At 36.4% G+C, this 122,274-nt stretch overlaps 5 protein-coding genes, 1 long non-coding RNA gene and 1 other non-coding gene across 11 annotated transcripts; 4 read left to right on the top strand and 3 right to left on the bottom strand.

The window, feature by feature from the left end:
* The first annotated feature begins 3,074 nt into the window (after window positions 1-3,074).
* LOC121421682 lies at window positions 3,075-6,048 on the top strand. Its single transcript, XM_041616460.1, has 3 exons — window positions 3,075-3,513; window positions 3,924-4,000; window positions 4,280-6,048. The coding sequence occupies exon 3, from the start codon at window positions 4,663-4,665 to the stop codon at window positions 5,737-5,739; it is 1,077 nt and encodes a 358-aa protein (XP_041472394.1). The 5' UTR covers window positions 3,075-3,513; window positions 3,924-4,000; window positions 4,280-4,662; the 3' UTR covers window positions 5,740-6,048.
* Window positions 6,049-6,053: 5 nt separating this feature from the next.
* Window positions 6,054-8,066, top strand: LOC121421683. The gene is made up of 3 exons (XR_005971022.1): window positions 6,054-7,207; window positions 7,618-7,694; window positions 7,974-8,066. It is a non-coding gene; the product is annotated as an uncharacterized LOC121421683 (long non-coding RNA).
* Window positions 8,067-9,296: 1,230 nt separating this feature from the next.
* LOC121421626 (vesicle-associated membrane protein 5-like) lies at window positions 9,297-19,793 on the top strand. Of its 2 annotated transcripts, none has more exons than XM_041616390.1 (5): window positions 9,297-9,442; window positions 13,278-13,494; window positions 14,831-14,910; window positions 17,054-17,117; window positions 18,655-19,793. In XM_041616390.1, exons 2-5 carry the CDS (start codon window positions 13,296-13,298, stop codon window positions 18,672-18,674), a joined length of 363 nt encoding a protein of 120 aa, XP_041472324.1. In that variant the 5' UTR covers window positions 9,297-9,442; window positions 13,278-13,295; the 3' UTR covers window positions 18,675-19,793. The 2 variants fall into 2 exon arrangements, with proteins under 2 accessions (XP_041472324.1, XP_041472323.1); XM_041616389.1 differs by lacking the exon at window positions 9,297-9,442 and adding an exon at window positions 10,216-10,387.
* A 5,410-nt stretch (window positions 19,794-25,203) lies between these two features.
* On the bottom strand, window positions 25,204-25,275 carry TRNAD-GUC. The gene has a single exon. It is a non-coding gene; the product is annotated as a tRNA-Asp (tRNA).
* A 272-nt stretch (window positions 25,276-25,547) lies between these two features.
* Window positions 25,548-41,096, top strand: LOC121421624 (zinc finger protein 143-like). Of its 2 annotated transcripts, none has more exons than XM_041616388.1 (15): window positions 25,548-25,623; window positions 28,581-28,738; window positions 29,662-29,950; window positions 30,482-30,562; window positions 31,290-31,361; window positions 31,990-32,079; window positions 33,157-33,224; window positions 34,432-34,491; window positions 35,183-35,311; window positions 35,804-36,005; window positions 36,585-36,764; window positions 37,894-38,112; window positions 38,544-38,698; window positions 39,284-39,454; window positions 40,343-41,096. In XM_041616388.1, exons 2-15 carry the CDS (start codon window positions 28,595-28,597, stop codon window positions 40,478-40,480), a joined length of 1,998 nt encoding a protein of 665 aa, XP_041472322.1. In that variant the 5' UTR covers window positions 25,548-25,623; window positions 28,581-28,594; the 3' UTR covers window positions 40,481-41,096. The 2 variants fall into 2 exon arrangements, with proteins under 2 accessions (XP_041472322.1, XP_041472321.1); XM_041616387.1 differs by lacking the exon at window positions 25,548-25,623 and adding an exon at window positions 25,927-26,020.
* Window positions 41,097-52,051: 10,955 nt separating this feature from the next.
* LOC121421623 (N-acetylglucosamine-1-phosphotransferase subunits alpha/beta-like) lies at window positions 52,052-93,826 on the bottom strand. Of its 3 annotated transcripts, none has more exons than XM_041616384.1 (29): window positions 93,719-93,826; window positions 91,241-91,379; window positions 87,604-87,689; window positions 84,906-85,049; window positions 83,270-83,463; window positions 81,988-82,061; window positions 81,093-81,224; window positions 80,289-80,366; window positions 79,017-79,085; window positions 78,472-78,525; window positions 77,673-77,804; window positions 76,462-76,632; window positions 74,988-75,111; window positions 74,467-74,529; window positions 70,669-70,724; window positions 69,917-70,031; window positions 68,539-68,747; window positions 67,414-67,586; window positions 66,803-66,924; window positions 63,702-66,277; window positions 62,784-62,980; window positions 60,932-61,084; window positions 60,393-60,567; window positions 58,359-58,444; window positions 56,556-56,654; window positions 55,647-55,814; window positions 54,046-54,136; window positions 53,338-53,420; window positions 52,052-52,274 (listed from the first exon to the last, which is right to left on the bottom strand). In XM_041616384.1, exons 2-28 carry the CDS (start codon window positions 91,352-91,354, stop codon window positions 53,340-53,342), a joined length of 5,736 nt encoding a protein of 1,911 aa, XP_041472318.1. In that variant the 5' UTR covers window positions 91,355-91,379; window positions 93,719-93,826; the 3' UTR covers window positions 52,052-52,274; window positions 53,338-53,339. The 3 variants fall into 3 exon arrangements, with proteins under 3 accessions (XP_041472318.1, XP_041472319.1, XP_041472320.1); XM_041616385.1 differs by having other exon boundaries at window positions 53,355-53,420; XM_041616386.1 differs by lacking the exon at window positions 81,093-81,224.
* A 22,299-nt stretch (window positions 93,827-116,125) lies between these two features.
* On the bottom strand, window positions 116,126-117,379 carry LOC121421918 (gastrin/cholecystokinin type B receptor-like). Its single transcript, XM_041616718.1, has one exon. The coding sequence runs from the start codon at window positions 117,377-117,379 to the stop codon at window positions 116,126-116,128; it is 1,254 nt and encodes a 417-aa protein (XP_041472652.1).
* Between the last annotated feature and the right edge of the window lie 4,895 nt (window positions 117,380-122,274).

Here is a 122,274-nt window from a genome sequence, read left to right as displayed (position 1 = left end):
AACGGTGTAACGGAAAATATGCGAAGCTTTGGAGCGGATTTCTTTCTTTCTTTTTTCCTCGATAAGAAGAAAATGCTATGATTTGGAGTGGCTTTTTTTTGTTCTTTTTCTCAATGAGACAAAAATGCTGCCTTGGAACGGAAATGTGTGTAAAAATGGGGGTCGCCTCCGCGGCACATACCCACTATGCATTATATACCGAGTGAAAATGAAAGGATTTGCTCTACTTTTGTATGATTCTGGGATTTTTTAAATAACAAATTAAAAATTTCATGACACATGTGGGCAACTGCCCCACCCCAGTCCACTCTGCAAGGGCATGCGATAAGCTTTTGTAAGTTATGACCATTTAACAATAACCAGGTGCCGCTGATCATTCTTGACGGGCGGTGATCTAGATTTGGTTGGCAATAGGCCCTTTTTCATTATTCTACCGGCGCCTATATTTATTGGAACCAGCCGGACGCTGAATATTCTTGACCGGCGCCGATTTATAACTAGATGGCGCCGATAATTCTTGCCTAGCGCCGATTTAGATTTAGGTGGAGCTGATTATTCTTGATCGGTGCCGGAAAAGACTCTGGCAGCGCCGATTTATAACCAGATGGCGCTGATTATTCTTGCCCGGTCCCGCTTTAGAATTAGGGGAGCTGATTATCCTTGATCGGTGCTGGTTAAGAACTCAGGCAGCGCCGATTTTTCTTTACCGGCGCCGATTTATAACCAGATGGCGCCAATTATTCTTGTCCGGCGCCGATTTGGTGGCGCTGATTATTCTTGATTGGCGCCAGTTATATGCAGGCAGCGCACTGCTGATTATTTTTAACCCGGGCGAAGTTGTTGGGAAAAGGGTAGTTAAAAGAAAAGATAAGGAAGATTATATGATTGTGCTTTGCTGGGGGATAATCTTTCCTTTACTGTTGCTTATATTATATATCAGTGTATAATTTTTTCAAGCGGCGCCTTTTCTTTTCTTTTCTTTGTTTTTATTTTTTTAAGCTGCGCGTTTTCTTTCTTTTAATCTTTTTTTTTCTTTTCTTGAGCGGCGCCAAAGGCATGCGCCCCCTGTGTCCCCTGGATCCGCGTCTGATATAGACCCAATTCCAAGATAAAATCTTTCTTTTTTAAGCAATGAGACCATCACATTAAAATGAGTGTGCCAGAGTTGCACAGAGTGACGTACCCCGGTGCCCATTGCTATCGTACTAAGATGTGAAAATACTGCTGGCAGAATCTATTCGTCCCGAGGTCCCGGCCACTCGTACTCTCGACCGGGACTAAACATAGACGTTTTCGGGACTTTTCCGGTGGCTTTACTGGGGACACTTATAATTTTTTTTTTTAAGAAACGGACCCTATGTCTAAGGATTATTCAGTTGAAAAGCAGGACCCATGGCTAAGGATTTGTTGTAATTAGCAAGACCCATGTCTAACGAGTTTTTGGCAAAAAACAAAACACGACCCATGCACTGGAGCGGCACATCCTCGATCGTATGCGATATAAACGCGAGTACCCCCCCACCCCCCACTGGACCGGGTGCATGGGAATCCCCATTTCCGACTCAACTATACACAGAGCTATCTTATGTACAGGCCTGGCGAAAGTGTGTGCATTCTAATAGGTTTTTTTAGGGGGGGTTGGGTGGTGGGAGACAAAATTTGTCACAATTACATCTGTGGTAAATCATCGTGTTGTATTTCAACATGATGGCGTTTTTCAACAAATCTCCGTCAGGACTGGTTTGACGCTCAATTATTGAAAAATAGTATTGGCACACATGATTCGCACCCTTGCAATAAAAAGTAAGAGAATATTTTATTTTTATGAGCCCATTTAACCTATTTGGCCTGAATATAAATGATTATGTCATTACACGTTAAAATCAAGAACAAAAATATATGTTTCATCTGAGAAACGTTGGTATACAACTATTCATGATTTTGATGATGCAACATTAAACTCTAAAAAATATTGGGTAAGAATGTTCCATGAGGGTAATTATGTATCCAGAAACCAACATTATGCAATTCTTTTGAGCATTTTTATTTATCCAGTGTGATGAAAATTTTGCCCACTCTAAAGTAATTGCTGCTTGTATTCTAACCTTCACTCTAAAAAATAAAATGTTAACTAAACATTTGAAAGGTTGGAGGAGTGACAGCATTTTCTAAATGTTGCATTTACCACTTTAAATGGTTCTATATACCCAACACTTAAAATGTTGGATTCAGCTTTATGCAAGGTTGGATGTAAAATTTGGAAAAGGTTGTCACTTCTCCAACCTTTCAAATGTTGATTTAACATTCGAATTTTTAGAGTTTTGCTGGACAACATGCTTCACAACACGTTGGGTAAAATACCGCCCAAAATTGGTTGAACACAGGCATAGCCTCATGCTATTACCCAGTATTCTTACAGTGTATATTTGTATGATTATTAGGGAGCCTAAAGAAGGGGTGCACAAGCTTTACCCCGTGGAATTTGTATTTTTTCTACTACTACCCCTATAAACAGAATGATAACCACTCAGTATGTATTTTCCTTTACTTTGTGACTTTTCAATTGGTAAACTACCGTCAGGCCGTCGTGGTCCTATACCATGTAATATTCATAACACCACTTAATGTAAACAATACAGAATTTCTTAAAGGACTGTCCCGATCACAATGGGGGTACTTGGGGGGGGGGGGCAGATTCTGACCATGAAGGCGGCTACAATTTTGCCCATATAGTTTAAAGGGGAATCCAGCCTTGGCCATAAAATGTTGTGTGGGGAAGGAGAAAAATAAATTAAACAGAATGGTGAAAATTTGAAAGAAATCGGATAAGCATTAAGAAAGTTATAGCTGCTTAAAAATTGGGATCACTAATAGTATGTAGATTCCAAATTGGCAACTGGGTAAGTAAATTATGACAAGGGGCAAGGACAACTTTCCCATAGGCCATGTACTTTATTATCAGGGATTTGTGGTTTTCTCCTAAGTACCTACTCCCCTGGGGCAGTAATCCAAATACAAGCCAGGTAGTATATTGTTTAATGTCCTCATGAAAGAAATATATAATTTGAAATTGTTGTAAATTGGATTTTCCTTGTGTAATATTTCTCTAAAAAAAATCTAGTTAAAATGATACTATGTTTTATTATTTCAATTCAGTACATGTAGCATTTGAATATACAGTGTATAATGAACTTATATTGCACATTATATCTGCCAACTTTATCTTTAGTACTCTTTCTTCCTCTCTGTACTTCTATCAGCTTTGACTTACTCTCTCCCTCTCTGCTCATTGGCTAATTCTTTCCCGCCTTTTTTGGAGTAGCAGTAATGCCAATTCATGTACCCCCTTTAGGGATGCTTTTGTACTATGATGTGCACCATTGCACTTTTATTATTAGCTAGGGAGAGAGTCCAGTGACTCATGACACTGGCAGTAGCCAGGGCATTCCCACTGCTTGTTGTTGAGGAGGAGACTTGTCCCTACAGAAGGAAGTTTAATTTTGAAGTAGAGAAGTAAGTTGATTTATATATTCTTATTTTAGTAAATTGAATGTTTATTTCATTGATATGTTATACTTACTGTGATATATATAAATGCATGTTATATTATTTACCCAATTTTTGAATATTTAAATTGACAGAAAGCTCACCTGATGGTGATATGTTATGTGCTGAGTTTTGATTATTATATTCTAAATATATATGTATATATTGCATTACCAATTGCCACATGTATAATATTCATTTTGATGTGATGATTTTAGTTTATTTGTGTAATTCTTGCACAGCTTTGAATAAAAGATATGAGTAAAAAAGTCAGTGTCAATAGACCAATTAGAAAATCTAATGTTACCATAGCTATGTATTGCTTATAACTTGGATGTGTATATTTGTAAGTGACATTTTCAATTTCTATGTTGTAGGACTTCTGCAAGGACTTCCCTTGATGTACAATTTTACTTTAGATGTTGAAGCAAAATGCAGAATTAGTGTCTGACCGGTGAGTGTATGGTCTAGGGAGAGTGGTTCAATTTATATCATGTTGTGATTTTCTGAATACGAACATATTGTTGACATATTTTATATCTAATGAAGAAAAAGATATACTTTTTGATTTACTTTCGCTTTAATGGTCACTGGAGAAAATGTAGTTTATTGTCTTGATTGATAATGTAAATCAGTATTTGTTATGTTTAGAACTGTACTATTCATACCGCTATTATGTAATGTGTGGTAATTATATTAATCATGTGCTTGTTTATATTTTGTTATTATGCAGAGGCTGTTTTCCTTTGGTGAATAAAAGAGTTCAATGAAACCGCAGCCCTCGTGAGTCGTGTCAGTGTTGTGGTCGTCGGCGCGAACCCTTTCAATGGTGTCAGAAGTGGGATCATCAGCAACAAGGGACCATCTGGTGCGGGCTCTGCAGATATCGGACTTAGAAGAAATCTTGAGAACTTACATTGTACGTGGTCTTATCCTGGTGTCATCGTGCACAACGTAAAATTGAAATGACTTTAGACTGGTTCTAAACAGCCTCGGTCAGACTGTATGTAATGGACAACATATGCTTTTTTTTACTGATTTTTGCAGTGATTGTATTGTGGTTTCGCTATTCTGTATGCAAAATTCTTTTTATGTTCCAAATTGAAATCTAGGATCATGGAAACCAGTTCGAGTTCATCATCAGCTACAACTGAGAGTATGGATGTTTTGTCCCAATTCTTCCGCCGTTCAATTGGATTACAGAGTATATTACAGAGCAACTTACCAAAATTCCGAGGGATGCCACATCATGCGGATGATATGTCCTTGTCAGAATGGCTTGAAGAATTTAATGGAGTAACTGCTAACCAAAATATGGAAATGAGTAGCAAAGCTCGACTGTTGCTAGATCACCTTTCAGGACCAGCACGAGAGGAAATAATGTGTCTCAGTGAATCAAAGAGACAGGATTTTGATGAAATAGTAAGTCGTCTGAAATTGTGCTTTGGCTATCAGGAAACCACACAGACCCTCAGTAGTCAGTTTCATAATCGCATACAGAGAGATGGAGAATCACTTTGTGACTTCAGCCGTGCCCTGATTCGCACCTACAACAAGATGGAAAAAGCTGCCACTACACAAGCTCAAGGAGAAGCTTTAAGTCAGTTGAAAAACAAGACCTTAAGTGATCAATTTGTCAATGGTGCCCGGGAGGCTTGGGTGAGGAGAGAGTTGAGGCGAATACAGATGATGCATGAAATCGATGGATTTGCCAAGATTCGTGAGGAAGCCCTCAAACTCTTTCAGGAGACTGCCACCACTCAGAGGCCCAGAGTTCGAGAAGCAGATATTGAAGTTGGAAGGGCAGTCATGAAAGATTCCATGCTTGTGCAACAGGTAGTAGAACAACAGAAAGCTATAATGACGGAGTTGGAGCAACTTAGGGGAGAAGTCGCCAAGCTGAAAGGAGGAAAACCTCAGAGAAAGAGGACTGATGGACGATGCTTCAGCTGTGGCCATAAAGGACATCTACGACGTGACTGCCCCAACATACCCACCGGTTCCCCTGCACATGAATATAATTACTCTGCTGGCAACTGGCATCAGGAGAATCAAAGCTTCCCCACTTGGAGCACGGAATCAGGTACCATGCAGAATCATGGCAGTTTCAACAGGCCAACAGTCTTCCAGTCCTCATCACAAGGAGCTGCCAGTATTCCTCACCAACATATCGCATCCCAGGAGGAAAACTAGACCCCTCTGTTGTTGAGGGCCAAACGGCAGAGGACAATAGAAAGCAATATCATACAGAAGAGCCCATAGAAGGAACTGTAACCAATCCACAAACTGATATGTCATTTGGTGGTAATTCAGAGGATGTAAATGAATCCAGTGGGGCACAAGGCAGACAAACTTCAGTGGCAGAGGTTGTGCCAGCAATGGATGAGATAGTCAACACAGCTGATTTGATTTCCGAAAGCCCAGCTGTCATAGCAGAAGTTGCTGGTGTACCCATTGGCTGCATCCTCGACACTGGGGCAGAGGCGTCCATTATACCATCAGACGTGTATAAAATCCGACCCATGTTTGGAGGACCAACAAAGGTGGTCAACAGGAGATTGTTGATTCCTGACCCGCGGGAGGAAATGGCAATTCCTACTCCACAGGATAAGCCAGAAGACAGAGTGAAGTCACAACCATTGCCCACTTCAGAGAATACTACCCCCTACTTCACCTTCTTGTGGGAACCCTCAGAGCCTGATAGGCTTACATCTGGTGAAGAGAGACCTGTCACCCTTAATCAAAATGGCTCTTGCGGAGAGAATGAGCCCACTGGTAGAAATGTTCCTAGTGAAGAAACCAATGTGGCGGAAGATGCCATACCGCAGAATGAACCCCTTGAAGACGACAGATCTCGACATGATAACATGAATCATGAGGTCGAGCGTCGGAGGTCCCGTCGGGTGAACAAGGGACAACACAGAAATCGACTACATCTCCCAGTGTCGGTATTACCAAAGTGAAGTGAAAAGATTATTTCTTTTAGAGAGACTTTTCATCTTATATGCATTTGATATAGAGTGTGATTAATATTCTATAATGTTTGACATATTTTTTTCTGCATGTTAAGCTTACTGTAGTAAGCACTTTTATACTTCATTTTGAATTTCATGCAATTACCGCAGATAGCAACTATTATTGCATGGAATGTGGGGAAGATATTGTATTTTTTGTGTTTTATCTTTGTTTCAAACATTATGACATTAATCGTGGGGAAGATGTTGTAAATTGGATTTTCCTTGTGTAATATTTCTCTAAAAAAAATCTAGTTAAAATGATACTATGTTTTATTATTTCAATTCAGTACATGTAGCATTTGAATATACAGTGTATAATGAACTTATATTGCACATTATATCTGCCAACTTTATCTTTAGTACTCTTTCTTCCTCTCTGTACTTCTATCAGCTTTGACTTACTCTCTCCCTCTCTGCTCATTGGCTAATTCTTTCCCGCCTTTTTTGGAGTAGCAGTAATGCCAATTCATGTACCCCCTTTAGGGATGCTTTTGTACTATGATGTGCACCATTGCACTTTTATTATTAGCTAGGGAGAGAGTCCAGTGACTCATGACACTGGCAGTAGCCAGGGCATTCCCACTGCTTGTTGTTGAGGAGGAGACTTGTCCCTACAGAAGGAAGTTTAATTTTGAAGTAGAGAAGTAAGTTGATTTATATATTCTTATTTTAGTAAATTGAATGTTTATTTCATTGATATGTTATACTTACTGTGATATATATAAATGCATGTTATATTATTTACCCAATTTTTGAATATTTAAATTGACAGAAAGCTCACCTGATGGTGATATGTTATGTGCTGAGTTTTGATTATTATATTCTAAATATATATGTATATATTGCATTACCAATTGCCACATGTATAATATTCATTTTGATGTGATGATTTTAGTTTATTTGTGTAATTCTTGCACAGCTTTGAATAAAAGATATGAGTAAAAAAGTCAGTGTCAATAGACCAATTAGAAAATCTAATGTTACCATAGCTATGTATTGCTTATAACTTGGATGTGTATATTTGTAAGTGACATTTTCAATTTCTATGTTGTAGGACTTCTGCAAGGACTTCCCTTGATGTACAATTTTACTTTAGATGTTGAAGCAAAATGCAGAATTAGTGTCTGACCGGTGAGTGTATGGTCTAGGGAGAGTGGTTCAATTTATATCATGTTGTGATTTTCTGAATACGAACATATTGTTGACATATTTTATATCTAATGAAGAAAAAGATATACTTTTTGATTTACTTTCGCTTTAATGGTCACTGGAGAAAATGTAGTTTATTGCCTTGATTGATAATGTAAATCAGTATTTGTTATGTTTAGAACTGTACTATTCATACCGCTATTATGTAATGTGTGGTAATTATATTAATCATGTGCTTGTTTATATTTTGTTATTATGCAGAGGCTGTTTTCCTTTGGTGAATAAAAGAGTTCAATGAAACCGCAGCCCTCGTGAGTCGTGTCAGTGTTGTGGTCGTCGGCGCGAACCCTTTCACAATAAAACTTTTCCAAGGGAAAAATGACATTTTAGCTATTATATGTAGTGGAGTACATGAAAGAGTAGTCCTTGCCTTACATCACAATTACATCCCATATGCGGCCAATTTGAAGTCTCCATGAGTATAGTGATTACCAATATTTACAACTTTTAAAAATTGATAACTTTCTTGTTGTTTGTCCAATATTGTTCAAACTTTCACCTATCAACTTGTCTGATTTTTCTTTTTCTTATAAAAACAAGTTTTTATTTGGGTTGGATTCCCCTTTAAACCAAGGTCAAGGTAAATCCAATGCGAATTAAGATTTCAGTGATCTGCCAGTATAAGTTTGATGTCTTTACTGAAGCAGTGTGCAGTGAATCACTATATAGACGTTTCATTTTTGCGCTCTAGCTTTTTCTTAAAGGTCAAGTCCACCCCAGAAAAATGCTGATTTGAATAAATAAATAAACATCATACTAGCAGAGTGATGAAAATTTCATCAAAATCGGATGTAAAATAAGAAAGTGATGACATTTTGAATTATCGCTTCACAAAACAGTGAATGCACAACTATAGGTGAGTCAGTCGATGATGTCCATCACTCTTTTTTGTGTTTTTATTTTTTGAACTATAAAATATTTCATTTTATTTTATAGATTTGACAATAAGGACCAACTGACTGAACCATAGTGTTAAACAATGCTAATTTCACATGTTCAGCGGGGAATATCGTTGTATCACTTGACAATGAGGAGAAAATTATAATATTTCATATTTCATGTAATAAAATACAAAAGAAAAAGTGAGTGGATGACATCATAGTCTCCTCATCTGCATACCAGCCAGGATTATAACTGTTTTGTGAAATTAAGCGAAACTTTAAAATGTCATAACTTCACTACTTAACATCCGATTTTGATGAAACTTGTGTTATGTTTGTTGGATTTTTCTCTTTTTATTCAAATAAACTTTTTGTTGGGGTGCACTTGTCCAGTTTAACCCCCGGTCTACATGAAGTCCCAAATATAGGGCTGCTGTGTTAGTAGACAAAGCCAGCCGAGTCTACAAGAATAAACTGTAGCCTGTGTCGAAGGCCTTCATTGTTCTGATTTGAATAGCTTAATCAAAATCATTGTCTGTCGTTATAGACATGGTCAGACCGCGGAGAGTATATACCAGCAACTATGGGAAACAATTAGTAACAAATATAGAACAAGATGGTCCATGCATACTTTATTCAAATAGAAATGCTATCAGCTATCAGTTTTACCAAAGTTTTCATGCAGAGAGTTGATCAGAATGCAGATATAGAACTCCTTAAATTGGGCATTTGAAGTTTTTTTCTTCAAGATCAGGTGAAACCTGCCGCTTAAAGCTTCCAATAAAATTGGTAAGTTAATTGTAACTATAATTCAATTTCAGTATTTTAAGCTATATAAATTAATATGATATAACTATGATAGCATTGTGATGGATCATTGCACCTCAAAAATTATAAGAATTTCATTTTAATAGTAGTATAGACTTAATTTCTGGAAGTAGGCCTATGGTAATTGTGATTAAGTTGATTCTCTAGAAGTGTTTTCTAGTGATCACTCGGGTGATTACTACCAGTTCATGCAGTCGTTACGTTATACTTTGCCCGGTTACGTTTATTTTTTTTCTTGGTAGTTACATCTAGTCTGCAGGCACAGACCCTGAGTGGAAATTTGATCAACAAGTGTGCCTCCGCGCCGCCGCATACAGCGAGAGAGCTAGCCCCCAGTACAGGGGCCGCGGAACGGTTTTAAAAGTGGGGGGGGGGGCTGACCATGCTAAAAATCACATGGTCAATTTTACGTTTTTATACACGGTTTTGGAAAAAAGTGGGGGGGGGGCTGAAGCCCCCCCCCCCCCCCCGGTTCTGCGGCCCCTGAGTAGGCATGAGTAGGCTGCACATTCAGACCCTTAAATCGAGTGAAGGGATTGTCCAGCAGACTAGTTTACATCTGGGACCCGTGTCTGAGATGCATGATGAAAAGCGCCACTTCAAATAAATTAACGCTCTTTTCGTTAATTAAAATTCTTTCTATCCAAGAATTCCAAGAAAATCGTGTTATGCCATGATTGAAGAGCGCCATCTACCGGACTAAAACATCGACTTAGTTAAAAATACAACAACAGCAGCCATAAACAACATGCAAAGTGAAAGAGCCATCAACTGAGCTCAGTATTTGATATTTTATTTGGATTCCTTTGAAGTTAGAATTTGATGGAGCACGCACCGAAATAATCCAGCATCGCTTGGAATATTGTTTTTACAAACGCTAGATGATGTTTGAGACCTATGTTGCATGTGAGTCTATCATATTTGCGCTGAGATTTAGCCAGAAAACGCCCCCCAAAATAGCAATTAGCAGCACACCGGTACGGTACCTTGCCCGGCCCGAGGCGGCGCGGGCGATGCCGAGGATGTGCCGGACGTGCCATTTTTTAGGCAGAGCCATTTTCAGTTTTTGAGAGCCATTCCTTTTTTCATGATTCAACGCATGGTTTAGCATCGCAGTTTGTCCTGCTTGGCCTTAAATTCATTTAATGTTTAACATTGTTTATTTAATGACATTTATTTTTTCTTCATTCCTATTATTACTTTAGGTGATTAGTATACTTATTAATATTACTACTATACTAGGCCTACTAGGCCTAGGTAGTAGGTCTAATTGTTAGTAGGCCCTATGGTCATTTAATTTATTGTAGGCCCCTAGTTCATTCTTTGCATCTCATCAATGACAACTGATCTTTTACATCTTTTGCAATCAAATTGAATATAACGAAGTTAATCAAATTTAAAAACAGACTTTGTACTCGGGGAAATCCTTTTCATACTTTTCATAATTTCATAATTTCTTATTTGATAAATATACTTGAAAATTATTTTGTGAAATATTTAAAAGCATCGCAGCCTCACACTCACAGTGCAGACAGTGACAGCTAATGTCAACATGTCAACTTATATCACATGCTAAGCCACGCCTACACCAGCTCACAGTCAATCATCACCGCAACACCTAGGCAGGTATAAAACTGCATTGTTTAGCTTCAGTATAACTCGGGCACTGACTATTACCAAAACTCAGGACTAAAAATCCTAATTTTGCCCTTGAAATTGCAGGATCTGCATACTTTGCCATATTTCAAGAGTACTTGGACCTGGTGGCTTAGTTCAGATTTAAAAAGTGGTGTGGCAGAAAAATACTCTAAAATGAAAAAATCTGTCATTTTTGCTCTGAGTTCACAAACTTTATTGTCTAGCAAATTTAGAATGTGTCTCAGAAATAATAAAGAAGCAAAATTTTCACTATCAAAGTTATGGCAAGATATACATAAAGGAGCCGCGCAGCGTTTCGAAAAATGGTACCCATGGATATCGGAGTTTCAGTGAGCTAGATACGCATTTTCTGAAGCGCCGTGCCCGTGATTCTAAAACGTCCACTTAGTTTTTACGTCAGAAAGCGACAATGCATGAAAGTAAGATCTGCAGCTGCACTGGCCTGGCTACTCTGCAGGTGTGGATGGGCGCCGACGGGAGCGATTTTCATGTTGGGAGTTGTTTCATACTTGGCAGTTTTAGGCAATTGCGAGAGCGATTCAAAAGCACACGAGAGCGGAATCGCTCATTGCTCCCGTCTATTTTCAACGCTGATGGGCATGCGATATCTTTTTTGAAATAGATCTGGGGTCTAATGTTAGATCTATTCTTCTTACTCTTGTCCAGACTTAATGTTAGATCTAGACTAACGTTAGATTTTAGAGTCTAGGGTGTAGATAAGATCTGAATTTTAGAGGATGGACTGGAACGGAAATTGTTTTCATTTTAGTCAAGAACCTCATTTCATGAGTCCTGTTCTTTGAGTTCATAACGCCCGTAGTAGGCCATTGTTTAAATCACTCCAAAATGTTTTTATTTATCGATTGAAAAGGGATTGCATCTCAGTTTTATCGTTCAAATCTTCTTCCTTTGAGTACAGTCCTCTTTATAGAGTACGGTATAGTCGTACTTGATTCACGCTGAAAAGTACCTTTTTTTCCATTGCCGCTTACTCACATTATGCTTTTAAACTCAAGGTACGTGTATTTTAGAATTTGATTATGGCCAGCGGTTGAACACTTTCAAATGCGGCAACAGTATGGAACGATTTCCAAATAATATTACATTTCATAGCAGTGCATTTTTAAAAAGAAGTATCGAGGGGCATTTAATCTATCATGAACTTGTGTAGAATTAGTTTCCACTTTTCACTTTTTTCATTTTGTTTAGGGTTTGTTTTGTTTTGTTCCTTTTTTGTTTTGTCTTGATGTTTGTTTGTTTTGTGTTTCTGTTATTCCTTGGCAAATAAGTTTCCAAATTCTTGACTGTCAATCACTTTTTTTGTCAACTTGCTTTATGGCATGGTACAGTATCTTGACAAACTCAACTTTTTATAACTTCCTTACTTTCTTTATTAAATACACAAAAGAGTTTTGGGTTCACATTTGCTCAATTATTACAGTATGTATTTTTATGAATTGTTGTTAAATGGAAATAAATTACAAAAAAAAGAATTGAAAAACAAAGAAAACACCTCATAGTACTACACCTGTATGTACTAACCCGGGGCCCATTTCATTAAGGACTTACAACTGTTGTAACTTTGCCATTATAGCAACTACATGTGCCATGGAAACCTTGATCACGATTGGCTGCTGGGCTACACTTCCTAATTCCGAAACACATTTAAATTGCCTATACCTTGATGTTCCTTAATCCGAAAACGTAAAAGGGTTCATTAATCCGAACATTTGTGGCGTTATTCCGAAGGTTCGATAATCTGAAAACTAAATAAGGTTCGATGTTCCAAAAACGAAATAAGGTTCATTGTTCCGAAGGTTTGTTAGTCCGAAAATGAAATAAGGTTCGTTAATCATTACGTTTTCCGACAAACGAACCTTCGGAATTACGAACCTCATTTTGTTTTCGGACTTGCGAACCTTCGGAAATACGAACCTTCGGAATATTCGAACCTTCGTAATAACGAAGCTTCGGAATTACGAATGTATGTGTGGCTGCTGAGCTGTTACCATGGGAGTTGCCATTATGGCAAAGTTACAACAGTTGTAAAGTCCTTTATGAAATGGGCCCCAGGCCCCAGTCTAGCAGTTATAGGCCTTACGTACAAATAAAAGTAATTTTCAATTTGCATTTGTAGGAGGGACCTTGAGTCGTGATGAGTGCTGAGCTGAAGAAGGACAAAAAAGACAATGATAATAGGAAGAAGAATAAGAAGAAGAAAGGCAAGAAGAGGAACGATGGTAACATAGACGACCTTCAGCAAGACGTCGATCAGGTTGCGGAGATCATGGTGACTAATATTGACAAGCTACTGGAGAGGGGAGATAAGCTAGAAGATTTGATGGAGAATGCTGGTAATTTATGTCTTTTTTTATCTGTAGACCAGGGTTCTACATAACTTCTTAGATGAACTTGCCCTGTTGGGCGAGTAAATTTTTAAATAGTTGGAATATGCTTGCCCGAAAAAAAATCCTTGAAAAAAAGTTTTACATCTTCAAAAGAAAATATGGTTTTAGAAACCATTGATGTACCTTGTTCTTGCATTTTTTTACAAAAAGATTTTATCTTGCCTGCCATGACCAAATTTAGGGTTGGTAAATCATATCAACCCGAATTTTGGTAATGCTACTGTGAGAATTTTGCTTGCCCAATTCGGGCATGTAGTTTTGGCCTTTGCTTCAAAACTCTTGCCCGACTATAACTTTTACTTGCCCCAGGCAATCAGGCAAGTGCTTTAATATTTAGCACCCTGTGTAGACACACTTGCCCCTATTTTCTGAATTTTTGGTTTAAAGGGGAATCCAACCTGGTCATAAAATGCTGCAGACAGAGAGAAAACTGAATGATGAAAGTTTGGAAGAAAGTGGGCAAGGAATGGCTGTTATAAACAATGATATCACAAGACTGTTTCAAATTGTCAATTTTGTAAAAGTGTGGAAGGGGCGACCTTTCCCAAGGCTGTGTAATTGATTATTTCGGATTTGTGGTTTTAACATAATAAGTAGTTTTGTCCATAGGGCAGTATTGTTTTATGTCCTCGTGATGGGCAAACATATTTGAATTAAAAAAAAAGAATTGAAGAAAAAAATTGTTTCAGCCATTTTGTTTCATTCTGAGACAGTTATAAATGATTTGAGTGTCATGAGAGTTAATAAATTGAACATGTACTCATAGAGATTTGTGCCTGAATCGGTTCTTCATAGTTAAATGACAAGTCCACCCCAACATGAAGTTGATTTGAATAAAAAGAAGAAAATCCAACAAGCATAACACCAAAAATTTCATCAAAATCAAATGTAAAATAAGAAAGTTATGACATTTTAAAGTTTCGCTTAAATTCACAAAATAGTTCCGGGTCAGTATGCAAATGAGGGAACTGATGTCATCACTCACTATTTCTTTTTTATTTTATGAAATTTGAAATATTCTAATTTTCTCAATATTGTCCTCTGGCCAACTTGAGCCATAGTTTCTGTCTCTGCTCTCCAAAAAAGGGAGCCAAATACAAAACTGTATCATTAACAGGGTAGCCTGTTTTCCATTTACTGAGCAGACCTTTTTTACCAATGATTTAACTCATTCAGGATGTTGATTATTTATAGCTGATCAGCTGTTTATTTTTTAACAGAAGTGGCACAATGAATATTATTTTTATCCTAATTTCGACATTCTATTCTTTTTGAATTTCAGAGGATCTAGAAGCTCAGGCGAAAGGCTTCCAAGTTGTCACAAAGAAAGTGAAAGAAAATGAGAAATGGAAATACAGAAAAGTGAGTAGTGAAATAATCTAAGACATTACCGGTATTTTTTGCATACGTGCATGTATGTTACATTTTTTATATCATGTTTAAATATGCAATTAAAACTGAATTTTCATTTATTGTATTTGTACATTTGATATAAATGTATGTGCAGATCGTTGAAGGTGATTTCTTTTTTTTTCTTCAGGAATTGCATAACATTTGGCATTAAAATGAAATCACACATATCAGCTTATGTTAAATGTCTTGTATTGTACTCAGGGTGCTACATAACTTTTTAGAAGCACTTGCCCAGTCAGGCAAGTAAATTTTTAAATAGTTGGAATATACTTGCCCAAAAATAGATTTCACTTGCCCCTAAAAATGATTGAAAAAAAAAGTTTCACCTCTTCAAAAGAAAGTTTTGCGGTTTCATAAACCATTGACCTTTTTCTCTCTTTTGACTAGACAGGAATAACCGGCATTTCTGGGGAGTTATTAAACAATTTCTGACATTTTGCTATCATCCCCATGTGATTGGAGCCAATACAGTTCAGCGGAACAACCAAAAATACATACACTGAAGCTTTTGACATGAACTGATCTATTTTATTATTGCATTTCTTTTTCCAAAGTGATTTCAAGTAGTTTTGGTCTAAAATTACTTCAAAACACTTGCCTGACTCTAACTTTTACTTGCCGCGGGCAAGTGCATATGTAGCACCCTGGTATAATGAGTTTTTATTTTTCAGGTTGCCTCTTATTCTCGTTCCAGTTTCCACCTCTTGCTTTCCCTTTTCTCATCCTTTTCCACTCCTCTCTCCTCTTTCTTCCTAATCTTTTTCTCCCCTATTTTTCATTGGTGACACCTTGCAGCAATTATGTTATGGCTTTTGGTATTACTCTATGATACATTTCTTTTTCATCTGTATGAATCTGTTTTGTATTTAAACATTTATTGATAACATTTACTTTATATTTTGTTATGTTTTTATTTGTACATGTAAACAGTCACAGATTTCAGTCTTTGACTGCTTGTGATTATATTTTGTTTTTATTTCAATAAAATCCACTATATATGTTTTTTTGTAATCCTATATCACATGTAGTCAGTACCATTCACCACCTACATGTACATGTACACTGCTAAAAGAAACTCGTCTACAAATAGACTATTTGCCTCAGGATTGAAATGGACATTATATTATCGAGCGCGCGCATTGTACGCGTCAGAAAATGATTTCATACACTCAAATCCTTTCAACATTTTTCCAAAGGGAACTTGAATAGAAAGATGATGAAAAATGGTCAAAAACACATTTTCAAAGTCTTAATATTCTAGAAATAATAATATATGGTCAAAATAGCTCATCAGTGATTTTGTTGTTTTCTCAACTTTTGCCATAGAAAACACACGTTCGGTAATATTATACCTTTTTCAAGTGACCAAAATATATCACATATGAAGAGGAGTCTAATTGGAAGCTAATATTGTAAAAAAAAGACAAACAAATTTGGTAAAATTTTTACATATTTATATTTTGTAGGTACAGTAATTGTGTATTAACTGTATTTATGGTTAAAGTTTGGTGAGTTTCATGAGAATAATGTGTTTGATATGATTAAATTCATGAACAGTGTTCGGTAATACGATCCACTATCATACTACAATTGAGCAATTTGGTTGTAAAGATGATACAATCAACTAATGAATCAACTTTGAAATACTAGCTCAGTGTGTTTAAAAAAATGTGTCAAAATAAGCATGACATTCCAGCCCGGTGGGTGATCCATAAAGCTGTTCGTAAGTTAAGAGCGACTTTAAGAACGACTGGTGATCCTTTCTTGTGGTGAATGGTATATTCATTGGCAATGGTTTAGCGCATAAAAAAGATTCACCAGTCGTTCTTAAAGTTGCTCTTAACTTACGAACAGCTTTATGAAACGGCCCCCAGGTGTCGTATCCTTTTCCAAGCAGTAATAGTGCACTGTCCCACATGTGCTTATCTGTGTTGGGGATCTTCAATGTGACCAGTTTTCAAATAGGGATTGAACCAGGTCGATGTGCAGACATTTGATCTTGATTTTAAAGAATTTCTCATGAAATTAGTGTTGGCTGCAACTCCAGGTATTCAACTTTAATTATTGTATTTATTTTCTATTTTACCTCCAGACAAAGATCTGCCTGGCGCTGATAATCCTCTTCATTTTGATAGCCGTTGTAGCGATCGTCCTATGTAAGTGAGCGCATTCAGAGTGTGTGGAAAAGATTGTCCTGACCTAGGAATTTGGGCAAAGTAAAGCATCATAAACAAAAAAAAATAATGATCAGTACATCTTCATCTTTTCTAGCATAAAATACACTAAAAATTATCAGTGTAATTTTCCTGTGCAGTTCTTAATCAATGAATTAAAGATCCAGACCAGACCCGAAAATGAAATTGACAAATTATATACCAATCGAAAGCATATAAGCTACTAAATACAGCAAGGTATGCTTTATGCATTTTTACCGCTTCCCAGCTGAGTATTTTGCTTAAGAATATTCCAATTATCGGGCTTCGAACCCCGCTTAGAAAATAGGCTTTATTGTGCTTTTCATCTGCCTCGAGATGTCACGTTGTGTAAGAGGCTTCGTGATTCCAAAGGTTTGTACACAGAAAAACTGGGTGATTTTTTTTGCTTTCCAGACAACGCATTTCATTCTCTTCACTTCTATCACAGAGGGATATCACATATATTTTTTCCCACAAGCTTGAATTTATGAAATCTACAGTTTTGAACTAGTTTTTGCCATATTTTATTTCCTCTTATTTGGCGCACATTTCAATTCTATCTGCATTTAGATTATGAATAACAACTTTTCCTGACATAGCAATTTAGGCCCAATAAGAGCCAAACAAAGAAATCCCAAAAAGGTAGTGAATAGTTGTAGGTTTACAACAATTTGAACAGTGAATAATTTTGAGTGCCATTTTCATCTGAAAACGATGAAAAAAAAATGGATTCATAAGATGGAAATGGAAGAAAATACCCAATGCTTTTGTACACAAACCTATGGAATCACAACCCTCCAGACACAACGTGACGTCATCATTTCCAGGCGACGTGGGGGGGCTCAATCGAAGTGTACTCTGGAGGAGCAGTTTCTTTGATTTTTATTTAATATTTTTAACTATTGGAAGGAGATGTATGTAATATTAAGGGTATATTTGTATTGTATAACTCATTACCTTTATTTTAATATATGATTGTTTTTACACCGGTCAGGGTCTAATAATAAAATGGAAATCTAGTAAATAATCTTTTTGATGCACGGGAAATGAAATTACATGCCACCTTCATACGCACTATGATATAACAGAATTCTAGCAAGTGTGAAGCACTTTTAAGACTCAAAGGCATAATTATCTGGCAACCAGATGATTATGAATAAAGCCTTTAATTATTATTGTGATATGTACCTTATAGGATTTTGGTTGTCAATTTTACTTAGCTACAGTACTTTATTTGGGAACTTTAGATAGGATATTGTACATGTCTGCACTAAAGTATGACCTTTTATCAGTAATGATATCTTTGGAAAAACCTCTGTGATCATATTCATTTTAGAGCATCTTAATTAATTCACGCGTATAAATACAAATGATGTTTATGAATGTAGGATCTGTATAGTAATTTGATTTTAGATGATTGAACAAATTATTTTAATTTTATATTTCTTTAATGTTTCAAGATATTTATGCTTGTTTTTTTTTTCTTTGTTTTATACAGTGATAGTAAAGCCATGGTAGTAATGCCAGAATACTCTCCTGCGTTTCTAAACCGACCAAAGGATCCATCCATGGAGCGCCCTCTTGTGTCATAATATCGAAAGGGCAATGTGGCGTGCACCTGTAATCTGTATCCTACATGGTGAAAGTTACAAATTGTTGCAGAGATTTGGGCTTGTCAGATCCTTCGGATGGTGACGTTAAAGATAAATGCCAGTTGTGGCAACGATTTCTAAATGAGTACTTTCAAACAGAATCTAATAAAATGTCAGACCACCCAAGCGTTTGTATGTATAAATAAAAATCATGTGCCAAATGGCTCTGGAAAAAGATGTGTAATTGCTCAGAATTGAGCAATATAAGCACAAAATTTAATGCGTCGGGTATTCTTCCAAATAATAGTAATACACTGTCCCACATATGCCTTTTTGTATTGGTGATCATCAGAATTATCGATTTTCAGCTAAGATTTCATGATTTTTTCAAGATAAGTTTATTTCACTGTTCCAGAACTAGATCTACGATAATATGGTGGCATTTAACCTTGATTTTAAAGACTTTCTCATGAAATAATTTTTTGCTGCAACTACTTTCTTTTAGTTTGAAAGGTTGGCCCCAGATGTGGATAATCATATCTGAGTGATACATATGTTAAAAAACTCAATTACATTCACTAATGCCATACTAAGAAAGCAAAATCAGGGTGTTTTGCCAGTACGTGTTGCATTTTCTAATTTCGCTTCTTCCAAAGAGGTTGACTTCATAGCGGCGTCTAGTGCCAAAATGTTGAAATGACAGCTGTATGAAGAATGGTGGAAAACTCAGGGTCTTTGATGATGCACTGATTGCACTACAGTCACACCTATGAAACTGACTCCAGGCAAAGATACTACAAGAAGAAGATCGGACACGCAGGCGATATTATTGAAACGCTCCCAAACGCCATAAAAATGCTCATGGGGAAGGATGCCCACTAGCTTTGAGTAAGTAAACCCATCGCACATCGGCATGCGGCTGTGTATAAAACATATGGGGGAAATGAGAGAGGGGCCTATGGAGAGGGCTCAAGGGTGGTGCATGGGATTCATTCCACCCTTTTTTACCCAGAAACCTCTGAAATGTATTCATCTTTAATTTAAGGGGAAAAAAAATGATTGAAAAAAAATTTTAAATGTAAAAATCGTCTTTTCCTTCAACCCTTCACCATTTCTCTCATGTGTTATGTACACAACCATCTCGCGATACGCAAAAGTCAAAAAAAGGTTGTTACATCAAAGCTGTGGTTTGCTCCTCCCGAGCGTTTCATTAGTCGGTCTATGTACTGTCCGATCTTCCCCTCCAGGCAAAACCGATGATATGTCATTGGTAAAAGCGTACAAGCTTTTGTTGGCTTGGTATTGGTTTTGCCGGTGTGACTATAGCGTTAACACATATACCACAGAGGCTGTCTTCATTAGAGAACTGCCAATATTAGAGCTTTCACAGCTCGGACACTGGGGATTTGGTCATCAATGCAAGTGCAACCATGACATAAATTAGCTCAGGTTTGTCCAGTTGTTTTCAAAGAGCTCCTCACAATCGCACAAAACGCTGATGGAGCAACCTTGAATAGTAGAATGTTAAAGAATACATACAGTGCGCTTTCTTATTCGTGAAGCACCGATTTTTTACTCTATTATAATGATAATAATAATGAAATATGTCAATTTATATAGCACAGTTACTATGTGCATATATACTCAACTGCACTTTGATACTTGGTATCATACTATTACCCTGGCTGTAGCTAAGCCGCCTTATTGATTGATGCTTAAGTGTTCAAGGAATAAATCCTACTGGGTACCCATTCACCTCACCTGGGTCGAGTGCAGCACAATGTGGATAAATTTCTAATATTCTAATACTGGAAGATTATCCTGTGGGACACCATGCCAATGTCTGCAGATGTACTTTGAGAATATGGTTTGCTAAGACTATTAAATGCATTACACAAATGTGGTTTCGATGGGCCACAAAAGGATTGTTTAGACTTGGTTCAAAGCTCAGTGATAAAAACTCGGCCAAATTTTGTGTACAAGGTAAATGAGATTGGTATGTTAGTAATACAAGGATATATTACGGAAAAAAAATTAACTATATAACTAACTTTATAACTAATTCTTTGGTAACTGATATAAGTAGGGTGACATGCATTGACAATTCATCTGAACTAAAAAGCACAAAATATCTCAGAGTGTCATAATCCCAGAGCATGAGAAGGTGGAATAGGAAGAGAGAACAATCAATGTGTGTGGGGGGGGGGGTAGTATGATGGTATTGATATTTTTAATGACAAGGGATATTTTTATTTATCTGTAAAAAAAAATATTTTATCAACTCAGTTTTGAATGCCAAAAAGTCATTGCCTATGTGTTTTTGACCAAGAGTGTGAAAAGTTAGAGAAAGAGAGCGAGAGGAGGGGGGGGGGGGTATGACTGGTGTTAAAAAAAAGAACTGGGACATGTAATACTATCAAAAATGTAGTGTGTGTGAAATTTTGAAGCAGCGTTTTGATATAACATGTATGAAAATGCCTACATGAATTGTTTTTGATATATTGTATATTATGAATAAATAATTGTCTTTTCTAAAGCAAACGATAGTTGCTTGAGGTATCATGTATTCTCTATAAAAAATAGGTTTATTAGCAGACTTTAAGGGTATTTTGCTTATTCATCATTATACTGAGCAGTATATTATTTACCATTTTGTCTTGAATTTTTTTGTATAGGTAGTTTAATATTTTGAAGTGTGATTGATTTGCTATTCTTTGCTCTTTGAATATCATTCTACAGCATTCTATGTCTGTATAAACTCTACTATCTGGACAATGTAACTCAAAGCTTAGCAACGTAAGGCCATTGAATTTGTCTTTGGTTTGTTTTGTAAAAATATAGTTTTGGACCTATTATGAAGATCTTTAGCTTGACTCTATTAACAATTTGAATTATGGCAAGCTAATTTGATGCTTTTTGGAGTGCCTAAGCTTTGATTAGAATATGCAGATTTAAATAAGATTTTTTATTAAACCTTCGATCCGTCTTTGAAATCTAAAAATGAGATTTAAACAAAATTAAGATTTCAATCTCATTTAAACCAAACTTATAAAAACTAGCAATGAGATTATTGGATGAAATTTGTTTACACTTTAAATTTCATGAGTAAAATTGTTGAAATTTATGAGGAAAAATTTGATGCATTCCATTGGCACTTCATATTCAAGTTTCTATTTAAAAACATTTCTAAACCTTTGGTTTCACATTCAATAATATGAATCATGCTGTGTATTACCTCACATTCCAATATTACAAAAGTGTAGTGACTCTCCATTTGTTGATTCTTTGTAAAAATTTGAATTTCACATTTTTTAGATTTTTTTCTTTACCTTCGTTTGACCCAAATTCTCTTTTGACGAAGTCCAAAGTATGAAGTAGACAAATTGAAAATTAGACCACATGGGCATGTGACAAAAAGACACATAAGCCAACTAATGGTTAGACCAAATGGTAACATATAGACGAAACTGATAGTAGAACTCATTTAGTGAGTCAATTAGCCATGAAGGTGTGATACAATCTAAGAATTAGACTATATGGCAGTTGACCAAGTGAATTTAGCCATGATGATCTTAGATTTGAGAATAAAACCATCTGCTATTGGATTGGGTGGACTGAAAAATCAAATTCTTATTTGACTCATGTTATGCATGTATGGGAATGAGGATTATCTGATTAGATGGGCGGGGGGGGGGGGGGGTCATTTGATATCATTTAAGCAAATATTGATGTTGGGAATGTAATATATTCTTGACCTGGGCCCGTTTCATCAAACTTGTTCTTGTAACATTAACTTTGCAATGAAGTTGAAAGCTACTAAAATTCTTTAATGGGATTGGTTGATAGTACACTACATTTGTGTATTTGTTATTGTAACATTAATGAAATGGGAGACTGGCAATGGTTGAAGCATCAGTTGTTATTTTATGTAGTTGTGAATCCATATAGTCTTCAATATATGCATCATTTTTGTCTTAATTCAAACAATGAATTTTCGTGATTTCACATGGTAATTGCCTTGAAAGGGAAGTGCCTTAATATGTTATATTTTAAAGATGATCTAGAAAATATATATGTATAATATATTTTTTATATAATGTAATGAACATAAGTATCCATTAGATATAATTTTTAAAGGTTTTATGAAGTTTTGATCGATTTTATATTTGTTTAAGAGGAGGTTTATTCATATTTCAGGGATTATCATGATTGCTAATTTGATGTTGATCTATCCAGCTTTTTTATTTTTAAAAGTAGATTCATGTTTTCATTCTGTCAATTAAAGATTTAATTCTGTTTGATTTTCGGCAGAGCTCGTTGAAAATGAATAGAATTTATTCAATTCTTGAATCTGTGGAAACCAACTGGCTCATTTGATTGTAAAATAGAGTACTTGTTTTTCAACTGTACTATTGTAGGCATTACTTATTCATGTATTGGTGCTATATATCTGATTCAATGTTGAATATATGAACCATCTTTTATACAGGTTCTCATGTGAAATAAAGTATTAATGGTCAACACCAATTCTGTGCAAAGAGATTTATTAAATTGATTTCAATTAGCCTAGCAAATTAGGGTCCCGGTATCACAAAGCTTAGCGATTGATCATGGGGCTGATTTTTGTGATTAATTGCATTGATTATTGTGTATGATCAATTGTAAAAATCAGGACTATGATCAATAACTAATAGTATATGTTACTGGGCCCTGGTGGGTGTTTCATAAAGCTGTTCATAAGTTAAAGGGGAATGAAACCTTTGGAATGAGTAGGTTTGTGTTGAAACAGAAAAATCAAAGAATAACAACAAAGAAAGTTTGAGAAAAATCAGAGAAATAATGAGAAAGTTATGAGCATTTGAATATTGCCATCACTAATGCTATGGAGATCCTCTAATTGGCAATGCGACAAGGATGTGTGATGTTATATGTGAACAACTTTCTCTATGATGGACTATAAAATACCCCCAAAATGTCTCTTTTTGCTTTTTCTCATGATGATACAGACTCTTTATCCATAATGTATTCTCTGAAAATCTGTATTACATGCCCTTTTATAGAAAGAACACATGATCTACTGATAGATGTGATAAAAAAGGCAGTTTTAGTGAAATATATGCTTAAGTAATGGGGAGAGTTGTTCACAAGTGACATCACACATCTTTGTCGCATTGCCAATGTGAGCATCAGTGATCGCAATATTCAAATGCTCATAACTTTCTCATTATTTGTCAGATTTTTCTCAAACTTTTTTTGATCTGTTTCTTTGATTTTTCGTTTTCACACAAGCTATCTTGTTCGAAAGGTTTAATTCTCCTTTAAGAGCGAATTTGAGAACGACTGGTGATCCTTTTGTAGGCGCTAATCGCCATGCAATGAACATTTAATGGTGAATATCAGTTGCCACAAGAATAGATATCACCAGTCGTTCTTAGAGTCACTCCTAACTTGCGAACAGGTTTATGAAACAGCCCCTGTGCTCCATAACATGAGTGTTTGCCATCAGTCGCTAATTGCGAGTTACAAATCGAGATCATTGGGTCATGCGCCTTTGATCAAAATACACCCCAAGGAACCAATCAGAGTGGTCCTTTCAAGATTCATTAGAAACATTTATGTTACGCTATCCCTGGTACCAGGGATATATATATACCTTAAGGTTTTTAGAGGCACAATTTTTTTGACAAGCAAAGTATAAAGGAGTGTATCAAACTCTGTTAATGGGGGGAGGGGGCATTGGTGGCGGAAGGCAAAAAATTTAGTGGGGGGAACCAACAATTTTTAACAAGCAAAAAAAAGTTTATCAACCTAAATTTTAGGGGGGGGACCAACAAATCTTTTGGACAAAAAAAAGTTATCAACAAGAAATCTAAGGGGGATCGTCCCCCCACCTCAAATTTAATTTGGGGGGGGGGGGGGCGGGTCCCTCCTGCTTCCGCCGCCTAACGGGGGGGGGGGGGGGCAGGTTGTGTGAAAGAATATACTGGGTATATAATGTATTGAAATAAAGATTCAGGTTAATTGAAGTTTGGTGATCTCTACCTGCAGACCAAAAATTAAAAAAAATGAAAATTTGATCAAAATCAAAAAATTATGTTGGGTAAATAAAGAAAAAGAGGGGGAACTGGTAATGGAATTCAGTATTTTCCTAGAATTCAGGCATTCAAATTCTGTAGTCAGTCAATTTTAAGATACTCATTTACTGCCTGCAAATTTGGTGTGAGGAGGGTGTCTTCTGTATTTCTTTTTTTTCTCTCTTTCTAATCTTTGCCTTTTTGTCCTATATTTTTTAATTAATCACATTTTCTTAATTGTCAAGGAAATGATTTTGCAGGTATATATTTTGACGTTGTAGGCCCTATAAATAGTAGTTCAAATGTGATAATTTAATGGCCAATCAAATATTTTGTAGACGTTACATTTTGTCTATGTGTAGACAGAAAAAAAAAGTAATCCTCCTTGGCGGGGAATCGAACCCCGGTCTTCCGCGTGACAGGCGGAGATACTTACCACTATACTACCAAGGAATTGGATGGAAGAGTTAACACATAATCAATTATAAAGGTTGGCATTAGGACCTTGTCTAAATGGGTTTTTGAGGGGTGAATTGCTATGCAAATTAATATGTTATCAATTATATATTTTATTGTTTTAATCAGTATATAACTTAAAATTTTATTTTGTTTATGATCGTATATATCGATATCCTTTCAATAGGGTTTATAGATTCAGAAGTTTAAGACAAAAAATATCTTTATTCTGACATAGGCCGATAGTCTTGGCTCCCCGGTTAAGGTTTAGGGAATCGAGCGAGCATGCGCAAATACGCTACTGACATTTCTTGCTCAGCGAGCTTTGTGAGCGAAACAGTTGAGGTGAGAATTTAGTTGATTTTCTATTCGAATCACCATTAAATCCATATTGTGTTTTACAATTCCATTTTTATGACTTTTAAAGGACACATTTAATTAATTTGCTGAAGATTTTTTTATTTTTCAACAAGGAATTAAAAGCGAAATGCATTGTAGGAAATGAATCCCATAATTCTTAAATTGTAAGGCTGTTAATTCGTTGCCCGTAACTGTGAATATATTCTAAATGGTCAGCATTCGCCGTACGTGAAAAGAGAAAATCCTCGTTTAGGGGCAGACTTTTCAATGCTTTGCCCCGTTGCATCGTGGGCTTACCCAGAAAGCATAGCCAAATATCCCGACATTCCCCTTTTATTTTCTGCTAAATAAGTACACATTATAGTCTGCTTGTGAAACGAATGTATGAAGTTTTTTACTCTAAATTCATATTTGAGTCATATGATTCTCATTCAGAATCATAGAAGATCGGGACTGCATTTTAATATAAATGTTGTGCATCGGGGAAAGGGAGGGAAGCCTCTCGTGAGTGATTGTTGCATGTTGGACCGCATTTCGTTATCCCAATTCAGCTGCAGAGTGGAGCGGGATCTTGCGTGACTGTTCTGCCGCGCGCGTCGGCCTGGACTCGTAAGCGCTGTGCGCTGCAGCTTCAACTTTCTGGCCTATGTCGATGCAGCACGCAAGGCGTCTCAGCTCAGCTCAGCTGGCGCTGGTCGTCGCTTATGCTCCTTGTCTTGAGACTAGCTTTGTAGCTTTACTTCGACCTATTTCTCTTTTTAGTTTTTGTTTCTTAAACTATTGTTCTTGCGGACTTTGTGAATGAATGCTACATTTTTGTTGATATGAATTTAGAGTAAAATTTAAAACTTCAACATCATAAAAGTTAGTATTTTATAATATAAAAGAAATTGACTAAAAGTTTCTGTTGTTTTTTTTCCAAGACTTTCAGAGGCCATGACAAGGCATGTGGATCTGGGGGGGGGGGGGTCACTCAGTATATAATGAAGAGTGGGTACATGTATGTGCCATGGAGGGGACCCCCATTTTTACACTCAAATTTCTTAAATTCTGTTCCAATCCAAGGCATAGCATTTTTGTCTTATTGAGAAAAAGAACAAAGAAAGCCGCTCCAAAGCATGTCATTTTCTTATCAAGAAAAAAGAAGAAAGAAATCCGCTCCGAAGCTTCGCATATTTTTCGTTACGCCGTTCCGGTCCGCATTGATCTGCTATAATGAGCTGCAATTTGGTGAAAAGTGGCAGCGGCAGAGCGCTGTCCGACCATCGCCTCTGCGCTAGTGCATCCGGTGGAGGCCGCGCTAGCTACATCATGCACGCAAGACCGTTTTGCATACGCACTCACACGCTGGCAAACAGGTGATCCTTTCCAAGGACCCCCGTTTTCACAAACATTTGTTCCGAAGTCCGTTCCAAGGACCCTCTTTTTTACAATAAGTCGCTCCAAGGCCCCCGTTTTTTGTCTCGTCTGCGGCACACCCCTACCACTTTTTTGGTTGAGTGCCCCCCCCCCCCCCCCCGGGTGGATATCCAATCGGCAAATCAGGTTTAAAACTAAATCACGGGTTAATTTCAATGGACCACTTTAGGGGGAGGGAGCTAGGGGCTGGGTACCGGTAATTGAAGTTTGTCTTTTTCCTAATGTTAACCTTAATTTATCAAGGTCAGGAGCCATAGTTAAGGCTTGAAATAAAACCTGCAAGAGAGAAAAAAATAAGTAAAATTGGATAAACCCTACCCCCCCCCCTGTTTTAATGTGAATTTAAAGCATCAAAACTACATATCTTCAGGCTGATTGAAAGGGCATTTATTTATTTATAATTTCTAATCTCTGGTAAAATTTATATCAATAACTCATAAGTAATTTAATCTGACAAACCAAATGAAATAAAAAGAAGTGCAAACAACAAAATTTTTAGGTCTTACTATTGATAACAAGCTTACATGGAATGCTCATATCAACAATACTTGCAAAACTGTGTCAAGAAATATTGGAGTCATCAATAAGCTTAAATACGTTCTTCCAGCACAGGCGCTATCCATGTTGTATTTTGCCTTAATTCTACCATATCTTAATTATGGAATTCTGGCATGGGGTAATGCCTCTCAAACGAGCCTAAATAAAGTCTTGCTACTTCAGAAAAAAGTACTGAGAATAATATGCAATATGTCCTTTAGAGCTCATACGGATGAATTGTTTCGTCCAGGAACGTAGCCTTAAAATCAATGACCTGTACCGCTTGCAACTATTCCAATTCATGTATCAGCTAGATAGAAATAGTGTACCTAATGTCCTACAAAAGAAATTTATGAGAAACAATAGTTTACATTCATATAATACGAGACAATCAAATGACTATCACTTACCTAAAAGTAAAACAGTATTTTCTAGCAAAACTGTATTTTTCACAGGACCAAAACTGGAATTCTCTGGACAGAGAAATGAAAGAGACAGCTAATCTTATACGATTTAAATTACTCATCAAAAAATTTCTACTGAATTCTTATTGATTCAATCAAATATTTGTGAACTTCATACTTATCCACGGTAGTATTGATTATTTTTTGAAGTCAATATTTAATTTTGTATATAGTGTAAATACATTTGTGTTACAGTGTTTATATCTATATAATTTTATAGAATTTTGCTGATTATTTTACTATATTTGTGTTTTGATAGGGGGTCTACATTTTACAAGCTCTGCTTTTTAGTAGGCCCCTCCACTTTTTTTCATTTCATTGCTACGTTTCAATCCTGCATATGTTATGCATTTTTTCATTGTAAACATGATTACGAAATGTACTTTGATGATTGTGGAATATGAACATATCAATAAATAAATAAATAAATAAAAAAGAGGGAACATTTATTATACAGAATGCAGCACCTAACTACCAATGAAATATTAATCATTAATCTCCAATCATTTCTATGTTTATCAGTAATCTCGGGTAAAATGGAAGCCGAACTCGACATCGACAAGGGGCAGATGGAGTCGGAGGTCACCCCTAACCAGGAAGTGATGGGGATGCTCCTGTCACAAGCATCAGATGGAGAAGATGGTCAGCTTCAGATTCAACCTGATCCTATTGGACAAACAGTAAGTCAGATCTTTATCTCAACCTTTATTTTTTTGTTACCAGGACTAAAATCCAGTTTAAACCAATTGGAGCAAAACCAATTGAAACCAGTTGGCAACTGCCGTGGTTCTAATAAGGAAATTGGAACAACTAGTTCCAGTTGAAATCCAGAAAGAACTGCAACTGGATCCAGTTAAAATTCCCAACTGGTTCCAGTTGAAACCAATTGAGAGGTAACTGGTTCCAGTTGAAACGATTTGGACACAGCCAACTGGTTCCAGTTAAAACCAATTAGATGTAACTGGATCCAATTGAAACCAATTGGATATACAGCCAACTGCATGGTAACAAGTCATTAACTTTCATTAAAAAATCATATAAATCTGAAATCATAGAATAATAAATGAATCAGTATCAATTTCAATTTCAATTTCAATTAATGAAAAGAGAGAGTGAAATATAACCCAGCTAGCCAGCATGATAGTATTACCAGTTACTTGTAGAATGAAATAAATTTCAAATTAAAGAAAACCAAAATTCTATTTTAAAGGGAAAGGCCGGTACTGGTAGTGGACAAGAAATCCCAAGGATTATGGATCACACATTCTTGCAGGAGGACTAAAGTATCAAATGGGATCAGAAAAGTGATATTTTACGTATGTAGTATATTTGGAATAATTCTAGAGGAAAATCAACCACAATCTTGTATCCTTCCTGAGATCAGAAATCTAGAGCATCTTGAATGTGGCAGTCACTCTGCTTTACATAACAATAAGGTATTTTTTATGAGCAAAACTAAGTCAAAGTAATTCATACAATAATTTCATATATAAATAGGACAATGGGCCCATTCAAAATTCAAATTCAGTAGGTGTTTGGGGGTTTCGTTCGCCCTCTTGAAGCAACAACATCACAAGCCTCATACTATTTTAACAAATTCCAGCCTCAGGATGAAGAAGGAGGTGTAGCTGTCGGAGAAGCTGGCAGAGTGGATACTGTAGGAGTACATGTAGCTGGAGAAGCAGGTGAGGGAGACGCTGGAGCTCCCGGACAAGTAGGTGAAGTAGTTGTGGGAGTTGCAGGAGAAGTAGGCGGAGCTGGCGATGCAGGAGAAGATGATAACGAAGGTGGATCCATCCTAGAGGGGACCAAGTTGAACCTGATGGACGACACCTCTAGTCTTCAGGCGGTACAACTTGCAGACGGCACCACGGCTATCATACAACAAAAAGGTAAATATGTGTAAGTTAGCATGAGGGGGGAGGGGGCTGAAGTTAAAACATGAATTTTGTTAACATTCAACAAAATATAGATTCAATCATTATTGTTTCGTATATCCTAGAGAGCAAGTGTGCCCAAAATTTTGTCTAATTAAAGAGCAAAAATATGCATTTTAAACATGAAAGCCACATGTTGTTATGATGGAGTTTGACCAAGCCTGTCTTTGTGTGTTTTTGTGGACACAAGATTGACATTGCACAATAACTATGTATGGCCAGCATATAGATGTAAGTTATCGCACATCATCTCAATGTATATAAGGGAGTTTTGTTTTATAAAACTTGTCTATTCTTTTAGCAAGTGGGCCTGAAAGGAATTTGTAAAATAGTAGAAAAAAGTCAACAGCTTTTCCATGATGTGATAAGATGGATTGAACTTTGGCAGATAAAAAAATATGATGAATCCACCATCAATAGATGTTCTCAAACTAAATTTGTTCTTGTCTAAATGGCTAATTATTTTTGCATTTGTTTTACACATAGGAAACGGGGGTATTTTAGAAGGCCAGGCTGTACAGTTGGAAGATGGAAGCACAGCATTTCTTCATAATTTGAGTGAGAAGGGTGAGTATCAAAATATTTTCCTCCAAAGTCTTATTTGTTTTTCCACCTTAGACAATTTACCATATAGGTTTATACACTGGGCATAATTATAAAGTTGTCGTGGCCTGAACTATCTAGAGTCTGGACTATGAATTACAAGATCTGGGGTTCTAAACCTAGCATAGCACATGTGTACTTTGGTAAGATGGTTTGCTATCAATAGCATGTCTCCTTAAAATGCAAACTCCATGAAGTAAACCTCAATCCTATTTCCTGATTTCAAACTTCTGTGGTTCTTAGACTTAAACCAACCAAAATTGTATATTTATTCAAAAATCTATGCGGTCCTTGAATTAGTACCTGTCAAAATTAGATATTTATTTATTTTATAAAATGAACATTTTCATTGCCAGTTGAGTATATTAACTTATTTGGTGAATTAGATGATCCCCACTTTTTTGCCATGCTCCATTTTCCTCAATTTTTAATCACATTAAAATAAAAAAAAAATCATTTTCTTGAAACAATCAAATGGCAAAGGTGGCCTGTTCACTCTATTAAGAATTCATTTTACAAATGTAGGTAATGGTTTCTTTCACTTTAAAATTCTTAGTGAAATTGGATGTTATACCATATTTACCAATTTTTTTAACCATAAAATGAATGAATTATATAATATGTCCTGATATTATTGAAAGGATTTTTCTCGAGGAAATGAATGGAATGTTTTTTTTTTCATTTTCAAAAGGATTTGGAGAAGGTCAAACAGTTCAACTTGAGGATGGATCAGCAGCATACATCATAAGAACAAACGCAAAAGGTACCAATTTATTTACTTTTTTCCTCCACCCCCTTCCTCATGCTTTAAACGGGAGTTCACCCTGACAGTAGTAAAGTTAGTATGAATTCAAGAAAAATTAGAGAAAATGTTTATGAAGGCTTGATGAAAATTAATCAAAGAAAACAAGAGTCATGCGCGTATAACATTGATATTAATTGGTCAGTTCATTTAGCGATTAATCACTATTCTTTGTGTTACGGAGCCAAGGATATACGGGGGGGGGGGTCAAACTAACCCCCTCCCCAGTTAGATATGGGTTAAATGCGAGCTGCTTTTCGCATATGTTATGTACGAAAGTCCATTTTTTAATGGAATGTGATGAATAAAGGAGGTATGAAATGATATGTTTGATATACATGTATCCATCGCAAAAAGAAAAATCGCTTTCAATTTTTCTTTTGAGAAAAGGGCAATTTGGAAAATCATATCACATGACATGGATGATCTGCTTGTCTGTGACTTCACAAAATTGAAACTTTAATTTGCAAAGGTTGTGACTTTGCTCTGCCAGGGTTTTGATGTTTACCCTAAATTAGTGAGTACACTCTAGACTTGAGTGAAATGGAGATATCTCAATATGAGTTCTTTTTTATGTTCTCTTTTAAAGTTGACAATGATGGAATGCAGGCAGTACAGCTAGAAGACGGTACCACAGCTCTGATACAGACGAATGTCACAGACTTTGATCAGTCACATAGTGAGTTGATGCATAGATAATTTGATTCAAGGCTAAGTTGATGGATGGGTAGATGGATGATAGCCATTCTTGGTCATGTGTGTGACCTAAATTTTATTAGTTATAAATAAAAAAAATATAGAGATTTATAAATAGATAGGATGATTTTGAAAATAAATAGATAAAATGAGGATTGATCCATTAAATAGATAGATTGGTAAACTGATGGATTGATAGATAGGTAGAAGGATAAATGGATAGATGGATCAATAAGTAGGAGGTTAAAAAATAGATGAAGTTATAGATAAGACGATTGATGGATAGATGAATGAATCTATACATAAATAGAAAATGTATAGAATAAGATAGATCGATTAATAAATGGACGTATACATTGTAAATAGATGGATGGATAGATAGATGGATACTGTAGATATATGTTTTTCTTATTGGAGGCGTCTCTGGATTTTGGACCAAAGTGTCTGGATTTGAAATCATACCACAGCCCTGGCAAGGTATTTGCCACTCCCCCCAGGTGTAGTAAATAGGTAACTGTTAGGAAGGAATTCCTTGAATGCTTAAAGGTAAATGAAAGTAGTTGCAGTAAACACTGATTACACAAGAAAGTGTGTGAAACCAAGCTTAATTGTCACTATATCATCAAGGAACTAAATCTGGTACAGTTACATAAACTGAACTATGTGAAATCTTGAAATCTATGCCGAAAAATGTTCACACTGAAGATCACCAACACAGATAAGTGCACGGGGGACAGTGTATTATTATTGCTTTGAAAGTCGCCACGATGCTTGACCCAAAGCCTGTGCTTATTTGCTAATTTCTCAGCAATTACGCAATTTCTTCTAGAATCCTTTGGCACATATTTTTTATTTTTACAAACAGACACTTTGGTGGTCATTTCATTGGATTCTGTACGAACTCATTTTGAAATCGTTACCACAACTGGAAGTAGAAAAGCATAGTTTTATTAAGCTGGGGTGAAAGTATGCAGCTTCTAAACATTACATTAAGTGCAATATAAATGTTGAATAATATTATTACTGTCATTATATAATTTTGATGTGATTTTTTGTTCAGGTGCCTTTTCCTCAGAGGATCCAATTGATGCCCATTCTCTAAATGTGCTAGATCAATATGCAGCTCAGGTAAAGTCTATGGCCCGTATTCTAAAGTCTGGTTTAAAGTCGTTGTTTAGCTATGGATAGCCCATAGTGGCATAATCATCTAACAGTAGAATTTCAAATGTATCAGCTCATTTTTCTCTAAAATCGTTCTTAACTGTTTCGGAAGGATAAATAAGATAGTTTTCTTCACCATTCACAAATTGATAAAGAGCAAAGTAAACATAAAAAACATACAATGTAAGTAAAATTTTGACATGTTTGGCTTTCCATAATTTCAGCACAGAGTTACATGTAGACCATAGTCTAATTTAAATCCCAGTTCAGAGTACAGGCCTATTAGTATATTATATACAATGATGATATTTCTCATAATGAATTGATTGTCTGAAATCTATCAAGTCATTTATTTCAGCTAAAAGTTAGTTTTTTAATGACAAGTCATGGGCCCGGGTTGCCATAATGGTAACTTTGCCATTCAATGGTAACTACCATGATACGCTTATCAGCAGCCAATCTAAATCGAGGAATCCATGCAAGTTACCATTGCATGGCAAAGTTACCACGATGGTAACTTTTATGCAACAGGTGCTATGGTTTTTAGGCGAGGCTGTCTCATCAAATAACAAGAATCTATATCATTATCTTATAAAATATGTCATGCACATGACTTTTCTCAGGCCCAAGGAAAATTACCTACATTTGTTACCTTTGAAAGAGTCCAAATTCACTTCAGTGGCTTCCTTTGAAACAAAGGAATATATTCAAATTACACTTGACCATATACAAAACACTGAATAAACAGGCTCCGGAGTGTTTAAGTAACTCTATGCACCTACTGAAGCACTAAGGTTGGCCAGTGACCCTCTTCATCTCACATATACATTAACAAGTGATCAAACTTTTACTGTGCCAGTTTCAAATTACTGGAACGATTTGCTACAGATAATCACTAGCAATTTTCAGAAAGGCATTGAAAACCATTATCTTTTGTAATTTCAAGTTTTACAATTATATGATTCCATTTAAATGATTATTTCATTGTGAGTGCTTTGGGCCTTTTGAGAAAAGCGCAGTTTAAGTAGTAAATAATAGTATTCATGAAACACTTAGTTGGTAATTGTCATCTGAGCAACTCCCACTGGAGTTGTGATGCTTTGCATTGTCTTTGATATTGGTAATGGGCACTGGAGCACTGTTTGTTCAATTACATTTTTTTGTCCCTTTGTAGAGTTCTGGTGAACAAGCAGGTTCTCTACAACTAACAACAGGAGGTCATGATTTTGCTTCGGTAAGGATCAATCTTTCTTTATATTCAATATAGAATCCAATCTAATCCAAATTTTTTAATTTTGGTTTTGACCCTGTGAATGGGGATGGCAGGGTCCACCTCAAACTTGCTGTGACTGCCTTTTTTCTCTAAAAATTTCTACGAAGAAGTTTTGTCTACTGATGTTCAACTATTATTCACAAGGCACAAAGAATCAATCAATGCTGGACTCGACTTGTTGAATTTTTTTTTTTTGCTTTATTCAGTTAATCTCCAACACTGGTGACAAGCTTCACTTGTACTTTCAGTTATACTTTGATACAGCTTCAGTGTACCTTTAGATAACAATCTGTAATGATAATGAATAGACAAACAATGATAAACAAATGTTTCATCTTAAAGTCATGTCAGTAACTAAATTTAGTTAGTGTAACGACTAAGCCAATCTCACACTAATATCTTACACATGTACTAATATACTTTATAACACTAACCTAAATTGAAAGATTATAAAATATACAAGGAATAATGTTGATATATTCTAATAAATAAAAAATGTATAAATATATTCATTAATTTTTATTTTAATGTTTTAAGTTATTCAACCAATCATTGGAAAAAGAATGGGGAGTTCCACAAGGTTCTCCTTTTGGGCCTCTTCTGTTCTTGTTATAATTATGTTGATGATGTCTTAAATTTGTTTCCTTCTCAGCGTATGCAAGTAACGGTTGGTTCTGTGGGAACTACAATGCCAACCAAAGTTGAAGGGATGTCGAGCAAAACCTTTCAATGTCCGCACGAAGGTTGTGGGAGAATGTATACTGCCTCACATCATCTTAAGGTACGTAATTAGACTGAAGTAAAAGTAAATTATTAGATGGGTGGTATTCTGATAGCCGTGGTGTAGTTAAACCTGGGTCGACTTAGACCACACTGTTATTAGTGCAAGTTGTTAATCCATTTACCAATCAAAAGATGATTCTTATTCTGCTGCAAAAAAATTGTCAAAAAATTAATTGACTCGTGAATGGGAAGAAAAGGAAAATACAAATATATTATGGATATGGATGATTGTAATTGCCACGAATTTCAAAGAAATATTATGAAGCCTAGCACTCCATAGAAATTTGGTTTAAATTTCCAGTTTATACTAGGCTTGAACCTTGATTTAGTTATCAGAATACAACCCGCTGAGTTTTACCCATGTGGGATGGTGAAAACTATCCGAGTAGGTTTTACACCAAGCGTTTATCAACCAATAGAATGTAAACCCTCTTGATGATATACCAGTACCTAATGTCTCTTCCTATCTGTGCTTTATACCATCTTCTAGGTTCATGAACGTACTCACAGTGGTGTGAAACCCTACCGGTGTGAACACCCCGGCTGTGAGAAGGCATTTGCAACAGGCTATGGCCTTAAGAGTCACACTCGCGTTCACACTGGTGAAAAACCGTACCAGTGCGTCCAGGAAGGTTGCAACAAAGCATTCAAAACATCGGGAGATCTGCAGAAACACACAAGAACACACACAGGTATGTTCTTTTCATCTTTAGAGGATCGCTGCTGTCATTATGTCAAGATCGATCTTCGTTTGCTCCTCAGATTGGCAACAATCATTGATTTTCTATTCATTTTCATACTTTGAAAAAATATAATATGCATGTAACATGCTTTTAAATGAAATATGATGGCACAATTGTAAGAAGCCAATTTGCAGTCTTAAGCGGTGATTTGTATTTATTTATTTATGTATTTATTTATTTTTTATTTATTTATTTAATTATTTATTTATTCATTCATTCATTCATCTATTTATTTATATCCAGCTATATTGCAACAGGCTAGCCTCTTCAGTTGCCAAACTGCTATCACTGATGGCCCTGCGCATTTCCTTGTTTTCATTGCATTGCCAATTTAGTCTGTACTTATTAAGCAATGTTTTTATTCAGTAGCAACACCAAATACTGCACTGGAAATAGTTTAATCTTTAATTATAATTCTTTTTCTTATCACATTCCATGTGCATTTGCCTGTACATGGGTTTTTAATAGCTTTTACAGTATCAAAGAATGTTTTTGGTGTAATATCTTTTTATCTTCTATTCTTTTCAGGTGAGCGGCCATTCAAATGTCCCTTTGAAGGCTGCGACAAAGCTTTTACAACGTCAAACATCCGCAAAGTTCACATCCGAACCCACACCGGGGAAAGACCGTACATCTGTCCGAACGAGGGATGCGGTAGAGCCTTTGCCAGCGCCACTAATTACAAGAACCATATGCGAATACATACAGGTAATATTTACAAGACCAAAGTTCAAGTCCAAATATGAACAAATGTTTTTATAATCATTTTACAACAATAATGGCATGGCTGGTTTGGGACCTGGCCAAGAAATAATCTGATCCGCGACAAACTATTGATATCAGCATCCACTATTACCAACTTAAAAAAACCATATGAGAACACATACAGGTGATATTCATAAATACCAAATGTGAAGTTCAAGCTCATTGTTTAAACCAACAGATTATATACAAACAACCGTTTTAACAAATTTTGTCAATATTTCACAGGTGTTATAACAGTTGAACAGCCGTGCTTCTTTAAAAACCAATCATTACATAGGAAAGTTGTCAGATATGAGAGCTTGTTAGATGGCAACCTTAATGAAAAAATCCCCAGATGTATTAAGTTCTTTCGGTGTTTGAGACCTCTGTTACATCGGATTTCCTATGTAGACTTGGGGCGCCCAAAACCAGTCTCGGCCAGGTTCCAGAGTAAACATACAAACCTATCCGAGACCCCTTCTGAGCAAACTATCTCGGACCACCTCGCGATGTGCTCCGAGTCCAGTCTCGGGGCGCCCCGAGACTGCCCGAGACAGGTTCGCTCGATGCACAACAAGTGGAACGATTATCCAAACAACAAACACAGCGCGGCCACACGCTTGGCGCCCTGCCAAACAAATCTCGAACAGCTTTAGTAATTTGGTATAAACGCATAGAAAGCTGTCTCGGGGCGCCCCAAGACTTGTTGGGAATAGGAGGTAAAAAATATAGGTCAACTTTTTTGGAATTCAGTCTCTTGGCACCCAGACTGGACTCGGGTAGGAAATCCGGTGTAACAGGGGTCTTAGTGGCAACCTTTATTGAAGGAACAGCGTCTATAAAGGCCACAAGTTTGGTTCCCTTTAATTGTATTACGAATCGAAACGTACTCTAGGTACGTGTCTACATAAAAGATTACCTGCTCATGAAGATATTGAAGATCATGAAATCTGACACTCTGTCAAATTAGTGGCAGCTCAATCTAGGGGTAACAAAATTTATCCTTTGTATCCCCTGGAAAAGGTGCTATATTAATCCAGCTACCATTTTTATTATAATTGTTGGAAATAAGCTTCTATTGATACATTTGCAGGAGAAAAGCCTTACGTCTGCACTGTTGTCGGCTGCGGCAAGCGTTTCACAGAGTACTCGAGCCTCTACAAGCACCACGTGGTACACACGCACTCCAAGCCTTACATGTGTTCGTCCTGCGGGAAGAACTATCGTCAGATCTCCACGCTTGCCATGCACAAGAGACAGGCCCATGGAGAAGATCCGCTGATTGAGGGACTGGAAATAGCCATCGCACAAGGTGAGTTTGAGTTTGCGATTGATCCGATCACTCGCAACTATGGAAAGCCAGCAAGATCAACATTTAGAATGCATACATCCATTTAAGTTGTTTTCTGAATGTGATGTACAAGACTCATTTGTGCTCCATTATAAATATTCTATGCATTATTGTTGATATTCCTCGGCCCTGTGTGACAAAGGGTTGCGATTGATCTCATCAATCACAAACTATGGAAAGCCAGAGACATCAATATCTACTTCAATATTTCAATTCATTTTTAAAATTTGTTAATCTATTTCTTTGTTTTTAAATTCATTTCACAATGTACAAGTATGAAAACATGAAAGTATGTATGAAAACAATATAGAGGATTGGACAGATAAAATGGAAAAGGAAGAAAGAATGTCTTGAATATAGTGATGTATGTATGCATTTTTTGTTTTATGTAGGAGATCGTCCAGACATAGTATCGTTACTAGGAGCGCCTCCGGCCAAGAAGGCCAAATCAGAATACCACATCGGTACAGTGAACTTCCAATCTCAGGATAACGCCAATGATAGCAATTCTCATGATCTTTCAGACACACTCAATGCAGCAGGAATGGTAGGAAAATCTATGAGTGGTGGTGATGGTGGGGATGATGAGGATGAGGGTGATGGTTGTGTTGTGGACTTTTAAAGTTTATGGTCATGGTACGATGATGGGGATTGTGGCGATGGTAGTAACTTTGGTGGTGATGGTGATGGTGGTGATATTGTTGATAATGATGATGTTAGTGTTGTTGATGATGGTAGTGGTGGTTGTGATGATGATGGTGGTGGTGATGGTGATGACGATGATGGTGCTGTCGATGATGATGGTAATGGCGGTAGTGGTGGTTGTGATGATGATAAATTGATAATGATGATTATGATGATGACGATGATGATGGTGCTGATGATGATGATGATAATGATGATGATGGTGATGATAATAACGATGATGATGATGATGACGACGATGACAATGATTACGATGGTGGTGTTGTTGGTTGTGATGATGAGAGGACAATGCCAACATTGATTAAAATGACAGTGATCCATACATTATTACAATGATAATGAAGTTGATGATTACTATAATAATCATGAACACAATAACCATCATATTATAGAATAAAATAATCTCTTATCCTTCTTCCAACCTCAGAATCAATCAAAGACTATCATCCTTCGCGATGCTAACGGACAGACACGCCAAGTGACTATGGTCTCCGCTCTCAACCGTGAATCTGCCGTTGCTGCTATGAAGGCTGCCGTTGGCAACCATGCCATGTTCCAGTTTGTATCCGATGGTTCTCTGGCTAATCTCACAGATATGGTAAGCTCAGACATCAACATGGGCGGAAATCCCAGGGAGACAGGGGGGACATGTCCCCCAACCCAATATCAAATGTCCCCCTACTATTTTGGGTCTTTTATGATGGAAAGAAATTTTTCATTCAAAATCGAAATAAAACATGTATTTTGGACGAAATGACCTTACATTTGGTGAGAACCTTTATTTTTTTAGCTTGCCAAATTTATTCTGGTCAAAATGACCTGACATTTGGGGTGATAACATTCTTTTTTTTTGGGGGGGGGGGCTTGTCAAATTTCCCAGCCCCTGGTCCCCCCTACCTTTGGGGAGAGATTTCCGCCCTTGGACATCAAAATTAATCCAGTACCCCATTTATTTAGTTTAATTTTACTTGTGCATTGGAAGGTGGAAGCAAACTGAATCAATGGTACGATGTAACTGTTAGGAGTGTGCAGATGGACCACTTCAATAGGCATTCCCACTTCTACGAATACTCCATTGTCTTCCTAACTCTCCTCTACATGAAATCTCCATTTACCATCCTATTCCATGATGTCTCTTCGCTGAATTTTTTTGTGTAACAATATTTTGATGATATTGTCATATGTACAGCCCCGTATGAAATACAATCTTGTTAAATTTTCCATTATTTCTTATAATACTGTATCCATCTTGGGAGTTCAAGCCCTACTGCATCAGGCCTAAAGACATTAATAGGTGGGAGTTGCTGCTACCCAGTTTGATCAACGATTTGAGGGATAGAGCAATGTTGATCTGGCGCTGCTCGGTGGCTGCCGGGCCCACGATTAATTGCACAAAATTAGTTTTCTGAGGATTTCTGTAACAGATATCTACTTCGAACAATAAAATAGTGATTTTTTTCTCCCCCTAATTTTTAATCTTACGCAGCAACTCCAAGAGGTGATGGCTGTCAGTGGAGCGCTAGGTGAAGAGGATGAGGAGGGAGGGAAGCAGGAGGAATGCACAGCAGCAACACAACTCTCTGCAGAAAACACAGAAGCAGACCTTGTTGGCCTTCATTCATGATAATTAGCAATACAGGGTCTGGGAGGGAGGGGGGATGGGAGTATAATGTAATTGCTTCTCAAATAATACATGTTATACATGCTTCTATGTGACGTATCTGATGAAGAGGGGGCGGGGGATCAAAATTTTTGGTATGGGAGCTTTTGTTCTTGTTTCTGTTGTAAGAAATAATGTTTATACTGGCCCAATTTTCTGGGGGGAAACAATGTTTTTTTTTTTCAAATTTATGTTATGGAGTTTCCTGTTTCTTTATGAAAAAAAAAAAGTAATGTCCAAAATTTTGCATCAAATGGCTTTGCATTCTTGCTGCAGAGTGAAAGGTATGGTATTGACAAAGCATCTCTTTAATGATTATTTTTCAGACACCCATGGCTCGTATTCTGAGCTACCAAAATCCTTGCTTTTGACTGGCTCAGCGCATAGTTGTCAATGAAATTCACTTTTTGTTTCACAAAGCATTACATGTATATCGAATATTAATTATTTGTAAATAGTTGTATATAAAACTGAACTATTTTGCCTTGTATATGATTTCGAAAGGAGTTTAAATCCTATATGAATATAATTTGTAAATGATGGAAACAGAAATCATTAAATATTGATATTCTTTCCTACATTAATGTTTGTTTTGAAGTAATTTTCTTAAGAAATTTGATTATAGTAATTGAATTAGGTTGTTTATGAGGATAAACATGAGGCCGTTCTCATTACGCTTTCTAAAACTAGTTTACTGGAAACCGATTCAGGAAACCAGTTTGGAAGATCGCTTTGCTAGCGTTCCCACTTGATAAGACGAAAGTGGTTTTCAAAATCACTTCACGTAAAGCGCTCTTGTTGCTATGGAAACACTCTCAGTGGGGTGACACGTTTCGCGCGAAATTCAACACCGCAGCATAGGCATTCTACACCAGTCGTGTGGAGTAGCGCGCTCAAAATGTGCGAAGATTGCTTCCAGAAGAACTTTTGTGTCCTCACACTAAAACCAGTTTAACGAGGCAAAGCGATCTTGAAAACTACATCGCGAGGTGGTTTTCCAAACTGGGTTGGAAGATCGCTTCCAAGACCGCTTTGACCGTTCTCACTTCGCGTTAAACTAGTTTCCACCAAACTAGTTTCCAGTAAACTATTAGGAACGTAGTGAGAACAGCCTCCTAGACATAAATATGGATGGAGAGAAATTTAAGGTGAGGAGTGAGGGATGAGAAAGGGGAAAAGATGAGAAAGTTTTATAAAAATTATGAGTAAAGGATTGAGAAGGGGGGAGAGTGGGATAGAGAAAGAGATGGATGGTGATAACAGGGGAGGGGAAGAGAGAAGGGGGGGGATAAAATGATTAGAGTGGGAGAGGGGGAAAGGCAAAAGATCAGGGAGTGTTTCATCAACATTTTTTTCAAACAAGTCAGGTCTAATAACTTTCCTTGATTCTGATTGGCTGAGAGGCACTGTTACCATGGAAACTGTCAGATAAAACTGAAAAACACGAACCACTCCCCAGGTCTCTCGTCACAAACACCCTACACGTCAACATCCAGTACAACAACCTCCTCAAAACCTCCATGACGAAAACCTCCGTTTGAGAACAGCTATACCCCAGTTTTTCCATGGACCTACTCCATGGTTTTTCTCAATTCTCTTCTCCAGTACGATAAACCCTACTGCCCAAGTAAGTATCAAAACACCTGTTTCTTGACCTCGGTCCGAAGATAACATAACAGCCCGAGCCTGGTCCTGGCAAAGCATGCCGCCATTTTTTATTCACTTTCCTTATTTCGAGGTCGATTTTCTTCGTTCGAAATTGAAAATGGACTAACATTGAATTTCTGAATACAATATGCCTTTGAAAACGTGATTAAATATCGAATACAATAATTTCATTCCGAAGGTCCTACTACAGGCAGAGAAGTCTTACGTAATAGCACAGCTGTTGTTTATCATTTCGTCCCTGGCTCAACGCTCATAATCTGGCCTGTGGTGGTGAAATTGAGACAAGGGGATTACCTGGCCAAGATGGGTTTATCGGGGTTGGAAATGTTGAGATTTTTCAAATGAAAAATGGGGTATGGGACCGCAGTTTGCAGTCTGAACTGCGGTCTTATTGCAAATGGGGGTTTGACGTAATGTCATACACCCACAGATAAACCTCACACCTCTGTCCAGGATATTGTCCGCAAGGCCCCTTCAAAATTTCATATACACCCCGCTCACCCACAATAACAACCCACACATCCTAACAACCATCCCGCACACCCTCGTAACACACACCTATCCGTACAATCCCACACATTAACAATGATCCCATAGAGTGGACCTTCCTCAACCACCTCTAACCTCACTCTTCCACACCTCCTTATACCCTAAACACCCACAAATACACCACACACACATACTTACTATTCTAGACACCCTCAAACTTCACACCCTCGTAACACACACCCATCCTTTAATCCCACACATTAACGGGGAATGAAACCTTTGGAACAAGTAGGCTTATGTCAAACCAGAAAAATTCAAGAATAAGAACAAAGAAAGTGTGAGAAAAATCGGACAAATAATGAGAAAGTTATGAGCATTTGAATATTGCAATGCTATGGAGATCCTCCCATTGGCAATGCGACAAGGATGTGTGATGTCACATGTGAACAACTTTCCCTTTGATAGACTATAGAATACCCCCCAAAATGTCTCTTTGCTTTTTCTTACAGTGATACAAACTTTTTATCAACGATGTATTCTTTAAAAATCTGTATTACTCGCCCTCCTATAGAAAGAACACATGATCTATTGATAGATGTGATAAGAGGTATTTTAACTGAAATATACGGTATATACTAAAGTAATGGGGAGAGTTGTTCACAAGTTACATTAGACATCTTTGTCGCATCGCCAATTTGAAGAGCATTAGTGATCGCAATATTCAAATGCTCATAACTTTCTCACTATTTGTCCGATTTTTCTCGAACTTTCGTTGATCTGTTTCTTTGATTTTTCTGTTTTCACACAAGCTATCTTGTTCCAAAGGGTTCATTCTCCCTAAACAATGATCCCATAGACCTTCCTCAACCACCTCTCACTTCACTCTTCCACACCTCCTTTAACACATCCACCAATACACCCCACACACACCCATACTATCCTACACATCGGAACTACAATCCCCCTCGTACAAGACACCCATCCTTACAATCCCACACATAATTATAACAATGATTCCATACCGCATACATTGGTAATTCCGAAGCTTCGTTATTGCAAAGGTTCGGATATTCTGAAGGTTCTTTATTCCAAAGGTTCGTAAGTCAGAAAACGAAATAAGGTTCATAATTGCGAAGGTTTGTTAGTCCAAAAACATAATGATTAACAAACCTTATTTAGTTTTTTGACTAACGAACCTTCGGAACAACGAACCTTATTTCGTTTTTTTTGGATTAACGAACCTTCGGAACAACAAACCTTTTTTCGCTTTCGGACTAACGAACCTTCAGAACATGGAACCTTATTTCGTTTTTCGGATTATCGATCCTTTGGAATAACGAACCTTTAGAATAACGGCACAAATGTTCAGATTAACAAACCCTTTTACGTTTTAGGATTAACCAACATCGAGGTATAGGCTATTTACGTGTTTCGGAATTACGAACCTTCAGAATTACAAAGTGTAACCATTCCATACACCCTCCTCAACTGCCTCGAACCTCACACACTTCCATACCCCTTATACCCTAAACACCCACCCATACTACCCCACACATTTGAACTATCATCCCTCACACCCTCGTAACACACACCTATCTTCACTCTCCCACACATATCAACATTGATCCCATACTCTCACTTCAACTGCCTCTAACCTCACACACTTCCAGAACCCCTTATACCCTAAACACCCACCCATACTAACCCACACATCTGAACTTTCATCCCAGGCAAGGAGGTCCTAATTGTCAAATTCTAAAAAATTGAAATATTGTATAATTCAAACAATAAAAAACAAAAGAAATAGTAAGTGACATCATCAACTCTCTCATTTTGATGTAACTGGCTCGTTCATATAACTATTTTGTTAAAAATAAGCGAAACTTTGAAATGTCATAACTTTCTTATTTTACATCCGATTTTGATGAAATCTTCAGCATTGTGCTTGTCTGATTTTTCTCTGTTGATTCAAATCAACATTTTCTGAGGTGGACTTGACCTTTAACAATGATCCAACACACCCTCGTCAACTGCCTCAAACCTCACACACTTCCATCCCCTTATACCCTAAACACCCACCCCACAAACACACATACTATCCCACACACCCTCGACTCCCTCAAACCTCCAACCCACATACACCCACACCCTCAAACCTCACATCCACCTCACACATAATCACACCCACACATTAACAATTACATGTACTATCAGAGACATTCAAAATGTCCACCATACAAAATGTAATTACAAACTTATTTCTCTTTTCATAGAATATTTTATTACAATTAGGAAAAGAATATATACAACTTTGTCAGTGTTTATACATTGAAAGCACAGGCATAATTATAGTCATCTGACTAATACACAAACAACCATACATGTACATTCTTTTGAAAATTCAAGTTGCTGAAATCAAGAAAAATATAGCCAATATGATTCTATTTCAATAGTGAAAAGAACTTCACTTTTCCAAAGTGTATAAAGATCTGGACAGAACAGCGGAAAAAATTAGTTATTCGACATTGTTACCACCAACAACATAAACATACAAATAAAATTAAAGTACAAATTAAGCCTCCATTATTCTAATCTAAGAAATAAAAATATAGGTAGAGTTAAAGTGAAAATTAAGCATCGATTATTCTAAACAAAAACGGGAAATATGTGTACAATTAAAGTGAAAATTAAGCCTCCATTATTTGAAACAAAAAGAAATATTACAATAAAAGTGAAAATTAGGCATAGATGATTCTAAAAGATGTCTAACAAATCTTATTAAAATCAAAACAAATCCAAAAATCCTATCAACAAAAATCAGAGTGAAAATTAAGCCTGCATTATTTGAAACAAAAGAAATATGATTAGAATTAAAATGAAAATTGGGCATAAAGGAATCTATAAGATTTCTAACTAAATTTGTAAACTTTTGTAAAAATCAAAACAACAATGTCACCAATAAGAATTTCTTTCATAGAATAGAAAAAAAATATATTATGTACTACAATATTTCACGATTCTGTTCACCAAATAAATGTACACAAAACGTCATGTGAAACAAAAATAAAACCAATTAAAAAAGGTCAGGAATGAATAGCAAATTGCTAATGACACAGATCAAATAACATCTTCAACACCACTATTCTCATTCTAAACAAAATCAATAAAAGAATCATTTATCATCAATAAATAATGAAAAGTCATTGAGAAAATAATAAATTCATCATCAATGTAAGGATAAACAAACATGTACTGTATTTTCACCATCCAGCAAGATTTTTTTTAAAAATATGTTTATCAGAATTCTTTGATACCTTAACAATTTAACAAATAATGAGAAAAACAAATAACAATTTGCAACACTTCTATATGATTCATACAGTGATTCAAAGTGCTTCATACTTGTCATCCTGACTTTAGCAGGTGGGTGTTTCATAAAGCTGTTCGTAAGTTAAGAGCGACTTTAAGAACAGGTAATTTTTTTGTACTAAATAATCACCAATGAACATTTAATGGTGAATATCAATTACCACAAGAAAGGATCACCAGTTGTTAAAGTCACTCTCAACTTATGAGCAGTTTTATGAAACAGCCTCCAGGTCTACCATAATGTCAAGTGCAGTAACATATAATTGTGTATTTCTGATCAGAACCATGTATATATATATATATATTTAATCACACGTTTGGTAGTCACATTTATTCCCTTGAAATTTCAGCTTTGCAATCATCCAAACATGGGGTTTTTTCCCAAATGACATCACTGAAGCAACACCAGTGAATCATGTGACTAACCACCTGACTTGATCATGAAAACTATGCAGCCCAAAGAGATATGCTTGACACATATCCACCTGTATTTCGAATAGCCTTCTAGGGCTTAACAAGATATTAGCGATAAATTGCAAGCATATTTTTTTATCCCAAAATAAAATCATTACAATGGCAATCAATTGCTTATCCATACTTGATTACTGGTCTGCTTCTCGCAACAAGAAGCAAAAAAATTAATTTTGTGATCAATATAATAGTCACAATTGATATATCAGAAATTAGCGATCGATTGAAAATATTTTTCTTGTACCCCCTTGGGCTGATTGAAATGTATCCACAGAAGATCCAGCTGCATCCTGTGCCCCATTGGGTGATTTCAAATTCAGTGTTGACCTTTTGGTGTTGGTGTTGGGTCAATTTTTACACAAGTATAACGCCAAACATAAAAGGGAGATGGTCCTGAAAAGTCATTTACTTGAGGTCTTGAGCTAACAATATTGTGATAATTTGTGTAAACTTAGAATAGGTTTAAGGAGCTGGGAAAAGAAATCCAAACTGTGCTTACAACACCAACACCAGACTTAAAATCACCCATTGTAAAGAAACCAGTTGGGAAATGCCACTTTGCAAACTGCATAAATAACATTCACAACATGATCTCCCCATTCCTCAACCAACACATACACATACTTCAAAATAATAATACACAATAGTAAGACAGTATATACAGTACTCCATAGCATAAACACACACAGTATTACCCTTTTCTTTTGATATCATTCAGAGTACATTTAGACATCACAAAAACTTATCATATTTTGTCAACCTTTACCTCATAAAGAAAAGACAAAACAAGTGATTCTGTGCTATGTCCAGAATCACTTTGTCGAGGGAACCGGTTGATTCAGAGTGGGGTTGGTATTTGGCCAGATTTTGTACCAGCCCTATTACAAAAGTACATGTAAATACATAAATGATACAGATATGATGTTCTTTGAATGTTTGCATGGTGGATAAGAAAGTCATTCATATCATCTTGAACCATGATTAGTCATTCTGAATTAGCTTGTTTCTTCTTTTATAGGAAGAGAAGAGAAAAGAGAGAGAAAAAAAAGAAATGACACTCTCCTTAGATATTTCAAATAACTTTCTCTAAGAACTTCCATTCTGATGTGTTCTTCTTACTCTGATTTACATGATAAAGTTTCATGATTGCATGTACATGTATATCATCACCCACTATTTCACCATCTCTCAATGTTGCACGTCATTATTAACACTACAACTAGTTTTGAAAACTGTTCAATTTGGTGGATTCAAGATATGGTGCACCACCTATCCGTTGCAGCGGACAGGCAGAAATTTGAGTCGATGATGTCACTCACTCACTTTTTCTTTTGTTTTTTATTGTTTAAATTATACCATATTTCAATTTTTACGAATTTGACGATTAGGACCTTCTTGCCTGAAGCACAAAATGTTATAATAGTGGAATTCCACATGTTCAGGGAGGAATGAAACTTCATTTCACATGACAATGATGAGAAAATACAAATATTTCATATAAAAAAATACAAAAGAAATAGTGAGTGAGTTATGTCATCAACTCGCTCATTTGGATGTAACTGGCTCGTTCATATAACTATTTTGTTAAAAATAAGCAAAACTTTGAAATGTCATAACCTTGTTATTTCACATCCAATTTTGATGAAATTATCAGTGTTATGCTTGTTAAATTTTTCTCTCTTTATTCAAATCAAGTTTTTGTTGGAGTGGACTTGTCCTTTAAGACAGTATGCCATGAATAATTAAATACAATTTTAGTTTGTCAACCCACATTCATAAAAAAAACAGCTTGGTCCACCATCACAGTCACATTACAATACATAAGCACTGTGCACTGCCTGCACGCAATGTCAACCCGAAGTTAGAATGTGACCCGTCTGCTGTGACTGATAGGTGGTGCATCGTATTGTGAATCCACCGAATCGATTACCGCAGTACTTAGTAAATCTTTACAGCCACGCCAAGTTTGAAATAATTCAATACATACATGTACATTCGAGTACCCAACCACTACATGTTTATGTAAATGCTAAACGTTTATTGGTGACATGACGTTTGCTCCTGCGACGTTTGCTCCTGCGACATTTGCTCCTGCGACATTTCCTCTGGTCTTAATATCTCAGAGGGGACAGGGTTAGAGTTAGGATTGTAATAGAATTTTTGGTTCAATACAATGTAAAGATAAGGATTAGGGTCTAATCAGTTTCGGGGGTTAGAATTTTTGATGACAACACGAGCAGACTTTCCATCGGAGCAATTCTCGAGCAATTCTCGCCGGAGCAAATGTCATGGAACTCTTTTTTTCCCCTATGACTAGCTTTGAAGACTACTTACCCAAACTAATGGGAGTACTTTATTACCATTGCACCGTACACACACGTACACACTATTTCATTGCTTAAATGTACATCGTCATGAGTCATCAAACGTACATCTCGATATTGCTGCATGAAATATACAAACACCAAAATAACCAAAAGCTACAAAATTCCACTGATTAATTATCCATAATCCAATACAAATTCATAAGAAAAGTGAAAAAAATATGTATATCATCAACAGAACACCACCCTCGATGTGTAGGCCTAAAGATCACAAATAAACTTGATAATTTCTTTTACTAATTCATCCATGTTCATTTCTTTGTGTTTTTTTAAGTTCATTTTCTTTTGCCCAAAAGGAGCAAATCATTTAGCCTCAACAGATCCATTAAGTAACTTTTTTTTAAATTATATAAATACTTACTAATGGAATATACATGTGCATGACAGGATCTTGTTTTAATCATGCATCTCCTTAGCTAAGGCATCGCCGATACTGCAGCTCATTAAACATTTTTTTGAGTGAGAACAAAAAAAAATTAAATTAAACATCGCATTCTAGCCTTGCTACATCTTTCTATACAGAACCTTACCTTTTCAAGGAAAGGAACTGCATTTCCAATTGGTGTGAATAAAAGAAACATCAAAATCATATCAAGATTAGGTTGGAATGGATAAAAAATACAGTCTTTCATCTAAATTAAGAATGGTTGGGACGATGGCCTACTTATAGTTTAATGATGATGTCCCTACAGAAACATAGAACAGAATACAACATACAGTAGTGCCAAAGAATACATGGGCACATATTCTGAACTCTGGTTTAAACCCAGGTTTAAAGTTGTGGTTTTACTATGGAGAGCCAATTGGGGCACAAATCCCTAACAGAACGCATCCACTTTATCAACTCATATGACACTCAAATTGTTCATAATTGTCTGGGAAGTATTTTTCTTCATTATGAAAGCAAAAGGAAACAAAAGAGTAAAGATAACAAATACACAATATAAACAGACATCCAATTTATCAACTCATATGACACTCAAATTGTTCATAATTGTCTGGGAAGTATTTTTTTTCATTATGAAAGCAAAAGGAAATAAAAGAGTAAACATAAGAAATACACAATATAAACAGAATTTTTGGCTCCCCATAATTTCAGCACAGAGTTAGACCATGGTTTAAATTAAACCTGACTTCAGAATACGGGCCATTGGGGTAATAATATTCAAGCTGCATTTTGCTGAACAAAAAAATTAAACTGCAAAATCCATCTTAAACCTTTCATCAACCTCAGTCATAATAATTTAAGTGAGCATGCATTGAAACCATATTTGTATTTATTGCTATGCCTTCAGAATAAATATAGCTCTTTATCTAATCTCATTTTGAAATATCTATGGTGTCTGTTGTTAATAATATATCGATACAATAATGATGAATGGCAATAATGCAACTTATGAAGTGCTTTTATCCACTATGCCAAGTGCTCAAGGTACAAATTGTAGTTATGACCCTGGCTGCAGCACAGCAAGTATCGTAGCCCACCAGGCTTTTCCGAGACATGAATCTTCATGGCAGGAACCCATTTACAATTCATGGCTTAAGTGCAGCACAGCGTGGATACATTTCTTGCTGAAGGAAATGACCCCAAGTCGGGGATTTGAACCCACGACCCACTGTATAAAAGGCTTGAGTAAACCACGACACTCCCACATAACGTAGTTCAAATAATTATAATTTTAGCTAATTAGAAAAAAAAGCAGCATACATTATATAGTGTACAATCTGTTGTACAATATACTGGATTATATGTACAACAAATATAAAATTATGCTGAGTTCAGGTTTGTTTCACTGAGGCCAAAGGCCGAGGTAAAATAGACCTGTATGAGGGATGATTTTATACATGGAGTTCATATAGTCCCATCATATTGTATGATAGAATGTCCACTATTTATTATAGTTAATTGTACAACGCCTACTTAGCATGTTGTACGCGAGCAAATCGGAGGCTGAATGTCAAACATTCATACCGTTTCACACGTACCATCCAAAATGTACCGTGCATAATGTACCGTCCAAAATGTACCATCCATAATGTACCTTGCAAGGGTCATGAAAATGTGACATCACTATAAAACTTAAGATTCAACGCATTGCATGCGTTTAGTAAATGCAGAAGCGCAGGGCTTACTGGCTAAATGTCCATTGCTATTAATCGATATTCTCCCCATTCATGTAACACAGCTTTTTCCCTCTAAATATGGAAATTTACATTGTGCATATGTATAATATAACTTTTTGAAGGGAGGTCACGTGGTACCAATCGAGCCAATCACAGCTTGTATTTTGTATTTAACTACCACTATTTACTATATATACATATATATATATATATATATATATATATACACATATATATATATATATATATGGTACAGGACTAATTGTTCTTGTAAACTTATCTCAGATACTACATTTGTGGGGACACTACATTATTATTAGATGTGCAAGTTCACTGTACAAAAATATATAAAAATTACATAATATCAACACATTCTGCAACAGAATCGTCAAAGCAAATACAGCCAAAAATAACCAATACATGATATCCACTAGTACATTTGTAACTCGGGCTTAATAATGGTAATGACGGCTCGATGCCACAAATAGTGTTTGAACAATAATCAATTTTTTAAAAAATTTTGATTTCTATATCTTAATGCTTTTTTCCTAAGCACTGCATGAAGCATGTAAGTTAGAATACACCGCTCAAAGTTTGTATCATACATGTACATATTACCGGCCATAGTGGGTGGACATGTACACAGAATACAATATTTTTTTTGCACAAAGACTGTACATGAAATAAATAAAGACTATTACATGCATTTTGTATAACTATAAATGATGTCTTGCCAACTAAAAATAGCATGCCATTTTTGCACTGAACGAAAGGAGATTGTGAAATTCAAAAAGAATATATCATACTTTCTGGCGCATGAGTATTAAATAGTACATGTATGTCACTTCAAAAGTACATGTACATAAAGAAGGAAATATGTTCTCTATTCCGATACACATAACCAATCTTGGAACTATGTCTCTATAAAAAGGACACACTTTTCCATCTGTAGGCAAATGGTTTCTGTAAACTAAAAAAAAATCAGAGAATTTCATTTTAGTAGGTCTGGAGTTCAATTCTTAACTTTTCATTTATTATCACAACATATTTGAGTACGCAATATCAGATGTGAGAATGATTAGCTGGCAACATTAACCATCTACCCGATTGATGACAACATGACAGGAATACATACACATGGGACTACACTTTGAAACATTGACAAAGAATGGGTGCTGCTCCCGACGGTGACGAGTAATTAGCCACAAGCACAAAATGGTGTTAGGTGTAAGGAGGGACTACAGAAGGAATGTCTGTGATTTCAGAAGGGAGGAAATAAGAAGATAGATAAAAGACAGTGAAAGAGAAATTGCTAGTAAGTACATAGAACACAATACAGCTATGGCAGAAAACGTTAAAGGCACGATATATTCACCTCAATCATCTTCTGCAATTATCAAAATTAGTACTTATAATTGCTACTGATAACAATTTCACAAATAAAACATTTGCAAAGTAATCATCGGCAATGCTGATTCTCTTGCAAACTTAACATGGCACTATTTTTTCATTATGAAATCACGTCTAAAATCATATCATTTTTCTTTCTCCTCATATATGGTTAAGCAGGTAATATTCTCCAGCAATATAACTTACATGTAGATAACTATGACAGCCTAATATATGAAGGCAATTTATATATAAAAATTTTCAGCTAAACTATTTAACGCTAATCTCCTTCCCACATTATTTCTGGGGTGATTTACATCATACATTCTTGCTTTTATTTCTTTACCAGAATATGAAAGCTTGTTTTCAAGGTGCACTTTTCAATATATATAAAAGCAAATAGTATACAAGTGCATGAATAAATTATAGCAAATCTTGAAAAGTTGTAGTTGATTTCAATCCCAAATATGAACAATCTGTGACACCATGATTGCTCAATTAGATTACAAATCACGACTGGTGGTCGTGTCATAAAGCCGTTCGGAAGTTGAGAACGACTTTAAGAACTGCTGGTGAACTTTTCTTACGTGCTAAATGATACCCAATGAACCACAAGAAGAATCACCAGTCATTCTTAAAGTCACTCTTAACTTACAAACAGCCTTATGAAAAGTGATGATAGCATTTCAGCGATGACGTCACACTTCGGTACTCTATTAAGGTTTCCACGATGTGAAATTATCTTTAGAGTGTTAAAATTGATCTTATTGATAATGTGCATCACATCTCCACTTCCACTATGTGAATACCCTGTATGACACTGTTCTTATACAATTCATTGAATCAATCTCAAATCTTTGTGAGACTGGACCTTGTTCTAAATTAGTACAAAAAATGGAAATAAAAAGTTTCTAAAGATAGGCCTACTCTTAGACATGCTGTACCGTTTCAGCGACACCGCTCCCTCGCCAACGACGCCTCCCGAAACACCGCCTCTTCAGCGCTAAAAGCTGCAAGGGATACAAAGGAAATAGATGATACATCAGCATAACATGATGTAGTTTCAATTCTTCAGAATTAAGACTATTCGTTACAATATTAAAACCAGATTTAAGATATTCCAATTTTCAACATTAAAATTTAGAAACATAATAAAAATAACAACATGCAACATTCTCATCTAGCGCTTTCTACAAATGTTATCTTTAAGTGGTGCATGCTACTCCGGCTTTAGCATAGCTGCCAGGCATCACTATCAAGGCATCACTCATTTGAAGCTGTACTATAAGTGATATAACATTAAATGCTATTACTGATGTGATATTTTCTCATTACATGACAAGCGTAAAATGGATAAAGAGAGAGAGAATTGGCCGTCTTACAAAGAGTTACAATTGATCCAATCAATCTCAACTGTATGGAAATCCATCCATACCATAATTTTTTTCTACTTTGAAAAAAAGAGAATCGCACTAAATCTTCAAGAGAATAATGAATGTATGATAATACACCAAATCATATCTGGAAATTATTTGAACAAATTTGCATTTTAGATGATGACATTGCAGGCCATCCATAGATGCGGTTGATCGGATCAGTCACAACTCTTTGAAAGACGGGCCGTGGTGTACTTACATGACTTGAACAAAAAGACACGGCACTAAATGTGATAAGAGCTGCTAAGGATAGATGAGTCCAGAATCGTAACCAGTCTCTATATCTCCTCCTGCAAAATAATACCATACACAGATAAATTTTCACCTTTTTCTGGAATTGATGATGAATTGCTCCCAATCTTAATCAAGACTTTGTTTCCACCAGCCATAAAGGATTAAAACGGTAGATTCCAAGAACGCAACTTGATATATGAACTTATTTAAGTAATAATAACGCTTGATTTAGTGCTGAACAGATACTGCATCAAATGTTAGGGGAAAAATTCCAGTCATTCTAAGATTAAAGCCCTGTTAAAGCTAATTATGACTAAAGGTCTGGTCACCCCGCCCGAGCGTTGTTGGAGCGGTCGTGGAGCTGAGAGAAAAAATCATCACCGCTCACTACCGTTCACCATTTTCAATTTCGATTGTTGTTTTTTGTTTTCGATTTTTGTTTCTGATTTTTTCTCCCAATTTTGTGAGCGAAATTCGACCCTCTTTCCCTACTGCTCCACGACCACTCTAACAACGCTCGGGCGGGGTGACTAGGCCATTAGAAAGAAAAATCAAGCAGTACTACAGGTAAACCTCTCAATACTGAATGGCATGTTCTAAACAAAATCACTCAAAATACCCTACATGAAGCTACACTTGCTCCCTAATCTGCAAAGTTCACAATAAACATATAAATAAATAGCAATCGAATCTGATAAGCAATGCTAATATATTAGCTTAAGTTATATTTCTCTGTTATCTTCATGTTAGGTAGTTAAGCTGGCTAAGTTAGGTAGTTAGTAAGTCAGGTTAGTAACATTGAGAAGTTACTTATGATAGCTCCAAGTAGGTAGTATAATTTAAAACTCTTAGAGGAAAGTTAATACTGTATATTGGATTGTCATGAAGTCAAGCTATGCTTGTAGTGGCAACCCCTGCAACCTTGTTCAATCGATATGTCACAGAAAATACAGCCTTTTTTATTGTTTTGCTTGTCATATATTTTGTTAAATACAGTACTCTGTTTATCGTATTTTCTTTGTTAATTTGCGTTTGAAAAAGTTGCAGAAAGAAAAAAAAAATAGAAATTTATCAACTACATGATTCAGGTTAAAAGAAATCATAAAATTTATGTAACATATTGTTACTATTTATAGTTGTATTGTTATTATCAATGGCCCGTATTCTGAAGTCAGGTTTAACTTAGACCATAGTCTAACTCTGTACTACCATTATGGGAAGCCAAAAGTGTCAATATTTTTATAAAGTTGTGTGTTTCTTATGTTCACCGTGTTCATTCCTGATTCATCGATGGTGAAGGCAATCATCTATTTATACTTCCTACACAATTATGAATAATTTTGAGAGCCAAATGTGCTGAAATATGATATCTCTATTGTTGGCGATTTATGTAGCAATCGGCCATCCATACTTAAACCACAACTTTAAACCTGAGTTTAAGATAAACCTGACTTCAGAATACGGGCCTATGTATGTAATCGATTGTACTGATTTTTTTTTACTCAATATGTAGAAAATAAATTGAATTGTCACATACATACTGGATTGCTGGTATAAAAAACTTACCAATCTCTGAGCTCGTCTATATGAAGAAACCTATTCCTATAATCTCGTGGTAGTTCAAACTGAGACACGACTGGGAACAAAGACTCGTAGAAATCCTGGAGTACTGCTTTCACCATGTACGCATCGGAACTCTTGTGGTCGATGTTGTCGTTAAGACAGACAAATTTCCTAAGGATGGACAACATTATAAATAGTCTTGAAACTTCATTCATTCACTTCCACAAGACATGAATAATATCAAGGGGGTACCTCTTGTGATCGATGTTGTCGTTAAGACAGACAAATTTCCTAAGGATGGACAACATTATAAATAGTCTTGAAACTTCATTCATTCACTTCCACAAGACATGAATAATATCAAGGGGGTACCTCTCGTGATCGATTTTGTCGTTAAGACAGACAAATTTTCTGAGGATGGACAACATTTATAAGTCCTTTTGAAAACTTTATTCATTTTCATTCATTCATTCACTTCCACAAAACATGACTAATATCAGGAGGGTGTTTTACAAAGATTTCAGTATGACTTAGAGTCGCACTTAAATGCAGACGCAAACACGATATGATCATGCGATCAATACGCAGTAGTGCTCATCCTCTTTGCATGATCTGGGGCCCGTTGCAGAAAGAGTTGCAATCAATCGCAACTCTAAAATTCATGCGCAACTTGATTTTCAACCAATCAACAGCGCGCATTTGGGACTTGCGATTGACATTTTGACTTGTGATTAAACGCAACTCTTTCCGCGACGGGCCCCAGACCAATGCGGCCATGCGTTTTATAACATACGCTTCTCGGCATTTAAGTGCAACTTAAGTCATACTTAAATCTTTGTGAAACATCCCCCTGGACGCGACTCAGTCTTTCATCATGTTGTATCAGGTAAGAAGCAGGACCAATCCACTTACTTGGGATGTTTGCGAATATCGTCAAGTTGACCTATGACCTGCGAGACGTTTGTTTGGATCATCTTGAAGGCTATCTCCTCCTCTCCCATGATCTCGTACCTAGCAAACAAAAATAATTCATGAAATTAAACAAGAAATACTGAGGAAAATATATCTTGGGCTCCTCCAGACATGGGGAGTGTTTCATGCTGTGTCTTGTCGTTGAACTTCACTGGCTAATTTGCTCTGAACCAATCAGATGCAAGGATTTCAGAAGCTTATAACAGTTGTCAATAAAAAATCACAGACTATTTACTTCAAGAAAGGCTCCTCCAGGAGAGTGTTTCATGCAGCCTCTTGCCAATGAATATCACCAACTAATTTGCTCTGAACCAATCAGATGCACAGATTTCACAGGACAGGATGTTCAGTGATACTTGATTACTCTAATGTCCAAGTTTAACGAACTAGACCAATAAACTTTCAAAGTTATGATGGTAATTCAACAGATACCCCCGATTCGGCCAAAGTTCATTGACCCTAAATGACCTTTGACCTTGATCATGTGACCTGAAACTCGAACAGGATGTTCAGTGATACTTGATTACTCTTATGTACAAGTTTCATGAATCAGATCCATAAACTTTCAAAGTTATGATGGTAATTGAACAGATACACCCAATTCGGCCAAAGTTCATTGACCTTTGACCTTGGTCATGTGACCTGAAACGCGCACAGGATGTTCAGTGATACTTGATTACTCTAATGACCAAGTTTAACGAACTAGACCAATAAACTATCAAAGTTATGATGGTAATTCAACAGATACCCCCGATTCGGCCAAAGTTCATTGACCCTAAATGACCTTTGACCTTAATCATGAGACCTGAAACTTGCACAAAATTTTCAGTGATGCTTGATTACTATTATGTCTAAGTTTCATGAATCAGATCCATAAACTTTCAAAGTTATGATGGGAATTCAACAGATATCCCCAATTCGGCCAAAGTTCATTGACCCTAAATGACCTTTGACCTTGGTCATGTGACGTGAAACTCATGCAGGATGTTCAGTGATACTTGATTAACCTTATGTCCAAGTTTCATGAACTAGGTCCATATATTTTCTAAGTTATGATGACATTTCAAAAACTTAACCTCAGGTTAAGATTTCGATGTTGAATCCTCCAACATGGTCTAAGTTCATTGACCCTAAATGACCTTTGACCTTGGTCATGTGACATGAAACTCTAAGAGGATGTTCAGTAATACTTGATTAACCTTATGGCCAAGTTTTATTAACTAGGTCCATATACAGGCCTACCAACCTGTAAACATACAAAATAGGAGTGATTCATTTACAAAATAGGAGTCACAGCATATTTCCCATAGATGACTGTACATAATATATGGACAAAAAAAGGAGAATTTTCTTTCCCTATGATATAATGGATATTAAAAATTTCCAAAAAAGGAGTAACTCCTTTTAAAAAGGAGTAGTTGGCAGGCCTGCATATACTTTCTAAGTTATGACGTCATTTCAAAAACTTAACCTCAGGTTAAGATTTGATGTTGACGCCGCCGCCGTCGGAAAAGCGGCGCCTATAGTCTCACTTTGCTTCGCAGGTGAGACAAAAATTGACTTAACTAAGTTACATGTATCCTGCACATATAGGTCAACAGGCTTTGATACATGTTGATTAAAGTGAAACTTGTACATATAGGTCAATGAGCTTAAATACATGTTGTTTAAAGTGATACTTGCAAATACACTATACATGTAGGATAAAGGGCTTTAATACATGTTGGTTAAAGTGATACTCACTTGTACATAGTTTGACCTTTGACACTTCCTTGCATCTTTTCTATCAAAGGAGGGCAGTGCATCAATAAATCCTTAGTTACCTGAGGCTGTGTGGATCAAGTCAAAAACAACAATAAATGGGTAAATTGCCACTCGGTATACTTTTCATACTTTTAGGCTTATCTCTATAGCCCAAATTTACAAAGATGGTTTTGAAACCCACTGTTGAATCCATGGTTTATGCAGATTTCCAGTATAAATTACACTTAATTTAGCGCGTATCGGGCGCATGTATAAAACATGTCCAATTCTGACGCGCTTTTGTCACAGTGCGCCAAATTGACGCCAGTTACCATGGTTAGATACGCCATTTTATTCATGAGTCCACTGTTTGAAGAGTGGACTCATTATTCAAAACAGTGGACTCATGAATATTTCATCAAACTTCCACTAGCCGTTAAACCATTTGGTCTTTAATACTTGAGCTTGTATTAATCACTGTAGTACAACAAATGAACACTATGAGGCTACTTTCTGCTTGGTCATAAAGTCTAATCATAGTTTAGTTACAAACAGTTTGTCTACTAACCATTTTAATATGCATGACAATTTTCATTAAAAAAACAAAAAGTCAAAAAACAAGGAAACACACAAGAAATTTACAAAACAATAAAATACACAAGAAAATAAATGTGATGTTGATTTTTTTTTAGATTACATTTGATCAGATTCCTATAAAGAGTCTGTAAACCAAAAATTAGCATTTTAGGGGAACTATTTAGTTAATTACAGCAAACCTTTGATTTTACACATAAATTAACATAATGAATTAGCAATGAGATTTTTCACAGAATTATAGTTTTGTAGATTATGCCATAGATAAAACGTGTGCCAATTTTTGCCGCGATAGCGCGATCGACGGCCGAGATCTATAATCAGCCCCCCCCGTCTTGTTAGGAGTCAAAATAGAAGTGACAAGTAATGAACGTAATGATAATGTAATGGACATAAGACTACATGGGAGAAGGGGTGCTACTGAAATGGTACAGCACATCTCAAGGCCACCGCACACCTTACGACCCGACCGGTCACTGACTGGCTTGCGACTGAGTGAGGGGAGATGAGTCGCAAGGCTGTCATAAGCCTCAACACCGCACACCTTGCGATCCGATCTGCGATTTACGCATGCGCTTTTTACTTTTTGGCATAGCATCTGAGAAATTGCGCTTACTACTGCGTATGCGCGTTGTTTATCATAATACGCGTTATGCAACTCTGCTGTCTGATTGGCTGGAGGTTGGATTGAGCTTGTGATCCAGTCATAAGGATTTGACATGTCAAATCCTTCTGATTTTTCTTGGGACTGGTCTCTGACCGGTCTGCGACGCTCAAGTTGACAAGAGCTATGACGTCACATCTCCCCTCACTCAGTCGCAAGCCAGTCGGCGACTGGTCGGGTCATAAGGTGTGCGGTGGCCTTAAGAGTAGGTCTATCAGTCTTTTCACGTTTTTATTTCCATGCTATGTTATGAATGTAGATCGGGACCCGTTGTCCAGTATTCTGAAGTTGGGTTTGACTTAAACTTTGGTTTAAAGGTTGTGGTTTAAGTATGGATAGCCAATTGTTACATAAATCACTAACAATAGAGATATCATATTTCGGCTCATTCGGCTCTCAAATCAATCATAACTGTCTAGGAAGTATAAATAGATGATTGTCTTCACCATCAATGAATCGGGAATGAGCACAGTAAACACAAGAAACATATAATTTAATAAAAATTTTGACGCTTTTGGCTTCCCATAATTTTAGCAGAGAGATAGACCATGGTCTAAGTTAAACCTGACTTCAGAATACGGGCCAGTATCACATGTGGTATTGGACCATCTTAGATGAAGGCAAAGTGAAACCATTTTTCACAATTCACAATTGTTTTATCATATTTGTACATGTACATGCAACAATGGAATACAAAATTTGGTGTTTGAACAGGATTTGCATAAATTCAAGAAAAACATGAAACAGGGAATGCTTGCCTGGATAAATAAACTCACCATTTTTTCTTCATAGTACTTTTCAATAGCCCCCTCTGCTGGTGCGATGAGTTTAGTCGACACATTGACTGCGCAATGGATAATCATTCCCTCCAGGGAAGTCAATGTCTTCAGGTCAAGGGGAAGCTCATAGAGCCGTGTTGCCAAGGTGCGGATCTCTCGATCAGAAAGCACACTGTAGGGATAAAAGATATCATGATCAAAATGATGATACAATCGAACATCATATAGTGACCACCTATGTAAAAGGACCACTCTTTACCTGCTAGTTGCCATTTTGAGGATTGAATGGAAAAATATTGAAAATTGTTGCCATTTTGATGGTTCAGAGGTAAAGCAATAAAATTATTGCAAATTTAAGCACTGACCAGATAAACATACAAATCATTCAAAAATTTAGGATCAAAAGGAAAAACATACAAAGTGTTGCCAATTTGAAGATTGAAAGCTCACTAATCCTGCGACTTAGGCCTATAAAGTGATCATGTCCACTCTACAGAGTGGACAATGTGCTGATTGCCATTATACAGTGAACTCACCCCGATCCATCCGTATCAAATTCATCGAAAACCTCAGTGACGTTGACGATCTTGGGCGTGCCCATGAGGTAGTAGAAGTAGGAGAAGGCATGCTGCATGTCCCGGGAGTGACGCAGACGATGGGACGATGTGATGTCATATTCTTCTTCAAACCTTTCAAAATCAAACAAAACTATCATATTAGGTGACCGCCAAGCTCAAACACAACTAAAGTCTACAAAAATTACATGCATCTGTAAACACTATTTGGACTTGTTGACTTCTCTTCAATTTACTTATTGTTGTTTTTGTCAAGCACAAAAACAACAATAAGTCCCCAAAAATTAATGGTTAAAGTATTGGTAAACAATGATTTGACTTTGAACAGTCTGAGCTGTAAGGTTCGAATTGTTACCTGCCTCGGTTTTTTTTTGTAAAAATGAATCCCTAAAAACTTTGCACCTGAAAATTATTATTACTTATAATGCTTAAAAAGGTGAAAATGTAAAAATTACCAGAAACATCATCACAATTTAATTTGACACACTGAGTACTATATATGTGCCACAAATGTCCCCTGCAGAGAAACTGAATGGTGATTTTTCAGTCACGGATATCTTAAAAGTGTCTGGACTACTTGTTTTATTTCTTCCTGGGTGATATTTAATCCATACTGTATGATGGTCCCATGGGTCCCATCTCACAAGGAGTTGCAATAGATCCAATCAACCACAAATATGAAAAAGCTAGCAACGCAAACACCTAAAATGCATATTTTCTTTAAAAAATTTCTAGATGTGATGCATATTCATACATTCATCATTATCTTGACCATTCAGTATGCCCTTCTTTGTTTACAAAGGACGTTGTGAAAATGTTCTCCTATAAAATAATTTCCTCCTATAAAAGCCTCTTAATTTACTATCTATTGTCCACGGCGGACGGCATTTGAATATTACTGAGTCAGAAAGAAGAGGATCGAGGGTATTTGAATTCAGTTCATCGTGGCTTAGCCGTGAACCAGAATAGCTTGGTGGTTAAGTTGCTGCCCGTAAAGTAGTAGATGGCAGGTGCGAATCCCACTGGTTCCGATTTTTTTTACTTATGATCTTATGATTTTCATTACAGATCGAGCATACTGATCTTATGATTTTCATTACAGATAGAGCATACTGATCTTATGATTTTCATTACAGATCGAGCATACTGATCTTATCATTTTCATTACAGATCGAGCATGCTGATCTTAAACAAATAGGAGTAATGCCGAAAATTTGTTAACAAATTGCAAATTTTCTTGTCAGAAAAATTATGATGATGGATTACCATATAGTTGAGGTTGATCAGGGTCCCGCCTGACAAAGAGTTACACTTGATCCGATCAACCTCAATTCTATGGAAATCCATAATTGTCATATTTTCTACAGGAAATTTCATCAATGTCCTTTCAAATAGAGAAGCACACTGAATTTTGAAGAAAACAATAAATGTAGGAATAAACATAGTTAGAAATTGTTTGGAACAAACATGTAAAATAGATGTTGACATTGCTGGCTTTCCATAGCTGAGGTTGATTGGATCAATCGCAACTCTGTGTAAGATGGGATCCTGATAGATCATAAATCTCTTTGTAAAGGCCTGGTCACACCGCCCGAGCGTTGTTGGAGCAGTCGTGGAGCAGAGGGAAAAAAACCATCACTGCTCGCTACAGTTCACCATTCTCGATTCCAAGTGTTTTTTTTTTGGGGGGGGGGGATTTTTTCCCCAATTTTGGGAGCGAAATTCGCCCCTCTCTCCCTTCAGCTCCACGACCGCTCCTACAACGCTCAGGCGGTGTGACTAGGCCTGAAGAAGGGTCCCTGGTTTGACTTACTCAGCCTGGAGATCATTCATGATGCCGACGTCCACCATGTGGGGCATGTGGGCGGGCACCTTCCTGGCCTGGTAACCAAACTTCTTGTTGAAGAGCTTGTTGACATGCCTCAGAGAATCCCCAAAGGTGTCCAGAAGACGGCGTTGGGTACCACTCTGCGCCGAATACTGCTCCATCCTGTCCTGCTGCTCAAGAAGCTAAGAAACCAAAATAGACATTGCAAAAAAATCAGTTTAAAGTGTGTTGTGTGTCATAGACTCTGGCTTATTAAGAGCTAGTCTTAAAATATATGTTTTGAAATAGAAATCAATAGATATGAATAAATTAGACAATGCAGCAAAATCATGTAAAAGGAGGGGTGAACAAACCAACAATATCTGTGGTCTCTCATCGACTATATTTTTTAGAGAGCTAGTCTCAACCATGAAATATAATTCAATTTTTTGGATATAAATTAACATAAAAAATAAATATAATAAATAACAGGAAGTTGGCTTCCACTGTAACTAGTTTGCCAGACTCTAAATATGTATAGCAATGGAATCATTATGGTGGTATCTGTGGTGATGACTACTTGAATTCTGTCCCTCCCTTCTCCTTACGGATTTCATTATTTTTACATATCTTTATTATTTTGTTTCATCAAATCCATTCCATCCTTAATTATATACATGTATTACTGTAATGCTTTATTTCTACCCTACTGCATATTTGCATATTTGATCTCGTATTACCTTACTGTATACACCTATATGTTCAGACTGTCGGGGTGTCATCTCATTTCAAAAAGCTGATATAGGAATTGTTTTGGGTCATTCTATGGCATATTTCATGGTGTGGCCATGATATCTACTTAGAATTTCATTTGAGGCTATGACAAAAGATTTTTCTTTTTTTTTACAGTAGACCAAATCATACCTTGGTGAGATTATTGAAGCTGTCAGTCCGTTCCCAAGGCAAGAAACTGCTCTTCCGATCCTGATCTTTCTTCTGCCTCAAGGCAGCCTCCTCAGCAAGTTCATTCCCCTCTTGGGGAAACACAGGATGTTCTGGCATACCGCCACTCCACTTCTGTAGCTCATGATAGGCAGTGACATCCTGCTTCTTGCTGATATCTGCAGGGACTACTTTCTTCTGTATCTCATGATCCAGGAAACCACTTGTGATTCTCATCACAACATGCTTGGCCTTCGTGACCCAGGAAGATTTGATCTTGAGGACATCCCTAGGATCTCTAAAGTGGAGGAAACTTGGGTCAGCAGCACTGTCTAGAGACACCTTCTCTTTGTCTGTGAGTGATAGGAGTTTCCTGAAGCCTCTGTCATTCCTTCTGACATCGCCTGCATCGTCTGGAGGGTTCCGATCATCCTCGAAGTCAACTTCTGCAGCATCTGGAATCTGGAATGGAAGGTTGTTCTGTTCCTTCAACAGATTCCCAACGTTGTCGTTGTTGTCCATGAAGTCATTCTCATTCCCTTGCTTCAAGGCTAGACCATCCTTGTCCTGCAACTGATCTGGTTCGTGCAGTTGCCTGTTCTTGGTTTCCTCCCCATTGATGCCATTCTGGATCAGGTCATTCTTGATTTCGATTATCGGTTGTGCATCATTGTCACGATGCAAGTTGACAGGTGGTTCCAAATCGTCCACTTTTCTGACCTGCTGGTTAGAATCGATACCTCTTCTAAGTCCTCTGTTCATGTCATTCTGGTCTATGACAGGTTGATCCAAGTCAGCTGGCTTACCTAGTGGATTATCTAAGTCATCCATCGGTTCAAGATCTTGACCGACACCTGCCAGCGGTTTAGCATCAAACACTACCTGCTGTTTCTGCCCTCCAATTGGTTGCTTTACATAATTTTCTTTACCCATTGGTTGATTCAGATTTCCTTGCCCTGCTATCACATCAGGTATACCCTGGTTAATCTGGTTTCCTTTGTGTTCCTCAAACTTGTCTGCAAAATGTTTGTACTTTTCTCTTGTCTCCTCCAGTTTGGGGTCTTGCTTTTTCATACCAATACCCTGTTGAAGACCAAGCGGATTATCATCACCAAGGTTCTTAAGACCACCATTGATCCTGCCCACCTTTCCAACACCTTGCTCCTCCAGTGGCCTTCCAGGTTGGTGACCTTGACCACCCTGATTCTGCTCAAAGGGCACTACTGGTTGCCCAAGATTAAGTTCCTGTCCTAACTGGTTATCAAGCCTTTCACCTTGATGAAGTCCTTGCCCCACATTTTCACCAGCATTTGCATCAGCTCTTCTTTGTTCATGCCCTTGACCAAGATCTGGACCTCCAACAGCTGGACCCTGTCCTAGACCATTCCCTACAGGAGCCTGTAATCCTTGCAGAGGATTGCCAGGTTCTTGTTGCCTTTGTTGTCCAGGTTGAATACCCTGTCCAAAACCTCCATGAGCTTTGTCTCCAGGTTGAACAACCTGTCCCTGATTTACAGTTTTCCCTGATTTATATATGTTGGCTCCAAATAAATCATTATCAAAAGCATCAGCTTCCTTTCTCAAGGCTCCATCATTACCAACGGCCTTAGCAATATCTCCAAAGTTCTGACCACCTGCCGGATGATGTACATTCTGCAAACCAGGCTGTCCATTATGGTTGAATCCTTGTTGAATACCTGCAAAGGTGTTACCTTGAGGAACTTGTCCAGCAGCTTTTCCCAGCATCTGCTGCTGAGCATTATTAAGAACAAGGTTCTGTTCTCTGGGAAATTTATCTTGAAATATCCCTTGATGAGGTTGGTTCCTGAAAACCTGATTGTCTTGTGGCTGTCCTGGCATTTGTCCTGGCAGCTGTCCAAGGACTCCATCATTTTGATTCACTGGAGCTTGTCCAAGAGGCAGCTGCCCCAATCCTAACCCTCCATTTTGTGCTTCTCCTAGCTGTCCAACTGGTACCGGGCCATTTCCTGCTTGCAATCCCTGACCCATCTGCTGATCGATAAATTGTCCTTGTACTTGTCCAAAGCCTTGTCCTACAGCTCCTTGTTGTTGAATCTGTTGACCCTGTCCAAGGTCTCGTTGCCTTGGTATTTGGCCAACATCTGTGTCTTTGAAGACTTGACCTTGTCCCAACTGCTTTCCTGCAAGTCCATTCCCAACCTGATCCCTGAAACCTTGTCCAGCTTGCCCACCCTGCCCAAGCTGTGGAATAACCTGCTGATTGAACACTCCTTGACCATGCTGTCCAGGTTGTCCACCAAATGCTCCCTGAGCACGTTCTCCCCCAATTACTTGTCCTTGCACCTGAACCTGCCCTTGTCCTTGACCTCCACCTAGACCTAATCCTTGTCCAGGTTGTTGAACAATGTCAGGGACCCTTCCCAATCCGGTATCGGTATCAATGATGGGTTGTCTGCCACCTGCTTTGTGAAGTCCTTGGGCCACTTCTCTCCTGCGCTTGGTGTACTCTTGTGAAAGCAAGTACTGGGCAAGTATCTGGGATCTGATGCGGTCATGCCCCCTCTTGGTGATATCACCTGTATAAAATGAAAAAAAAACAAACAAACATATGATTCAGTTAAACAGTTTCCATAGATTCATTGATAGTTGACTTTCCTTCCTTCTCTCTTTTATTTGTTCTTACTTGTCTTTCTTTTTCTTTTTGAAGATTCATCTCTGTTTTGCTTCGTTTTATTTTAGGAGGTAAGTATAATGTCCAAAGTGCAAAACACTTATCAGACAGAGACTAGTATTCAATACAGTCAAAATTTCTAAAGAAATGCTTGCCTTTATAAAGGGGAGTTTCACAAAGACTAGTGTACCAAAAAGTTGCATTTAAATTCCCAGTTGCATGTGGTATGAACCTTAGAGGACACATGCTTCTGCTTATCAATCGATGAGATGTCTTGTACCCGTCGGTATTTAACTCTTTGCAAGACACGCCCAGACCACCCCTCCCCCCCACTGTAAATCAAATCAAATCTGTAGTAGAGATAATCTAAGAAAACAGTTCTACAACTTGAGCAGATTTGATGAAATCATGTTTGATTGTATCATCTTACCGTCCTCCAGCTGCTTGGATAATTCTTTCAGCTGATTTGCGATATCATCAGTGAGCTCTTCTTCCTTTGGCTCAAAAGATATAGAGATGTCTTTCTCTCTGGCTAAAGGTAGCTTTGGACCTCTGAAATATGAAATAAAGTAGATGAGTTGGTTAAATGTTGTTTAGCTTAACCAGATTGCTGTTAAAGAGAAAATGAATGTCCTTAACCTGAAAACCATAACCCAAATTTAAAGATTGACCATTTATTTCATCATTATTCATACAATGTGGTTAATGGACTCACTCAACTGGTATTCCTTGCTTCTGTTGCTTGCCTCTCTTTGTTTTTCTGATATTTTTGTGTCCCATAAGAAACGGTACTCATTTTTGTTGCAACTGTAAAGGATATGCAATCGAGGCAAGTTACACTCTAAGTCTGGGTTCTTTATCCTCTTCTAGTACAACTTGAGGATCATCATCAAGCATAAAATTTCATGTCAACAGGATGTCAAATGTTGTCAAAATGTCCTGTAAAACACAAAATGGAATCGCCCTCTTTACAAAAAAAGATGTTTTAAGATTTCTGCTATGCATTTTGTTTCAGAGCCTTATTCTTCATGATAATCTCACCTCCTTCCTTCAGAAATGTCCTCAAACTCAAAGGCCGGTTCTTCCTCCTCCTTCCTCTTCTCCTCCTCATCTGTCTTGCCATCTTCTTTTGCTCCCTCCGGTTGCTTCAACGCGAGCAGCTCTTGATCCAGGTTCTTATTCTCTTTGGTGTTCACAGTCACATTGAATGTTACCTGGGGAGCATTTCACGAAACAAAAAGTCACAGAATTTAGTTATAAGCTACTGAAATCCTTACATTTGATTATTTTACAACAAATCTGACAGAAAAATTCAGTGACCAGGTGTTTTATGAAACAGTCCCATGGGGGTGCATTTCATGCAACAGATAGTGATTTTCACTGACAACTGTTATGAGCTACTGAAATCCTAGCATCTGATTGGCTCAGAACAAATTAGTCAGTGGAAATCATTGACAAGATGCTTTGTGAAACACTCACCTGGAAGAGCATTTCATGAAACAAAGAGTCACAGAATTTACAGTTATAAGCTACTGAAATCCTTGCATCTGATAGGCTCAGAACAAATTAGTCAGCAGAAATTATTGACAAGATGCTTCATGGAAAACCAGAAATATTCCACTCATCTGCGATTCGTGGAATATTTGCCTAAACTATTGGAATATTTCTAGGCCCCGTTGTACAAAGAGTTACGATTGATCCGATCAATTGTAACTCTATGGAAATCCATCGGTGTCATAATTTTTTTCTACATGAAATTTGCAAAATGTCCTTTGTAATCAAAGGAGAACACTCCAAATTGTCAAGAAATCAATGAATTTATGGATATGGATTCATATCTAGAATTTTTTTTTTAACAAACATGCGTTTCATATGTTGACTTTGCTGGCTTTCCATAGTTGCGACTGATTGGATCAATCGTAAATCTTTGTACAATGGGGCCCTGATATACCATTCAGAGCCATCCAATACAATATAATTTTTTTTCTCTGGTATAATAAGGAAAGAAAACGATACAAAAAGTTTTAAGCTCCATTATTACATCTTTGGTAGATTTCTGGCATATCTTCAACAATATGTTTCTTTTCTATTCCCTTTTATGAATTGAGCAAAACAGACTTTAAATCTGGGTGAAATTCCCCTTTAAAGATCTACTTTATTACTTACATTGAGTGGGCTGTCATCTTTAGTCTTGCCGGAAAGGTGAAAGGTCAAGACACTTTCTGACATGTTCTTGTAGAGAAGAAGGTGAATTGTTTTGAACTTCTGAGCGATGGTAGCAGTCCGGACGATATCATGATTGTCGTATTTCCCCTCAGTGATCGTTGATCCTTCACCAAAAATTGGGGTCGCATTGAAATACACTACCAAGAGGCCTGATTGGGAATAATCAAGTAGATTTTGATAATAATAAAAATAAAATTATATAAGACCCATCGTAATTAGATGCTCAAGGCACTTCAGAGGAAATTTAATTAAAAAATTAAAAGGAAAATAACCCTAAAAATTATTTTTTAAAACTTTAACAATGAATAAATAAATGGACAATCTTATACAGGTATGACCGAGGTTTCTGAGCCAAAGTGAAGGTCCTTTCCCCATGACTTTTCAATGGTCCGTATCCAATTGATTTATGAACCATTATCTAAATATGTCGTATCACTATTAGCAGCTAAAAATTAAGTGAAACTTAATGTCATGTGGCAGTGATAACGATAAGGAAAAGGTGTTTCTAACTGGTTAATTTTCAGTCTTTAGTAAATCTGATTGCTTAATGTATTTATTTCTCACTGATCGGCCAGCATTTTTTAAATGAACCAATTTATTCTATATGGATTAAAAGAAAAGTAATAATAATAATAGGCATTTATATTGCGCCATCTATCTAGAAATAATCTATTCTGAGATGCATTGTTATTATTACTATTACCCCAACTTTAACTCAATCGCCTTTCAGCGCCCATGCATTCAAGGAATAATCCTGCCGGTTACCCATTCACCTCATCTGGGTCGAGTGCAGCACAATGTGGGTAAATTTTCATGCTGAAAGAAACTATGCCATCTGGGATTTGAACGCACGTCCCTCTGATTGAAAGACGAGAGTCGTAACCACTAGACCGCTTGAGAGCGTTGTTGGCTCAGTCGGTAACGCGTCTGCCCGTTGAACCAAAGATCGTGGGTTTGAGTCCACCCCGGCTGGATGACTGAAGCCAGTGCGTTGTGTGTAAACGTCTCTCCCAAGTTTCATAGATGCAGGCTATGTTATAAAGGAAAACACTCCGTCCCTCGGATAGGACGTTAAATAGACGTTAACTTTTGCACGTTAAGAACCCACTGCACTATTCGTAAAAGAGTAGGGGGAAACCCTGGTGTAGTGGTCTATCTGCACTCCCCCAATCAGTTATATCGGGAGGAGAGACCTGCGGATCATAGTGATTCAGTTCCCTTTTCGCCTTCCAGGCACAGGTGATGCCAAACAAATAATACTAATAATAGATCACGGTGCCCCAAGAGAAGAAGCAGTAGTAGAAGAGGAAGTACTTACCTCTTGGGAGAGTGATTTGCATTCCAGATCCTGTGATGAGTACGGAGTAGATGGAATGAAGGTTGGTCTTACCACAATCACCAGCATCAAAACCACACTGGGGTACATTACACGCCTGATGGAAAGGTTGAACACAAAAGGATATAATTGACTGACAACAATAACAATAATGATAAACAATAATGAAGATTACAATACAATAACAAGAGAGTGCCTTTATAGAAATTAGATACAGTGTGAAACAGTATTAGAAATGAGGGTACATTACATACCTGATGGAAGGGTTGAAGAAAAAGACAGTAACAATTTAACTGAAAATGATAAGAAGAGAAAGAGCAGAAGAAAGAACAGAAGAGGAAAAGGAGAAAGGGGAGAAGTAGGAGAAGAAGAAGAAGAAAAGGAAGACGAACAAGAACAAGTTAGAGAAGGAGGAGGAGAAAGAAAAAAAAGAGGGAGAAGGAAGAACAGGAAGAGGAGGAGGAGGAGGAGGAGAAGAAGAAGAAAAGGAAGATGAACAAGAACAAGTTAGAGAAGAAGGAGGAGGAGAAGAAAAATAAGAGGGAGGAGAAGGAAGAACAGGAAGAGGGGAAGAAGGAGGAGGAGAAGAAGAAGAACAACAACAACAACAAGTAAAAGGAGAAGGAGGAGAAGAAGAGGGAGGAGGAGAAGAAGGGGGAGGGGAGAAGAAGAAGAATAGGGAGAACAAAAAAAGAGAAAAGAAAAGAAGAAAAGATAGATATAGGGATACTGACCTGATCACAATATTTGTCAGCTATCCATCCATTTGCACAACCAGTGTTACAGTACACTGCAAATTAAACATAACATTCAATAATATCAACATTTTTATACAGAGCCTGAATTAAAAATCATGCTTGTTAAGGTTTTACTTACAGTACAAATCAGTTCACTGTTTTGAATTTATGAGACCACCGTTTATGATAAAAAAAATTAATTAATAGTTGGCTCAGGTGGGGTTGGTTTATTTATATGTGATAACATCAAGTTCAAAATTTGTAATGATATTATTCAAACAGATGAAGAAAAAGACTGTTGCGAAGCATTATTTATTGATTTTAGTGAAAATAATATTAACTTTAGAGTTGGTGTCATGTATAAAAAACCAAGCTGTAATAATGATGTGTTTTTAAACTTTTACAACAGATTACTTTGTGAGATTTCATGTTCGCGTAAGAAACTCTATATTTTAGGAGACCTTAATATTGATTTATGTAAATATCCTTTGGAACATGATGCCTGTACTTTCTTGAACATCAATTCATCTTTTGGTTTATTCCCTGTTATAAATTCTCCTACTCGTATAACTTCAAACAGTGCAACACTTATTGATAATATTTTTACAAATGTCATAGATTCTAAACTTGATTCTGGTTCTTTAAGTGTTGATATTACTGACCATTTACCTATTTTTCTCATAACAAATATACAACTATCTAAGAATAAGAAAAAGAATCAAAATATATCTCGTAAGTTGTCAGTCGAAGGAATCAATAAGTTAAATCATGAGCTTTATAACTTAAACTGGTCCCCTGTTTATATATCTAATGATGTGAATGAAGCTTATAATATATTTCTATCCATGTTCATTGCTATGTTAGATAAGTGTTTACCTATTAAGACAAATAAAGTTCGTAATATAAAGATTCGGAAACCATGGATAACCCCAAAACTTATGAGATATATCAAACGCAAACACAAGTTATACAAACAATTTCTAAAAAATAAAACATCTTCCAGTGAAGTTAAATACAAAAGGCATCGTAACAAAGTTAATAATTTATTGCGCAATGCCAAGAAAATGTATTATTCTAATAAGTTAAGTCAAAGTAAAAACAATGTTAAAGGAACATGGTCAGTTATCAACAATATACTAAAAAAATCAGAAAAAAATACTCCAGACTATTTTATTTGTGATGAGAAAGAAATCAATGATCCACATAATATTGCCAAAGAGTTTAATTCCTATTTTGCTAACTGTTGTTCAATAGCACTGGAATCAACGTCTCCTGTTAATAATGAATGTAACATCACTATTGATAATTATCTTGCTGATAGCTGTCCAAAGTCAATATTTTTTAAGCCTATTACAGAATCTGAAATTGCTGAAATTTGTAAATCATTAAAAAACAGTTATTCATATGACTTTAATTATTTAAATGTTAATATTATGAAGCAAATTAGATACTCCATTGTGAAGCCTTTAGTACATATTTTTAACATGTCTATTGAAACTGGTGATGTTCCACTCAAATTGAAAATTGCAAAAATAGTGCCCATTTATAAAAAGGGAGATTGTCATGTTTTCAACAATTATCGTCCAATCTCTATTCTACCCTGTTTTTCTAAGTTGATTGAGAAATGTATTTATAATCGAGTGTACTCTTTTCTTTGTAGCCACAATATTATCACTAACAGCCAATATGGATTCAGAAAAAATCATTCTACTTCCCATGCAATTATAGACATTCAAGATAAAATTATTTCATCTATTAATAATAATAAGTTTGGGTTTGGGATATTTCTGGATTTGTCAAAAGCATTTGACATTGTGGATCACAATATCTTGTTATATAAATTGAATCACTATGGTTTACGGGGAACAGTTTTGAAATGGTTTACTAGCTACTTAGATAATCGCTACCATTATACATATTTTGCAAATTGTTCTTCAGACAATACTTTGATTAAATATGGCGTGCCTCAAGGGTCCATTCTCGGCCCCCTGTTATTTTTATTGTACATTAATGATATCACCAAATCCTCTAAAAATTTGAATATATACTTTACGCTGATGATACAACTCTGTTTTATACACAACCAAACACAGAAAATTTACAAGAAAATATTAAATCTGAACTCCGCAAAGTTATCACATGGTATGAGACTAATCGATTGATAATCAACTTCAATAAAACATATTTTGTTCCATTCCATAATAAATATAGCAATGTGAGTAATGAAGTAGAAAATATTGTCATATCCATTGACTCAAAACCTTTAAAAAAGTCAGATGATGTTAATTTTCTTGGTATTTATGTTGATAAAAATTTGCAATGGAAGGTACATTTAGACTATATAAACAACAAAATATCAAAGTGCGTCGGTATTTTATTTAAACTCAGACATTATTTACCCCTATCTGCTCTACTTATTTTGTATAATTCCTTAATATTACCTTATTTAATATATTGTATACCACTTTGGGGCAATTGCAATCAATCAAAGCTAAACACACTATTTAAACTACAAAAAAAAGCAGTCCGGATTTGCACAGGAAGTCATTATCTTGCACATTCTGCACCATTATTTAAAAAATTAAACATATTGAATGTTTATGACTTATACATTTATTATACTGCCGTTCTTGGATTCTTTTATTTTCAAAATGTTTTACCATCGAATGTTTTACAGATGTTTCAGATAAATAGCAATGTTCACAATTACAACACTCGAATAAACAATGATTTTCATTTATTTAAAGTTTCCTCAACATTCACAAAAAAATCATTCCGTTTTAGTTTTCCCACTGTTTGGAATTCCATTCCTCGTAACATACGATCATACACAAATCTAAACTTATTTAAAAGATGTCTTAAAAAATCCCTTTTATCCAAGTATTAATAATTTTGCTCTCCCTTTTTTTTTTTTTTTTTTTTTTTTTGATGTCATCCTACATTATTATAATGATATAGATATGCCTGTGTAATATATATTATAATTTCTTTTGAGAACTTATTCTCACAAGACCTCTGTGCTTTTCTTCTCAAGTTCTCTTTCATTCAATTATGATATTTAATCAAGGCAATGTTTTGTTTATTTATGAAATGATTTACTCTGTATTATTGTATGCATTTTTAATTTGTTTGCATTGTACATATGTTTTTTTTTTAACCTATTTGAATTTGAATGAATAAAGAATTGAATTGAATTTGAATGAATAAAGAATTGAATTGAATTGAAAATTGAATTGAATTAATGCAGTATCTTTCAGTGACAGGATCAAATTTATCAAACTGTGATAAAAGCACCCATTTAATAACGGAAGCTTCCTCAATATATGTGCTGATTTAAGCATAATCAATGTATGGAATGCGCATAGATTTATTCTTTGGGGCTTTTATGTCTATGTGAATGTGCATTATGAACACATCGAATCAAATGAAATTTGGGTATTGCTGAAGTCCATCATTTGAAATGTTGGTCTTTTTTACATCTTTAACATTGTTGGTGGTGCACACTTTCTTAGTATGAATGAATCAAATCAAATTAAATTAAAACATTCAAACAAATTATATCCAATCAAAACAAATCCTATTAAAACAAATCAAATCATATCCAATCAAAACAAATCAAATCTTATCTCATCAAAACAAATCAAATCAAATGAAATCATATCCAATCAAATCAAATCAATTCATATCCAATTAAATCTAGTCATATTACAAAAATCAAATCAGATCATATCAAATATTGCCTCAAAACAAATCAAATCAAATCAGATTAAACAATGAACATCTACCGTTACTCACTTTGTTCCATGTTGGTACCGCCTCCCATACCACCTCCGATAGCAGGACCCTGGGCCGATACACCTGGGGACAGAAAGAGGCAGTAATAATTATATAATAATTATACTTGCTTATAATGGCCCTAAAACTTACTTCAGCAGAAGTCTCCATATGCTCCACAGAGATGCTCCGTAATAATCAAAGCCTTAGCAACGCAGCAGGTCCCTATTTACCTCACCTGTTATCATTTTATAAATCTAATCGGTTGTAGTGACTCTATCGCAAAATTAGACTCAATGATAATTAGACTAAGTGGACATTAGACCAAATGTAGTGTAGACCAAATGGTAATTAGACCAAATGGGTTTAGTCCATGAAGTATCAGAATATCTGAAAACTAGACTAACCGCTTGTGATCCAAGCGAATATTAACCTGTTTGTACAGCTGGAGAGTAGAGAGGTGCAGGTGTAAATAAAATGTCAGGTGACCAATCCTCCAGGTCACATGACCCAATATCCACGTCAGGTGACCATTTACTTACCTTTGCAGTCGCCTCCATCCCATTCACATTCTGAATTATTGCAAGCTTTGTCACAGTAATTATCCTTGATCCATGATGATGGACACCCCTCAGCACAATTTGGAACAGGCCAAGTCAAATACACCTAGTATAAAACAATAGATTCAAAGTCAAATTCATATTCAATAATTCCTAACAGAAGAGATTTAAAAAAAATGATTTTATGAAGAAATTTGGCAATGATTTTTACTAATGTGTTATTTACTACTGAAAATCCTTCCATCTGGGTCAAATTTGAATTAATTGTTATGCCTTGTCTGATTTGTATTTTCAGGAGTTTTCTGATATTGTTTTCATATTGTTTGTACTTGTGAAATATGTAAAATAAAGTCAAATCAAATCAAATCAAATCAAATTTCATAAAGATTTGTCATAAAATCAAATGCACAAATTCTATGACAAATTTACGTTCAGTCAATCAGATTGAAGGATGTCAGTAGCTTTTATTGCAAATTTGTCATCATAACAAGTTTTATGAGATGGTGCCCTGATTTGCTAAGGAAACGATGTCAGAGAAAACCTCTGACAAACCTTACTACAACCCTCACCACCATCATCACCATCAAAATCATAATTACCACCAAACTACCACTCCACCACCACTACCACCAACACCACCATCACCATACTAGCCAACACCACCACCATCATCGCAACAGCCACCATCACCAACATCATCACCACCATCATCACCATCACAATCATAATTACCAACAGCACACTACCACTCCACCACCACTACCACCAACACCATCATCACAACAGCCACCACCACCATTACCAACATCATCACCATCACAATCATAATTATCACCACCACACTACCACTCCACCACCAACACCACTATCACCATAGCCAACACCACCACCATCATCGCAACAGCCACCATCACCATCATCATCACTGTCATCATCACCATCACAATCATAATTACCAACAGCACACTACCACGCAACCACCACTCCACCACTACCACCAACACCACCATCACCATAGCCAACACCACCACCATCACCTACAGCATCACCACCATCATCACGAGCACAATCATAATTACCAACAACACACTACCACTCCACCACCACTATCACCAACACCATCATCACAACAGCCACCACCACCATCACCAACATCACCAACATCATCACAATCATAATTACCACCACCACACTACCACTCCACCACCACTACCACCATCACCATAGCCAACACCATCATCACCACCACCATTATCACCAACATCATCATCATCATCATCACCACTACCACTATCACCACCACCACCATGATTAAACTATAACCCCAATTGCCCCCACCACTACCACCACAACTATGGCTACAAACATCTCCACCACCATCACCACAGCCACCACCAGAATCACCACCATTACCATAACCACCACCAAAACCACACCATCCATATTCCACCATTACCTTCTGCCCCGAAGCATGGGTGTAGAAATCATCCGGCCAGATATCCTTTCCAAACATCGTGTCGTCATTGAGGTAAATGAATTTCTTGGAGAGTCCTGGTATTCGATGCAGATGGGATTCAATGGCGGGAGAGCTGAAGGTTGGTAAGTGGGACTTGTTAACGAATATCTCCTGCACATGATAACAAAAAACTATATGATCAGGGAATGTACTTACAGTTTTTAGCATGCAATAGCATATCCAGCATCAACCATGACAAATAAATGTATGGGCCCATGCACAAGCATAATACAGTCACTATTGTCCCCAGACAATTGGGCCCATGAAATGCTTTGAAGGATATGATGCTGGATACGCGCCTGCCCTGCCACATTTATTTGTATCAAGAATTAGTGGATTTTCTTGATAATATGTAGGAAAATCCTTGCTTGGAATATAATCCACATACACAACACAAGATGCATTACTGTTTTACAAGGCATGCACTGCAAGTACTTAAAAGAGAAAATGAATTAGTATGATTACATAGATTATCATAGATTATATGCACAATTGCACAAAAATTTGTCCTTCGCACACTAACGGATTAAAATGTAAGTGCCAGCTGTGGTTGCGATCAGAAAATAAGTTTGAATAGAATCAAATAACACGAACCGCAAATAGTTAAAATGTATAAATAAAAATTTGTGCTTAATGATTCTGGCAGAAAGTGTGAAATTGCTGAGAAATTGACAGAATGGTACTCCAGCGAGATGTTGGGTCTTTTCCAAGCAATGATGATACACTGTTCCACAATTGCTTATCTGTGTTGGTGATTTTCACCCTCTGCCCTACGGGTCATGCTAAAAGGCAAGTTAACACCACCTATAATCCGCAGTTAATCTTAGACCACTTTCTTTTCTCACAATGTTTTTGCAAAGAAGGCTAATCCCACCTGTAATATGGAAAGATTTTGCCTTGCAAAATAGGAGGGTTAGCCAAGCAGTCGCGGTGCTAACAGTGAAATTTTGGGTTAAGAGTCGCGAGTGGGAAAAGAAGCCTAGCCACGCGAAAGAACGATCCTCCATGCATGCCCGAGGGGCGACGGGGCCAGCTTTATACATGTTATGGTACCATGGAAATACCGTGTGCTACATTCCCAATAACACATTTGCACCTGCGCATTATTTGCATTATATTCCTATATCCAGCAAGTTCACTATGGTACTTACATCATGAGAAACAAGAATCAACCTCGGATTGTCCAGGTTCAACCACGATGGTATCTGTCCGTTGGTGACAACATACACACGGCGTATCCAGGGTGCGTGTTTCTCCAATGAACGGAGCGAGTATCGCAATTCCTGTAATCCAAATAATAAAAGAAAACATTTATTTGAAACAGAATAAGAGCCCAAAACCTAATATTTAACAGATTTCAAACATAAAATTTACAACTACTTCTTCTTCTTCAATATTTATGAATTGGGAATAGGTATCACATTTACCGGTTCCAGAGAAATGATCATCAACGATGGAATTGTAATCTTTAGAAAGTGTCTTAAATCCTGTCTAAAACTTGTTAAGATTCATTTACCTGGATCATATTGTACGCTTTTCTCATATTCAATTGTTAAATAAGTGTATTGACCGTTTTTTTCCTTTTCAATGATTAATTCTTTGGAAAATGTGAATTTCATTGTCAAATCTGATTTAACCTCCTCTATTAGTAATTTCTTGTTGTACTTAATGAAAGTTCTTTAAATTTAGTTCCTATGCATTAGAAACCTAGTTCCAAGGATCTTTACAAAAATCTTGTCATCTTCATTACGAATATCAAATACTAGTATAATGTATACCATAATACTGTACACCATGAAAATGGTCTGAATTTTAATTTAGCATGATTATTTCATATGAAATTTTAAAAAATATCCTATGTAAAAATGGGCTGGTGAAGTGCAAAGGCATAATGCTGAACATAATGAATGGACCTGCCCACTGCTTAACTATACATCATTTCATTCTTACCTCATTATCTTCAAATCTATTTGGTGCAAAATCATCACCAGGTTTAGACTCCTCCTTAAAAAACAAAGAAAACAGAAAGAAAGAAATCATTATCAAAATAGAAATTCACTGCCTATTTCATGCATTTTGTATTATTACATTGAGCTTCAAAATAAAACGTGCATATAATCTCATTATTCATAGCTCAGCGTCTAGTGGGATTCGACCATTGACCAGCTTCATACAAAATGTTTGCTGATGTAAGACTTGGTCTAACAGCCAACACCAAACTTGAAATAAACAAGATATTTCAATTTATGTGACATTTGACCTATGTCCCATCTGTCAGATGTCAAATTGTCCCAATGCTACTTGCAAGCAAACCTACAATCATCTTTGCCCATGGGGACTTAAAGCTTTCATCAAGCATCATGAGCCCACTGCAAATGGTTACTGCTTAAATTAACTCTGAGAAATGAAAGTGATTTTTCCATTACGATTCAAAAACGCTTTAATTTCTGTGTGTGAACATGCTTAAGAGAGGAACAAAATGAAAAGAGACTTACATGCTCCATATTCCAGGCAAGATAGGCCTTGTTGACTTTCAGACTACTGCTTGTATTTGTCTTTTCTGCCTGTGGGGGAGACAGAAAAGAAATGTATTTTATGTAAGGACTCATGAGGGGGGGGGGGCAATATGCCATTTGGTCTACCATCTGCTTTGTAGGGAAGGGAAAGAGAAAAGTAATAAAGTATTACTCCTGTCATCCACATGACATGGAAGAGGAACCTAAGATTTTCGTGTGGAGAGGGTGAGAGGGAGGGGCTATATGCCATTTGGTCTACACCCACTTGGTCTACTTTCCATTTGGTCTTATTAAACATGGTCTGCTCCTAGTTTGTCTTCAACCAGTTTATCTACTAATCATTTAGTCTTATTGTCATTTAGCCAATATAACACTTGGTCTAATTTCCAGTTATATACCCAAGGGATGACTAGGAGCGGCAATATGCCATTTGGTCTACACCCACTTGGTCTACTTTCCTTTTGGTCTCATTAAACATGGTCTCATCCTAGTGTGTCTACAACCAGTTTAACTAATTATCATTTAGTCTAACTGTCATTTAGCCGATATACATGTATCACTTGGTCTAATTTCCAGTTAGGCCATACCCACTTCGTCTAATATCAACTTGGTTTAACATACCTTACTCTACATATATACGGTTAGATTAATTTTTTTATGAACCAAAGTTTGAGATTAAGTGGAAATGATCATCAGGGCATCACACTAAATGAGTATTAGACCAAGTAGGGTTTAGACCAATTGTAGTGTAGACCAAATGACAATCAAACCAAACTGATAGTAGACAAACAGGGTTTAGTTCGTGTAGTATCAGGCTATCTGAGAAGTACACCAACTGCTTGAATACCAATTGCATATAACCCAGCTGAGTATGTATGTACATGTACTTCATCAAGCCTAGTTAAAATCATGCTTTTGAGTATACAGTATGCAGGACAAGACCAAATCATCCAGTTCTTGACTACATCCTATAGCAACTCAACAGATACACTTCTTGGGCACCATTCTTCACAAGAATGCTTTGACAGTGGCCCTTACTAGTGCTGCCAAAGGAAGGAGGGCATGTGGATGCCAGCTCTTGGCATCCCTGACATACGGTCCATTGACATCATACGCTGATGCAAAAAAAGAGGGAAACCCATTTTGATCGACGTCAGATTCTAACATGCCCATTTAAAGGAATCGATGAAATTGCACACAATAGAATAGAAAATACTAAAACAGGCTGAATGTTGGACATTAGTTACTCACGTCTGATATGAGGTCATTTATAACATCAGGGTCAGTAATAAAGACGATGGCAAGACCAGCTACATTCTCTAGCAGAACCTGCATCGGGAAGAAAAAATGATAAAAGGAATTAATGAGAAGGATATTCTTCCTTTCCCTCTCCTCCACCTCCTTCAATCTTTTCCCTTTCTCTCTTACTCTTACACAATTTCTTTACCCAAATCCTTGTCATCATTTTTTTTCCTCTTTTGTTTGAGATCATTCTTTGTTTTGGCTTGTGAATCTTGTGCATGAACCATAGTACAGTTATCATATCATGGATTGACCTGCAATGCAACTCTGCGATATGAGTGCTTTATTACACTGTCTTGGGGTTTATTTCAAGTAGAAACTTTCCCTTGTGTACAGTATGTATGTTTCTTCTCAGTTAATAAAGATATCATTGCATGCATTGAGCTGCAAAGCAACTCAGCAGTATTTGTGCTGCTTATCCCTGTTTTTTTTTTTTAGTATAAAATTTCCCTTGTAATATGTTTTTTTTTCTTTGTTGTCAAGTGCTTACAGTCTTTGTTTTTACATCAATGACATAAATATTAATAAAGAAGTATTAGTTCCCTAGTGTACAGAATGTATGTTTCTTCTCAGTTAATAAAGATATTATTGTATGCATTGAGCTACAATGCAACTCTGCAACAACAGAGCTGATTATCACTGTTTTATTTTTTTTAAACAGAAAATTTCCCTTGTCTATTTGTTTTCTTTGTGCTTTTACTCCAAGGATATTAAATAATATCAATCAAGAAATTAAGAAGACACTTCGCCTACCTCTCCAACTTTCTCCTGGTAGGTCTGGGCTATCCTATTTTTCACTTGTTCTTCTGTTGTATCTTTCTCCACACCCGTAACTAGTACCCTGTCTTTTAGGGCAACACTTCCGGAAACCGTCCAATCAGAAGTCTATGAAAAATATGGAAAAGACATTTTTTCAAATATAATGCTGATGCCACTATTTCGATATCCAGTCAGACAAATCTGTTGGCCTTTAATAATGAAAGCAGAATAACCTTTATGTAGGCGTAGCTTCCAGGAAAATAAATAATATAATTTTTTATCATTAGACAAACATTCTCAACCAGTCCTCTACAGTCCTATGTAAAAACTTGTAAACAAAATATTTTTTGTGAAGCAATTTTTGAAAAACTTTACAGCAAATTGCGATGAGTTACCGGGAAAATTGTTCCCTGGGCTTCAAAAAATTTTCAATTATTTTCTTGTTTAATTTTATAGTTTTATGACCCAGCTTTTGCTTTCAAAGACTTTCGAAGTTTTTTTTTTCTTTTTGTTTTTAAGGGGCATTTTTTTGCTTTCCATGGCTGTTTAGGGCATTTTTTTATTTTTCCCTGTCTGCCTCGTACTTGGTGAGAACTATGCATTTAACAAAGAATTGTTTTAAAACTGCCGAAGTTAAGCTGAGTCTAAATATTATGATCAACGATATAGCTCTATATCAATTTCCTATTTACCCAGACATTTTACATACAACACCAGGGGCCTGTTTCATAAAGGAATTGCAACTGTTGTAACTTTGCCATAATGGCAACTGCCATGGTAACATGGCAACCAATCAAGGTTACCATGGTAGTTGCCATAATGGCAAAGTTACAACAGTTGCAAGTCCTTTATGAAACATGCCCCAGCTCTCGTCTATTTTACTACTTACAATGTATCCTTTCGATAATGTGTAGTTCTTGTTATTCAGTGTAATAGATTGTATTGCTTTCATCACTGCTTCAACTGGAAAAAAAGAAGCAGATTAAACATTCAAGACAGGTAGGTAGACAACACACAGCATAATAAAAAATTGTTTTAAAGAAAACTTTGATCCTGTATCCAAAGAAATATAATGTTAGTAAAGGCTTCAGAGACCTTTGATTTTGTGCCATGAAAATCTGGGAAGTCATGATTTCACTGACAAATTTTCTCTTAGCCAATCGGATGCAAGGATTTCAGTAGCTTGTAACATCGGTCAATGGAAATCACCAGCTATTTGTTACATGAAATGTTCAAAAGATCCGTGCCGGCCGCACAGAAACGTTGTTAGCCTAACAGAGCGCTAACAGTAAGCCCATTCACATTTTTCAGATTGTGAGGTCAAAACACTTACTGGTATTCCAATGTGTACTTGTAAGTAATGCATTATTGTAACAATAGGCATTGCTGGTACATTACCGGCTGTATCAGGTCCTCTTTTAGCGCATCGTTAGCGCTAACAAGGTTTCTGTGTTGTCAGTACTGGGCCCTGTCTTACAAAGAGTTACGATTGATCCAATCAATCATAACTCTATGGAAATCCATCAGTGTCACAATTTTTCTACAGGAAATTTTCAAAATATCCTTTGTAAACATAGAACACGCCAAATTGGCAAGAAATCAATGAATTCATGGATATACATTCATATCTAGAATTTTTTTTTCAAACGAACATGCATTTTATATGTTGACTTTGCTGGCTTTCCACAGTAGCGATTGATTGGATCCATCACAACTCTTTGTGAGACGGGGCCATGATCTTGTGCATATGACTTCAATCACAGACGAAAAGAAACAAAAAAAAATAAGATAGCAGGATTAACAAATTATATCATTATGGCCAGGGTCCTGTAACACAAAGGTTGGCGATTAATCATATGCTTGATTTTTACGATTGATTGCAAGTCAATGCAATCAAATGTAGAAAAAAGTTCTACGATCATTGCTAAGCTTTGTGTTACACGCTCCAGGGCTTAAACTTAATCCAAGGTTACCCAGATCTTGTATGGCCTGTTGACTTATAGCCTCAGTGCCCTTTTTGCTAGCCTTGGATACATTTGTGCCCTTATTGAAAATTTTTCCCAATTTGTGCTGTATTACAAAAATGCACCATTTTGAAAAGTGGCCGTGCCCAAAACCAAGGGCCTGAATACGATCATGATGACGAAGTTGATGACAAATTCAGAACTTACCTTCTTCGCGTTTTGAGAACTGAAGCATTGTATTTGTTTTTCCACCTTCTTTTGTGACGTTTGAAATCTTGTTGACCTTACGTAACGACTGTTCTATAGAACTGAGTTGACTTATTGTAAGTGACTTATCCAAAAATGGGCTGGTCATTATGGCTGAACTGGCTATACAGTCTTTTAACCTGCACTGGAAAGAACTGATGAGAAACAGAGAGAGAGATTTAACAAACAAAATATAAAGTATGTCCAATGAGAGGCCTATACACACACAATCATTCACAGAGGTGGTTTTGAAAACCCATGGTTGAGTCCATGGTTTATGCAGATTTCCTGTATAAATAACGCTTAATTTAGCCCGTATCGGGCTCGTGTATAAAACATGTTTAATGCTGATGCGCATATTTGTCACAGTGCGCCAAACTGCCGCCTGTTACCATGGTTAGATACGCTATTTCATTCATGAGTCCACTGTTTTTATTCATGAGTCCACTCATCATGATAATTCCTAACTACTACCTTCCTCATTATCTTCATCATCACCATCATCATCATCCTTATAACCACAGCCTTCATCGTCATCAAAATCGTCATCATAATCATCATCATAATCATCATCATTACCATTATCATCGTCACCGTCACCATCACCATCACCATCATTATCACCATAATCATCACTGTCGTCATCATCACCATCATTGCTATCATTACCCTCATCAGTATCATTACCACCACCATAATCATCATCATCATCATCATAATCACTGTCATCATCACCTTCATCATCATCACCTTCATCATCATCAGCATCATCATTATCATCATCATCACCATCATCATCATTATCATCAACACCATCATCATCATTATCATCACCTTCACCATCATCACCATCACCATCATCACCACCATCATCATCATCACCATCATCATCATCACCATCATCATCATCACCATCACCACCATCACCACCATCATCATCATCACCATCACCACCATCATCATCATCATCACCATCACCATCATCATCATCATCATCATCACCATCATCACCATCATCATCATCACCATCACCATCATCACCACCATCGTCATCACCATCATCATCATCACCATCATCATCATCATCACCATCACCACCATCATCATCATCACCATCACCATCATCACCACCATCATCATCATCACCATCACCATCATCACCATCACCATCATCATCACCATCACCATCATCACCATCATCATCATCACCATCATCATCATCATCACCATCACCACCATCATCATCATCACCATCACCACCATCATCATCATCACCATCACCACCATCATCATCACCATCACCATCATCACCACCATCATCATCATCACCATCATCACCATCACCATCATCATCATCACCATCACCATCATCACCACCATCGTCATCACCATCATCGTCATCACCATCACCATCATCACCATCACCATCACCACCATCATCACCATCACCATCACCATCATCATCATCATCATCACCATCACCACCATCATCATCACCATCCTCACCATCATCACTGTTATCCTCATCATCATCCTCATAGTCATCATAACCATCACCTTCATCATCACCATCATCATCGTCAATTGACACACTCACCTTGTGCTATTTTTTATTTCATCAGGGGTTGTGGCAGTACTCGATTCAATTTCTTTCTTTAGTAGCTCCAGATCTTTCAAAAGCTTTGGATCCGAGCCATTCACCCACGTATACACTGCATCAATGGGTATCGGAAGACACATCCTATGTGATGAAAACAAATGAGAATTGTGTGTCATTATTTTTAGTGTTTCTTCTTCAAATCCAAATTTCAATTGAAGTTCAACTTTATTTCCACAGTTACAAATATACAAATATATACAAATTATTTACATTAAAACATTATTACACATGTGGAGAGGTCATAGAAAGCACAACTGTTTGTATAAATTGGCCCCATACTGATAACAATAAATCATATTAATATGTGTAATATGAACAATAACAATATATAACAGTGTATCAGCTCATTTCATTCCTTTTTACTTTCTTGAAGTCGAAGATTGCTCACAAGTCTTTCAAAATTCTCGTAATATTTTGAATCAAACATTTCATGACAACCTCTGTTTGAATTTTTCATGACCTCAATTAGGAGTGGGCTATACATGGGTCAAAAATACTTTTTTTGTAATTTCAATATGGGAACAGTTTTTTTTATTCCTTGTAATGTATCTCAACATGAAATGACAATATTTTTTGTCTTGGGTCCGAGAAAAAAGTGTGCCGGGCCAAAATCCAAAATGGCCGCCAAAACCACCCAAAATCACAGTTTTGGCCACAACTTCTTTATTTGGTGGTCTTTTTCTTTGGTTTTGGTGTCTATTCATATGTATTTGGGGGCAGGCAATTTGTTTTTCCTATAATTAGTACTTTTAAACCATTATATGTAGAGTTAAAAGGTAATTATACCAAAATTTTTCAATTTTTATAGCCTTTTTTCAGCCAAAAAGTAGATTTTATCGTCCTGGGGTTCTTGGATATTAGATGGTACGAGGTCAACAATAGCAAGCAGCTTCATAGAGCTATATCGCTTTTATTCCTCTACTATGGGTTTTACGGATATATTTTAAATTAAAAAAAATGTTAATTATCCATAGGGGCTATACAGTATACAATGTACTGTACATACTGCACTGCATAAATGCATTGGCCACCATGACAAGGCATGTATAAACTATAGTGTTATACATGTAGAAATGAGCTCTTAGGTTTAGAATTAGATGCCTCAGAAATTGAAGATATATTTTGTCTCAGAAACTGAGGACATGTTTTGTCAAATATGCTAATTCAGGGGGCGGAGAAAGCTAATTAACCCCACATCATGGCATTTACACTAGATATTCTGGGCCCCGTTGCATAAAAATTTACCATTATGTTAACTTAATGGTAACTTACATGGAATCCTTGGTTCTGATTGGCTGTTGATCAATGTTACCATGATTATATAGTTACCTGACCCCATAAACATAGGCAAGTTAGACACCACAACCAGGTAAAAAAGCCTCCAAATGAAGAAGATATGGCTACATGTAGATATGTGATGTACGTATATGATATGTGATATTTTATGTGCAATTTACGTTGCTGGTTTCATCATGTACATCAGCTGACAAGCAATCAAATTCACAATTCACAATCTAATTTTAAACCTTAAGAGCTTATTTCTATGACACTATAGTTTATATACAGGCCTTGTCATATGTCATGGTGGTCAATATATATGCAGTGCAGTGTGTACAGTAATAGTACATTGTATACTGCATTGCCCCTATGGATAATTAACATTTTTATTTAAAAAGATATATTTCACAAATATCCGTTAAACTTATATCAGAGGAATAAAAGCAATATAGCTCTAAAAAGCTGCTTGCTATTGTTGACCTCGTACATGTACCATCTAATATCCAAGAACTCCAGGACAATAAAACCTACATTTGGCTGAGAAAAGGCTATAAAAATTTGAAAATTTAGGTATAATTACATTTTAACTCTACAAATAATGGTTTAAAAGTGCTAATTATAGGAAAAACAAATTGCCTGCCCCCTAAAACATATGAATAGACACCAAAACCAGAGAAAACGACCACCAAATAAAGAAGTTGTGGCACAAACTGTGATTTTAGGGGGTTTTGGTGGCCATTTTGGATTTTGGCCCGGCACACTTTTTTCTCGGACCCGAGACAAAAAATATTGTCATTTCATGTCGAGATAAGGTAAAAGGAACACAAAAAAACTGTTCCCACAGTAAAACCAAAAATCACCCATTTATAGCCCACTCCTACCTCAATGCATAGAAAGCAAAATAGCTGTAATACCATTAAGGCAATAACATTCAAATTTGTAATGAGTAGTGTAGATGTACTTGTAACCCATTTCTCATTGACTGCCTTTGTTCAATCTGGGGGCCGTTTCATAAAGACCTTCGTAAAGTTAAGAGCAACTTTACCAAGAACTGGTGAACCTTTCTTACGTTCTTAATAATCACCATTGAACATTTAATGGCAAAAATCATTTGCCATAAGAAAGGATCACCAGTCGTTCTTAAAGTCGCTCTTAACTTACGAAAGGCTTTATGAAACACCCACCTGTTCTGATTTTTTTATATATCTAACCCCAATTTCATGGTTTATGGGCAAGAAATTGAAATAAAAATAAAATAAAAAATAATGTCATGTACATGCAAATGCAATAGTGAGGGGGTAAGGGGAGGGAGGGTGGGGGGGGGTAGCACGTACACAGAAATATTTTTCCCTCTCACCTGTTTTCAAATGCTGTGTTTGCAATGTTGTCATGGTAAATATTGAATAGCCTTGAGTATCTATCTTGACTCCATTCAATTGCCACCTGTACACAAATAAAATAAAAGGATAAATTACACATTTACTCACATTCCTGTTCCCAATGCACTTCTCTTTCTTTCTTTCTTTCTTTCTACATGTATCTCCCATCCCCCCCACCTTCTCTCTCAAAATACATAAACGTGTGTGAAGCTGGTTGATCCAACCTGCCTCCCCCCCCCCCCCCCCCCCCCCGATCTCAGTGACCATTAACTGTAGCATCCAAATTTGGGCAAACAAGGTACGCATGTCAAGAATGTAGATCTTATTCATTTTCCAATTAATGCATGAATACCATTTTTTCTTGAATTCTATCATTTCTCACTTTCTTGCTTAACTTAAAGTGATTGGTTAACATTGGTTTGACTTTTAAAAAATCTGAGCTAGAAGGTCACACTTGTCACCTGTGTCTGTGATATGTTACAAAAATGAAGCCCAGAAAAAATTGTGTTCGAAAATAATTATTTAGTGCTTCAAAAATTGAAATATAAAGTGACCGGAAACAGCATCTTAATTTCATCCCATACACTTATGTGTACTATTTAGGCGTCTATAAGACGCCTATTTAGAAAATCAGGGTTTGCCTTGTAGTTTTAGCTTTTCATTCTCAATAATGGTTGTTTTCAGGGTTTATTAGTTCTAATACATGCACTTGTACACATGTTTCATATTGGTTTGAGAATTTTTTAAATCGGCTGCTGACAAAGTTAAACAATACCTTTAATATTACGTTCTTCAATGTTTTATCCCACAATTCATAAAGGTGAATATTCAAATAAGTCCTTGAGTGGGGAGGACCTAATCCCCCCCCCCCCCTGTTCTTCAGTACTACATTGTATTTGCACAAATTTAATTTCTTTAGTACACTCTACATACATGTACATGATTGTAATTGAGGGAAAAATCTGAATAATTGCACAGCTGGTAAACAAATATGTAAAGTCAACAGATATTGTGATCACGACACAGATTTACCATGTGCTATTTATTTTCCAAACATCTTTTCTTTCAATATTGTGCAAATAGTGTAGAAGACTAAGTAGACATACAATAGTCTCCTATAATAGTCTCCAAAATGTCAAGTACATGTACCTGAAATCAATTAATCCTGTAAATATATGTTTGTAAAGGACAAGTCCACCCCAACAAAAACTTGATTTGAATAAAAAGAGAAAAATCCAACAGGCATAACAATGAAAATTTCATCAAAATCGGATGTAAAATAAGAAAGTTATGGCATTTTAAAGTTTTGCTTCATTTCACAAAAGTTATATGCACATCTCGGTCGGTATGCAAATGAGGAACTGATGACATCACTCACTCACTATTTCTTTTGTATTTTATTATATGAAATATTTTTTATTTTCTTGTCATTGTCATGTGAAATGAAGTTTCATTCCTCCCTGAACACGTGGAATTCCATTATTTTAACATTTTGTGCTTCAGGCAAGGAGGTCCTAATCGTCAAATTCGTAAAAATTGAAATATTGTATAATTCAAAAAATAAAAAAAAAAATAGTGAGTGAGTGACATCATTGACTCTCTCATTTGGCTTTAACTGGCTCGTTCATATAACTACATGTATTTTGTTAAAAATAAAGCGAAACTTTGAAATGTCATAACTTTCTTATTTTACATCCGATTTTGATGAAATTTTCAGCATTGTGCTTGTCTGATTTTTCTCTATTGATTCAAATCAACATTTTTCAGAGGTGGACTTGACCTTTAACCAAGAGAGCTATGAACACAACTTTCATGAGTTTAAACTTAATCTGAATTTGAACATCAATTTGGCAATAATCATTCTGAAATATGATCTTTTAAGATCAATAAGAAATTGTTGTTGTTACTAACAATCTAAATGAAAAGTCTATTACTTTACAAACATCTCACCAAATTCATTAATGCCTGAATCTTTTGTTATCGAATAATGGCCATCATTATTACTTCATCTTAATCTGACTGAAAATGGCTCTCAGACTAAAAATGGGTAAATTTCGGTAAAATCAACTTTTAACTCAACAAATAATGATTTCAAAGTACTTTTTTTAGGGGAAAAACAAATTGCTTGCCCCCCAAAAAAACATACAGACACCAAAACCATAGAAAAGGACCACCAAATAAAGAAGTTGTGGCCAAAACTGTGATTTGGGGGGATTTTGGCGGCCATTTTGGATTTTGGCCCAGCAGGTTTTTTTTTCTCGGACCCAAAACAAAAAATACTGTTATTTCATGTTAAACATTGCAAGGAATAAAAAAAATGTGCCATATTAAAATAACCAAAAAAGTGTTTTTGACCCATGTATTTCAGAAGCTAAAATTCAGAAATTTTGAATTTGCCAGAGTCTGAAAGAGCAACTCTTTGGCTCTTACCACTGACAACATGCATGATTTTCTTTCAAACAATTTGACTATTTACAGGATGCTATGTCAGGAAAGCTTATCCAACATCATTATTTGAAAGTGTCAGTGCTAATACAAACGAAGAATGGGAAATTTCATTAAAGAAACGTTGTTTATGAGCTACTGTGTATTAGGCGAGAGTCATGTCAGAATTTTTCTGTTCCGGAATCCACATGTATTGTGCTGCTTGGAAACCGGCATCCCGATAAATGAATTCACGAACAGGGAAGTAAAAAAGAAACATTCATTAAAAAAACAAGAAAAATCAAAGAACTTGCCAATGTTTATGTGGCCATCTTGTTCTCTTTGTTAGTAGCTAAGCTACAAGACGCATATAGTCTGCTGCCCTCGTAGCTTAGCTACTAACAAATAGAACAAGATGGCCACGTAAACATTGGCAAGTCTTTTCCCGTCTTCTCATGACATTTTTCTCGGTGGTCACCTGAAATGTAACAAAGATTCCTGGGTTATCATTGGCAAGACTGTACTCGCTAATTATGTTAAGATATTCAGAAGAAGAAAATGTTTAAACAATTTGTTATGTATTTATTACATTGTTTTATCGGAATACCGGAACCCGCACACATCAGACAGATTCCGGTAATCCATCCATTCCGACCCAAGCCTACTGTAAATCAAATTATTCATGTCAAATGAAATTTATATTGAATTAAAGAGAAATTCCAGCTCTGGTAACGATCTACAAATGACTTTTTACAGAATCTAATATAATGATCACCCGAATGTCTGTTTGTATGAATAAAATATATGTGCCAAAGGATTCTGGAAGAAATTGTGGAATTGCTGAGAAATAAGCAAAATAAGCACGGATTTGGTCACTTCCGTCGAGTCTTTATTCCAGCAAGAACAATACACTGTCCCACGTGTGCCTATGTGTGTTGGCGATCTTCAATGTGAACGTATTTCAGCTTAGATTTTATGATTTCACAAAGTTCAGTTTATGTAACTGTACCAGATCTAGATCCGCGATGATAGAGTCATACTTAACCTTGGTTTTACACACTTTCTCAGGAACTTAGTGTTTTACTGCAACTACTTTCATTTAGCTTTAAATCCATATTCGTGGAAAACTTAAAGCAACTCCATGTAACACCACCCAGTGACTATAATAAAACTGTAGTGAACAAAGCTTACCTCTCCAAATTGAAATGCTGAGACAATGACAAGGACTATACCGCTAAAGATGAGGAGAACGCCGTAGCGATGAGAAAGGAATGTATATGTCTGCTTCTGTACTATTTTAAACATCTTGCTTCATAAGTTATTACGGTGCCTGGCATGAAAGAGAGAAAATGCAGTTATATTATGAATTCTTAATATGAATAGCAATAATTATCATCACCATTATGATCATCATCATAAGGAGGAGGAGAGAGAGGAGGAGAAGGAGAATAAGAGGAAGAGGATGAAGGAGAACAAGAAAAAGAAGATGAAGGAGAAGAAAAAGAAGAGGAAAAAGAAGAGGGAAAAGAAGAAGAGGAGAAAGAGAAAGAGTAATAGGTTAGTAGTAGTAGTAGTAGTAGTAGTAGTAGTAGTAGTAGTAGTAGTAGTAGTAGTAGTAGTAGTAGTAGTAGTAGTAGGAGTAGTAGTAGTAGGAGTAGTAGTAGTAGAAGTAGTAGTAGTAGAAGTAGTAGTAGTAGTGGTAGTGGTGGTGGTACATGTACATTGTAGTAGTAGTAGAATGCTAATGCAAGGTTCCTATACAGACAAACCTTGCACAGTGAACAGGGGCCATGGAAGCGGGGGGGGGGGCCCTCTTTTTTCCAAAACAATGTACAAAAACATAAAAATTACCTTATCATTGTGATTTTCTGCATGGTCTGCCCCCCTCCCCCACTTTGAAAACCCCTGGTGAATGTCCTATGACTGTCGATTTTCAAAAATGGTTGCTGACTTTTTGAAAATCGACAGTCACAGGAAATTGCTTAATAAGTAACAGTAGAAATGTTTGCTTGAAATCAGTCTAAGTAAGACCAAACAAACTATGAATTGACAGTATTAACATACTGGACATTTTATTTCTGATTAAAAAATTGCTTTTGATGAGGTTTGACTGTAGAGAATATGAGCTGTATGATGGCGCTAATCAAATTCACAATAAACGCTATCCTTTTGATATTTGAGGAAATAAGAGAGCAAATAAAATCAATACCATCTGATCAGAAGAGTCATTGCGTTTACTCTTCATCATCAATGATGGAACATCTTTGGAAATGCATTCTTTAATAATTAAAAAAAAAAGAGAAAAAAAAAAAATGTATACACCTTGAGCATAACCAGCAGTTAGTTTGTAAACAAGCAGTAGATCTTTACCTAAATGTCCACACTTTCTGAATCAAAGACTCTAGAAATAAAAAGATGGGACAAATTTTGTGTAATGCTTTACATCGATATGCGGGTGAGATGGAACAAGTGTCTACCAGTAGTCTTTCCCTTATATCGTCTTTGGTTTCATGTGCCCTCTATTGATGAAAATGGCTGTCCACTAAATGCTACATGTAAAGGACCCTCCTTAACAAAAGAAAAAATAAATAAATAGGTGAAAAAAGGGGCTTCATATCATGAAGTCTACTACAGCCACGTGCCAGCTTTGTAACAAGGAAGATAAAGACGGAGATCATTTTGTTGGATCCTGTGCATATTTCTTATCTCACAGAGAGAACACCTTCTTACAAAACTGAAAAGAAGGCATATGCAAGATGAAATATCATGCCTATATGACCCCTTCAAGAACAACAATTATAGTAGAGACTAGAGTGGTACTCTAACAAAGCTTTCTTAATCTTCCTTCTTCAGTTTGCTGTCAACTTGTAACAGATACTCTCGTTATTTTTATCTAAAATTCATATGACATACTGGTAGATCTATGAATTGATTATGTATGGTTGGAACTACCCCTTATCGACCACCTAATCTTCTAAGCATCGTATCTGCAAAAATATTCATCAATTTTACCCAGTTTTCGTCTCATTTGCGCAGAAAATTGAGCAGATCAGATTCCCATGTTTCATTCATGTTGAAATTGTTGTGTTGTGCCTGTAATTTTCATTTGGACAGCGCATGCTATGTCATGAACCCATGGGTGTGTACTACGAGGAGACTTTTTAGAAATTTTAGACTCTATTTCATTTCGTTTAATGACATTGTTTAAATAATGACATAATGTCACTGTCACTGATTGATTTTAAAAATCATACTTTTTTTTCTTTTATCTGTTTATTTTTCAATTTCTTTGAAAAAAATTAGGCCTACCAACTATTTGCATTTCGACAATAAAAACCAAGAAACTTAAATAAAATTTCATTTGGTTCAGCAGATTGAAGGAATGAGGGCACCTGAGCAATAATCACTTTGCCTTTGCCCTTTGGCTGGCCATTTTTTTTTCTGGCGCGGCGTCTGGCGCTGGCGAGATCTGAGGCTGAGCTGTAGTGTAGGCATTTTATGCATCAACAAAATATTATACGTGGGACTGTACAAAATACTTACGCGAAACAAGACCTCCCAAGCCAAGCTTTTGGCATACCATCACATAAGAAATAATTCTATTAACAATGTACTTCAAGATTTAATTAGTTGAAAATTAAATAAACAAACGCTTAGAAATAAACTCACCACACTAGAAAATTTGAGGTTTAATCAATTGTCTCCGAAATTTTGGCACGGACACCACATAGCAAATCCAATGATGTGGAATACGTTGCCAATTTGCTATCCTTTGATGATGATAATATGAACTGGGGCCCGAATGCGTAGCAGAAAGAGTTGCAATCGATCGCAACTCAAAATATCATGTGCAACTTGATTTTCAACCAATCAACAGCGCACATTTGGGACTTACGATTGATTTTTTGACTTGCGTTTAGATCTAAACGCAACTCTTTCTGCAACGGGCCCCAGGCCTAGTATAGCTGTGGATGAAGCCCATAGATGATAGAGATATATATACTAATAACGCGTAATTAGTACACCTCTCTATGGCATAGAATTTTGCCCTTTTTACACAGGATTTTCTTAACCCCGGACTATCGCTAACCCCGTACTATCCTTAACCCCGTACTATTCTTTTTCCTTTTCACACATGCCAAATTGTTATTGCTAACCCCGGATAAGGAATGCTTGCTTTTTACACACGAAACTCGCTAACCCCGGACTAGTGGTTTTTGTCGATCATTCGTAGTACAAGTGCTTCACTCGCAATTTCCTTAACCCCGTACTATTTAAGCTTAGCCCACTTTCGTTTTACACATGCGATCTTAACCCCGTACTATTGCTCTTAGCACCGCAATTGGTGGGATAACCCTGCTTTTTTGCAGGGCCAAATAATCCCGTACTATAGGTGGGGTTAGCCCACTTTGCAAAAACGCTGTGTAAAACGAAAGTGGGCTAAGCTTAACCCCGTACTATAGGTGGGGCTAAATTGCCATTTAGCCCCACCAATAGTACGGGGTTAAGGAAATTTTAGCCTGTCTAAAAAGGGTACTCCGAGCCAGGGTACGTGTGTAAAATTAAAGGGGAAGTTCACCCTGATAAAAGTTTGTTATAAAAATAGCAGAAAAAAATATTGCCAAAATGGACCCATCACTTCTTCGGGCGTCGTAGAGCCAACCACTTATCTGAACCCTACCCATTCTAGAATAGCCTGAATAAAAAGGCACATTCATCCTAATCAAATAGGATCCTATCAAATATTATTGATATTTTTACAGGCCTATATCTTATTATTATAATATTTTATTCTGAAGATAATTCCGATGATCAATGTATGAATTTACGCTACTGATAATGTGCAAAATCGGATCATCCATACGATAAACTTTTTCTTTTATAGGCATTATAATGATACATGAAATATATTGACATTTTCCCTAATATTAGTTTGAGTCCGTTCACAAATTGAGCAATATTGTCAAAAAGCCATATTGCTATACCATTATTGTAATTCAATTCAGGCCCCACGTCTGCAAAGTAGAAATATAGACTAACAAATGAAATATGCCTAACTATGGGTAGGAATATATATAACCCTGTACATATAGGCCTATGATTTACCCCTCTTTATTCAAATCAACTTTTTGTTGGGTTGGATAATTCATTATTTTTTTAGGTACATATATATATATATATAATTATGTCTAGTGTTGATACTTTAATATTTTTCTAACACTCCTCATTTTTTATCATTAAAGGGGAAGTTCACCTTGACAAAAAGTTAATTGTAAAAATAGCAGAAAAAATAATAAAAAATATTGCCGAAGGTTTGAGAAAAATTCATCAAATAATTAAAAAGTTATTATAATTTCAATTATTTGATTTGTGACGTCATATGCGAGCAGCATTCCTACATAGCGAATGGTAAAAAATCAATGAAATGTCATTTTCTCAGAAAATTGAAAACGGTTTTCACTGTACCTTTAGTATATCAATAGACAAATCATTTCAAACCCGATCATGAAAAGAAAACAAAATTAAGTCATCAGGAACCATACAAAACTTGAAATTCATGCATTTTATATTACATAACACATGGGGCAACTGCTCGTTTATGACGTCACAAACCCAAAACTTTGAACTCTAATAACTTTCTTACTCTTTAACGGATTTTCTTCAAACCTTCACCGATATTTTTTACTATTTTTTCTGCCATTTTTACAACAAAGTTTTCTTCAGGGTGAACTTCCCCTTTAAATAATAAAAAATGAGAAGTGTTAGAAAAATATTAAAGGGGAATGAAACCTTTGGAACAAATAGGCTTGTGTAGAAACAGAAAAATCAAAGAATAAGAATAAAGAAAGTTTGAGAAAAATCAGACAAATAGTGAGAAAGTTATGAGCATTTGAATATTGCAATCACTAATGCTATGGTGATCCTCCCATTGGCAATGCGACAAGGATGTGTGATGTCACTGATGAACAACTTTCTCTTTGGTGGACTATAAAATACCCTCAAAATGTCTCTTTTTGCTTTTTCTTATGATGATACAAACTCTTTATCCATGATGTATTCTTAAAAAATATGTATTACATGCCCTCATGTAGAAAGAACACATGATTTATGGATAGACATGATAAAAGAGGCAATTCAAGTGAAATATATACTAAAGTAATGAGGAGAGTTGTTCACAAGTGACATCACACATCTTTGTCGCATTGCCAATTTGCTATCTCCATAGCATTAGTGATCGCAATATTCAAATGCTCATAACTTTCTCATTATTTGTCAGATTTTTCTCAAACTTTCGTTGATCTGTTTCTTTGATTTTTCTGTTTTCACACAAGCTATCTTGTTCCAATGGTTTCATTCTCCTTTAAAGTATCAACACTAGACATATATATTATATGTACCTAAAAAAATAATGAATTAGTATCCACCCCAACAAAAAGTATATACAGAAAATATTTTGACGAGAGTCAGTATGCATGTAGGCCATTCTATTTAAAGTAGGCCTATGTTTTCTTAGTACAACTAATGTTACCTGCTACAACAGTACATGTATATGGTTTCTGGGGTTATTAACTGGGGGGGGGGGGGGTCAGTCGAAACAGTTAAACACTACATGCAGATGACGCCACGAATTCAAACCATTATGAAATTCTGGTATCCTATAAGATATTAACTTGTCAAATCTTCAGAGTCCTATAATGTTTCTCCTATTTTCCGCTTTTAATGAAACCAACTTGGAATTGGAATGAACTTGCAATTTTTATGAAGATGATGGTTGCAATTTGAAAATTTTAATTTTGTTTAAATAAAAATGTTCATAAAACAGGATTCAAGAACCCCCCCCCCCCCAAAAAAAAAGGAAAGGGGCTCAGCGGCATGCATATATGGTAAATACACTTTAAGAAAGTTTGTGACAAGCGCCATCTCAAGTCCGATACGAAGAGTAGGAGTAGCAAGAATAAAGTAGAATGACTGCAATTTCATTACAGACTAATATGAAATTCAAATAATTAAAGAAAAATAACTCGGACCAGACCGTATCATTTGGTATGTCATACAGAAAAATGAAAGGGATTCTATTCAAGGTCTTCTTATTTTGCTTCCCGGAAAGGGGGCTGGGGGTGGCGGTGCAACTCACATGGCACATTATCATCTCCAGTCTGACAAATGGATTACAAAATAGATTTCTCTTACGAACTTACAAAGTCCGTATTTCCCAATAAAAATAATGAAGAATAGATGCATTTATTTGATGAAGTGATTTATAATAATAGGCATTTATATAGCGCCATCTATCTAGAAGTATTCTATTCCGAGGCACGTTGTTTTTATTATTACCCCGGCTTTAGCTCGAGCTGCCTCTCAGCGCTCATGCATTCAAGGAATAATCCTGCCGGGTACCCATTCACCTCACCTGGGTCGAGTGCAGCACAGTGTGGATAAATTTCTTGCTGAAGGAAATTACGCCATGGCTGGGATTCGAACCCACGACCCTCTGTTTCAACGTCAGAAGACTTATCTACTGGGCCACAACGCTCCACCGGAATTTATATTTTAAAAAAAGAAAATCAAACTTGATTTTTTTTCCAGTTTACAGTAATTTTTACATATGGGATAAACCATTAATATTACTAAGCTGAAAACACACTAGCATATAAGGCAAAAAGACGATGGATGGATGAAGGAGAAAGGGAAAGAGAAAGAGAGACATGCAGACAGAAAGACCGCAAGACAGACTAGACAGGCATAGGAAGCCTGTGACAGAGAGAAGAAGAGAAATCACGAGAAGAAAAACAAGAGAGTAAACTCCTTTTATAAAATTAAAGGGATGGTCCGGGCTTAAAATATGTATATCTTAATACATTAGAGTAAAATTCATCGAGTAAAATTCATCGAGCAAAATGCCGAAAATTTCATCAAAATTGGATAACAAATAATAAAGTTATTGAAGTTTAAAGTTTAGCAATATTTTGCGGAAACAGTCGTCATGAATATTCATTAGGTGGACTGATGATGTCACATCTCCAATTTCCGTTTTTATGTTATTACATAAAATCATATTTTTTCATTATTTCATACTTGTGTGAATAATATGTCTCCCTTGTAATCAAATAAGTTGCAGCAATAAATATCTAATGCTCTAAATCAGTTGTCAATCCAATTTTTCTAGTTCTTGTAGGAAAAAAAAATTGAAGAAACCTAGTTTCATAAAATACAAAAGAACAAGTGGGGATGTGACATCATCAGCCCACCTAATGAATATTCATGACGACTGTTTTCACAAAATATTTCTAAACTTTAAAATTCAATAACTTTGTTATTTGTTATCCGATTTTGATGAAATTTTCGGCATTTTGCTCAGTGAATTCTAATATATTTATTAAGCTATAAATACTTTCAGCCGGCGGACTATCACTTCAAGCTAAAATGATATACAAATATTAAAAAAATGATAAGATTGAACAGATTAAGACAAATCAGACAAAAAAATACTATTTTGTTCAATTTTTATGGCATTTTAAAGATTCGCATTTTCCGGTAAGCAGTTTTAGGTATGTCTTCGTGAATATTCAATGAGCAAACTGATGATGTCATACTGCCACTTGCTCTTTTTTATGTCAGTATACGAAATTAGGTTTATTTTTTTTTCCTTCGAGAATAAATATTGGCATAACAAATGATCATCGCTTTCAAGTAACCAGGGAGCCATTTGATAAGGCTGTTCGTAAGTTAAGAGTGATCCTTTCTTGTGGTAAATGATATTAAATGCAGACTGCCCCCCCCCCCCAGACGATTCATAACTGATCCAGGGGACGTGCCCCCCCCCCCTTTGAGAAGCAAAATTAATCATTTGTAATGTAAAAAATGCAATGAAAACAAACGTGTGCCCCCTCTTTTGAACCTGAAGACTTTTTTTTTTGCTTGTCAATTTTTCTTCTGGAAGGAATTCATTTATTTGTGGTTGATTTGTGGAAAAAAATCCTTTATTTGTGGTTGTAGAACTTTTTTTTTTGCTTGTCAATTTTGTTCGCGGACGAAATATCCTCCAAAAAATTTGCCCCCCTTTTGGAAAATCCTAGGTACGCCGCTGCATATAGAGAGATAACTGGCTAGTTGCGTCAGATACGTCCCCACCTCCCTCTCTCCCCTCCTTCCATCTTTCTTTCTTCTCTCCCCCCCCCCCCCCTCTCTCACTCCCTCACTCTCTCTCTCTCTCATTAGTATTTTACTTTGTTTCTCTCACAATGTCCTTGCTTGTCAAGAATTTAAACGCTAACAGCGCAGCAAAAAGAACCGCATTCGAAAACAATATTAAATGAAATAAAGGGCGTCATCATTGAGAGTTCCGTTCCCATTCATCAATAGATTAAGGATATCCATCATCAGTGTGATTTTATATTAGTCATAATTACATTTTAGAGGTAGGCCCTATAGGCATGCTATGTCTCACAGATATCAATTTACTTTCTCTCCGAGGTAGAGACATACATATTTTAGAGACAGAGGTAAAAAAATTCTATGTACTCACGCCAAAAATAGATCAAGAAACGAACGTTATGTCACAGCAAGAAACTACCAAAAAATTGTAACATTTATACTGACGGAAGCAGGGCAGTACGCAGATTTTTTCGGGGAGAGGGGCGACAGGACGCGTATTTTTTTTATGTGTGGAAATTCAAAAGCGAGTTTCCTCCAATTTTTTTTATTTATACGCGTCCTGCATGCCCGCCCCCCCTCCCCCGAAAAAATCTACCTCCGGCCCTGCTTTCGTCAGTGTAAATGTGACCATTTTTTAATATAGTTTCTTGCTTTCAAGAACTGCATTTTCCTAGCAACACTTTCAAATTCCATTTCTGATTAATATCAAGATATTATATCTAGAAGAAGGATTGAAGAATATGGATTGCCAGCCGTCCCTTTAAAATCCAGTCAGGTGAATCTCGAAAAGAAGGTAGGGTGCCATGAGCCTAATTGAGGAGGGCTCAAGATATTCGTTCGACCTAACCCATTCGAATTTTTTTCAATTTGATGTGGCTGATTGACAAAACTGTATGAATATGATTAAAAATCTAACACTGATTCTAGAAATGGTAACTACTGAACTTCCTTCGCCCAAATTGGGAAGATAAAAAAGTGACTTGGAACTATTTTTTTGACTGGTGGACTAATTAGGGATATTTTACTGTTTGAGTCAATGAATTTGATCCATTCATAGTTATCTTCATAAATGGCAATTTATTTTTAAAATGAGCTGGCTACGCTACCTTTTCCTGGTCAGATATGGAATGCCAGATATATATCCTATCCAATGGTAGTAAACATTCCACCCTCTAATTTCACATTTATTTTTTATGAATTTTTTTATAAGTGCCATTTTAACACACAAGTCTATGGGGAATGTTTTACGCGCGTGACACCGTAGACCAAAAGCGTATTTTTGGTACCTTGTGTATCTAGTCTACTGTGCAGACCCTTCACTCAAGTTAAGGGTCTGAATGTGCAGCCTACGTTGATTTTAAATCATGATTTAAATCGCAATTAAAATAATTATGTTCTTTTTTAAATAATTGATTTAAATCACTTCCATTGATACATGTATAATGATTGACATTTTTTTATTTGTGGCAATTTTAGTTTTTACGCAAAATAGAAAGATTTTATCAACTTTATAGCATCAAAACATGAATAAATCATGCATGTCTACTCAGAACAATCGAAATCATGTAAAAAATATCAGGTTGACATTGCAATGTAGCATGTAAGTGTTTAACATTTAACCCCTATACTCCACTTTTTATCAGTGGAATGACAAAATCTTTCCTGTGAAATTCTTTTTTGTTGATATAGAAAAATGAATTTCTCATTTCTTTATGTCAGTGTTTTTGAGAGATGTTTTTAGAGAGTAGATACAAAATGAGAGTAAATAAATCGTCGTTGGCAGCTCTTCTATTTTGATCATTCATATGAACTACCTTTGCCTTTTTAAATGAAAGATGAATATTTTAAATATTTTATGAGGCCGCCATCAATTACAAGCTTAACCGCTCACGATGGCGGTCTCCTGCGTTCATTTGTTTATGCTGCTTTTTATTATCATCCAAATGTGAAGTATATATGCCCAAACCATTTTTTTCTAATAATGTATTATGTTTATATTGTATACATTATGGATTATTTTGTATATTACAAACAATGTAATTAATTTTTGATAATGTATTGTGAACGCAGAAATAAGAATAAAACATACAAACTAATTTGCAAACTGATAAAAAAAAAAACTTTGACGACTTCAAGTACAATCAGTATTGTAAGCTATGTCAGAAACTTTGCTGCGGTTTTTATTCTTTGATTGAAAAGTAATTACGTATCACACATACTTTCTGGAAATAAAACTATCGTTTAATTGAAAGAAAAATATAACTGTACATGCACCCATGGGAATAGTACTCGAGAACAAACAAAATATATGTAAACAAGGGAATTTAAAGAATAAACCCCAAAATTATACGATTATATATAGGCCTGGACATCAACAGAGAATCGAGCCAATAGGGGTTTGAACCAAGGCCTGTTAAGACTTTCTCTACAATAGTGCTTCATTCAGAGGGTACAAAATGCACATAATATGCTCCTGCCAAACTTCACTAAATCATGGCAACAACCATACATATAGTGAGTGCCCTTTGCCAAAAATGAGCATTTATCTTTATATATGTACATTTTTTATTGAATGTGTTAATTTGAGTGCAATAAGACACAAAAATCTGCATTGTCCCCGGTTTTATCCCATAGTTTAACATTTTATTCGTTGACAATTATTTAAAGCCGTGGAACCTGTGTTCTTCTTCTCAGCAAAACTGCCAAGAACTGCAAAATATAAAATAACACTGAATATTTAATCAAAATCGGATGTAAAATAAGAAGGTTGCAATATTTAAAAGTTTCCATTACTTTTCACAAAGCAGTTATAAATCAATGCACAATTAACTCCACATGGTCAGGGAGGAAGAAAATTTAGTTTCACATGACATTGAGGAGAAAATATCATATAATGATGTACAAAAGAAAAAGTGAGTAGTGATGTCATCAGTCCCCTCATTTGCATAAGGAAACCTTATAATGTCATAACTTCTCTTTTTCGTGATGAAGTTTTCATTGTTATGCTTGTTGGAGTTTTCGCTGTTTATACAAATTACCTTTTTTTTGTTGGGGTCTACTTGTCTTTTAATAAACCCCCATTATTCCTGTATATATTCATATTATGCAAACATATAAATCAAGAATCGGTATAATGACGAAAATTCAATCCGCATTGCTTATCCTGGTACTGGCTAATGTATCCGAATATCGACATAATGATTTCTCTTTTCATACACCTAAATCCATGTACATCAAGAAGCCATGTTTGCAGCATTGTGCATCATTCATTTTCTTATTTAAGAAAAAAAATGACAATCCGAAGAGTTAAGAGATGCGGTTTTGCGTTGTCTCATGGATTTACCTAGATCAGGGTCTGGAAATCCATCTATGTCATAGATTTTCTACAGGAAATTTGCACAATGTTAGTCTACAATATAAACACACTTGAAGTATAGCATGATATATCATGAGTCAGAGCGGTGTTGGCTCAGTCGGTAACGCGTCTGCCCGTCGAACCAAAGATCGTGGGTTCGAGTCCACCCGGCCGGGCTGATGTCTGAAGCCAGTGTGTTGTGTGTAAACGTCTCTCCCATGTTTCATAGATGCAGGCTATGTTACAATGGAAAACACTATGTCCCTCGGATAGGACGTTAAATGGAGGCCCCGTGTAGAGGAGAGTCACCACCTTTGCACGTTAAGAACCCACCGACTATTCGTATAAGAGTAGGGGGAAACCCCGGTGTAGTGGTCCACCTGCATTCCCCCAATCAGTTATATCGGGAGGAGAGACCTGCGGGTCATAGTCAGTTCGCTTTTCGCCTCCCAGGCACAGGTGACGCCAAACAAATAATAATAATAATAATAATGATAATGAAATAATACAACTAGACTACTTCGTGAACAAAAAGAAGCACAGATTTCTAAAGAACACTATTAATGAATATACATCATATCTAGAAAATATTTTGAAAAAGGCATGCATTTTAGATGTTGATATTGCTGGCTTTCCATAGTTGTGATTGATCGGATCAATCGCAAGGCTTTGTAAAGCGGGGTCCAGTAAAATAACAATTCAACAAAGAAGGATTTTCTGCAATTCAAGGCAGTGCCCGTGATTTTATGTGTCCCAGTTATTTTTCCAGGGATTTGTCAGAGGGGGAGTGGGTGCGGATTATTGAAAGAATCTACCGTGTTTTAGGTAAATTGAATTAACGGACCCCCCCCCCTCCTGCTGCCTAACTACTTGCATAATACATTAATATTGATGAAAGTGATAATAATAACAATAATAATGATGATGATGATGATGATGATAAAATGAAAATAATAATAATAATAAATAAACAAATTGATAAATTCATTAATGAATACACGAAATTTGAACCTAAAATGGATCCCGAAAAAATATATCTCTTACAGCTATTTTGCTGAACTAATTTTTATTTTCCTCTACGTTGCGTCTTTTTTATTTTGGTTTTATTTCATCAAATCATTACTGCGCTAATTTCACGTTCAGATTAATGCTTTCTATTTATCTTGTTTACTACTAACCCCCTCTCCTTTTTATCACTTTATAAATCACGTAGTACTCACTACTGAGTACTGTATCCCTTTCACTCTCGTTGTCATATAGAAAGCTTTCGCACTAGCCATGCAGATGTTCTGAGGAATGCAGAGAATCTATTGTCAAGTTGCCGTCATGACCATGGAGTCTCTTGTCGAGATTCGCTGAATCGGAACAGCGATTTTGTCGGCGACTCTGAACAAACGACATATTTTTGCGATTTTTCGTCTTCTCTAAAACGTCGGACGAAACTGTTCTTCCAATGCACCGACCCACGACAAAGATAGAAAGAAAGGAAGAAAGAAAGAAAGAAGGAAAAAAGAAAGACAGAGAGAAAGAAAGAAAGAAAGAAAGAAAGAAGGAAAGAAGGAAAAAAGAAAGAAAGAAAGAAAGAAAGAAGGGAAAGAGAAAGAAAGAGAGAAAGAAAGAGAGAGAGAAAGAAAGAAAGAAAGAAAGAAGGGAAAGAGAAAGAAAGAGAGAGAGAGAAAGAAAGAGAGAGAGAAAGAGAGAAAGAAAAAGAAAGAAAGAAAGAGAGAAAGAAAGAGAGACAGAAAGAAAGAAAGAAAGAAAGAGAAAGAAAGAAAAAAAGAAGAAAGAAGAAACTTAAGAAAGAAAGAAAGAAAGAGAGAGAGAAAGAAAGAAAGAAGGAAAAAAGAAAGAAAGAGAGAGAGAACGAAAAAAGAAAGAAAGATAGAAACGTCGGACGAAACTGCTCTTCCAATACACCGACCCTCGACAAAGACTTCATTGTGAGTTGACGTGCATTTTCACATGGGCGGAAATCTGTCCCCAAAGGTAGGGAGGACCAGGGGCTGTAAAATTTTACAAGAAAAGAAAAGGTTATCACCCAAAATGTAAGGTCATTTTTTAAACCCAAAATCAATTGACAAGCAAAGAAAAAAAGGTTTTCACCCAAAATGTAAGGTCATTTTTTAAACCCAAAATCAATTGACAAGCAAAAAAAAAAAGGTTTTCACCCAAAATGTAAGGTCATTTAGTCCTAAATACATGTATTATTTCGATTGTGAATGATGTATTTTTTTCCATCATGAATAACAAAAAATATTAGGGGGCCTGATATTGTGTCCTCCTACTATATTTGGTAGGGGGACACGTCCCCCTGCCCCCCCCCCCCCGGGGATTTCGCCCATGCATTTTCAGTGCATTTGCTGTGTAGTATTCTTTCCGCGTCACTGAGCGAAGACTCGCTAGTATCATATCAACCGATTTTTGCATTCACTATGCAGGCGCTTTCTAGAACGCACCAATTCCTTTCAAAATGCAAGTCAAATTACGATGACAGCCGAGAGGTTCTTTGTAAAAATTTGGTTGATTGGCACAGCAGATCGTCTGAAAATTGTATGTCGTTTGTCCAGAGCCCAAGAGTTCGTTTCATAAAACTTGTTAAGATAACAAATTTACAATAACAGTTAAAAGCTACTGAAATCCTTCAATCTGATTGGCTGACAATAAATTTGTTACACAGAAATGTATTTGTTATAAGTTGAATGAAACAGGACCCATAGCTGTTTTGATTTACTGATTGTTTTGTCATTGAAGAGCTTTTGACAAAAGTTTCTCTGCGTTTTAGAAAGCGTATGTGTTTTGATTGCAAAACAATCCTTATTTTACAACACAAGTACGCCGGAAGCAATCATAAGAGAGGGGGCTGCAGGCCGCTCATTTTCTTTCTTTCTGTCTTTCTTTCTTTCTTTCATTCATATTTCTTTCTTTCTCTCTTCCTTTAATTCGTTCTCTCTCTTTCTTTCTTTCTTTCTTTTATTCTTTCTTTCTTTCTTTTTTTATTTCTGTCTTTACTTATTTCTTTATTTCTATCTTTCTTTCGCTTTTTTAGGGGGTCAGAGATTCTCTAGATTTTCGGAACGTACTCAAAAGAAAAGTAGGGCTACAATCGAGCAAATTAAGCGACTGTTTATTACGATGGCAGACAGAGTTACTTCATGCTTTCGCATTGTAAGAAATGAAAGGTGGGATTTGGTGCACAGATTTGAAAATTTCGGTTATATTTTTGGCAAGAAATGTGTACGTACCCACACACTTTTTGTTGTAGTTTTAGTTGTTGTTAGCTTTATTTAAGCCCCTTTCACATTATTGCTGCTGCGACTACTTCCAACCGTTGCGATTGTGTGCATTATATATTGTTGTGACCAAATGATCGCAGACGAGCAATTGTGAAAGCCCCATTAGAAGGAAGGTGGTTATCAATCCCCTACGAACGATCATATGTGCAGCTATGGAAATACCCCCCCGCGCCCCCACATTTGGACAGTACTACCTGAATGCCAATTCAATAAGCGTTATTGTGGAATGCTCATCCCTCTCCAATATTCAAACAAACGCATTATGGGGGAAAGTGCTCGTTTCCAGTGGATATTCTGAAAACCTGGCCTAGTTATCATCAATATGGCTATTAGCTATTCATAATGTTTTCTTCAAAGCCACCAGAAACCTAAAACCATGGCAACAGGCAACACTATAGCAAATGCTGCATACATTACTTTATCCAGTCCATATATATTATATATCATATATATATATATATTATAAGTATATAATGTGCAAAGCTTGGGGCCCAGGTTCGATTCCCGGCAGAGACATTTATTCGGCATCACCAATTTCTCCAAAGGGTAGATAGCTCTGGGGAACCTTGATTTAAGCTATGCCTACCATTGTTCTCTTCATCCATTTCTTTACAATATTATAAATATATATATATATATATATATATATATATATATATATATATATATATATATATATATATATATATATATACACATATATATATGAGATCAAGAGTATGGAGAGGGCCGTAGCACGGTCAATACCCGTCTTGATCAAGCTTTCGGGCACATGCCCTTTATCAGCATCTAAACCATTATATAAAATACAAAATATAGGCCTACTAATAACAATGGTAGATACAATACAATGCAATATATAACGGAGATAGGTAATTATAGTCTTTAAATAATAACAAATTATACATGCAAGTTAATGGTAAGACAATATGTAACGAAGTATATAATATGTAAAGTTACCGTAGGGTCCGTAAGTATAGTGTATTGTTGACAGTAACTATAAAGTCTATATATGAACCGACATATTTTAGTTTAAGTAGAGGATTAAAGAAAATTCTTAACCATAAGTATAAATCGCGGCAGATCTGCAACCTCTCTACCTAAGCAGATTCCTTCTCTTCTCTCTTTTTTTCTTCTCTCTTTCCCATCTCCTCTCACCCTTATCTTTCCTTTCTTGTTGCTTGTTCTTGGGAGCGTTTCATGAAAGGACTTGTCAGACGTTTTATCCGACAGGTGCTGTTTTATCCGACACTTACCATGGCAACAGTGCCTCTCAGCCAATCCCAATCAAGGAAAGTTGTCAGACCTTACAGTTCCAGTTTCCTGATACCGTGTGGCCAGTTGAGAAATTGCTCTGTTCGAACAACCAACACGTCTTGCAATTGCTCGATGACTTTCACCTGCCTCAAGCATCCCAATGGCCCTTAATCGTTGTTCGTGTGTCAGACGTGGCCTGATTTTCCTGATGGAAGCTTGCTTAGACCAGAGTAAAGTACGGTCAAGTCTAAAAGAGCTAACTGATTTCATTCTGAGAATTTGCATAATCAGGAAGGAGATCATCCCTACATGCAGAGCACACTCATGAACATCATTTTTGACAAAACTGGTGTTCACTTTGACATATTGGTTGTTAAAAATGTTGTCCATTCAGTGGGCATTTTTGCTTGGTGGAAAGTGCTTTTGTGTGGGACTTTTGATTCAGAGACAAAGATGCTATGCATGTCAAATTCTTCTTTGTTATGAAGATATTCAATTGCTTATGTGCATGTGATTAGTAAGGGGTATTGTAGCACACCTGTGTACAAAAATTGTTTATATTTATGTCGTGAATTTTTGTGTGCGGCCTTTGACAGGGGTGGGTACTTTCTTTTGCTGTCCAGTTTATATACCATGGACATTATATTGTATAGATTTTCACATAAATGTGTAGGCATTTTATGACAATTTGAATTTCATTGAAGAAAAATATATCTTAATCATTTATTAACTGCAGAAAACTCACTTAAACAGGCGTTGCTGTCCAGTGAGTTCCTTTTTTTCATTTCTGTATTTTAAAGAAATATATTTGATACTATTCGATTGTAGTAATCCATTACAATATTAAATTTAACTTCTTAATTTAAAATGCTAAACTTTCCGCCACTGCTCATTTCATTATGTTTATATTATCACATTATACTTCGCCTTGCATTGTAACTTAATTGTTGAACATTTCAAATGCAATAGATTCTTTATATAAATCGATCAATCCAATTTTTTTTCAAATGCCATCTTGGCGATCTCCGAATTAATCACCACCGTAGTACATTTATTCACAACCGAATGATTCAAAGAAAACAGGGACTGCACTTTTTGGTGGTATAACATAATGCATTTCATTTATTTGATAGATTTACGTGACAAATTCTTGTAAAACATGACTGTGTCCGAGTACCATTTCTGCTTGAGACATGTTATGATATCCTAAAATTATACACTGACCGGAGGACTTTCACTGGTTTGTATGGCACGATTCGTAAGAAACACATCAATTATATAATTTAAGAGGATTGAATGATGATAAAAACGGCTGATGACGTGCAACGGATACATCGTAAGATGACTGACTGCTTTCAATAATCGTGACATTCTGAAATTATTTAGGATCGAAGCGAGATGAGCACACGTATTCTGTTTCATCTACAGATAAATGACTGAAAACATTACCATTATTCCTATTTCTATAATGATACACTCCACCACAGCAATCACTTAATCCAGTGAACAGTGGCGCCAATGAACAGAACAGAGTATTGAAAGTACATTAACTTTAATATTAAATTACATAGTTGGAATTCTCTTTTAGCTAAAAGGGGATAAATTCCCCCTCTAGAATTTTGCACGACACAAAACCATTCTATTTTATATTTTAATTGTCAAATTCTCACTTTATGTGATAAATTTTACCCTTTGAATATAAAGCCTCTGGCATGATTTGTCGAATTCCCTGTAGCTCGCCTTCAACATTAGTTCCCTTTCTCAATATCAGTGGCGTATATAATGAGCCAAAAATTGACCGGCCAGATGTGGCGCATCGGGCAAATTTCAAGGGGAAAAAAAGTTTCCAGCAAGCCAAAATCGTTAACGGCGCTACGTTCGACATTTTTATTACAAAATTTTTGTGACATATTTCGACATAACTATTCAGAAAACAATATCATATTTCACCCTTCTTTGTTTCATTTTCTTCCCTTTTCTCTTTTTTTGGTCACGATTTATTATTATTTTTTTTTTTGGGGGGGGAACAAGTCCCCCATCTGTACGCCTCTGCTTTATACGTTCTTTCGCCAATGTTAAAAAAGGTGGGGGGTTTTTTTATCTTATATAGAATATTGTATGGTAGGGAATTTTCAAATTTTCAATTTTTTCTAATTGTTTTTCAAAACAGTTACGATGAACTTTAACGACGTGTATGTGAATATTAGGTCTGGGGCCCGTTGCAGAAAGAGTTGCAATCAATCGCAACTCTAAAAATCACGCGCAACTTGATTTTCAACCAATCAACAGCGCGCATTTGGGACTTGCGATTGATTTTTTTGACTTGCATTTTTAAACGCAACTCTTTCTGCAACGGACCCCAGGTAATCATGGTAAATAATGGGTACATATTACCGTTTGACAAGATAATGTTTACTTTCAAAATCATGGGAAAAGTGTTATTCTCAATCTTTGATGGATCATCTTTGATGACATTTTATCTTTCGCTTTTGATAGTATACTCCACTTAGGCCTATGAAATGTGAGAAGAAAAGCAAATAAAATTTGTTCCAGAGGGGGAAAAGAAGAATAAGAAATGGGTAGAAATCTTACTAGAAAGAATACAGTACAGGTATTAAAGGGATGATGAAAGTATTTGTAGCTCAATAGATAAAGTAGAATTCACTGAGCAAAATGCCGAAAATGCCATAAAAAATAGGATTAACAAATAACAATGTTATTGAATTTTAAAGTTTAGCAATATTTTGAGAAAATAGTCGTAAAGGAATATTCATTAGGTGGGCTGATGATATCACATCCCCACTCGTTTTTTTTTTGTATTTTATTAAATGAAATTTGGTTTATTCAAAATTTTTCTCCAAGAACTAGAAAAATTGGATTGACAACTGATTTAGTGCATTAGATATTCATTGCTGCAACTTATTTCATTATAATGGAGACATATTATTCACACAAGTATGAAATAATGAAAAAAAGCCGTGATTTTATTTAACATAAGAAAACGGAAAGTGGGGATGTGACGTTATCAGCCTACCTAATGAATATTCATGACGACTGTTTTCACAAAATGGTGCTAAACTTTAATAACTTGCAGAAAGAGTTGCGATATATAATGACAGCACAACCCAAACCATTTTAAATTTTCTGAGAAAATTATTATGTAGGAAAGCTGCTCGCATACGACGTCACAAATCAAATAATCAAAATTCTATCAACTTTTTTTTATTCTCAAACCTTCACCAATAATTTATTTCATTATTTTTCTGCTATTTCTAAAATAAACTTTTGTCAGAGTGAACTTCCCCTTGATTTATTTATTTATTTATTTATTCAGGATGACAAGATCAGTTAAAAACTGTTTTACATCATGGTCCTGACATTAAAAACATAAATACATGTAAATCAACAATATATTATAGATGAGATAAAAATCAAAGTAATATCTATTATGTTTAAAGTGATACAATGCAATACACGAACATTTACCGTATGTTATACAAATGTAATTAAATTTAAGTATTTAACAACCGAAAAAGTGCACGATTCAGGGACGAAATGTATGAATTAATGGTTACAGAACTATATAGAAATCGGTAAAACTCAGGATAATAAAACATATTCATAAGTTGAACACTGATATGAGATAGGAATAAAAAAAGTGGTATAATTTTCATTAAAGTATGAGAATACATAACACATGTGTTTCATGTATTTATGAAGCAAACTGAATTATAAAATATTAAAAAAATTGATACATAATAAATTGTAACGAATTACGACAAAGATATAGGTACTAAAAAAAAGAAAACAATGTTTGGATCGAAGTGTATTTGAACAAAATGGTAGGTTTAGAATGCTCGAATTTACTATTGTGAAATTATTTCACACTGTAGACGCAGCGACTGTGTCGCAAATACTTTGTTGACCCCGTAGACTATGTGAAAGTGTGTGCGTGTGGGTGTGTGTTGTATTTGAGTTTTGTCAGACGTGTATCAATCAGATATGATTATTTACGTCTGGGACCGACCTTTAACGTCACCGTCCGAAAAACGTGACCAGGGCTCGAACCTCTGCATCAATTTGTAACTTCCACACAGCTTGGATTACAGGCGCACGCAACAACGCCTAAGTGTGGTTTACACAGAATACTGAAATTTAAAAGTAAAGGTGCTTCACAGGGTTAAATGCTCAAATATAACAGTGTGAAAATAATTTCACACCGTAGACGCCGCAACTGTGTCGCAAATACTTTGTTGACCCCGTAGACTATATTATAGGGTGTATTTGTACATGCATATCTTAATTCTACAGACTTTTATTTTCTATTTCGTGATACAGACCTAAAGGAATATATCCCCGTTCCCATACACTATGAAGATTATCATAAATTAAGCACCACTGAGTGCATTTCCCCCTGTAATTTGTAGGTATGTACACTGAAAAGAAAAACGGTGTTAATTTAACACATGCCCGGTATCTATACACGGCAATGCAATTCAATTTATTTAACATCTCTTAATAATGACAAACAACCCGCAAACAACATATCGAAATAATATACAAAACAATAATCACAAAAACAAATGAAAACAAAACATGGCAAAATATTATCACAGAGCTAATAGCTCTATGCTATTATGAAGCAGATGAAGTTTTCTTTGCGTTTATTTGTAGCTAATTACATGTGAACCATTCTTCGTAAATTTTCATCTCATTTTGTAGTTCTTGTTTCATATATTTAACATTATTCCCTGATAAGAAAATACTTGTATCGTCTGCCAATTGGATCACTGACGTCTTAGAACTTATATTTTGAAGGTCACTGATAAAGATAAGAAATAGTATGGGTCCAAGTATAAAACCTTGAGGAATACCTGTAATTATAGATTTAAGAGAGGAATTTATGTTTCCAGTGGTAACATATTGTTTGCGGCTGCTTTTAAACCATTCTATGACTAACCTCCTAATACCATAGAAGTACAGTTTATCAAATAAAATGATATGGTCCATACAGTCAAATGCTTTCGACAAATCAAGGAATATTCGAATAGTTATTTTCTTCTGCTCAAATGATTTTACTAGTTTCTCAACTAATTCGATGAAAGTTAAATTGGTGTAGTATAATATGTCTGTAAAGCGCTTAGAGACGTCGTCCCGATGTGTTAAGCGCTATATAAATGCGGATTATTATTATTATATTAGTAGCCTTGTCTGAAGCCGTATTGTTTTGATAATATTTTTCTTATTTTTCAATGAAATTAATCTTTTACACAAAACCTTTTCAAATATTTTAATGAACACATTCAATACAAAAATGGGACGATAGTTATCAACACTGTCCTTATTCCCGTTGTTATAGACGGGTATAATCAAAGCAATTTGAACTCCCAGATGATTATACATAATGGGTGAAAAATTATGTAGTTGATTTAATTGATGCAGAATGATACACATCAGAACCTTGGTCAGAATTTCACTTTCTTTCGCAGCGTTAAAGATAAATGGTCGATGTTTTCTTGAAGCTGTTTTATACATTACTTCCAAATGAATAGAAGTAAAAAATAAAAATAAAGAAAGACTCAACAATCGTTGGAGTATCATAAGTCTGATTTCCATCGCTATTTAAATTACTAATATCGCAACGTTTCTTTTTATTCTATTCCTATTTCATTAATAACTTTTCATGTTACTTTGGAATAATTTTTAAGTTCTTAAACTTATCAGTATACTACTTGCGTTTTGCACTTCGAATTTCATTGCTAACACTACTGTATTCCTATGCGTTTTATAAATTCTATGATTAAAGTCGGTGGGATTTTACGATTATTTGATATAAAATATACTGTCTTCCTCTTACACATACTCTTCAATGATTTGTGAACCGTCGTTTATTCCTTTTACAAAGGATTTTAAGGGTTTTCTTTGGTAATTAAAGGAAATCACGCATCATGAAGTGATTACATGCAAAATCAAGTTGCTTGTTGAAGTCGTTTTCATTATGCAAAAAAAGACCATCTAGTTTCCTGCAGTTATAGATCTAAGTTAAAAATGTCATATTTTCGATATGTGTCTTGATGGGAATTCATCGAATTAATTAAATGCTTCTATCGAGAATGGTAAATTGGGACGATGGTCACCTGATACTTCACCATTTCAGCCTTGAATGCGTCCCCCACATTATAGAAGCCATATTATGTAGCCTTCATTATGTACATTGACCATCAAAATGGCGCAAGCTTTGTTCACATCACTTTTGGTGTAATAATGAATGAATTATATAAATGCAAACATCATTACCGAACACTGAATTATAATGTCCCTGGCGCTTTTTTTATCATTGTGTTTTACCATATAATGGAAAGCACGGTAAAATAAAGGAGGAGAGAAAGAGAAAAAACGAAAAGAGACAGGGGAGCGAGAGCAAGGAAAAGACAGGGGGAAAGGGGTGGCATGATAAACCAAAAATATTTTGATTGCACCATATATGTCGTATCGTAAAAAATTCATTTAGAAAAATATTTATATATATATTTTGACATTTTTTATCCCGAAAATCATTTTTTTTTATAGATTTTGACATAATATTCAGAAAATAATATATTTCAACCTCCTATATTTCATTTTCTTTCCTTTTTTTCTCTCCTTGTTTTTTTTTTTGGGGGGGGGAGTTGTGAAAAATTTGGGGAGCAAGCGCTCCAAGCCCCTGTACGCATCTGGAGAGAGGGGGTGAGACTGTGACAGAACGACTGAGAGAGGGAGGGGGAACTTGGAACGCGTTATGGTTAACGGCGTTGATACCTAAATCAAACAAACACCAGAAAAAAACGGAGTATTGCTTAAATGTGAACATATATAAAGATACAATTCCTCTGAAATAGGAATCAGACAAACTTTTAAAGATATCTTTGGTATTTCCCCTCTCTTTTTTTTGTGAAATGGGCCGAATATGCCATATTTCTTTGTATCACATATATCAAATCAATGGTACACTGTAAAAACTGTGGTGTTAAAACTGACACCAGTTGGTGTTAATAGAGGACCACACCCTGAGGTGTTAAAATTACACCCTAAAGATTGAACATAACAACAAAGAGTGTAAATGTAACAACCAAAGGTGTTGTAATAACACCTAAGCACCACCAATTTAACACCGGTGTAAAATAACTGGTGTGGTCCTCTATGTACACCGGTTATCACCACAGCTTTTGCTGTTTAATGGCATAAAACACACAAAAATACCGAAAGAGGTCTCTTGATATTTAAAGATTAATGTTTGAATTCTCTCAGAGAATTAGCAGTTGAATGAATTTTCAACAGGAAGTAAGATGAGATATGTACTTTAGATGACACACCATTAGGCCTATAATTCATACTATCGACCCTTCATCAAACTGGTAAGAGCTCTTAATACGGAAAATTAGATTATATCATTGATTTACAATAACTTATATATATCATGTTCTATCGATCCTTTCTTAATATTTTTTTTACATTAATAGTGCACTGTAAAACTGTGGTGTTAATAGAGGACTACACCCTGAGGTGTTAATGTTACACCCTAGAGATGAAACATAACACCAAAGAGTGCAAATGTAACAACCAAAGGTGTTGTAATAATACCTATAGGTATTAAACTAACACTGTCAATTTAACACCGGTGTAAAATAATTGGTGTGGTCCTCTCTGTACACCGGTTAACACTACCGTTTCTGCTCTGTGGCAATCATCCACTGCCCAAACCTCCTTGATATTGCATCTGAGGTGTATGTTTAGCATTATTCGATACATACAAGATGTAAATACAGATCAGGTGGCTCACAACTTTTGATATTATCTAAAATCGTCGCAGAGGTGGTCACGGTTGCCTGACTAGGCATTTAAAAGTCCGGGGGTGGTATTCTCTAACTTTGTCATAACTTTTGTCATAAATTTTGTCATTTCTCTCCGAGATGTGACACCGCTATGATTGTCACAAATCGGTATTCTGAACATTGTCTTTTCCCTGTCATATCTCTCAAAGTTCCCACCCATCTTTTCGGAAACAAACCAATCAAAATCATCGTTAGTTCCCAGTTGGAGCCCTTCTAGCCAATAGGAAAGCCCCGTGGCAGGTAGGGCGTATCCCCAAAACAGTTGCTGGCATCGCGCAACTACGCGTATATTGATGCGCTTAATTACAAAGAGAGACAGGGAGCTGTGAAGAATTTTAAAGGAGAAGTAGAAAAGTAAGGAAAACAGAGAAAAAGAGGAGGAATAAATATGTAGGGTCTAACTAATTGTAGCATGAAAAAATAATATTGAAAATTGTTGTCATGGAAGATGAGTGAAACTAATACCACAAGCTAATCTAAATTATATGATTATTTGCTTGACATTCAGTCGGCAGGGTATCGGGATATTTGGTACTAAAAGATATGACAAAATTTATGACTGCTACCCCCCTGTCATAACTTTTGTCATATCTTTTGCTTGTATAAAAGGATTACGCGCATTTAAAGCCGCGTATTTTTGCTGCGCGCTAAAGAGAAGAGACAAAATTTATGACAATTTTTGTGACAAAAGTTAAGACATCCACCAGAATACCGACTTTGTCATATCTCTGAGATAAGATAAAATATAGAGAAAAGACAATGTTCAGAATACTGCCCCGGGGTACGATCCCGGCCCCGGTACCTATGCCGGTGAGAATGGTATTTAAAATGCTACATGCATTTTTGGTAACTAGGTGTGCACTCGCTCAATGAAACACACAGACACACACATGACCGTTTTAACAATATTGACAAGATAATAGTGGTGTTAACGTTGTTGCTCCACCTGATATTTGGGATTTCTTAAAACACAAAGGAAAAATAAATTGATACGACAGCACCATAAATACAAGATTTCATATATATACTTGTATCCTCTCTCATCTTTACTGCTTGAAGATTCACATAGATTGGTTGGCGCAACCCCTATTATAACAAAACATGAAGGTATTAATGAGAAAAAGTGGATCAGGAAAAATGTTTTCTATCCGTTCCTTGATTGTTTCAACTTGGCAAGGATAGCTCGGCAATCTTTCCTGAAGTTTGCGTTGAGGAGAGCATAGACAAAGATACTGACAATGTGATTAAGGGTGCGCAACTGATAACAGAAGGAGATGATGACGCCCTGTGATGCCTTGCTGCGGTATGCAGTTACCTCTTCATCGGGGACGTTGGTTAGGATGAAAGATGGCAGCCAGGAGAGGATGAGGATCAAGTTTGTTCCAAGCAACATCCTGGTCATGAGGCGTTCTTTCCTTTGCCGATTGCGATTCGGATTGACGTTGACCCTTGGAGTTGGTTGGTCCTGAACGACGGAAGCTGCAGGGTAGGAGGAATACTCCACTGAAGAAACAAGTTGAAGAACTCTCCCTTCTGTGTGACCCTTGGCGCGCAGGAGATTAGTGTTTCCAACGACTGGTAAGTTTCCATTGGTCGCTGCTTCTTGTAGAATCCCACTGCTGCCACCGCGCTGGGCTGAAGTGGTCGCCATCTCATGGAAATCACTTATACTTGTTCCACTCTGCTGCGGAAGAGCAATCTGACCTTCTCCTGCTCTCGCCCCCAAACCTCCCGCCTTGCTGATAGCGAAGCAATTTCTTTGGCGATCCGCACCTTGGTTTCCCTGGACACCATTTCCGGTAAGTCCCTCTCTGACCTTCATTTGCTTGCGGATCTCCAGATAGATCCGGACATAGACGCACGAGCAGATCACCAACGCCACCAGGTAGGACACAGACGTAAAGATCTCATTGCTGATATCCAGCCAGTCGGGACCCCCACGATAGATGCATTTCTTAACCGCGCCTATCTGCAAGTTCTTCACGTACAAAGCAAATTGGAAATTGCCAGACACCGCCAGTCCTATACTGGCCACGATGACGACTAAAAGCTTCCGAGGGTGAGACCGCGACTCTAGGGGTCTGCAGATAGCCATATACCTGTCAAGTGCAATACAGGTTGTCAAGTAAAGTGCTGAAAACGAAAAGGCACGACTCCCGTAGATGCTGGACTTACAGACGAAAGCGTTGATGACTCCACCGCCCAGGGATCGAACGAGATGAACAGGGGCTATGAGACAAGCACACAGGTCTATTATGGAGAGACTGAGTATCAGCAAGGATGTGGTAGTTTTCCTCGATTTCTTTGCAAACACCCAAACCACCAGAGAGTTCCCAGGCACTCCGATGACAAAGATGATCGTAAAAAGAGAAACTGCTACGATAGCTGATGCATCCATTCTCGACAAACCATCCTTCAAAATGAAATCAAAGTTCCGTCCTCCTATCCGCGATCATGTCATTTGATCCTTTTCTATCTAATGGAAAAGTAGTTATTGGAGCACGCACTGGTTGTTGGGATACAGGCAACTCGTAAATTTTCTTAAAGGTATTCCGAAATCTGTAATCATGACCGACGCACTATGGATCTTCTTTAATCGCAGTTTAAAGACCAAAATTCATATTTTTTAAATAGAAAATGCGATTTTATTTTGCCTGAGAAGGGTCCAATCATGATTCAACCTGATGCTCACCCATCGTCGGTTTCATACGAACTGGCCACACAGATGCATAAAGGGAAGGTATTTAATGCCATCGATGTCAACAGTTTTCTTTTGAGAAATGGTCACGTGACTTTATTTTCACCTCGTCTCAGCTCTTCTTTTCTTACCCAATCAGCGTCTCATTTCCCTCATCTCCTTTTCTCACCGTACAGGTCTTAAAAGTTATATACAAACATGACAAACAGCGAGTGATACGAGTAATGATGACTGCATGGCAACCGTTGACGAGTTAATGCGGGGGGGGGGCAAGAATCTGTACAATGTGAACTATTTGGGAATAAATTGAGGCATTTAAAGTGTCATTTGTCATTTGGAGACCAAAACCAAAAACAGAAATGACCATCATAATCCAGGGGCGGATCCAGCTTTCGCCAATAGGGGGGGGGGGGGGCGAAAAAAATAATTTTCATCAACATTTTTCTCGATTGGCCGCTATAATCTGTTGGATTTTCAGGGGGTTTAGTCCTAACAAAAGACTGAAGTTTTAAGTATATGTTAGTTTTTATTGTTATAAAAAAGATAAGGTATCTCATGTGGTCTTGATATATAATTCGAGCGCGAAGCGCAAGCTAAAATTCTTTGATATTTTGTGTCCTTAGAACTGAAGATTCTGAGCATTTTTTATAATCATGAACAAAGATAAGTATCCAACTAAAAAATGCGAGCGCGAAGTGCGAGTCGAAATTTTATTAGAGTAACGTGAAAAGGGACTCAATTAGGACTGTTTTAGTGATTAATGAAGAGGATACAAGTATCACCAATTAAATAATGAGAGTGCGAAGCGCGAGCTCAAAATTTTTGATATTCCGATCTGAAAACTGGACAGTCTAAGCGCGTTTCAATTTAAATAAAGAACAAGCTGTGTGTCTCAAACAATTAAATGCGAGCGCGAAGCACGAGCTTAATTTTTTTGATAGACTGACATGATAAACGAGCATTTTGACAAATTTTGGAAAGAATTTCCAAAGAGGATAGGTATCTCACAAATTAAACAATGCGAGCGCGCAGCGCGAGCTGAAAATTTTGATATAATAATTTGTGAAAATCAAACAAAATAATTGAAGCTTGATGTGCGAGCTAAAATATTGTGTGCGAATTGATTTCAGAACTGGATTTAATTTATTAAGTGTCATTTAATCCTCTTGAATGCGATTCATTACACATTATAAAGTCAATTTTCCAATTCTTCCCCTCACCTTTTTCTTGTTTCCTTTCGGGGTCGGGCCGGCCGTTACGAGTCTGTAAATGACACATACTTCTTTCTTACTTTTCTTTCTGTTTTTCGTATCAAGTTAAAGAGTATTTTCTGCAGGTTGTCAAAAAGTAGGATCCAGGAGGGGGCCGGCCCCGGTCCCCTCCCGGATCCGCGCCTGTAATCTTTAGACTTTGCGGGTGTGTGTGTATGTGTGATTCTGTATCACTTTATTTCAATATTCAATAAATAAAGCATCAGAGTTCAGATAGAATTAAAAATGTCCATAGTACATATTCTACATGCACAATGAACAAAAGATATAATGTATTATAAGCAAAGGTAGTCCCGGCTAATATAATATCGAATCTTGAATCTTATATCTGTTTCACTTTACAGGGGACCTTCCTTTCCCTTTTCCTAATCAAAATCATGACATAATGCAGCTCGGGCGAAAATTGGACGATTTGACCTACCTTCAAGTTCTTCATGAAAATAAAAGAGCACTGATTCTCAAATACATAACATACGAACCAAAAACCCCCACATAAATTGTTTTGACAAGCAGAAAATTGCTTCTGAATGAGGGAAAACGATATTTCTCGCTACTTGTATATGCCTATCAAATTTGGCCGTTACCCTGCATCGGTGAGGCAAACCTGAGCAAGAAATTGAATTTTACTTCCAAATTATGTTCTTACACAACTCGTCATTCCATTATACCCTGTTTTTTATTTCTTAGAAACAAGAAAAGCGTGTGATTTCATTTGTGATCGACGGCTGTAGTGGAACTTTGACATGATATTAGTCGGTTGATTGCTCGTACGACCTTTTATAAGGTATATAGACAGGGGTCGATATTGTTATAGATATCAAAATATAAAACTAAAATGACTGAAATAACAATCATGAGAGTGATAATAATACACAAAGTAGATAAAAAAAAGGAATTATTATGGCAAAGACTATAATATCTGCATGCCAACACAAGTGCTAGTGACGATGATGATGATGATGATGAAAATGATGATGATGATGATAATGATGATGATGAAAATGATGATGATAATGGTGATGGTGATGATGATGGTGAGAATGATGATGATTATGATAATGGTGATGATGATGATGATGACGATGATGATGAAAATGATGATGGTGATGATGATGAGGATGATGATGATGATGGTGATGATGATGATGGTGATGATGATGGTGATGGTGATGATGATGATGATGATGATGGTGATGATGATGGTGATGATGATAATGATGATGATGATGATGGTGATGATGATGATGATGATGATGATGGTGATGGTGATGATGATGGTGATGGTGATGAGGATGAAGATGATGATGGTGATGGTGATGAAGATGATGATGATGATGGTGATGATGATGGTGATGATGATGATGATGATGATGATGATGATGGTGATGATGGTGGTGATGATGATGATGATGATGATGATGATGATGGTGATGTTGGTGGTGATGACAATCATAGTACATGTCATAAAAATAATAGGCCTCATAATAATGATACTGTTAATAAAGATGATAGTAATGACGATAGCAATAAGTTTGATAATGATAACCATCATGCACATAAAAACAATTATACAACACATACAAGTTGAAACAATCTATTTTACTTGCACACTAATGTAATATTCGGAACGATCGCACTCATTAACATTGAATATTTGTATAATATGCTATGATAACGAGTCAAGTGAAGAGTCAAACCGCAAACGTTTCAATGACGCGTTGTGGCCCAGAGACCATAGGAAGTTACCGCATTTACTACTGACATGCATGACGGAGACACTCTCTACATGCATGGTCACACAGCCCGAGCGTTGTCGGAGCGGTCGTGGAGCGGAGAGAAAAAAAATCATCACCGCTCGCTACCGTTCACCATTTTTTATTTCGATTGTTTTTTTTTGTTTTTTTTTCGATTTTTTTCCTCCAATTTTGTGAGCGAAATTCAACCCTCTTTCCCTTCCACTCCATGACCTCTCCAACAACGCTCGGGCGGTGTGACCAGGCCTTTAATGCTCTACAACGCATCTAATTCCTTTCAAAATGCAAGTCAAATCACAATGGAGAGCTTAGAGGCTTTTGTCGAGAGTTGGTGGACTGGGACCAGTGGCGTACCCAGGATTTTCCAAAGGGGGGGGGGCACTCAGTATATAATAATGCATAGTGGGTATGTGCCGCGGAGGGGACCCCCATCAGTTTTACACTCAAATTTCCGTTCCAAGGCATAGCATTTTTTTCTTAGAAAAAGAACAAAAAAGCCGCTCCAAGGCATAGCATTTTCTTCTTATCGAGAAAAAAAAGGAAGAAAGAAATCGGCTCCAAAGATTCACATATTTTTCGTTACGTCGTTCCGGTCGCATTGATCTGCTGCAATTGGCTGCATTTTTGGTGAAAAGCGGCCGCAGAGCGCTATCCGACCATCGCCTCTGCGCGAGGGCACCCTGGGGATTCCGCGCGGGCTGCATCATGCACGCATGCCCGTTCCATGGGGATGCATACTCACTCGGCGATCCGTTCCAAGGACCCCGTTTTTTGTCTTGCCCGCGGCACAACCCTACCACTTTTTTGGTCGAGTCCGCCAAATAATTTGACAAGCAAAAAAACAAAAAACAGACACACAAAAAAAGGTCTTCAAGTTCGAAGGAGCGGGCCGCATGTTGCTCGTCAGGAATCAGATGTGACTCGTCAGGGGGGGGGGGGGGCAGGGATACGTCCCTTGCATGGGTTGTGACTCGTCAGGTGGGCACTCTGCCCCCCTCCTCCCCGTAGGTACGCTAATGACTGAAACAGCAGATTATCCAAAGATTTGCACCGGACAAACAATTGCAAATATTCAAAGAATTCCGATGCTGTCCCGGTTAATTAACTTTGTTATTTGACTTGTTATTTGACTTGTAGTTAGCATGGTTACTGAGGGTTATGGATTAAAACTCAAGCAGTTGGGATATTTCCTTCCAGAAATAAAGAGATAAAAAAAGAAAGAAAGAAAGAAAGAAGGAAGGAAGGAAGGAAGGAAGGAAGGAAAGAAAGAAAGAAAGAAATAAAGAAAGAAAGAAAGAAAGCAAGAAAGAAAGAACGAAAGAAAGAAAGCCTAAGGAAAGAAAGCAAGAAAGAAAGAAAGAAAGAAGGAAAGAAAGAAAGAAAGCCTAAAGAAAGGAATAAATAAATAAAGCCGAAAGAAAGATATTGAAAGAATGAAAGAAAAACCCAAGCAAACAACAAAGAAGGGGGGGGGGGGGAAGAAATGGAAAAGCGGTCTTCAACGTTGTACTGTATATTAACATAAATGAACACAAAGAAATAAAACCTTGTTTCTATTGTCCCTGCTTCC

This window comes from Lytechinus variegatus, chromosome 9 (genome assembly GCF_018143015.1).
Source record: "Lytechinus variegatus isolate NC3 chromosome 9, Lvar_3.0, whole genome shotgun sequence".
NCBI lineage: Eukaryota > Metazoa > Echinodermata > Echinoidea > Temnopleuroida > Toxopneustidae > Lytechinus > Lytechinus variegatus.
This window is presented reverse-complemented; position numbering and strand designations above follow the sequence as displayed.

Coding starts and splice junctions, on each gene's coding strand:
- LOC121421682 (XM_041616460.1), top strand. CDS start 4,663: ATGGAAACCAGTTCGAGTTCATCATCAGCTACAACTGAGAGTATGGAT.
- LOC121421626 (XM_041616390.1), top strand. CDS start 13,296: ATGAGTGCTGAGCTGAAGAAGGACAAAAAAGACAATGATAATAGGAAG. Junction 13,495..14,830: donor AGATTTGATGGAGAATGCTG/GTAATTTATGTC, acceptor TTTGAATTTCAG/AGGATCTAGAAGCTCAGGCG. Junction 14,911..17,053: donor AGAAATGGAAATACAGAAAA/GTGAGTAGTGAA, acceptor TTTTACCTCCAG/ACAAAGATCTGCCTGGCGCT.
- LOC121421624 (XM_041616388.1), top strand. CDS start 28,595: ATGGAAGCCGAACTCGACATCGACAAGGGGCAGATGGAGTCGGAGGTC. Junction 32,080..33,156: donor AGACTTTGATCAGTCACATA/GTGAGTTGATGC, acceptor TTTTTTGTTCAG/GTGCCTTTTCCTCAGAGGAT. Junction 39,455..40,342: donor TGGCTAATCTCACAGATATG/GTAAGCTCAGAC, acceptor AATCTTACGCAG/CAACTCCAAGAGGTGATGGC.
- LOC121421623 (XM_041616384.1), bottom strand. CDS start 91,354: ATGTTTAAAATAGTACAGAAGCAGACATATACATTCCTTTCTCATCGC. Junction 87,690..91,240: donor CAGCATTTCAATTTGGAGAG/GTAAGCTTTGTT, acceptor ATTTGTGTACAG/GTGGCAATTGAATGGAGTCA. Junction 62,981..63,701: donor GCTTCAATAATCTCACCAAG/GTATGATTTGGT, acceptor TTGGTTTCTTAG/CTTCTTGAGCAGCAGGACAG.
- LOC121421918 (XM_041616718.1), bottom strand. CDS start 117,379: ATGGATGCATCAGCTATCGTAGCAGTTTCTCTTTTTACGATCATCTTT.